At 53.7% G+C, this 137,710-nt stretch overlaps 9 protein-coding genes, 1 non-coding gene and 2 pseudogenes across 11 annotated transcripts in view; 6 read left to right on the top strand and 6 right to left on the bottom strand.

The window, feature by feature from the left end:
• The window catches only part of LOC118716937 (sulfotransferase 2A1-like), a 9,767-nt gene extending 2,337 nt beyond the window's left edge, over positions 1 to 7,430 (bottom strand). Inside the window, exons 1-5 of the mRNA XM_036434442.1 lie at positions 7,301 to 7,430; positions 4,269 to 4,477; positions 2,356 to 2,482; positions 1,222 to 1,316; positions 600 to 780 (exon numbers count right to left, since the gene is read on the bottom strand). Coding sequence (XP_036290335.1) covers positions 600 to 780; positions 1,222 to 1,316; positions 2,356 to 2,482; positions 4,269 to 4,477; positions 7,301 to 7,430 — 742 coding nt within the window. The remainder of the gene's footprint in view (positions 1 to 599; positions 781 to 1,221; positions 1,317 to 2,355; positions 2,483 to 4,268; positions 4,478 to 7,300) is intronic.
• A 9,083-nt stretch (positions 7,431 to 16,513) lies between these two features.
• LOC118716929 (sulfotransferase 2A1-like) lies at positions 16,514 to 23,884 on the bottom strand. The gene is made up of 6 exons (XM_036434436.2): positions 23,713 to 23,884; positions 20,449 to 20,657; positions 19,870 to 19,996; positions 18,729 to 18,823; positions 17,511 to 17,691; positions 16,514 to 16,694 (listed from the first exon to the last, which is right to left on the bottom strand). The coding sequence occupies exons 1-6, from the start codon at positions 23,882 to 23,884 to the stop codon at positions 16,582 to 16,584; spliced, it is 897 nt and encodes a 298-aa protein (XP_036290329.1). The 3' UTR covers positions 16,514 to 16,581.
• An 11,336-nt stretch (positions 23,885 to 35,220) lies between these two features.
• On the top strand, positions 35,221 to 55,011 carry ZNF667 (zinc finger protein 667). Of its 2 annotated transcripts, none has more exons than XM_045580377.1 (7): positions 35,221 to 35,468; positions 40,405 to 40,535; positions 42,035 to 42,304; positions 43,029 to 43,123; positions 44,003 to 44,126; positions 44,746 to 44,829; positions 53,087 to 55,011. In XM_045580377.1, the coding sequence occupies exons 2-7, from the start codon at positions 40,523 to 40,525 to the stop codon at positions 54,616 to 54,618; spliced, it is 2,118 nt and encodes a 705-aa protein (XP_045436333.1). In that variant the 5' UTR covers positions 35,221 to 35,468; positions 40,405 to 40,522; the 3' UTR covers positions 54,619 to 55,011. The 2 variants fall into 2 exon arrangements, with proteins under 2 accessions (XP_045436333.1, XP_045436334.1); XM_045580378.1 differs by lacking the exon at positions 35,221 to 35,468 and adding an exon at positions 36,355 to 36,452.
• A 5,945-nt stretch (positions 55,012 to 60,956) lies between these two features.
• ZNF583 (zinc finger protein 583) lies at positions 60,957 to 70,602 on the bottom strand. The gene is made up of 6 exons (XM_045580379.1): positions 70,525 to 70,602; positions 67,737 to 67,847; positions 66,641 to 66,797; positions 65,773 to 65,868; positions 61,623 to 63,142; positions 60,957 to 61,385 (listed from the first exon to the last, which is right to left on the bottom strand). The coding sequence occupies exons 2-5, from the start codon at positions 67,743 to 67,745 to the stop codon at positions 61,644 to 61,646; spliced, it is 1,761 nt and encodes a 586-aa protein (XP_045436335.1). The 5' UTR covers positions 67,746 to 67,847; positions 70,525 to 70,602; the 3' UTR covers positions 60,957 to 61,385; positions 61,623 to 61,643.
• A 1,017-nt stretch (positions 70,603 to 71,619) lies between these two features.
• On the top strand, positions 71,620 to 78,150 carry ZNF582 (zinc finger protein 582). The gene is made up of 5 exons (XM_045580380.1): positions 71,620 to 71,839; positions 73,551 to 73,625; positions 74,342 to 74,522; positions 75,014 to 75,106; positions 76,669 to 78,150. The coding sequence occupies exons 2-5, from the start codon at positions 73,623 to 73,625 to the stop codon at positions 77,976 to 77,978; spliced, it is 1,587 nt and encodes a 528-aa protein (XP_045436336.1). The 5' UTR covers positions 71,620 to 71,839; positions 73,551 to 73,622; the 3' UTR covers positions 77,979 to 78,150.
• LOC118716953 lies at positions 75,874 to 75,999 on the top strand. The gene has a single exon (XR_004987304.1). It is a non-coding gene; the product is annotated as a small Cajal body-specific RNA 24 (non-coding RNA).
• Positions 78,151 to 83,085: 4,935 nt separating the features above from the next.
• Positions 83,086 to 88,848, top strand: LOC118716944 (zinc finger protein 28 homolog). The gene is made up of 5 exons (XM_036434434.2): positions 83,086 to 83,361; positions 84,829 to 84,920; positions 85,410 to 85,746; positions 86,284 to 86,379; positions 86,983 to 88,848. The coding sequence occupies exons 1-5, from the start codon at positions 83,148 to 83,150 to the stop codon at positions 88,671 to 88,673; spliced, it is 2,430 nt and encodes an 809-aa protein (XP_036290327.2). The 5' UTR covers positions 83,086 to 83,147; the 3' UTR covers positions 88,674 to 88,848.
• A 5,839-nt stretch (positions 88,849 to 94,687) lies between these two features.
• On the bottom strand, positions 94,688 to 107,950 carry LOC118716935 (annotated as a pseudogene).
• Positions 106,416 to 108,344, top strand: SMIM17 (small integral membrane protein 17). The gene is made up of 4 exons (XM_036434443.2): positions 106,416 to 106,681; positions 106,817 to 106,906; positions 107,756 to 107,826; positions 108,183 to 108,344. Exons 1-4 carry the CDS (start codon positions 106,522 to 106,524, stop codon positions 108,291 to 108,293), a joined length of 432 nt encoding a protein of 143 aa, XP_036290336.1. The 5' UTR covers positions 106,416 to 106,521; the 3' UTR covers positions 108,294 to 108,344.
• Positions 108,345 to 114,979: 6,635 nt separating this feature from the next.
• On the bottom strand, positions 114,980 to 116,295 carry LOC118716932 (40S ribosomal protein S3a-like). The gene is made up of 3 exons (XM_036434438.1): positions 116,076 to 116,295; positions 115,377 to 115,815; positions 114,980 to 115,143 (listed from the first exon to the last, which is right to left on the bottom strand). Exons 1-3 carry the CDS (start codon positions 116,282 to 116,284, stop codon positions 115,024 to 115,026), a joined length of 768 nt encoding a protein of 255 aa, XP_036290331.1. The 5' UTR covers positions 116,285 to 116,295; the 3' UTR covers positions 114,980 to 115,023.
• Positions 116,296 to 126,522: 10,227 nt separating this feature from the next.
• Positions 126,523 to 127,467, top strand: LOC118716943 (olfactory receptor 5). Its single transcript, XM_036434449.1, has one exon. It carries the CDS (start codon positions 126,523 to 126,525, stop codon positions 127,465 to 127,467), a length of 945 nt encoding a protein of 314 aa, XP_036290342.1.
• A 4,051-nt stretch (positions 127,468 to 131,518) lies between these two features.
• Positions 131,519 to 132,031, bottom strand: LOC118716934 (annotated as a pseudogene).
• Between the last annotated feature and the right edge of the window lie 5,679 nt (positions 132,032 to 137,710).

Genomic DNA, 137,710 nt, shown 5'->3' with positions numbered 1-137,710 from the left:
TATTTTGTGGAAGAGCCACCCTCAAGGGGCCAAAGAGCCGCATGTGGCTCGCGAGCCGCGGTTTGCCGACCGCGGTCTTAGGGCATCAGCAGAAGCTGGGAACTGTTCGCTGTCCGTTTCACTCACGTCTTAAAGTCAGAGACTCTTGCCCTGGCTGGTGTGGCTCAGAGGACAGAGCGTCAGCCTGCAGACTGAAGGGTCCCAGGTTCGATTCCAGTCAAGGACACAGGCCCAGGTTGCAGGCTCAATCCCCAGTGTGGGGTGTACAGGAGGCAGCTGATCAATGATTCTCTCTCATCATGGATGTTTCTATCTCTCCCTCTCCCTTCCTCTCTGAAATCAATAATATATATAGCCAAAACCAGTGTGGCTCAGTGGATAGAGCGTCGGCCTGCAGACTCAAGGATCCCAGGTTCGATTCCGGTCAGGGGCATGTACCTTGGTTGCGGGCACATCCCCAGTGGGAGGTTTGCAGGAGGCAGCTGCTCGATGTTTCTCTCTCATCAATGTTTCTGACTCTCTATCCCTCTCCCTTCCTCTCTGTAAGAAATCGATAAAATACATTAAAAAGAAAATAAAGTCAGAGGCTCTCCTCTCACCTTTCCTCATGAAACACGCGGTGCTGTGGTCGATGTGGATGTCGGGGACCAGCGAGAAGTTGCTCATCTTATTGTCCTTCATGGCCTGGAAGGTCACGTGCTGGAGGACGGAGTCCAGCTCCTCTGGCTTCAGCTCGGTGCCCAGGAACCGGCTGACCTTCTCCACGCCGGCTCTGATGTCCTGGAGCGAGAGCCACGACGGAGAGGATGTGAGACAGAAGCACAGCGGGGAGCCGAAACCGGTGTGGCTCAGTGGGGGATAGAGCGTCGGCCTGCGGACTGAAGGGTCCCGGGTTCGATTCCGGTCAGGGGCATGTACATTGGTTGCGGGCACATCCCCAGTGGGAGGTGTGCAGGAGGCAGCTGGTCGGTGACTCTCTCTCATCGATGTTTCTAACTCTCTGTCCCTCTCCCTTCCTCTCTGTAAAAAATCAATAAAATATTTTATTTTATTTTATTTTTTTTAAAAAGAAAGAAAGAAAAGAGAAGGCACTGACCCTCATCGGTCACATCTCTGGGACCAGCTCTGATTGGACGTGTCGGATGGAAACACTGAAGAACGGAGGGAAGGCGGACAGCGGTGAACGGAGTTGGGGAGAGTGAGTTTTTTGGACAGAGTTACCTGATGCAGCTCCTCGTAGGATACAAACAGGAAGTTCTCTTTTCCCCTCATCTGCAGCCAGCCGCCCACGTGGTCGAACCAGGAGCCGAAGGGCACTGCAAGGGAAGCGAGGAGGGAGGGTGACTCCCTGATGATTCTGCGTTTCATTCCCGGAGCAATTCCACTCGTGTTACCCACCCCTCAGGGACCTTCTTTCTCTCTACCCTGTTTTTATTGAACAACATTGCCTGTCAGCGTTTCTTTGCTTTCCCTTTTTACTCTTTTTTATTATTATTATTTTTTTACTAGAGGCCTGGGGCATGAAATTTGTGCATGGGTGAATGGGTGTCCCTCAGCCTGTCCTGCACCCTCTAGCAATCCGGAACCTCTCGGGGGATGTCTGACTGTCGGTCTAGAGCCTAAACCAGCAGTCGGACATCCCTCTCGCAATCTGGGACTGCTGGCTCCTAACCACTCTCCTGCCTGCCTGCCTGCCTGATCACCCCTAACCACTCCGCCTGCCTGTCTCATTGCCCCTAACTGCCCTCCCCTGCTGGTCTGATTGCCCCCTAACTGCCCTCCCCTGCTAGTCTGATTGCCCCCTAACTGCCCTCCCCTGACAGTCTGATTGCCCCCTAACTGCCCTCCTCTGACAGTCTGATTGCCCCCTAACTGCCCTCCCCTGCTGGTCTGATCGCCCCCCTAACTGCCCTCCCCTGACAGTCTTATCGCCCCCCCTAACTGCCCTCCTCTGCAAGTCTGATCGCCCCCTAACTACCCAGTTTGGCTCAGGGGATAGAGCTTTGACCTGCGGACTGAAAGGTCCCAGGTTCGATTCTGGTCAAGGGCATGTACCTTGGTTGCAGGAACGTCCCCAGTAGGGGGGTGTGCAGGAGGCAGCTGATGGATGCTTCTCTCTCATCAACGTTTCTAGCTCTCTATCCCTCTCCATGCCTCTCTGTGAAAATCAATTAAATATATATTTTTTTTTAATTAAAATTTTTTAAAATAAATGTGGATGGCTCTTAGGAGAGCGCTGTGGAGCAGAGCATGTTGGCGGAGACCTGGGGTACAGGACTCATGACACGGATGCCCCATCGCCCGGTGGTCGTATGAACCATGAGACAGTAAGACCTCGTTCTGAGTTTGACTCACCGTTTCCTTGAAGGAACCACTCAAAATACTCGTCAAACGAGCTTGGGTTTTTGGTGATTTTCAGTGTCTTGTGGAAGTGGTACCCGGAAATGATCACATCCTTGGGGTTTCTCATGATGTAAATAACCTTAGATCAAAACAAAACAAAACAAGAATAAGTGTTCTGCCGAAACCGGTGCAGCTCAGTGGATAGAGCGTCAGCCTGCGGACTGAAGGGTCCCGGGTTCGATTCCAGCCAAGGGCACATGCCTGAGTTCCAGGCTCCATCCCCAGGGGGGAGGGGTGTGTGTGTGCAGGAGGCAGCCAATCAATAATTCTCTTTCATCAATGACGTTTCTATCTCTCTATCCTTCTTTCTTCCTCTCTAAAATTAGTCCTACCTAATAAGCCGAAGCCGGTTTGGCTCAGTGGATAGAGCATCGGCCTTCGGACTGAAAGATCCCAGGTTCGATTCCGGTCAAGGGCATGTACCTTGGCTGCGGGCACATCCCCAGTAGGGGGTGTGCAGGAGGCAGCTGATTGATGATTCTCTCTTATCGATGTTTCTAACTCTCTGTCCCTCTCTCTTCCTCTCTGTAAAAAATCAATAAAATCTTTTTTAAAATTGTTTTTTAAAAAAATCCTACCCAATAAAAGAGTAACATGCAAATAAACCATCACTCCACTATACCCACAAGCCACACCCACCACGCAATCAGAGGGAGTATGCAGATTAACCCCAACCAAGATGGCTGCAGCCACAGAGAGCAGTTGAGAGGCTTGGGTTTTCCCCGCAATAGAGGAAGCCAAGCTTTCCACACACCCTGACCGGCCTAGGCCTCCATGCAAGACTACAAAGTTTCAATTATAGAAGGTAAACAAATCCACACAGAAGTGGCTGCAGCCATGGAGCAAGCAGGAGGCTTGGCTCCGCTCCAGGCTACAGTTTCAATTGTAGAAGGTAAATAAATTCCAGATACCAGGGCCTCCACTTGGGTTGCCCGGGAGCATGGCTGGCCTGCAAATCACTACAAGCCCCTCGCCCAGGCCACCTCACACCCGAAGAAAACCCACACCCTGATCCAGGACACCCTTCAGGGCAAACCAGCTGGCCCCCACCCATGCACCAGGCCTCTATCCTATTGAATAAAAGAGCAATATGCAGATTGACCATCATTCCAACACACAAGATGGCTGCCCCCATGTAGTCAAAGATCCTGCCCCCATGTGGACACAAGATGGCCACCACAAGATGGCCAGCAGGGGAGGGCGGTTGGAAGGCCCCGTAACCACTCCCCTGCCAGCCTGATTGATGTCTAACTGCTCCCCTGCCAGCCTGTTTGCCCCCAACTTCCCTCCTCTGCCGGCCTGGTCACCCCTAACTGCCCTAACCCTCACCCTTTTGAGTTCCTGCAATTGTGCACCAGAGGTCTGGGGATTTATTGAATGTTCGGGACCTACCCATCCTATAGAATAAAAGCCTAATATACTGAGGGTCTGGTCGTCCAGTCGGCATTTCAACCAATCAAAGCGCAATATGCTAATATGCTAAGGCCGCTCAACCACTCGCCGTGACGTTCACTGACCACCAGGGGGGAGCAAACAGTCAACTGGTCAACCAGTCGCTACGTGCACCAGCCACCAGGGGGCAGATGCTCCAACCGGTAGGTTAGTTAGCCAGCTTGCTGCTGAGGTCCGGCTGATCGGGACCAGGCGAGAGGGGCCAGACACGCCCTGGAGCCCTCCCACGGCCCCGATCCGGCACCGGTGGGGTCCCTCAGCCTGGCCTGCGCCCTCTCGCCATCCGGGACCCCTCAGCGGATGTCAGGGAGCTGGTTCCGGCCCGGTCCCTGCAGGCCAGGCCGAGGGACCCCACGGCGCACGAATCTGTGCGCCGGGCCTTGGTATGAGGATGGCATTCGCCAGGGGCTCACCTTGGCCTTGGACGTGAAGAGCGACGTGGGGAAGAACTGCACGGGGAGGTGGGAGGTGTAGAAGCGCGGATCTCCCTGCTTCTCTATAAGCTCCAGCCCCTCGGGCGTCTCGATCCACGGCGAGCGCTCCCAGCTGACCACGGACTGCACCCAGCGGGGGTCGCCCCGCGTGTGGATCAGATTGGTGATCTCCTTGATCCAGTTGGTTCCTGGAGAAGGAAGAAGAGAGGGTTACCTCCCTCAAAGGACTCTCGACTCCACCGTGTGCCATCGGAAAGACAGTTATCTGAGCTCCTGCAAAGTATGCACCCGAGGTCTGGGCATCTACTGAATGCTCAGGACCCACCCATCCTATAGTATAAAAGCCTAATGTGCTAAGTGTCCGGTCGGCTGTTCAACCAAAGTGTAATATGCTAAGGCCACTCCACCGCTCGCTATGACGTGCACTGACCACCAGGGGGCAGACGCTCCGACCGGTAGGTTAGCTTGCTGCTGGGGTCCTGACGATCCGGACTGAGGGAGACAGGCCGGACACGCCCTGGAGCCCTCCCGTGGTCCCTCCCCAGCTGGCCAGCCTCCCACATCCCTCCCCGGCCCTGATCATGCACCAGTGCCCATGTCCATACATTCAACTGATGGTTTATTTCTCATCGTATTTTCCTTTTAGTCACATCCCATTGATCCTTATTCTTTTCTCTTTTTTAAAAATATGTTTTTACTGATTTCAGAGAGGAAGGGACAGTGAGAGAGACACACACCCATGATGAGAGAGTTATTGATCAGCTGCCTCTTGCACACTCCCTACTGGAGATCAAGCCCACAGCCTGGGCCTGTGCTGTGGTGAAGAATCGAACTGGGGCCGGGACTGGTTTGGCTCAATGGATAGAGCGTCGGCTTGGGGACTGAAGGGTCCCGGGTTCGATTCCGGTCAGGGGCATGTACCTTGGTTGCGGGCATATCCCCAGTGGGGGGTGTGCAAGAGGCAGCTGATCGATGACTCTCTCTCATCGATGTTTCTAATTCTCTATCTCTCTCCCTTCCTCTCTGTACAAAATCAATAAAATATATATTAAAAAAAAAAAAAAAAAAAAAAAAAGAATCGAACTGGGACCTCCTGGTTCATATAGGTTGATGCTCAACCACTGAGCCACACTGGCAGGGCTCCAATCTGCACTCTTTTTTTAACATATTTTATTGATTTTTTTTTTTTTTGAGAGGAAAGGAGAGGGATAGAGAGTTAGAAACACCGATGAGAGAGAAACATTGATCAGCTGCCTCCTGCACGCCCCCCACCGGGGATGTGCCCGCAGCCAAGGCACATGCCCTTGACCGGAATCGAACCCGGGACCTTTCAGTCCGCAGGCTGACGCTCCATCCACTGAGCCACACCGGTTTTGGCTGCACATTACTCTTTTATTGGATAGGATTCCTTAGTCAGCACTTCAGACCGTCTGTAACAGGACGCTGTGCCCTGGAGCGAGCCTTTGACCTGGCTCCCTTTACCGGGTCACACGTGAGCCGCGTCCTGAGAACACGGACCATTGGTCGGACAGCCCTGGACGTGGTCAGGGTGTGGCTTAGTGGCTGGACGTCAGCCTGTGAACCACAAGGTCACTGCTCTACGTCCCTCAGCCAAAACAGAGAGCCCGGCCAAAGTGTCCGTGGGGCCGTGGCTCAGAAAGGCCGCCCGATTCCAACAATGAATACATCCCCTCTGAACCCACCGCTTCAGTACCGCTTGGGCCGAAACCGGTGTGGCTCAGTGGATAGAGCGTCGGCCAGCGGACTGAAGGGTCCCGGGTTCGATTCCGGCCAAGGGCATGTGCCTTGGTTGCAGGCACATCCCAAGTAGGGGGTGTGCAAGAGGCAGTTGATCGATGATTCTCTCTCATCGATGTTTCTAACTCTCTATCCCTCTCTCTTCCTCTCTGTAAAAAAATCAATAACATATATATTAAAAAATATATAAATTAATTTAAATATATATATATATATATATATATATATATATATATATATATATATATATATATATATATCGCTTGTTTCCTCATCTCACTGGTCACCATCCTAGTCCTCCATGCAGTTCTCCATTGAGCCGCCTATGCACACACTCCTGTCAAACTTAATCTGATGTACCAGCCACTCCCTGCTGATCCTTTGCTCCTGCCATTTCACCATCGGCAACACCTACTGATCTTTGCTCGCGTCTCTCTGCTGTTGAAATGTGTTTTGTTTTGTTTTCATAGAATTCTATCACCTTTGGACAAGTTCCTAATTCCTTAGTATGTGAGTTCCAGGTTCCATGTTCATTTTCCATTTGAACACATTCATTCTCGCCTCCCGAGACTCCCAGTCCTTACTCTCTGGGATTTTTTAAAAAGATATATATTTTATTGATTTTTTACAGAAAGGAAGGGAGAGGGGTAGAGAGTTAGAAACATCCATCAGCTGCCTCCTGCACATCCCCTACTGGGGATGTGCCTGCAGCCAAGGCACATATCCTTTACCGGAATCGAACCCGGGACCCTTCAGTCCACAGGCCGACGCTCTATCCACTGAGCCAAACCAGTTTCGGCAATAAAATATATATATTTTTTAAATAGAATCCTCCCACCCCAGAGAGCAAATTATGGTCCTTAACGGGTAATCTAGCTCCCTACTTCCTCAACTTCTTTCTTTCTTTCTTCTTTCTTTCTTTCTTTCTTTCTTTCTTTCTTTCTTTCTTCTTCCTTCCTTCCTTCCTTTCCTTCTTCCTTCCTTCCTTCCTTCTTCTTCCTCCTTCCTTCCTTCCTTCCCTTCCTTCCTTCCTTCTTCTTCTTTCTAATATATTTTATTGATTTTTTACAGAGAAGAAGGGAGAGGGATAGAGAGTCAGAAACATCGATGAGAGAGAAACATCGACCAGCTGCCTCCTGCACGCCCCCCACTGGGGATGTGCCCGCAACCAAGGTCCATGCCCCCAACCGGGATGGAACCCGGGACCCTTCGGCCCGCAGGCTGCCGCGCTGTCCACTGAGCCACTCCCTTACCTGACTTTGGGTAGGACAGCGTGATGACATCCTGGTCCCTCACCACGAACCCGTCCCTCAGGGACCTCAGGTCCCGGATGGTGGTCCAGTGGAAGGGGATCCCCTCGATCCACAGGTAATCCGTGGCCATCCCACCGGCCTCCAGGCTGGGTCTGCGTGTGCCCGGCGTCTCTCAGCGACAGAGAAGCCACCTGCCTTCAGCCCCAGCCAGGGCGTCTACACAGCGACACGCCTGCTGGGTCACAGCAGACCCGCCGAAGGTCATGTCCGCCGGTAATCATTAACTCAGAAGGCCTCTGGGAGCCAGCGGCGAGTTCCACGGGGGCAGAGCCCACAGAGGTCGTCATTGAAAACGAATAGAGCTGAAACCGGGGTGGGCCTGCGGACCGAAGGGTCCTGGGTTGGATCCCGGTCAAGGGCATGCACCTTGGTTGCAGGCACATCCCCGGGGGGGGGGGGGGTGTGTGCAAGAGGCAGCTGATTGATGTTTCTCTCTCATCGATGTTTCTAACTCTCTCTCCCTCTCCCTTCCTCTCTGTAAAAAAAAAATCAATAAAATATATATATATATATTTTTTAAATTTTGAAAGAGCTGAAGCTGGTTTGGCTCAGTGGATAGAGCGTTGGCCTGTGGACTGAGGGGTCCCAGGTTCGATTCAGGTCAAGGGCATGTACCTTGGTTGCGGGCACATCTCCAGAGGGGGGCGTGCAGGAGGCAGCTGATGGATGTTTCTCTCTCATCGATGTTTCTGACTCTCTGTCCCTCTCTCTTCCTCTCTAAACAATCAATAAAATATATTTTAAAAATAAATAAGTAAATATTTTTTAAAATTTTTTAAAAAATAAAAACATGTCAGCCATGCTCACACTTGACTAATGTTCATGAACGATGAAAGTGGCAGGATATTTAAACATTTCTCTAACATGACATGAGCTGATAACTTACTTCCTTACCCAATTTTTCTACTTTTTAAGAGTTATTCATTCTTGGCAGCTGAGACTCAGGTGGGTTGGCCAAGACTGCCCGAGACCAAATGAATGTCAGCTGGGAGCCCAATAGTGTTAATGTCTGTGTATCAGAAGTGCTATGTCATGTATCTAGCCTCCTCGAGGAAGCCAAAAAAAAATGAATTTAAACATTTTACCATAATTTCTCTAATAAGATTAGAATTAAAAAATTATTCTGTGTTGTTTTTTCTTAAATTAAATGTTCCTTTTTGGAGTAATTAGTAAGTCTATTTCATATAAAATAATCTCCCTCTTTTTTTTTTCTTAAGTGGTTTTTGTTACACTCAAGGTATTAAGTACAAAATAACCTTGTAATTAAGATAGTGATTACAGTACATTCATAAATCCTCCCTCACATTTATTGCTGACTCACTCAATGCCAATTACTATACTCTCTGCTTTCCATACTTTATCTCGCTTTCTTTTCCTTTCAATATAATTTTTCAATTACAGCTGACATGCACTATTATATTAGTTTCATGTGTTCAGCATCACAATTTTTAAAATATATTTTATTGATTTTTTACAGAGAGGAAGGGAGAGGAATAGAGAGTTAGAAACATCGATGAGAGAAAATCATCGATCAGCTGCCTCCTGCACACCTCCTACTGGGGATGTGCCCGCAACCAAGGTACATGCCCGACGCTCTATCCACTGAGCCAAACCGGTTCCGGCCAGCATCACAATTAAACATTTATATAATTTATTGCCGGGACCGGTTTGGCTCAGAGGATAGAGCGTCGGTCTGCGGACTGAGAGGTCCCGGGTTCGATTCCAGGCAAGGGCATGTACCTTGGTTGCGGGCACATCCCCAGTGGGGGGTGTGCAAGAGGCAACTGATCGATGGTTCTCTCTCATCGATGTTTCTGGCTCTCTGTCCCTCTCTCTTCCTCTCTGTGAAAAATCAATAAAAAAAATATTTAAACATTTATATAACTTATAAAGTGATCACCTTGATAAATCTAGTCCCTCTCTGACCCCATACACAGTTATTACAATATTATTGACTACACTAGAGGACTGTGCAGGAACTCGGCCTAAGTCTGGCCATCAGGATCAGACTGAAACCGGCTCTCTGATATCCCCCAAGAGGTTCCGGATTTCGAGAGGGCACAGGCCAGGCCGAGGGACCCCACTGGTGCATGATTGGGGCCCTGGATGGGCTGCGGGAGGGCATCAGGGCCTGTCCAGCCCGTCTCTCTCAGTCCCGGTCGGCTGGACCCCAGCAGCAAGCTAACCTGCCGATTGGATTATCTGTCCCCTGGTGATCAACGCACATCATAGCAAGCGATTGAGGGCCCTAGCATATCATTAGCATGTTATACTTTGATTGGTTGAATGGATGACCAGACACTTAGTATATTAGGCTTTTTTTTATATAGGACTTTTTGATGATACTTGTATGTGTACTTGATATCCCACATCTATTCCGTGACTGACTGCCCATTTGTACTTTTTTTTTTTTTTTACATACAAATATATACACTGAGCAGCCAGATGGTTATAATAATCTGGCCACTCAGCGTGTGCGTGTGTGTGTATGTGTGTGTGTGTGTGTGTGTAATTTATATTAGACGCCCAGTGCATGAATTTGTGCATGGGTGGGGTCCTGCCAGCCTGGCCAGGGGCAGGAGACATGGGCGGTTGGCTGGCCTGCTGCTGGTCGAACTCCTGATGGAGGGGACAATTTGCATATTAGCCTTTTATTCTATAGGACAGACACTGAGTGGTCAGATTATTATGTGTTCAAAATCATAATTGGCCACTCAGTATGTGTGTGTGTGTGTGTGTGTGTGGACCCGGTGCATGAATTCATGCATGGATGGGGTCCTGCCTGCTGGTCAAACTCTGAAAGGAGAATTTGCATATTATCCTTCTGTTATGTAGGAGATATATACTGAGTGGCCAGATTACTATTTGTTCAGAGATCATAATCTGGCCAATCAGTGTAGAGACACATTCACAGAAATTGGATTTTTTTTTTTTTTAACTATTGTACATAACCACGCCGCAGCACTTTGCCGAAGACCTGGGTGGCTTCCTGGTCTGTCCCGACCCCAGACCCCACGGCTCTCCAGGCCTCGAGGACCAGCCTCCCTCACGGTCATCCCTCCGGCCCTCCCCGGAGCTGAGGGAGAATTCCACCAGGAAGCCACACCCCGCAGTGCTCCGAGGAGCCATTGCAGGATGTGGCCACCAGGTGGCACCGCGCTGCCGCTGCTGGGCCACCAGAGGTCCCACTGTGCGCTGGGAGCATGGCCCTCCCAGGTCCACATGGGCCGTGGTGCCTTCAGGAGACAGATGAGGTGGGGGAGGCTCAGAGAGCGACATCGCGACTCTGTCCCCATTATTATAAGACTAGAGGCCCAGTGCACGGAATTTGTACACGGGGTGGGGCTGGGATGCAGGGGGGAAGGGTGTGTCTCAGCCCAGCCTGCACCCTCTCCAATCAGGAACCCCTCGAGGGATGCCTGACGGCCTGTTTAGGCCCGATCCCACTGACAGTCGGACATCCCTCTCACGATCCAGGACGGCTGGCTCCCAACTGCCCTCCCCTGCCTGCCTTCCTGATTGCCCCTAACCGCTTCAGCCTGCCAGCCTGATCACCCCCTCACCACTCCCCTGCCAGCCTGATTGATGTCTAACTGCTCCTCTGCAGGCCTGGTCACCCCCAACTTCCCTTCTCTGCTGGCTTGGTCACCCCTAATTGCCCTCCCCTGCAGTCTTGATCACCCCCAACAGCCCTCCCTTGCAGGCCTGGTCCCTCCCAACTGCCCTCCCCTGCTGGCCATCTTGTGGAGGTCATATCGTGTCCACATGGGGGCAGCCATCTTGTGTGTTGGAGTGGTGGTCAATCTGCATACGACTCTTTTATTAGGTAGGATAGAGGCCTGGTGCATGGGTGGGGGCCGGCTGGTTTGCCCTGAAGGGTGTCCCAGTTCAGGGTGGGGGTTCCCTGGGGGCATGAGGCGGCCTGGGCAAGGGGCATGTGGTGGTTTGCAGGCCGTCCACGCCCCCTGGCGACCCAAGCAGAGGCCCTGGTATCTGGAATTTATTTATCTTCTGCAATTGAAATTTTGTAGCCTGAAGTGGAGCCAGCAGGGCGGGAGGGAGGGTTAGGGGTGACCAAACCAGCAGATGGGGGACAGTGAGGGGCAACTAGACTGGCAGCGGGGGAACAGTTGGGGGCTACCAGGCTGGTGGGGGCTGGGGGGGCAGTTAGGTGCAATCAGGCTGGCAGGCAGAGGCAGTTAAGGGTGATTAGGCTGGTGGGGGGGCAGTTAGGGGTGATTAGGCTGGCAGGGGGCAGTTAGGGGTGATTAAGCAGGCAGGGGGAGCAGTTAGGGGTGGTCAGGCTGGCAGGGGGGCAGTTAGGGGTGATTAGGCTGGCAGGGGGCAGTTAGGGGTGATTAAGCAGGCAGGGGGAGCAGTTAGGGGTGGTCAGGCTGGCAGGGGGGCAGTTAGGGGTGATTAGGCAGGCAGGGGGAGCAGTTAGGGATGGTCAGGCTGGTGGGGGGCCAGTTAGGGGTGATTAGGCTGGCAGGAGGGCAGTTAGGGGTGATTAAGCAGACAGGCAGAGGCAGTTAGGGGTGAACAGGCTGGCAGGGGGGCAGTTAGGGGTGATTAGGCTGGCAGGGGGGGCAGTTAGGGGTGATTAGGCTGGCAGGGGGCAGTTAGGGGTGATTAGGCTGGTGGGGGCAGTTAGGGGTGTGAACAGGCTGGCAGGGGGACAGTTAGGGGTGATTAGGCTGGTGGGGGGCCAGTTAGGAGTGATTAGGCTGGCAGGGGGGCAGTTAGGGGTGATTAGGCTGGCAGGGGGGCAGTTAGGGGTGATTAGGCTGGTGGGGGGCAGTTAGGAGTGATTAGGCTGGCAGGGGGGTAGTTAGGGGTGGTCAGGCTGGTGGGGGCAGTTAGGGGTGATTAGGCTGGCAGGGGGGGGCAGTTAGGGGTGATTAGGCTGGTAGGGGGCAGTTAGGGGTGATTAGGCTGGCAGGGGGGGCAGTTAGGGGTGATTAGGCTGGCAGGGGGGCAGTTAGGGGTGATTAGGCTGGCAGGGGGGGCAGTTAGGGGTGATTAGGCTGGCAGGGGGCAGTTAGGGGTGATTAGGCTGGCAGGGGGGGCAGTTAGGGGTGATTAGGCTGGCAGGGGGGCAGTTAGGGGTGGTCAGGCTGGCAGGGGGGCAGTTAGGGGTGATTAGGCTGGTGGGGGGCAGTTAGGGGTGATTAGGCTGGCAGGGGGGCAGTTAGGGGTGGTCAGGCTGGCAGGGGGGCAGTTAGGGGTGGTCAGGCTGGTGGGGGCAGTTAGGGGTGATTAGGCTGGCAGGGGGGCAGTTAGGGGTGATTAGGCAGGCAGGGGGGCAGTTAGGGGTGATTAGGCAGGCAGGCAGGCGGGCGAGCTGTTAGAGTGAGCAGTCCCTGATTGGAGAGGGTCCGGGCTGGGCTGTGGGTACCCATCTCATCCTCTGTGCATGAACCCCGTGCCCGGGCCTCCGGTATGATCTAGCATCAAGGCCTCCTCGTTGGATTCTGAACGAAAGAGCAACGTTTAGTCCTGCCCCCGGCCCCGAGAGGAGAGAGAGCTGAGGGGATTTTCCGGGCTCCGTGGTGTCGTCACCATCGGGTTCCTAATCTCTCTCGTCGCACAGCCTCTATAGTCCTCGTGAGGGCACAGAGCCCCGAGCACTGTCCCTGAGCGACAGGAAGGCTGAGCTCTCAGCTCAGAGGCTGCCGTCTGTCTTCAGCGCAGGGCAGCCCAATGGTGCGAAAGGTGGCTGTGTGTGCGTGTGCGCGCACGTGTGTGTGTGCACGTGTGTGTGTGCACGTGTGTGTGCGCATGTGTGTGCGCGCGTGTGGTGTGTGTGTGCGTGTGTGCGTGTGTGTGTGCCTGTGTGCGTGCATGTGTGTGCCTGTGTGCGTGTGTGTGCCTGTGTGCGTTTGTGCATGTGTGTGTGTGCGTGTGTGTGTGTGTGTGTGTGTGTGTGCGCACGCACACATGTCAAGGAAATGCTCTGGGCATGTTTGCTTTTGTGGGAGATGGTAGCCAAGATCCTGAGGCTGCAGCCTACCACACGCTCCCGTGGGAGGGGAATGGCCGGGGCTGCTGACCACAGATGCCGAGGAACAAGGACCAGGTGTTCCTGTGCCTCCCACTCTCATCCATTAAAAACAGAACAAGCCGAGGCCGGTGTGGCTCAGTGGACAGAGCGTCGGCCTGCGGACTGAGGGGTCCCGGGTTCGATTCCGGTCAAGGGCAGGTGCCTTGGTTGCGGGCACATCCCCAGTGGGGGAGGTGTAAGAAGCAGCTGATCAATGATTCTCTCTCATCGATGTGACTAACTCTCTATCCCTCTCCCTTCCTCTCTGTAAAAAAAAAATCAATAAAAAATATACTTTTTTAAATTAAAACAAAACAAAACAGAATAAGGTCACTCTAAGGAAAAAAGGGGGACATTCCTTTTGTTAACTGCTACTATTAGGAAAAATGGTAAGTTTCATTTACAACTAAAAACAAAAACAAAATCACTCCCATGTACCATTGCAACAACAACACAATAACACACCGTATGCTGTCTGCCAATATTTTATTTGAATCACACCCCAGCCAACCATTGTCTGGGAGCTGGGTAACTTAGTATGAAAGGTTACCATGATCCCCACCCGACATTACTATTTCCAGATGTAAATGTTTAACTGTGTTCTTTATTGAAGTTTGGAAAGAGAGGAAGGGATAGAGAGATAGCAGCATCAACCCTCCGCCATCTTGAATGGGACTCTCCAAGGATCTCTTTAAAAAAAAAAAAATTAAAAAATGGCCGAAACCGGTTTGGCTCAGTGGATAGAGTGTCGGTCTGCAGACTGAAGGGTCCCAGGTTTGATTCCAGTCAAGGGCATGTACCTGGGTTGCGGGCACATCCCCAGTGGGGGGTGTGCAAGAGGCAGCTGGTCGATGTTTCTCTCTCATTGACATTTCTAGCTCTCTATTCCTCTCTCCTCCTCTCTGTAAAAAATCAATAAAATATGCCGAGACCGGTTTGGCTCAATGGATAGAGCGTTGGCTTGGGGACTGAAAGGTCCCGGGTTCGATTCCGGTCAAGGGCATGTACCTTGGTTGCGGGCACATCCCCAGTAGGGGTGTGCAGGAGGCAGCTGGTCGATGACTCTCTCTCTCATCGATGTTTCTAGCTCTCTATCTCTCTCCCTTCCTCTCTGTACAAAATCAATAAAATATATTTTTAAAAAATCAATAAAATATATTTTTAAATGATGTTGAAAGATGTTCTTAGAGGGAAAAGATGTCCCACATTCATTTCATTTATAAGGCGTTTCTTCTGTATGAAGTCTGCAATGTTTATGAAGATGACTGCTCTGGGTAAAGGACTTTCCACATTCACTGCATTGAAAAGGCTTTTCTCCAATGTGTACTTTTTGATAATATTGGAAACTACTGATTCTTGTAAAAGATTTTCCACATTCAGTGTATTTATAAGGCTTTTCTCCAGTGTGAACTCTCTGATAGTGGGGAAATGTGGAATATTCACTGCATTGATAGGGCTTTTCTACTGTGATAGAAGTAGAAAAGTCTCTAAGAGAGGAAGGGAGAGGGAGAGGGACATCGATGATGAAGAGAGAACCACGGATCGGCTGCCTCCCCGACGCCCCACACTGGGGATGGAGCCCACACCCCGGGCCTGTGCGCTGAAGGAGAATGGAGCCCTGACCTCCTGGTTCACGGGCCGACGCTCGGCCCCTGAGCCCTCCAGCTGAGCTGGCTTGTAATTTTGATGTGGCCCTTGAAGGAGGCAAGCACAGCGCTCACCGACTCTGCCTTCTAGGACGAGACGCTCTGCGGCTCCGTCAGCTGTGGTTGGACAGACCCTTCTCAACGGATTCCCTTTGTTAACGGGGAGGAAAAAAAATCATTGAAACCTGTAAAGAGTTTTTGTGAGTTTATTGGAGCCAAACCGTCGACATATGCCGGGAAGCAGAACCTCCACGGATTGAGATGATGCTCCGGAGAATGCAGGGTTACATCTGTATTTATCCATTGCAGTCAAAGGAAAGGGACGTAGGTGGGTTACAGGAAATTCATGGGCGATGGATTAGGGAGGTGGGACAGAGCGAAGCGGGGAAACCTCTGGGATAGGGTGAAAGGTGCAATGATGGACGTGAGCTTCTTTCACAGAGATGGATACAGCATACTCTAATGCAATTAACAGCTGACAATGAACTTGATAACAATAACAATGAGGGAATGTCTCAGGGCCATTTGTTGTGCCCTGAGGGGTCCTGGGTAAAAAGGAAGTTACAAGTTACCCAGACATCTCACAGATAGGTTATCTCAGATGCTGGAAGGCAGAGGGGGCTCAGTAAAAGATCCAAGTTGATCTTTGTCAGGTGAAATATCGGTCTGGGACGTGACTACCCACTCGAACCTGTTTGTCGTTAGATATTTAATTTCCAAACCATCTTTTGTGTGTGGTCATCTCAGGTCTCTGAGTTTGCAAGACTGTCGCGCAGGCCTCCCTGAGCTTGTCAGGTCAGCAGGTGGCTCCTTTCACACCTTCTTTGCTTAGTTTCCAAGCTTCCAAGATCTTGGTGGCTGGGCAGTGAAGGGCGCTGAAGGGGGCGGAGTGTGGGCTGGGCAGGAGCAGTGTCTGGGCATTTGATCACTGGAGGAGGGTATGCTTTACACTTTATTATTATTTTAATATAGTTTTATTGATTTTGTACAGAGAGGAAGGGAGAGAGATAGCGAGCTAGAAACATCGATGAGAGAGAGTCTTCGATCACACCCCCTACTGGGGATGTGCCCGCAACCAAGGCACATGCCCTTGACCGGAATCGAACCTGGGACCTTTCAGTCCCCAAGCCAACGCTCCATCCATTGAGCCAAACCGGTCTCGGCATATTTTATTATTTTTTCTTTAACGTGGATAGAATTGCCATTCGTTTTTTTAAAAAAAAATACGGTTTGTTTATTCTCCTGCACGTTTGAAATACGACAGCCCCTTTGGAAGCCGGCCGGGCTTCAGAAAAGGAACCTGGTTTGTGTCCGTTCCGCGAGGAGTGGATCGCAGGCCCAGGTGGGTTAAGGGAAGGGGGTGAGCACCTGCCGATCATGGGGTTCTGGAAATCACACGTCTTGGGGTTCTATCTGGACCCACCTATGTCCCAGGTACCGCTCATCATCTGAGTCTGCTTTGTTGGGTTCCCAGGATCCTCAGGAAACTCGGGGAGATTCAGCCTCGGCCCCCGAGTCGGACGCGGGGGCCACTAATCCCAGGGGAAGAGGCCTGGGAGCAGCCCCGCCATCTTCTCTCGGTAAACCCGGTCGAAGGCTTCCGTCTGCGCCACCGTGAAGTGGTTCTTCCAGTCCCCGGTGATGCCTGTCAGACGCAAAGCACAGGAGCGAGGCCTCCCCAGGTCCCTGCCGTCCACACCCCCTTCCTCCTGTCTCATTCATCAGCCACGCTCCGCTTTCTGAGATTTCTTTTTCTTTTTCTTTTTTTAAATAATATATTCAGGAAAGTTATCCTTTATTTATTTTTTTATATATTTTACTGAGTTTTTACAGAGAGGACGAGAGAGGGATAGAAAGCTAGAAACATCAAGGAGAGAGAATCATCGATCAGCTGCCCCATGCACACCCCCTACTGGGGATGTGCCCGCAACCAAGGTACATGCCCTTGACCGGAATCGAACCCGGGACCTTTCGGTCCAGAGGCTGACGCTCTATCCACTGAGCCAGACCGGTTTCGGCCACTTTCTAAGATTTCTTTCCAACCTTAGAATGCACTCCAAATCATTCCTTAAACTCTCAGAGTCAGGCACCACTTAGGTGATTTCCATCGACTCAGAGAGTTCCACCATCCCGGATCTTAGGGCATCCACAGACGCTGGGGAGGTCCCTGTCCATCACACCCACGTGGTAAAGATCGGAGGCTCTTGCTTGCCCTAACCGGTGTGGCTCAGCGGATAGAGCTTCGGCTTGCGGACTGAAGGGCCCCAGGTTCGATTCCTGTCAGGGGCACGGACCTTGGTTGCGGGCACATCCCCAGTGGGGGGTGTGCAGGAGGCAGCTGGTCGATGTTTCTCTCTCGTCGGTGTTTCTAGCTCTCTCTCTCCCTCTCCCTTCCTCTCAGTAAAAAATCAATAAAATATATTAAGAAAAAGAAAAAAAAGATTAGAGACTCTCCCCTCACCTTTTCTCATCAGACACCCTTTGCTGTGGTCCATGAGGAAGTCGGGGAGCAGAGAGAAGTTGCTCATCTTATTGTCCTTCATGGCCTGGAAGGTCACGTGCTGGAGGACGGAGTCCAGCTCCTCTGGGCTCAGCTCGGTGCCCAGGAACCGGCTGATCTTCTCCACGCCGGCTCTGGTGTCCTGGAGCGAGAGCCACGACGACGGAGAGGACGTGAGACAGAAGCACAGCGGGGAGGAAGGAGGCAGGGAGGGAGAGTCGGGAGGGAGTGGAAGGTGAGAGAGAACGAGGAGAGTCAGGAAGAGCGTGCGTGGGTCTGAGGGGGTGCGTGAGCGCGCTGCTCAGCACACTAGAGGCCCGATGCACAGAGATTCCTGCCAGAAGGGCCTGCTTTCCCCTGGCTGCCAGCATCGCCTTGGCTCCGGCCAGAGCCGTCTTCCCGCCTTCCTTCCCACGCTGCCCAGAGGCCCGGAGCGGCCAGGGGCCATGTGGAGCGGTCACGTGCTAGCCACGGCAATGACCCAAGTGTCTCGCCCCGCCCCCAGCCACTCGGCACCCGAGTATGCAAATTAACCCGCCATCTTTGTTGGGTCCACTTGCATACCCACTCCTGATTGGCTGGTGGGCGTCGCAAAGGTACGGTCCATTAGCATGTTACTCTTTTATTAAGTCAATGCTCATTAGAGACAATTGACTGTGAGATTCATGGAAGCAACTTTTTAAAAATATATATATTTTATTAATTTTTTTACAGAGAGGAAGGGAGAGGGATAGAGAGTTAGAAACATCGATGAGAGAGAATCATCGATCAGTTGCCTCCTGCACACCCCCCGACTGGGGATGTGCCCGCAACCAAGGCACATGCCCTTGACGGGAATCGAACCTGGGACCCTTCAGTCCACAGGCCGATGCTCTATCCACTGAGACAAACCGGTTTCGGCATCATTGATGTTTCTATCTGTCTCTTTCCCTTCCTCTCTGAAATCAATTAAAATTTATATACTATATATATATTTTAAAAGAATGAACTGATTGCTGGGTCATATGGTAACTCTATTCTTAATCATAGCAACGCACATTTGAAACCTATGTAATCTTATTAAAGAATGTCACCCCCCAATACATTTAATTTTAAAAAGAAACACGTAGAGTTAAAGAACGGAGGGAAGGCAGACAGCGGTGAACGGAGTTGGGGAGAGTGATTTTTGGACAGAGTTACCTGATGCAGCTCCTCGTAGGATACAAACAGGAAGTTCTCTTTTCCCCTCATCTGCAGCCAGCCGCCCACGTGGTTGAACCAGGAGCCGAAGGGCACTGCAAGGGAAGCGAGGAGGGAGGGTGACTCGTGGATGCTTCCGCTGCCCAAGCCACTCTGCTCCCGTTAGCCACGCCCTCGGGAGAGGCTGAGCAAGTCGGTAACTGCATTTCCCCCCGAGGCCATAGCTATTTGGTGAGCAAGTGGCTCGAGCGAGCGCTGCAGATGCTTTCTCTCTCATTTGCATGAGAAATAGAATTCTGCACTGAGGATGCGCCCGCAACCAAGGGACATGCCCTTGACTGGGATCGAACCCGGGACCCTTCAGTCTGCAGGCCGATCCTCTATCCATTGAGCCAAACCGGTTTCGGCTAGACGGGCTTTTATATATATATATATATATATATATATATATATATATATATATATATATATATATATATATATATATATATATAGATTAGGGGTGTCGAACTCAATCAGAGAAGGGGCCAAAATCTAAAATCCAGCCTAAATCGCGGGCCGAATGGTTTACTGAACAGTCATAAACTGTCATTGTGATGGAAACGCAGCGGAGTGCAGTGATGACAGCGCGGTGCGGGCCACATTGCAAGGCCTGGCGGGACGGATTTGGCCCGCGGGCCTTGTGTTTGACACATGTGAATTATAGATACTATTTTTTAAAAATGTGGTGAGGTGCCGAAACCGGTGTGGCTCAGTGGATAGAGCCTCGGCCTGCGGACTGAAGGGTCCCAGGTTCGATCCCGGTCAAGGGCATGTCCCTTGGTTGCGGGCACATCCTCAGTAGGGGGCGTGCAGAAGGCGGCTGACCGATGTGCCTCTCTCATCGATGTTTTTAACTCTCTGTCCCTCTCCCTTCCTCTCTGTAAAAAAAAAAAAAAATCGATAAAATATATATTTTTTAAAAGTGTTGTGGGAGCAAAGCCTGTTGACACAGGGTCTGTGGAGACGGGACTTACTCAGATCCCACACCATCGAGGCTGGATTGCAGTGTCATCGTGTAAGCCGTGAGAAACTGAGACCCGGAGGTGAGGTCAGGAGTCCCGCCCTTCCAGCCCAAATCCTGACTGTGAGTCCCACTCACCGTCTCCTTGAAGGAACTTTTCAAAATATACTTCAAAGGACTCTGTGCATTTGGCCATCTTTATCGTTTTCCAGAAATGGTAACCGGAAACCAGGATATCTCTGGGATTTCTCACGATGTAGATACACTCGAACGAAAAAAGGAGAAGAAGAAGAAGAAAAAGGAGATAAGAAAAACAGGTATACTCATTCTCCCTGCCCTGAGATTTTTGCAAGTCAAAAAAAAATTCAGAAAAAAAGCAATAAAGTTTGTTGCTTGGTTTTTGTTTTTTTTAAAGTATATTTTTATTGATTTTATACAGAGAGATAGAGAGTTAGAAACATCGATAAGAGAGAATCATCGATCAGCTGCCTCCTGCACGCCCCCCACTGGGGATGTGCCTGCCACCAAGGTCCATGCCCTTGACCAGAATCGAACCCGGGACCTTCCAGTCCGCAGGCCGACGCTCTATCCACTGAGCCACACCGGTTTCGGCAGGATTTTTTTTTTTTTTTTTTAAACTAAAGGCTGAGTGTCCTCTGGAGCAGACACCGGGGCCCTGTGACCTGGGACACGCCTGTCCGTCTTCCTCGGGCTCACCTTGGCCTTGGACGTGAAGAGCGACGTGGGGAAGAACTGCAGGGGGAGGTGGGAGGTGTAGAAGCGCGGGTCGCCCTGCCTCTCGATGTCCGCCACGCCGGTGGCCTTCTCCAGCCACAGCGAGCGCTCCCAGCTGACCACGGACTGCACCCAGCGGGGGTCGCCCCGCGTGCGCACCAGGCTGACGATCTCCAGGATCCAGGTGGAGCCTGCGGGGCCCAGAACACGGGGTCTCCTATTCCAGTCCGACGTTTGACTCCGTCGAGACGTGCCGTTTATTTTCGATACATTTTTTTATTGATTTTTTTGAATGATGCATTTTTAAAAATATATTTTATTGATTTTTTACAGAGAGGAAGGGAGAGGGATAGTTAGAAACGTCGATGAGAGAGAATCATCGACCAGCTGCCTCCTGCACACCCCCCACTGGGGATGTGCCCGCAACTAAGGTACATGTCCTTGACCGGAATCGAACCTGGGACCCTTCAGTCCACAGACCGACGCTCTATCCACTGAGCCACACCGGTTTCGGCACCATCACTACATTTTATGTATATATGTGTGTGTGTATATGTGTGTATGTGTGTGTGTGTATGTGTGTGTACGTGTGTGTATGTGTCTATGTGTGTGTCTATGTGTGTGCGCATGTGTGTATGTGTATGTGTGTATGTGTGTATGTATGGGTCTCTGTGTGCATGTGTGTTCATGTATATATGTATGTGTGTGTGCGTGTGCATGTATGTGCATATGTGTGTGTGTGTGTATATATATATTTTTTATTATTTTTTTTTTTTAAGAGCCACCCAGTGTTGCTCAGTGGTTGAGCATTGGCCACCATTCGATCCAGTCAGGACTTGTGTCTGGGTTGTAGACTAGATTCCTAGTATGGGGCATGCAGAAGGCAGGTGACATGATTCTCATCATTGACGTTTCTCTTTCCGTCTTCCTCTCCCTTCCTCTCTGAAGTCAATACAAATATGTATTTTTAAAAATCAATGGGAGCCGAAGCCGGTTTGGCTCAGTGGATAGAGCGTCGGCCTGCGGACTGAAAGGTCCTGGGTTCGATTCCGGGCAAGGGCATGTACCTTGGTTGCGGGCACATCCCCGGTGGAGGGTGTGCAAGAGGCAGCTGGTCGACGATTCTCTCTCATCAATGTTTCTAACTCTCTATCCCTCTCTCTTCCTCTCTGTGAAAAACCAATAAAATATATTTTTAAAAAAATAATAAGATTCCACATTGATTTTCCCCCCCACCCCCCATTTAAACACATCCAGCCTCATCTCCTGATCCTGTGCTATTCCTATCCTCTGCCGGAAACCAACCAGTTTTCACTAGAAGAGAGATGTGGACAGGAAGTCAGAACGGCTGGCCCACAACCTTAGCTGCTCGAACCACTCACCCTTCAGTGGAGACACGGTTAGCTAAAGCAGCCTCCACCTTGTTTGTCCCATGTAAGTGTCTGTTACTTCCTGCCCAAGGGCTATGTGTAAATTCCTGTGATCCCTGCCTAAGATGTCCTCTCCAAAGCCTCACTAAAAGGGACGGCAGGGTCAGGGCAGGGAGTAGTTCTCCCACGAGAGTTGGACTACCGCCTGGCCCCCCCCTCACCCCCCATATCGCCCAATTGAATTTCTTCAAGTCTCTCTTTCCATGTGTGTGCGGCCCTTCTCCAGAACCCGAACCCTGAGTTGGAACCCTTTCCAGGCGGGACGCCAAAGAGATTCCTACAATCCTGTTGTTTTTCTCAGGTTCCTGACCGTCCCTCCGTGTATTTCACGTCTAGACCATTCCCCACGTCACCCGCCCTGCGCTGTCCCCTCTCCGACTCTGACAAAGGCCCTTTTCTTTGACCAAACGCCAGCCAGACTCCCGGGTCCTCTCGGCGACCAGATCTGGACGGTGTGTGGCCGTGCTTGCCGAGCCAAGGTCAGCACGTCGGTCACGAGAACCCGCTCGCCGGGATGGCTCAGCCAGGCCCCCATCCCCACCCTGGATGTCCCGCGCCTTGGCTTGTTACAGCGTGGATCTTGTTTGGGCTGTTTTTTTTGTTTGTTTGTTTGTTTGTTTTGTGTGTGTGTGTGTGTGTGTGTGTGTGTGTGTGTGTGTTTTTCAAGAAATGCCCAACCCTTGGTGTCTGATGAAATCCTCCTGGTAATTTTGCATCCACTGACCTCCTCACTCTGCTCATTACCTACCAATCCCCGGCCACCTGCTACTTTCAGAGTGGATTTTATTTTTTAAATATATTTTATTGATTTTTTTTACAGAGAGGAAAGGAGAGAGCTAGAGAGCTAGAGACGTCTATGAGAGAGAAACATCGAACAGCTGCCTCTTGCACACCCCCTACTGGGGATGTGCCCGCAACCAATGTACATGCCCTTGACTTGAATCGAACCCGAGACCTTTCAGTCCGCAGACCGACACTCTACCACTGAGCCAAACCGGTTTTGGCTCAGAGTTGATTTTAGTCTGTCTCTCTCTCTCTCTCTCTCTCTTCCTCCTCCTCCTCCTCCTCCTCCTCCTCCTCCTTCTTCCTCCCTCTCCCTCTCCCTCCCTCTCTCTCTCTCTCTCTCTCTCTCTCTCTCTCTCTCTCTCTCTCTCCCCCTCCTTCTTCCTCTCTCTCTTTCTCTCTCTCTCTGCACTAATCTGGAATCAAGTCTCCCTGCCCATTTTATCCAGTGTCAGAATATATGCAATGTGCCCCTCACTATATCACATTTGCTGTGGACGTCTCAGGATAGATGGCTCCTTGTGCCCAGAGTCTCAGGTATCCTGTCTCCTATATTTATTTTCTGTTTTGTGAATCCTCACCCAAACAGAGTTCTCCATTGATTTTTAGAGAGTGGAAAGGGCGGGAGGGATGGAGGGTGGAGACAGAGACAGAGACAGAGTTGAGAGAGACACACAGATTGGTTACTTCCCACCCGCCCTCTGACCGAGGCCGGGGACCACGCCTGCAGCCCACGTGCACGCCCTTGACCGGGAGTCGAACCAAGACGCGTCCATGCACAGACCCGCGTCCTAACCACTCAGACCACTCCCGCCAGGGCGCCTGTCGCCGTCAAACGCCCCAGGCGGTCCCCGGAGCCGTCTGCCGCGGCCCAGCGCCCTGCTGGTCACACCGGCAGGCCACCCTGCCTGAGTGAACCCCTCTTCCTGGCCGGTCACCACTCCGGTCACCAACGCAGAGTCCGGGCGAGGCCGAGGGCAGGTGCCTGCAGGACGCCCCTCCCCAGCCTCCCGCTGTCTCGCCCGCTCCTCACCTGACTTCGGGTACGACACGGTGACGACGTCCCGGTCCCTGACCACAAACCCGTCCCGCAGCGCTCCGAGGTCCCCCCTGGTGGTGGAGAGGAAAGGAACCCCTTCGACCCACGTGTAATCCCTGCTCAGGCCCGCCACCCAGGCCAGCCTGCCCGGCTCCGGCTCCGTCATGCTGTCCTGGCCACGGCCACGGGGCACAGCTGCTCGGCTTCCTGGTTCCCGCTCAGATTTTATCTGTGCTGAGAAAACGTGCATATGCTGATCAGAACGTCCTCCAGACAGAGCCACGGTGGCAGGGGTGGAGGCAGAGGCGGTGGCGAGGGGGCGATCAGGCCGGCCGGGGGGAGCAGTTAGGTGGCGATCAGGCTGGCAAAGGGGAGCAGTTAGGGGGCAATCAGGCTGGCAGGGGAGGGCAGTTAGGGGGCAATCAGGCTGGCAGGGGAGGGCAGTTAGGGGGGGCGATCAGGCTGGCAGGGGAGGGCAGTTAGGAGGTGATCAGGCTGGCAAAGGGGAGCAGTTAGGGGGCAATCAGGCTGGCAGGGGAGGGCAGTTAGGGGGTGACCAGGCCAGTAGGGGGGAGCAGATAGTGGGTGATCAGGCTGGCAAAGCAGTTATGGGGTGATCAGGCTGGTAGGGAGGAGGAGTTAGGGGGCAATCAGGCTGGCAGTGGGGAGCAGTTAGGGGGTGATCAGGCTGGTAGGGAGGAGCAGTTAGAGGTGATCAGGCTGGCAGCAGAGGGCAGTTAGGGGGTGATCAGGCTGGCAGGGGAGGCAGTTAGGGGGCAATCAGGCTGGCAAAGGGGAGCAGTTAGGGGGAGGCGATCAGGCTGGCAGGGGAGGGCAGTTAGGGGGGCGATCAGGCCAGTAGGGGGGAGCAGTTAGGGGCGATCAGGCTGGCAGAAGAGGTGGTTAGCGATCAGGCTGGCAGGGGAGGGCAGTTAGGGGCAATCAGGCTGGTAAAGGGGAGCAGTTAGGGGTGATCAGGCTGGCAGGGGGGAGCAGTTAGGGGCGATCAGGCTGGCAGAAGAGGTGGTTAGCGATCAGGCTGGCAGGGGAGGGCAGTTAGGGGCAATCAGGCTGGTAAAGGGGAGCAGTTAGGGGTGATCAGGCTGGCAGGGGGGAGCAGTTAGGGGCGATCAGGCTGGCAGTGGGGAGCAGTTAGGGGCGATCAGGCTGGCAAAGGGGAGCAGTTAGGGGGTGATCAGGCTGGTAGGGAGGAGCAGTTAGAGGTGATCAGGCTGGCAGCAGAGGGCAGTTAGGGGGTGATCAGGCTGGCAGGGGAGGCAGTTAGGGGGTGATCAGGCTGGCAGGGGAGGCAGTTAGGGGGCAATCAGGCTGGCAAAGGGGAGCAGTTAGGGGGGGGCGATCAGGCTGGCAGGGGAGGGCAGTTAGGGGGGTGATCAGGCCAGTAGGGGGGAGCAGTTAGGGGCAATCAGGCTGGCAGAAGAGGTGGTTAGCGATCAGGCTGGCAGGGGAGGGCAGTTAGGGGCAATCAGGCTGGTAAAGGGGAGCAGTTAGGGGTGATCAGGCTGGCAGGGGGGAGCAGTTAGGGGCGATCAGGCTGGCAGGGGGGAGCAGTTAGGGGAGATCAGGCTGGCAGAAGAGGTGGTTAGGAGCGATCAGGCTGGCAAGGGAGGGCAGTTAGGGGCACTCAGGCCATCAGGCAGAGGCGGTTAGTGGCTGTCGGTTTGAAGGTAGAGGTGGTTAGGGGGCTATTGGAGAGAAAGGCAGGCATGTGGTTAGGAGCCGGTGGTGTTGGATTGCTAGAGGGTGCAGGCCGGGCTGCACCCCACCCCACCCCATGCACACATTTCTTGCACCGGCCTCTGTGTAATATAAAAAGCAGGCCATCCAGGCTTCCAATGACAACGGGGGACACTGGGAGGGTCACCGTTCTCTGGAACAGCCATGAGCTAGCGAGCTCAGAGCACTGTATTGAGGACTGTGAGTTCACCTCCTAAGAGGGGAACCTGCAATGGCTAACAAGCAAAGAGGAGATACAACACCCAGGAGCCCTGGCCCGTGTGGCTCAGTGGGTAGAGCCTCGGCCTGCGGACTGAAGGGTCCCAGGTTCGATCCCGGTCAGGGGCACATGCCTGGGTTGTGGGCTAATTCCCCACAGTGGGGGGTGTGCAGGAGGCAGCCGATCCATATTCTCTCTCATCATTGATGTTTTTTGTGTGTTTTTTAAAATATATATATTTTATTGATTTTTTTTACAGATAGGAAAGGAAAGAGATAGAGAGTTAGAAACATCGATGAGAGAGAATCATCGATTAGCTGCCTCTTGCACAACCCCTACCGGGGATGTGCCTGCAACCAAGGTACATGCCCTTGACCGGAATCGAACCCGGGACCCTTCAGTCCGCAGGCCGACGCTCTATCCACTGAGCCAAACCGGTTTCGGCAGCCCTGACCAACTTTAAAGTCTTTTTTTTTTTTTTCTTGAGAGTTTTCAGCTGAAAATATTCAAGAACATCCGAATTGCAAGGAGCATACTCATTTTTACCACATTCACCGCACATTGGTTTTTCTTCATCCAATTCAAACTATTGTGGCCGAAACTGGTGTGGCTCAGCGGATAGAGCGTCGGCCTGCGGACTGAAGGGTCCCGGGTTCGATTCCAGTCAAGGGCATGGACCTTGGTTGCGGGCACATCCCCAGTGAGAGGCAGGCAGCTGGTCGATGACTCTCTCTCACCGATGTTTCTAGCTCTCTGTCCCTCTCCCGATCGGTGTGTGTGTGTGGATGGTTTGGACGGGAAGCAGTTAACTCTTAACGCCACGATCACACTTGGTGGACGGAATCTCCCCATGTCCGAGCGCCGATGAGGCTGGTAGGGTGTTTGTTTGTTTTTTGAATCATCCTTCTACTGCGACGTGGGCCAACATTGACTTGGCCGTTCCGTCTGCGGTGGCGACAGTCGACGCTGGGAATCGGGTGGCTCGGCCAACGCTCAGTGCGCCCTGGGGACTGCTGGCTGCCAGGGTGACCGAGTCCGTGCCCTGTGGATCAGGAGGACTTCAACGTTTGTTCACAGACGGATAGACGTTTCCAGAAAGCAAATCCCACGCCCTGTGTATCATTTATTTAAGAGTTAGAAGTGGGAATCACTTTCTCTCTGTGTAAATGTTTAACCTCAGAGTACACAGAGAGAGGACGGAAGAGAAACCCTTGCTTTTCTTTTTCGGTGTGTGTGTATTTGGGGACGGTGGGTTATGCACACGGCATAGTCTGAAGTCAGAGAGTCTCTTATAGGCAGCATATAGGTGGGTGGGGTTTTTTTTAATATGTTTTATTGAGTTTTTACAGAGAGGAAAGGAGAGGGATAGAGAGCTAGAAACATCGATGGGAGAGAAACATCAATCAGCTGCCTCCTGCACACTTCCTACTAGGGATGTGCCCGCAACCAAGGTACATGCCCTTGACCGGAATCGAACCTGGGACCCTTCAGTTTGCAGGCCGATGCTCTCTATCCACTGAGCCAAACCTGTTTCGGCTAATCTCTGTCTTTTAATTGGAGAATTTAGTCCTCTTAACATTTAAAGTGACCATTGAGCCCTGACCGGTGTGGCTCAGTGGATAGAGCGTGGGGCTGCGGACTGAAGGGTCCCAGGTTTGATTCCAGTCAAGGGCATGTACCTTGGTTGCGGGCACATCCCCGGGGGGAGAAGGGGTGCAGGAGGCGGCTGATCGATGTTTCTCTCTCATCGATGTTTCTAACTCTCTGTAAAAAAAAAAAAAATCAATAAAATATATTTTAGAAAAATAATAAAGTAACCATTGATAGGTCTGGACTTAGGGTTGCCATCCTTTATCTCGTTTTCTGGCTGTTTTGTCATTTCTTTGTCTTTTTTCTCCTGTTCTCTTCCCTTTGGGTTTGTTCATTTGCTGACATGTTGTGCTTCGACTCCTCTCTCTCTATCTCTTGTGTAGGCAGACTGCAGGTTTTGCTATACGTTAGCCAGGTGGTGCACAGGAAGCATCGTGTGTCTTAGTCCTTTTGAATACCAAATACCCTTCGTCCTCTCCCCCGCATTCTATGCTTTACGGGTACATTGTACATTCCTTTACCTCCTGCACCCATTGACTAATTGTCGTGGCTTTAATGCTTCATCGTTAAACCTTCGTACCAGGTTTAGAAGGGTTTATCCACCACCACGATCACGTGAGAGGATTCTGCATTTACCTTCGGATTTCTGAATCTATCTACCTATTGGCCTGTGCCAGTGAGATTTATAACATCATGTTTTCTTGTTACTAATTACTGTTCTTTCATTTGAAGAAGTCCCTTTAACATTTCTTATACGTCTGGTCTAATGGTGACTAAACTCATTTGGCTTTCCTTATATGGAAAAAAAAATGATCTTTTTAAAAAAATTCTGAATAATAACGTGATTGGGCCAAAACCGGTTTGGCTCAATGGATAGAGCATCGGCTTGGGGACTGAAAGGTCCCAGGTTCGATTCCGGTCAAGGGCATGTACCGTGGTTGCGGGCACATCCCCAGTAGGGGGTGTGCAGGAGGCAGCTGATCGATGACTCTCTCTCATCGATGTTCCTAACTCTCTATCCCTCTCTCTTCCTCTCTGTACAAAATCAATAATATACATATATATATATATATATATATATATATATATATATATATTAAATAACGTGATTGGGTAGAATATTATTTTTTAAATATATTTCATTGATTTTTTTTTTTTTTTTTTTTTTTTTTTACGGAGAGGAAGGGAGAGGGACAGTTAGAAACATCAATGGTGAGAGAGAATCATTGATCAGCTGCCTCTTACACACCCCACACTGAAAAACGGAGTCCAGGCATGTGCCCTTGACCAGAATCGAACCTAAGATCCTTCAGACCACAGGTGGGTGCTCCATCCACTGAGCCACACCAGCTAGGGCAGGCAGTGTGGTTTTCATGAGATGAGTAAAAGAGCCACCGGGATTTTTATTTTTATTTTTTATTTTTTTTAGAAGGCATGGGGGACCAGATGGGAAAACTTCCTTCCCTCTAATGGAGGAGCTCTCTCTGACTTGTGGGTCCCGTTGGCTTTGATTCACTGGAATACACATTTGCCCAGCAGGAATGCATCCAGCTCTCACAGATGAGCCCAGGGGCTGTGGACAGATCAAACGTAAAGCCTGGTAAACAGTAGAAGGGCCATCAGGCTGTGGGATTGCCATGTTGTGCTGATTAATATGCAAGGACTGTTGGTCTTTGCCTCTGAGTTCTCTCCCTTTTTGCTTTCTTAATAAATTTAAAAAGGTGTATGCCACCTGCAGGGCTTGGGTCTTTTTTTATTTATTTATTTTAATTTTTATTATTATAATTTTTAATATATTTTATTGATTTTGTACAGAGAGGAAGAGAGAGAGATAGAGAGTTAGAAACATCGATGAGAGAGAGTCATCGATCAGCCGCCTCTTGCACACCCCCTACTGGGGATATGCCCTCAACCACGGTACATGCCCTTGACCGGAATCGAACCCGGGTCCCCTCAGTCCCCAAGCCGACGCTCTATCCATTGATCCAAACCGGTCTCGGCTTGGGTCCTTTTTTTAAATATATTTTATTGATTTTTTTGTTTTTTTGAGAGAGAGATAGAAAGAGAGAGGAATAGAGAGTTAGAAACATCAATGAGAGAGACACATCGACCAGCTGCCTCCTGCACGCCCCCTACCGGCCACACCGGTTTCGGCCGGGCTTGAGTCCTTTTAAGACTATTTAAAAATTATATATTTTATTGATTTTTTTACAGAGAGGAAGGGAGAGGGATAGAGCGTTAGAAACATCCATGAGAGAGAAACACTGACCAGCTGCCTCCTGCATAGGCTACAAAGTTCCAATTATAGAAGATAAATAAATGCCCGATACCCGCTTCCAGCCGGCCCTGGTCCCCGAGCAAGGAGGCGCTGGAGGAAAAATAAAGGAGGGACTTGGTGATGCCTGAAGGATATGAAGGATATTATTGTAGTTGGGAGGGGTAATAAAAAATGTCCCCAAACAAAAAATAATAATAATAAATTTAAATAAATAAATAAATAAATAAATAAATAAAAGAGGGGCCAAAACCGGTTTAGCTCAGTGGATAGAGTGTCAGCCTGGGGACTGAAAGGTCCCAGGTTCGATTCCCATCAAGGGCATGTACCTGGGTTGCGGGCACATCCCCAGAAGGGGGTGTGCAGGAGGCAGCTGATCAATGTATCTCTCTCATTGATGTTTCTAACTCTCTATCCCTTTCCCCTCCTCTCTGTAAAAAATCAATAAAAAATATATTTAAAAAAATAAAAATTAAACAAAATAAATAAATAAAAGATGGGCTGGCCACCCTCCCCACGGAGTAAGAGTTCCCATCGGGGAGCTTGGCCAGGCTGACCACGGCCCTCAGCCCCTCAGCCAGGCTGGCCACACGGCGCCTGTCTGTTGGCCGTCTGCATGTCCTCCCTGGAGAAGTGGCTCTTCAGGCCCATTGTCCATTTTCTAATTGGATTTCTCCACTTCCTCTGGCTGAGCTGTATGAGCATTTGCGTATTTTGTAAATTAAGCCCTTATCAGATCTAGCGTTGGCAAATATGCTCTCCCATCCAGTGGGTGAGCTTTCCCTGTGTTGATGGCGTCCTTTGCTGTGGGAAAGAAAACAAACAGACAGCCGAAACAGGTTTGGCTCAGTGGATAGAGCGTCAGTCTGCGGACTGAAGGGTCCCGGGTTCGATTCCGGTCAAGGGCATGTATGTTGGTTGCGGGCACATCCCCGGTAGGGGGTGTGCAAGAGGCAGCTGGTCGATGTTTCTCTCTCATCGATGTTTCTAGCTCTCTATCCCTCTCCCTTCTTCTCTGTAAAAAATAAAAAATCAATAAAATACATTTTTAAAAAAGAAAGAAAAGAAAACAAACAAACAAAAAAAAACACCTTTTAGTTGGATGTAGTCCAATTTGTTCAATGTTCTTGTTGTTTCCTTTGTCCAAGGCGGCGTGTCAGGAGGAAATATTGCTCCGAGAAACGTCGGGGATGTTGCCACTTGGGTTTTCCTTCTGGGAGTTTTTTCGTTTCTCGTCTCCGGTTTAAGGCCTGTTCATCCATGCTGAGTTGATTCTTGCGTGTGGTACAAGAAGGTGGTCGGTTTAATTTTTCTACACATTTCTTGTTTTGTTTTCTTAAATATATTTTATTGATTTTTCACAGAGATGAAGGGAGAGGGATAGAGAGCTAGAAACATCGATGAGAGAGAAACATCGACCAGCTGCCTCCTGCACACCTCCTACTGGGGATGTGCCCACAACCAAGGTACATGCCCTTGACTGGAATCGAACCCAGGACCTTCCAGTCCGCAGGCCGACGCTCTATCCACTGAGCCAAACCGGTTCTGGCAATTTTCCTGCATAGTTCCTATCCAATTTTACCAACACCTTATATTGAATAGACGGTCTTTACCCAATTGCATGTTTTTGCCTTCTTTGTCAGATTTTTTAAAAAAATATATATATATATTATTGATTTTTCACAGAGAGGAAGGGAGAGGGGGAGAGAGCTAGAAACATCGATGACAGAGAAACATCGACCAGCTGCCTCCTGCACTTCCCCACCTCCCACCTCCCCCCCCACTGGGGATGCGCCCGCAACCAAGGTACACGCCCTTGACCGAATCGAACCTGGGACCCTTCAGTCCGCAGGCCGACGCTCTATCCACTGAGCCAAAAGTGGTTTTGGCCTCTTTGCCAGATATTAATTGACCGTAGAGATGTGGGTTTATTTTGTAGGCTCTCAGTTCCGTTCCATGGACCTCTGTGTCTACTTTAAGGCTAGCTCCATGTTGTTTTTGTTACCGTAAGCCTAGTTTGATGACATCAGGTGGTGTGATCCATCCAACTTTTGTTCCTTTCCTAGGTTGCTGTTGCTGCTTGGGGGTCTTTGGTGGTTCCGGATAAAGTTCGGAGTCCGTGTTCCAGTTCTGTGACACACGCCCGTGGCGCTGTGCTAGGAATTGTGTTGCATCTAAAGATTGCTCTGGCGGTCCGGACATTATTCATGGCCACGGTATAGGCTTTCGTTTATTTGTTATCTTCTTCAGTTTGTTTTCTTCAGTATTTTACACATGGATGAGTAAAGGTCTTTTGTTTGCTTGGTTAAATGTATTTCTAGTTATTTTTAAAAATATATTTGTTGATTTTTTTTTTTTTACAGAGAGGAAAGGAGAGGGATAGAGAGTTAGAAACATCGACCAGCTGCCTCCTGCACACCTCCTACTGGGGATGTGCCCGCAACCACATGCCCTTGACCGGAATCGAACCTGGGACCCTTCAGTCCACAGGCTGATGCTCTCTCTATACACCGGGCCAAGCCGGCTTGGGCAGATTCAGTAGTTTTCACGCGACATCTGCTGCCACCTTTCCTGTGTGTGGTTGTTTTTTGTTTGTTTGTGTTTTTTGTGGGTTGTTTTGTTTTGTTTTTAACAAAGCTCTATTTCTTTATTTTGTTTATATATATATATATATATATATATATATACATATGTATATGTGTGTGTGTGTATATATATATATATATATATATATATATATATATATATATTTGTTGATTTCAGAGAGGAAGGGAGAGGGAGAGAGACAGAATGTTGTGTGTACCCCATCTCACAAAGGGCGCCTCAGGAAGTCCGGTTACGGGGTCATTTGTTAACAGCTGGCGGCTTACGAGGCACCCCAGACCTCGCAGCCCAGACAGCTCGCCAGCCTGGCTCATGGGCAGAAGGTCACTGAGGCATCATTCTGTCTCTGGGTCTGGGGTGCAAGCCTGCTTCCCGATGTGACAGACGTGGGACTGAGCGGGTTAGTGACCTGAAGTGTCTACGTGTCACTGAGTCCACAGAAGCATGTCATCTGGGGTGGACCACCTGGGCCATTTAGGATAATGGTGCTGTCCGGATTCCGGGACCCCTGAGTCCACAGGAATGCACTATCTGTGCTCTTCTGATTCTGGGACCACTGAGTCAACTGACATCAGTTATCTGCAGCCACTGAGACAATTCAGGGTCACTGAGCTGTCCTGGGTCCCAGAGAATGTGCTTCAGGGACCAGTGAGGTCACCATCCATGGGACATTCAGACCACCATCCATGGAGGGTTGGGATAGTTATTTAATTATCAGAAAATCAAATAACTTTTAATTTTTTAAAATATATTTTATTGATTTTTTTAATTTATTTTATTTTATTTTATTTTATTTTTATGGAGAGGAAGAGAGAGGGATAGAGAGTTAGAAACATCGATGAGAGAGAAACATCCATCAGCTGCCTCCTGTACACCCCCCACTGGGGATGTGCCCGCAACCAAGGTCCATGCCCTTGACCGGAATTGAACCCAGGACCTTTCAGTCCGCAGGCCGACGCTCTATCCACTGAGCCACATTGGTTAGGGCAGTTTGTTTTTTAAATATATTTTATTGACGCTTCACAGAGAGGAAGAGAGCAGGACAGCGAGTTTGAAACATCGATGAGAGAGAAACATCCATCGGCTGCCTCCTGCACACCCTCCCTGAAAGATGAGACAGCGGCCGAAAATCAGGCCTACAGGCTTTATTGGAGGAGAAGGCCCCCTGCCCGGCTGTGTTCCCCCCACCCCCCCCCCCACCCCCCACCCCCCACCCCGCCTCCGCCACCAGGGGGAATAACAGCACCTCCAGAGGGGAACACGCCTTTGAGGGGCGGATCGGGAAGGGACGGGGCTTAGGGCACTCGGCACACGCTGATTGGTGGTTTCCTGTAAGGCACCTGATTAGGGACCTAGGGACTCAGGAATGGGGTGGCTTAGGGTCCTTGGCAGGTGCTGATGGGTGGTTCAGCCCTCAGGAATGTCCGGCTGCAGGTGGAGTTTATGTTATTCTTCGTCCACCAGTTGGGGGAAGGGAGGATCTATCACTCTCCTCCCTTCCTCTGTGAAACCAATAATATATAATATTATATTTTAAATCCTGTCCAGCCGAAACCGATTTGGCTCAGTAGATAGAGCGTTGGTCTGCGGACTGAAAGATCCCGGGTTCAATTCCGGTCAAGGAAATGTACTTTGGTAGCGGGCACATCCCCAGTAGGAGGTGTGCAGGAGGCAGCTGGTCCATGATTCTCTCTCATTGATGTTTCTAGCTCTCTATCCCTCTCCCTTTCTCTCTGTGGAAAAATCAATAAAATATATATTTTTTTAAGAAAGTAAAATTCTGTCCGTCCTGGCCTGGCCAGTGTGCCCAGTTGTCTGGGTGATGTCCCCTGCACCACGTAGGGGGTGTGCAGAAAGCAGCCAGTGCGTGACTCTCTCCTTCTCCCTCTGTCAAAGGAAGTATGTCTTTATTGACTTTTAGAGAGAGAGGAAGAGGGACAGAGATAAGAGACATGGCTGAGAGAAGAACATCATCCATCGGCTGCCTCCTGCCCGCCTCCTACTGGGAATCGAGCCCGCAGGCCAGGGATACCGAATTTTTGGACTGGAACCTGAATTCTTTCGTCTTTATTTTTTTTAAATATTGATTTATTTTTATTTATTATTATTTTTTTTTTACAGAGAGGAAGAGAGAGGGATAGAGTTAGAAACATCGATGAGAGAGAATCATCGATCAGCTGCCTCCGGCACACCCCCCACTGGGGATGTGCCCGCAACCAAGGTCCATGCCCCTGACCGAAATCGAATCCGGGACCTTTCAGCCCGCAGACCGATGCTCTAGCCACTGAGCCAAACCGGTTTCGGCTCTTTCTTCTTTAGAATCGAAGAATGAACCCCGGGACAGAAAGTGGTCTAGCAAAGGTGCAGATTGATTGAAGAACGAGTACAGGCTCCCACGTGGGGAGGGCGAAAGGGCCCCACCAAGTCCCTTTTCCCTGTGTCTTATGAAAGCTGCAGATCCTGGTGCCTTGATAACCCCTCTGATTGGTCACTATTCCCCTAGATGGTTACTACAGTAACTCCTGGGTTCAAAGGTTGAACCTCACGTGAGTCAGTGAGGTTCTCTCCCTCCCCTCCCCCCTTTTCCTATTGTTTTCCAATTCCCTCTGGGCTGCCTTCCCCTCCTTTTGCATGGAGGGCTTCCTTCTCTTTATTTTGTAAATATAGGCCTTTCTTAGCTATTTCCCTAGTCTTATGTAAATGCATCTGTTGCATCCCGGTCTTATGGAAATGCGACTGCACCTGGCTTCCTTGTGTTACGGAAATGTACCTCCTTCCTTTGTTTTCCCATGGACCCCAATTCTAAAAAAAAAACACAAAAAACCTAAGCCTGCCCAGATCCCCCTAAAGTTCCTGCTTCGCCAGGAATCGAACCAGTGACCTCCTGGTTCCTGGGTATCGCTGAGCGACAGCAACAGGATAAATTAAAGATTCTCTGCAGCTTCCAGCGTTCTAGCCTCGGGGCAAAAGCGGCCAGTGGGCGACGCGTCGCCACGGCAACGGGCCGCAGGGCATCCTGGGAAATGGAGTTCTGGAGCCACGCCAAGGACTCTGGGCTCCGGGATCCATGAAGGCGCCAGTGCGATTCCACGGCGGACCCGAGGGCCGTCCCTCCGCCCCTCTCCGGGCCCAGAGGGTCTCCGGGAAGAAGAGATCGCAGCCCGCGTCGCCCCGCTCTCCCCACCTCCCGCCGGGGCGGAGCCGCCCGGAGCCGCGCGGCGCCCCGGAGGCTTCTGGGAGTGAGTGCGCAGTGCGCAGGCGCGCGTCAGCGTTCGCGGCTGAACGCGCCTCCCGGTCCTGCTGGTTCCGGAGCGGGACACCCAGGTGCGGAGGCCGAGGAGGGCGCCGAGGCGGGGGCCGGATCAGGGTGGACGGACCCAGGGCGGGGGCCGCAGCGCCGGGGAACGGGCACGCGATCCTACCAGGGGCGCGCGGCCCGGGCGGCGCGCGAGGCCGGCCTAGCGTGCCACGTGGGCTGGCGAGGAGGCGGCGACGCTCCCCCCACCCCCCGACGGCGCTGATTGCGTGCGTGTTGGCGTTCGCGGTTACGTCAGAGAGGGGCGGGGCCTCCTGCTGTTCGTGGGAGTGATGGATGCCGAAGCGCTGGAGCCGCGTGGCTTTGTTTAGGGGCGGGGCGAGGAGGCGCTGGAGCCGGTTCCGAGCGCCAGGGGGCGGGGCCTCACGCTCCTTAGGCGGCACCGAGCGTAAGGGGGCGGGGCCTCGTGCTCCTGAGACCGCACGGGGCGGTCCCAACCGTGAGGGGGCGGGGCCTCTCGCTCCTGATGTGGCCAGGGGGCGGTCCCAACCGTGAGGGGGCGGGGCCTCTCGCTCCTGATGTGGCCAGGGGGCGGTCCTGATGGAGAGGAGCGGGGCCTCGTGCTCCTGAGGCAGCACGGGGGCAGTCCGGAGCGTTAGGGGGCGGGGCCTCGTGCTCCTGAGGCAGCACGGGGGCGGTCCGGAGCGTTAGGGGGCGGGGCCTCGAGTTCTTGAGGCGGCCGGGGGCGGTCCCAACCCTGAGGGGGCCGGGCCTCGCGCTCCTGAGGCGGCGCGGGAGGCGGTCCCAATCCTGAGGGGCCGGGCCTCGCGCTCCTGAGGCGGTGCGGGAGGCGGTCCCAACCCTGAGGGGGCGGGGCCTAGCACGCCTGAGGCCATACGGGGCCGGCCCCGAGCGTGAGGGGGCTGTCCGGGGCGTGGGGGCGGGGCCTAGGTCCGGGAGGAGAGTGCGCAGGCGCAGGCAGCGCGGGGGCGTCGGCGCCGGAGGCCGGTGGGCGCCGCTGGGCCGCGGCCCCGGAGGACGGCGGCGGTGAGGTGAGTGTGGGGGTCCGCGCTCCCGCTGCTCCGTGGGGTCCTCAGGCCGCGTGGGGAGCCCTGCGCCCCAGGCTGCGTGTGAGCCGTGTGATGGCGCCGGTGTGCGGGCGGAGAGCGGGGCGGGGGGACGCAGCCGGCGGTGGGGGCCCCGGGGATGCGGTGCCGGAGCAGGTGAGCGCGGGCGGCGGCAGGTGCGGGCCTGTGGCCGCCGCCGCCCGGGGCCCCCGCTCCCCGGCTGTGCGACCGGGTGTCGGCGCCTCTGCGGGTGCGAGGGGTGCGCCCCGGGGTCCCCGCGGGGCGGCTTCCGGGAGGCACCGATTCTTATTTCTTATTTTTTTAATTTCTGACCCGGACCCCGGATCCTTTGTCCCCGGAACGGAAGGATGAAGCCAGGGACAGACGGGGGTGTGGCGGGGGGGGGGTTATGGAAGAACAAGGACAGGCTCCCCCATGGGGGGGGTCCCCCTGAATCCCTCTCCGCGGCGGCTGGAGCCCGGAGCCTGGGCGGCGCCGCTGATTGGGCGCCAGCTGGTCGCCATGGTGACGGCGGGGCTCCAGTGGAACCTCGCGGGAGCGCGAACGAGGGTCTCCCCCTTCCCACCACCGCCTCCCCTCATTGTTTCCGTTCCCTTCGGGCCGCCGCCTCTTTGTTTTGTAAATGCGACCTTTCCTGGTCCCTTACTGATGGGGATGTGCCTTCTCCCCATCCGTAGCCCCGCGCTTTCCCAGGGACCCCAATTCTTAAAAAAAAATAAAAATCCCTAAGCCTGTCCGTGTCCCCCCAAATCCCTGCTCCACTGGGGAAGGCGGTGCGGGGGGCCGTGCGGGGCCTGCCTGCGGGGGCCGGGAAGATAAGCGGGGTGACCCCCCCCCCCCCCCAGCATAGCGCTTGCTGAGCCTGTGGGGGTGCGGGGTGCCGGGTATGTCGGTTGTGGATCCCCCTGCAGAGGCGGGGGCAGGGGATGCCAGGGGATGCTGGGGAGGGGGTGTCTCGGAGCCTGGCTCTGGGCGCCCCCCGGAGCCGCGCTGCCTGCCGCTGGCTGTCTGCCTTTGAAAGGAGGGTGGCCCCCGCCGGTGTGGCTCAGTGGATAGAGTCCTCGGCCTGAGGACTGAAGGGGCCTGGGTTCGATTCTTGGTCGGGGCAGGCATATGTTAGGGGCTTGATCCCCAGTAGGGGGCGTGCAGGAGGCAGCTGAGTGGTGATTCTCATCATGGATGTTTCTCTCTCTCTCTCTCTCTCTCTCTCTCTCTCTCTCTCTCTCTCTCTGCCCTTCGCCCTCCCTTCTCCAAAATCAATAAAAATATTTATTAAGCCAAAATCGGTGTGGCTCAGTGGTAGAGCGTCGGTCTGCGGAGTGAAAGGTCCCAGGTTCGATTCCGGTCAAGGGCGTGTACCTTGGCTGCGGGCACATCCCTGGTAGGGGGGTGTGCAGGAGGCAGCTGATGGATGTTTCTCTCTCATGGATGTTTCTAACTCTCTATCCCTCTCCCTTCCTGTCTGTAAAAAATCAATAAAATGTATATTTTTTAAATGTATTTCTTTAAAAGCAGAGGAAAAGGAGGGCAGGGCGCTCGGCGCGGCCTGACGCCGGCTGGTTGTGTGGCTTCGGAAAAGGTCGCTGACGCCCACCGCCCTCGGTTCGCACGCACAATCGGAAGGTGGTGTGAGTCCGGGCTCCTGTGAGCGCTCAGTGGACGGCAGCCCTTAAATGACAGCGGCCTTGTTACTGACGTCTTTTTTAAAGAACATGTTGATGGTTTCAGAGAGGAAAGGGGGGGTGGGGAGAAACATCAGTGATGAGAGAGAATCATGGATCGGCTGCCTCCTGCAGGTCCCCCACAGGGGCTGGAGCCCACAACCCAGGCCTGTGGTGCCCTTGGCTGGAATCGAACCCAGGACCCCTCAGTTCACAGGCCCAGGCTCTATCCACTGAGCCACACCAGCCAGGGCTGTTACTGACAACGTAACGGGAAGGACGCCCAGAGAGACTTGGAATTTCCTCGCCTGGGTCTGGGGAGGGGCAGGCAGGGCAGAAGCAGGTGCCTCCTGGGTGCAGGTGTCATCGGGAGCTCACGGAGGGAGACCTGAGCAGGGCCTGGGGGGGGGGGGGGTCCCCGGGCATGAGCTGAGGCAGCTGTGCCTAGGCCGGTGGTTCTCAGCCTTCCTGATGCCACCGCCCTTTAATGCAGCTCCTCCTGTGGTGGTGACCCCAACGACAAAACTGTTTTCGCTGCTATTTCGTAACTCTCATGTTGCTCCTGTTACAAATCCTAATGTAAATATCTGTGTTTTCTGATGGTTGTAGGCTCAGATCGAGAACAGCCGCTGTGAGCTCAGTCCCCGGTGGGGGGGCGTGCAGGAGGCAGCCGATCTATGCTTCTCTCTCATTGTTCATGTTTCTCTCTCTCGCTCCCTCTCTGAAATCAATAAAAATATACTTGCATAAATGAATCTGTGCCAGGTGGCAGTGAGTGTTTGGAAAAGTGAAGTAGGGCCCGTCCACCTATGAACCAGGAGGTCAGGTTCGATTCCCGGCCGGGGCACAGGCCCGGTGTGGAGGACGTATGGGGAGCAGCCGATCAATGATTTCCTCTCATCGCTGATCCTTCTAACTCCCTCTCCCTTCTTCTCTGAAATCAATAGAAAATACTTAATATATTTTATTGATTTTTTTACAGAGAGGAAGAGAGAGGGATAGAGAGTTAGAAACACCGATGAGAGAGAAACATCCATCAGCTGCCTCCTGCACGCCCCCCACTGGGGATGTGCCCGCAACCAAGGTCCATGCCCTTGACCGGAATCGAACCCGGGGCCCTTCAGTCTGCACGGCCGATGCTCTATCCACTGAGCCACAGGGTCAGGGCAGTAGAAAACGTTTTTTAAAGTGAAAGTAAAGCGGGCGGCGGGGCGGCAGTAGGTGCTGTGTTCAGAGGCAGCACCAGCCTCCGTGGTCCCCCAGCTATGGAAGCAGGAGTGGCTGCAGCCGTGCCTGCCAGTCCGCGGGCTGCTGCGTGCTTCCTCCTTCAGCCGAAGCTCTCGCTTCCACACGGAGGTCCGACCTCCGCACCCCCCCCCCCCCCCCCCGGGCGGCCCAGGGACCGAGCGGGGCCCCGGGGGAGCCTTAGGGACTAAAAAGAGGCCCAGGCTCAGTCCTCGGAGACCCGCTCTGCAGCCAATGTTCTCTCTCACCCATGTCTGCTGTCCCACGGGCCCTGCTGGGCGCCCGGCAGTGCAGGATCGAACCCGGGGGAGTGGCCAGTGCTTCAGGGTCAGGATCAGCCCAGGCGGCCTGACCCTGCCCGGCCCCGGAGGGGACAGGCCCCCCCACGTGCGGGCGCTCCCCCCCCCCCCCCCGTTCTGTAATGGCAGCCTCGGCCTCTAGAGCAGTGTTTCCCAACCTTCTCTCATGATGGGAATCACCTGGTGGAGTTGTTAAAACACAGGTTCCCGGATCCCAACTAAGAAGTGCTAAACTAGAATTTTTGGGAACATATAGGTAAAATTGCATACCTAACTTAGTGCTCTGTATATAAAATCTGTCTTAGAGCACTAGTTAAGTATACAATTTTACCTATATGTTCCCAAAAATTCTAGTTTAGCACTTCTTAGTTGGGATCCGGGAATCTGTGTTTTAACAACTCCACCAGGTGATTCTCTCATGAGAGAAGGTTGGGAAACACTGCCCTAGAGCAGCGTCTTGGCTGTCCCCGGCCGCGGGGCCGCAGTCAGGGCAGGGCTGGCCTCCGTGCCCTCCGGCTCCGGCTGCCTGTGCGGAGGGGCCGGGAGGGCTGGCTGGGAGCCGGGGCCGCCCAGGCCAGTGCCCAGCAGCCGCGGAGGGAGCGTCCTGCACCCATCAGGCAGACGGGCAGACTGAGGCCGGGCCCCGCCCCACAGGCCGCTGGCAGGGGGGCTTCCGCCAGAACCCCCCACTCACTGCTGCTCTCCCCCCAGCGCCCAGGCCTGGAGGACACCGTCTGCTGGAGCAGGACGCGCTTCTCCGCTCGGCGGCCGATGAGAAGCCGGAGGCCGGGCAGGACGCCGCCCCGGAGCCGCCCGCTCCGCCCGGGCCATGTTCCTCTCCGGTGAGCACCACGTCCGCGTGGTCAGAGGCATCACACGAGCAGAAACCACCAGAGCGCTTTCCTGTGGGAGGCCGCTGGTCGGGGTGCCACGCCACGGCGCCCGGCAGCCCGCCGCCCCTGCTGCTGGGGGTGCGCCGCCGTGTGCGGCTCCGGCACCGGCCCCCGGCCCCCGGCTCCCGGCCCCCGGCTCCCGGCACCGGCTCCAGGGCTCCCTGCGGTCCAGGGCCGGGGGAAGACCGCCGGGCGTGACCTCACCCTCTCAGCGCTGCCTCCCTCCGGTGAGACAGGGCCCCCGGGACCCGCCCAGTGCCGAGGGCTAGGCGGGGCCTGTGTACGGCGATTGGCCTCCATGTGCTATGAGTCTGGGCCCTACACCTTCCCCTCTTCCTCCCCTCCCCTCCCCTCCTCTCCCCCCTGTGTGCCAGTCTCACTGCCGAGAGGCTCGCCATAAACCTTTTTTTTTTTTTTTTTTTTGTCTTGCTTTCAGAGAGGAAGGGAAAGGGAGAGAGAGAGAGAAACATCCACGATGAGGGAGAATCATACATGGGCTGCCTCTTGCATGCCCCCCTCTGGGGATCCATCCCACAACCTGGGCCTGTGCCGTTGACCGGAATCAAACCCGGGACCCTTCAGTCCGCAGGCCAACGCTCTATCCACGGAGCCAACCCAGCTGGGGCCTCCCCATAACCATCCCACTCGCTGCTGCACCCGCCTCTGCCCGCCCGCCCGCCAGCCCCGCTTCCTTACGCAGCCCTCCCTGCTGTCCGACACGCGTGTGTAACGCGGGGAAACACATAGGCTCTCTGCCCCTGGGTCCTGGCACAGGCTCCCCACGGGTGTCCATTCCTGGGTGGTCCAAGCGTCTTCTGTTCTTTTTTTCAAAAATATATTTATTGATTTTTTATAGAGAGGAAGGGAGAGAGAGAGTTAGAAACATCGCTGAGAGAGAAACATGGATCAGCTGCCTCCTGCACACCCCCCAACGGGGATGTGCCCTCAGCTCCCCGGGGACAGGCTCCTGCCCGAGCCCCCAGCCCTCGCCCTGCTCCCTGCTCACCGTGTCTCCCGTCGCAGCCTCGGTGGTGACCGGCCCGGGGCCCCAGCCCCCCAGCTCACCCCGCTCACCGGGGCCCCGGCCCCCCAGCTCACCCCGCTCACCGTGTCTCCCGTCGCAGCCTCGGTGGTGACCGGCCCGGGGCCCCAGCCCCCCAGCTCACCCCGCTCACCGGGGCCCCAGCCCCCCAGCTCACCCCGCTCACCGGGGCCCCGGCCCCCCAGCTCACCCCGCTCACCGGGGCCCCAGCTCACCCCGCCCCCCGTGTCTCCCGTCGCAGCCTCGGTGGCCGGCCCGGGGCCCCAGCTCACCCCCGCCCCCCCCCCCCCCCCCGTGTCTCCCGTCGCAGCCTCGGTGGTCCTGGCCCGGGGCCCCAGCCCCCCAGCTCACCCCGCTCACCGGGGCCCCAGCTCACCCCCCCCCCCCCCCGTGTCTCCCGTCGCAGCCTCGGTGGCCGGCCCGGCGGAAGGCACGCTCCCCCGAGCCCTGCGGCCCATCGCGCCCAACGATGGGTCCCGGGCAGCCGGCCGCGGGCGCCTGGACGTGGCCGCGGCGGACAGGGCGCTGGGGTCCCCGGGCCTCCTGCTGCTGGCCACCGGCCTGTGGGTGCAGGTGCCCGTCCCCGTCGTCTGTGAGACCCGGCCTACGCTGCAGGACACCCCTCCGCCCGGCCTCGCCCGAGCTCCCGGCACGCCCGCGCCCGCTCAGGACACAGGTGAGAGCCGGGAGCACGGGCGGTTTCCCCAGGCACGGCCGCACACGCTCAGGACACGGGTGAGAGCCGGGAGCACGGGCGGCTTCCCCAGGCACGCCTGCACACGCTCAGGACACGGGTGAGAGCCGGGAGCTCGGGCGGTTTCCCCAGGCACGGCCGTCCGCTGGCTGGCTGGCTGCTGGCCGTCTGTCCGCACCAGCTCCGGCGCTGCCCTCGGGGGCGAGGCTCTCCCACACGACCACAACGGGGAGGCCCCTGAGCGCATGCAGCTCTCCCTACTGCTGGGTGCCACGGACACACACACACACACACGCGCACACACACACACACACACACACACACACACACACGGCCTGGCCCGAGGCCTGTGCTGGGTGCCCGGGGAGACACACACACACACGGCCCGGCCCGAGGCCTGTGCTGGGTGCCCGGGGAGACACACACACACACACACACACACACACACACACACACGGCCCGAGGCCTGTGCTGGGTGCCACGGGGACACACACACACACACACACACACACACACACACACACACGGTCCAGCCGGCCCGAGGCCTGTGCTGGGTGCCCGGGGAGACACACACACACACCCCGTGTGCCCTCCCGTCCTCTCTGGCCCTGCGAGCTGACCTTGGTGCTCTGCATGGAGCACGTGTGTGCCCAGGGCTCTGGGCTCCCGCCCGAGGCGGCCGGCCCCTGACCTCTCTCCCCCGCAGCCCCGCCGGCCCCGCGCGCCGCCCCGCCCCCCGTGAGGGCCCTCGTGGTGGAGGGGAGGAGGACGCCCGTCCTGCGGCTGAAGCCCAAGCCCCGGGTAAGCAGCCGCTCCCTCCCTCCCTCCCTCCCTCGGAGGTCCGTCCGGAGGCCTGGGCCTGTGCTCCCCTCCAGGCCCGGCCTGCCTCACGGAGCCCCGCCCAGCCCGGCGCCTGGGTCCCCGCATCGCCCTGGGGGAGCGGAGGGGGGGGGGGGGCCCGCTTTTGTTTCAGAGCGCACTCGACCGCCCCCTTCTTCCTTCCCTCGGCATCTCGGGGTTCCTGCCAGTGCCAGGGCGCGCGCGCGCGCACACACACACACACACACACACACACACACCCCGGGGGAGACGGCAACCACTGGTTCTCAGAACCTGCGGGGACGGCTCTGTGCTGTGCTCCAGAGCTAACCTCCTCGCCTTGCTTTGTCTCTGCTTGTACGTCCCGTCTGACAAGGAGAACCCCTCTCTGACTTAGAGGCCCATTCCCGCGTACAGGGACTGAGCGCCACGTAAGCCGTGTGCTCATGTAGGAGCCGAGGATGCCTGGACTGAGTGCCTTCTGTGCCAGTCTTTTCTTTTCTTCCCTTCCCTTCCCTTCCCTTCCCTTCCCTACCCTACCCTACCCTACGTTTACATTGGCTTCAGAGAGGAGGGGAGAGGGAGAGGGAGAGAGAATCCCAGATCGGCTGCCTCCCGCACGCCCCTCGGTGGGTGGAGCCTGCATCCTGGCAGGTGCCTGACTGGGATCACGCCGTGACCTCCTGGCTCCTGCGGGCCCGGCCGGCGCACAGCCTGACAGGTGCCGGCCGCGCTGTGTCTGTTCTCCGCCCTCCGGGCTCCGGCGTCCTGAGGAGGGTCCTGGCCCCTGTCTGCTGTTGGGGACAGGCCCGCCGGGCGTGTGGGCGCAGGAGCCCATGGCCGACGTGGTTTCCGTCGCAGGCGGTGACGTTTGGGGATGTGGCCATCTACTTCTCCCCGGAGGAGTGGGCGCAGCTGAGCCCCCCGCAGAGGGCGCTGTACCGGGACGTCATGCTGGAGACCTACCACACGCTGGCCTCGCTGGGTGAGCCCGCCTTCCTCTGTGCGGCCCGTTAACGTTGCGCGGGCCACGCGTGTGGGTCCGTGATGGGCGCGTGTGCTGTGTCCACCCTGCCGCTCTCAGAGTGTGCCGCTGGGAGCGCTGTGTCTGAGTTTGGGGGCTGCGTATTTTCATTTCTCTCGGGCGTGTAGCTGGGGCGGGATTGCCGGTCAGACAGTCGCCGTGTGTGCAGCCTTTTGAGGACCTCGCTCGTGTTGAGAAAGAGGGATTGATGTCAGGAAGTCAGGTGACAGGCACAGTGACAGATGCCGGGAGAGGCTGGGCTCGGGACTGAGGGCCGCACTGCCCGGCTCTGTGCTCCTGAGGGGCCAGGAGGGCCAGCTTGGAGCGGGTGGAAAAAGGAACTGAAACTGCAGAGCCCCTGCTGGGGACACTCGGAGCAGCTGGCGGAGGGGGTGTGGGGTGCAGAGCGGACGAGGCTGGGGCGGAGCCCAGGAGGCAGCTGCCGCGGGGCCTGGGACTGCGTCCTCTCTCCAGCGGCCCCGCCTCCCGCGCTCCCTCTGTGCCCGAACCCCCTCCCCATCCGGGCAGCGTGGCCCGGCCCGTGGCCCACGTGCTCACTCCCGTGTTCTCCCGTGTGCAGGCCTGACCGGCCGGAAGCCAGACGTGATCGCCCTGTTGGAGAAGGGGAGAGCGCCCTGGACGGTGGGAAGGCACCGCGGCCTGGGTGAGTGACCGGGGCTCTGGGGCGGGGTGAGTGACCGCGGCTCTGGGGCGGGGTGAGTGACCGCGGCTCTGGGGCGGGGTGAGTGACCGCGGCTCTGGGGCGGGGTGAGTGACAGCGGCTCTGGGGCGGGGTGAGTGACAGCCGCTCTGGGATGGGTGCGAGCACACCCCCTGGTGGGAGGGCTCAGGCAGGCTGACACTCAGGGCCCCGCCCATGCCCCCCGGCCCAGGCCTAGGTGAGTGACAGCGGCTCTGGGGCGGGGTGAGTGACAGCCGCTCTGGGACGGGTGCGAGCACACCCCTGGTGGGAGGGCTCGGGTGGGCCGACACCGTGCAGGGTGGGCCCTCACTGTGCAGGGCTCCGGCCTCTCCGGTGTGACGTCCCCGGGAGGGAGCAGGGCTCCTCTGCACAGGTCCTTCCTGGGTGCGGGCATGCCCCTTGCGGGCGCTCCCGGCAGTGCTGAGGCTGGGGCTGAGAACCCGGACCCGCGGGGAGAACCCCAGCTTCCGTCTCAGAAGCCGCACCCGTCACTCTCCCCGCTTCAGCATTCGCCCTGCCCCCAGAGAAAGCGTGTTCCCACCGCTTTAACGACAGCTCTGCAGCATAATGTTCCCGCTGCCTGTCCTCCCGTCCTCCCACACCGCTCACTGACTGCTGTGAGGGAGCTCGCTCCCTTCCGAGTGGATTCCTCTCTGGTCGGCCGAGCTGTGTGGGGGTCGTTACACGGGTCTGAGGCTTTTTGGTTGTGGTAAAAAGTGTCCTCCGATGTGACCAAGAGCTGACCCGCTCACGGTCCTCCCGCGTGACTGCGATCACAGGGGGCTTCCAGGACGCCAGGCGAGCTCGGGGCCGCGGGGCCGCGTGCCCGCCGTGGAGGGCGTCCGCGCAGCCGGACACGTGCGAGGAGCGGCGCGCCTCGATCGCCACCGGGGGAATGGCCTGCTGGCGGCAGAGCGCACCCGAGCAGCCGCGCGCCTCCGACGCCGGACGGAGGCGCTGCTGGCGGCAGAGCCTGTCCGCGGAGCAGCTGCTGGCCCGGCGAAGGTCCGCCGCCGAGAGGAGCCGGCGCTACCGGCAGAAGATGTCCCAGGAGCAGCGGGCCGCCGACACGGAGAGAAGGCGGCGCTGGCGACAGAGCCTCACGGGGGAGAAGCTCCTGGCGCAGCGCCGGGCCGAGGCCGAGAGGAGGCGGCGCTACCGCCAGAAGATGTCCCAGGAGCAGCGGGCCGCGGAGGTGGAGAAACGGCGGCTCCGGAGGCACCGGGCCTCGCGGGGCGGGGAGCTGCTGGCGCAGTGCGGCTCCGTAAAGATGAAGCTGCACGTGCAGCTGTTTCTCGAAAAGATGAGCAGACTGAGAAATAAATGAAGAAGTTCCGTGTCCACTCATGGGATTTTCACACGTATCTGAGCGATGATTCCATTGACTCGGCAGAGGATGCTGGAAGGAAAATTTTCCCATTGAATTCCTTAATAGCATCGCTCCTTCAGGAATGCCGTGTCATAAATTAAAATGGAAAAGGGGGTACAGTCATCATGCTACTGACAAATCTTAATAATAAATAGTTTTTTTTTCAATGGTCCTCGAGGCATTGATCACAAGATTGTGACCTGACATAACTGAATCAGAAGTATGAACAGGATCTGCAGAGGGAGAGATTGCTCTGATGCCAAGACTGGATTTGTGCCCATCAGACACTGGCCTCCCGTTTAAATTGGTTCGAAGACAGTTTCCCATGATGCCAGCGTGTGGGATGACTATTTATAAATCACAAGGACAAACTAGACAAAGTGGGAATATTCCTACCTGAACATGTTTTCAGACATGCTCAGTTACATGTTGCTTTCTCTTTTAAGTTCAAGCAGGATGTGATGATAAAGGTGTAAATATTTCATCACAAGGGAATTTAGTCAGACATTCTGAAAGTGTTTTCACTCTTAACGTGGTGATATACAGGGAGATACTAGAATAAAGTTTAATTTATCAGTTATTTGTGTCAGGGTTATTTTAATACATTTTTTGTTGTTTTTAGATCATGTTTTTGTTATTTTTATATTATGCTTTATGTTTAATAAATTTATATATTATTTTCATATACATTTTACTACTTTTCTTTCATCTCTGACACTTCCATTATAGAGAAAGGGCAAATAGCAATATTAAAATGTTTCCTGTAATGTGTTTCTCTTTTAATGTGCACAAATCTCGTGCACCGGGCCCCTAGTGACATTAAATGTATGTCGGTAACCATTTTTAAACGTGCGCTTGATTGTATCCACGTTGTCATGCGGCAGGTCTCTAGAACGTTGTGTCTTGCAACACAGAAGCTGCCCACTGATGGCCGGTCCTCCCCAGCCCAGGCAGCCCCTCCCTGCTCCGTCTCTGCGATTAGGACGACTGCGGCTGTTTCACAGGAATGGAATCACACAGTATTTGACCTTTCTGACTGGCTTTTTTTACTTAGCTGAATGAGCCTGAGGTTCGTCCCCGTTGTAGCATGTGACAGTTTCCTTCTTTTTAAGGGCTATAACCTTCCATTGTGTGTAAACAAATCCGGCCTTCCGTGTCGTTCCACACCTGTGAACATAACCAACTGTGGGTTGAGGACGTTTGGGGGAATGAGGCGATAAGGACACGTGTGTAATTACGAATGTTCTTTTACCGCATCCAGCGCGGCCAGAGAGCGGTGCACTTGCTGAGCAGTGGCAGCTGGGGATTGAGGAAGTGAAGGAGAAAGACACAGAGACAGAAAGGGGAAATCTGGGGCCGGATGGAACAGCTGTCCTTCTGATGGAGAGACAGTGACCCAGACTCGATATAGTGCATGTATTTCATACAGTGAGATGCCAGGAAGCTGATAGTAAAGTTTAAGATAAAGGAAATTATGCGCATTCTCGTGGCAGCTTTCTGGTGTAGTCACTTGTGGCCGGGCCTGGATAGTTATGTCCGTTTCTGGTTGGCGGGTTCTTATCCAGCATCTAGAAGGCTTCAGGAGTCTGGAGAAAGGCTATGGCAAATTATTAAAAGAGTCCAGAGTCAAAGCATAATTTTGGAAGGCATTTTGGGGAGCCAGAGGAGACTTAGCTAAAGAAACCAAGTCCTCTTGAATCTCCAGACACCTTGCTCTTTATTAACACAAACTAGAGGCCCAGTGCACAAAATTCGTACACAGGGGTAGAGGGTCCCTCAGCCCGGCCTGCACTCACAATCTTGGACCACAGACTACTGATCACTCACCTGCCTGTCTAGTCACCCCTAACTGTCCCCCTCCTCCCCCCCCGTCAAACTGATAGCCCCTCAGTACCTATGCATATAGGACTGGTCGCCCCTAACTGCCCCACACACCCACCAGCCTACTCACCTCTTACTGCTCCTCCTGCCAGCCTAATTGCCCCCAACTGCCCACCCTGCCATCCTGGTCACCCCCAACTACTGCCTCCCCCCCTCACTGGCCTTGTCATCTCACAACTCTACCCTCCCCCCACCGGCCTGGTTGCCCCACACAGCCTGCTGTTCAGTCGTTTGGCCGTCCCTCACTAATCCCCCTGCTGGCTTGCCTGCACCTCCAGCTGGCCCTGGGGGGCTGAGGGGATTGGGTGTCGCCATCTTGTGGCTGTGGGTGCTGCCAACTTTGAGGATAGGGCAGTCAGATGGCATATTCCCTCCTTATTGGCTGTGGGTACCACCATCTTTGAGGGTGGGGAAGTCAGTTAGCATATTCCCTCCTTATTAGGTAGGATTGTCCTAAGGCCATGGTCAGCAAACTACGGCTCTCTCAGGCCACATGTGGCTCTCTGGCCCCTTGAGTGTGGCTCTTCCACAAAATACCACGGCCTGTTTTGAGGAAGTGGCGTTAGAAGTTTAAGTTTAAAGAAATTTCAGTCATTGTAGAGTTGATATTTGGCTCTGTTGACTAATGAGTTTGCCGACCACTGGCCTCAGGCAAGGTAGGTAGACAGACACATCAAAGGCCAAGGTTTAGTGTACAGAGGCATTGTTGGATTGGGGGAACTGCCTACAGCTCTTCAGTGACTGGCCAGTAGGAGGCAATAACATGTAGGCTGAAATGCCCTCAGCTGTCTGGCAGCAAACAATCATCTATGCCTCCTTTTCAGGTTTGGGGAAATGCCCTTAGCCATTTCCAGCAGGCAATAATAACATGTGATCTCCCAGCCCTTGCTGAAGGCTCAAGGTCCACCAACCGTTTGGTGAGCTTCTTGCATTTGTATCCTGCTGGAATCACCTTCTGGCATATCACTCTTTTTGATTGAATACATTTTAAAGTTGGACACATTCATGTCCTTTTATTTTTTTATTTTTAAAAAATATATATTTTATTGATTTTTTACAGAGAGGAAGGGAGAGAGAGAGCTAGAAACGTCGATGAGAGAGAAACATCGACCAGCTGCCTCCCGCACACCCCCCACTGGAGATGTGCCTGCAACCAAGGCACTTGCCCTTGACCGGAATCGAACCTGGGACCTTTCAGTCCGCAGACCGATGCTCTACCATTGAGCCAAACCGGTTTTGGCTCATGTCCTTTTAAATTGCTGCTAGGCCTTAAAGGAATCTGTCTGCAGTGCGTTTCTTTTTGGGCCAACAGTTCTCTCAGTCCCTATTTCAATGGCCAACAGGTTTTTTTGTGTGGACGTGCCAGCAATGATTTTCTAGTTCTGGATGGTGGACAGTGGCAATGCATGTCCAGCCTTCTTTGCCTTGGTCCTGGGCAACCTGCAGCGACGCACAGCTGCTCACTGCTTGTATGGCGAGGCATCTTCACCATCTCCATCTCTGGATTGTTTCTCCGCTTGTCTTCAGCATGTAGTTTGGGGTCCATTGCTATTCTGTGGCTGGAGCCATCTGGTCAGTTCCTCTCTCAAATCCATTGTTTTAAGAACCACATGGGCTTGGAGGAGTTTCCTGGAAATACACAAGCATATTCTCAACCAAAGGTTAGATTAAGGAATCTACTATAAACTACACTTGGGATCCTTTTCATTTTTTTGCCCAAACGATATTCCTTGGGCTGATTTTGATAACAAGGGTGTTTCCATGGGTGTCTTGCCATCAGCATTACAAGTGAAAAAAATGTTTAAAGTAAAAAAATTTTCTTGATGTAATGTACTTACAGGGAATTATTCCACTATTCCCTTCTCCCCCTTTTTTAATTTTTATTTAACTATTAGGAGGTTTTTGGAAACAATTTTTTGTAAAGAAGTGTGACTGCTCTGGATTTTTTACATCTTAAGCATCTATGACTATGAGATGAACATCAGTAAAAATGTAATTAATGCTTTAAGAATAGGTTCCTGCCTAGTACAGTTAGGTCCCGTGAATATTTACTTATTTCAATTTGCCAATTTTAATTAATTTGAAATAAGGTTTAAATGACATTAAATAAATTTTTTGCTATTAGTCTTTGAGTAATTTTACATACTTTTCTTTTTTGAGACCTAATTTAATGATTTTTAATTACAGTTACACATTTAAAGGAAACCTCTCTTTATTTCCTTCCAGATTAATTTTTAGGTCAGCGTTTAAAGAGTTTCTTTCAGTCCTAATCAGTTTGGCTCAGTGGATAAAGTGTCAACCTGAAGACTGAAAGGTCCCAGGTTTGATTCCGGTCAAGGGCATGCATGTATCTTGGTTGCTGGCATGTCCCCAGTAGGATGTGTGCAGGAGGCAACTGATCGATGTCTCTCTCTCATCAATGTTTCTAACTCTCTCCCTCTTTGTAAAAAAAATCAATAAAATATATATTTAAAAAAATAAAGAGCTTCTTTTAAAAATCTTTTTCTTATTTACATCGAGCAACAAGGTAACAATTGTCATTTTTTTTTTTAAATGTGGACTGATACTGCCAGACCATTAAGTCACCAAAGGACTCCCCTTATAGTTATGTTGACTATTATTTATGATCAGATTTAATGATTGAGTAACAGTTTTTAGTTTCCCCCGTAAATATTAGCAGAAGAGATTTCAAAGTTTTGAAATTTCTCCTTTTTAATTTTAGAATTTTATTTTTAAAGAGTATCCCCTTTGGCTTATTTGCATATACAAAGGGGTTATGGGAAGTTGCAGTAAATTTCACTGATCTTCAGTCCAATTGCTTATAAAAATATTCTCATAATTTAATTTATATGAAACCTTGATTTTGTTTTAAAAAGCTAATTTATTATATTAAGTAGAGTAGGTATTTTTATTTAAAAAGCAAATTTAGAAATTTATATGTTTTGACCCAAGAGGCACAAATGCTCCCCCTCCCCCAGCCTATTTAAAATGCAGGCTGCTTGGGGGTTTTGTCTTTAAAATTCTGCTATTGAATTTTGAGCAATATTTAAGCTACTTTATTTTGCCATCCTGAGAGGACAAAACCTTCATGATTTTAAAAATATATGTCCAGTTTGCAGGCTGGCAGGGGTGAGCATAAGGAAAGTTGTTTTTGTGGTATTTCCAGTCCATCCAGAATCAGAAAGCACCAGAGTTCTTTTTGAGAAAAGCTGCTATCATAGGACACAAAAGCCAGACAAGGTCCTACACACGTCGAATGATCGGGGGGGGGGGGGGGGGGGGTGGACCAGAGGTAGGCGGTGTTTTCAGCCTTGAGAGTGGAGTTGCATAGATCATCTTGGAGGCGACCTGTTGGGCGTTGGCCCTGGGCACTGCGGAAACAAATAGGAGTAACACCAGCTTGCTGCACATTAGCCGTGACAGGTCCTGTTATTTCTTCCGCTAAGTTCCCTGGTTTAGCTTTGTTTACTGGGGTAGCCATTAATAGGAGTGGCCCTGCCTTAACCGGCTTGACTCAGTGCATACAGCGTCAGCCTGCAGACTGAAGGGTCCTAGGTTCAATTCCGGTCAAGGGCATGTACCTTGGTTGTGGGCGCATCTCCAGTGGGGGGTGTGCAAGAGGCAACTGATTGATGTTTCTAACTCTCCGTCTGTCTTCCTTCCTCTCTATAAAAAACCAATAAAATACATTTTAAAAATTAATAGGAGTGCTCCTGGGGGAAGACATCACCAGCAACCTGTAGCCACATTAGGGTTGGTGATATCGAGAAGATGGTGGGCTGAACCCAGGAGCCGATAGAATCGAGGAGCCAAGTCATACTGCCTCTGCAGCCGAGTTCTTAGTCAGATGCTTCCTGTCTTTGCTTGTTGTTTCCAGTCTGACGTCTTCCCTGGCTCGGACTCGGTCAGCAAAACTTTGGTCCCGCCGAAACCAGTTTGGCTCAGTGGCAGAGCTTCGGTCTGTGGACTGAAAGGTCCCGGGTTCGATTCCGGTCAAGGGCATGTACCTTGGTTGCGGGCACATCCCCAGTAGGGGATGTGCAAGAGGCAGCTGGTCGATGATTCTCTCTCATCGATGTTTCTAACTCTCTGTCCCTCTCTCTTCCTCTCTGTGAAAAATCAATAAAATATATGTAAAAAAAAAAAAAAAAAAAAATAGAGTATATTGTGACTGTTCCTGCAAGGCAGATGTAGCCAAGGACGGCATGACAAGGAGTGGTCCAGCAATTTTCATAACGAGGCCTCGGTTTCCTCGCTGAGGTGCAGCCGGAGAGGATTTTTCAAGATCCGGGGTCACCTCGGACCGATCGCACACGTCTACTGGCAACAAAACTGGCAACATTTGTCTGTCTGAGAAAGTCTTTGTTTCTCCCTCATTCCTGAAGGATGTTTCCACAAAGAACGGAACTGGACGTGAAGGGTTTCTCCCTTCAAGAGAGAGTTCAAAGTGACTCCTGCAAAAATGAGTATTTACTTAAAATGTTTCCCATCCTGCCTCCCAATCTCATCAGCCCAATGAAATTCAGATGTCACAGTTTTATTTTTTCTAAACATTAATTCTGGGAACATGTCAAAAGGTGTTCAAGCGGTTTTAAATTTCCCTTCTAATGTTTTTCACGTCTTTAGCATTTCAAAGAGCTCCTTTCATCATTTTAAATGACTATTAATTTTCTAATTTTGGTATTCTTAAGGGACATGTACATTTCAGAAAATGGGAAAAGTCAAAAAATGAAGGGAAATATTACTGCAAACCATTCTCCCAGAAAGAACCCTTTCGATTTAGATGCACAGCTTTCAGATATTTTCAACTTTAAAAAAAATGGGATTATCATTGTGGTCAAATCTGATGAATGTTTCACTTACATTCTAGGAAGTTTTCTGACAATTCAACGTAGCTCCTTACGTGACAGTTTTTATTTTATTTTTTTAAATAAGAAAACAAATGTTTAATTTGTTGATGTCTTTCAGACTCAGGGTCTAAATGTGAGACCAAGAAGTTACCTCCAGATCATTGCAACAAACGTGGGCAGAGCATCTCTCAGAAGCCAGTGTCTGCATCCCGCGTAGGCCCCACCGGGAGGAGAAATTCAGCCCTACAGAAACCCAAGAAGGCACATCCAGGGAGGAAGCCTTTCAAATGTAACGACTGTGGGAAAACCTTCCGCCAAAGCCGCTCTCTCACACTTCACCGGAGCTCCCACACCCAAGAGAAACCGTACGAGTGCAGCCGATGCGGAAAAGCCTTCAGACGGGCCCCGTCCCTGCTCCTCCATCAGAGAGTTCGCCACGCCACGAAGGGCCACCAGTGCGGTCAGTGCGGGCAGAGCTTCCCGCAGCGGGCGACCCTCCTCCTCCACCAGAAGAGTCACGGTGGGAAGGGAACCTCTGGCCCTGGGGAGGCCTCGAGCCCGCGTCCGGCCCTGAGGACACGTCAGAAAACCCTCCTCAAGGAAAACGCCCGCCCGGGCAGAGAACGCGGGAAACCCTTCCTCCGAAGGCCGTCCCTCCCACGTCACGGCAAAACCCACGACGGAGAGAAAACCCACGAGGGCAGTCAGTGTGGGGGAGGCCCCCGTGAGAAACCCGTCCTCGTTCTACGTACGAGAATTCATACTGGAGAGAAAGCTAAGGAGGGGGAGGCGGCCTCGAGTCAGCCGAGCGGCCCCCGTCTAGAGAATCCTTACAAATGCAGGAAATGCGGGAGGCCCTTTAACAGGATCTCCTCCATCGTGCTTCACCAGAGAGTCCACGCTTCCGAGAAGCCCTACCGGTGCGACAAGTGCCAGGGGGTCTTCCCGCGGCTCCCGACCCTCATCCTGCACCTGAAGACCCACCGCAGGAAGGAGCTGTCCAGGCGCCGCACGTGCCTCCTCCGGCACCGGAAGGCCCTCGCGAGGAAGGAGAAGCTCTTTGGGTGCGAGGAGTGCGGGAAGACCTTCTCCGAGGCCTCCAGCCTCAAGGTCCACCAGAACGTCCACTCCCAGAAGAAGCCTTTCAAGTGCGGCAGGTGCGGCAAGGCGTTCGGCCGCCAGTCCTTCCTCGTCGAGCACCAGAGGATCCACACGGGGGAGAAGCCGTACCACTGCGAGGAGTGCGGCAAGGCCTTCAGCCACCGCATCTCCCTCACCCGGCACAGGAGGATCCACACCGAGGACAGGCCCTACGAGTGCGACCAGTGCGGCAAGGCCTTCAGCCAGAGCGCGCACCTCGCCCAGCACGAGAGGATCCACACGGGGGAGAAGCCGTACCGGTGCCAGGCCTGCGGCAAGGCCTTCAGCCAGCGCACGTCCCTCGTCCTGCACGAGCGGAGCCACACCGGGGAGAAGCCTTACGAGTGCGGCGCCTGCGGGAAGGCCTTCAGCAGCGGCTCGGACCTCATCCGGCACCAGCGGAGCCACTCCTCGGAGAAGCCCTACGAGTGCAGCGCGTGCGGGAAGGCCTACAGCCGGAGCTCCTCCCTGGTCCGACACCAGAACACGCACTCGGAAGGGAAAGCCTGAGGGCGCCCCCGAAGCACAGGCCGAGTCTCAACGGAGCAGATACAGAGGCAGCGGGGAGGCGGGGGGGGGATGCATTCGTCTCTAACATACGTTACGTGAACATGGGGCCGTCGGATGATGCTCCCCCCTTTGAAAGCCAAAGTCAAAAGTCCTTGATGGCTTTGACCGGAGTGACTGAAATCAGCTGAGGCAGTGACCTCGTGGTAGGTCTCAGTGAAGCTCAGCTGGTTGGATTGGTCATTTTTCATAAAGACAATTCTTCGTTTGATGAGAATCACTGATATTTTATTTCCAGTGTAGTTTTCCTTTTTATGTTTTGGGGGTTTTTGTGTGTGTGTGTGTGTGTGTGGTTTTTTTTAAATATATTTTTATTCACTTCAGAGAGGAAGGGAGAGGGAGAGAGAGATAGAAACATCCATGAGGAGAGAGAATCATGGATCGGCTGCCTCCTGCACGCCTCACACCGAGGATGGAGCCCGTAACCCAGGCCTGTGCCCCCGACCAGGAATTGCACCATGACCTGCTGGTTCATAGGCGGACCCTCGGCCAATGAGCCACACCAGCCGGACTCGGGCGTAGTTTTAAAGTTGTTTTAAAGTGGAGTTGTGGCGACTTTATTGGTCGCACACAACAAAGAGTGGAAATGTCCATTTCTCTTGGGTGGGGCTTGGAGCCTGATTTGACGTCACGTGAAGATCTGAGTTTGTCCCGTAGAAGGAGAACTGTCACGTATAAGGAAGGAACTTCCCTGAAAGCCAGGGTACCACTTCCAGCCGACAGACTCTTGTGGAGGATGATAAAGAAGAGCGAATCCTGGAGCGGATGCGGACGGCACAATCAGCCAGCCTCACGGCCTACGAAGTAAGGAGAAACGTGACGTTCTGAAGAAGGAGGAACTTCCGAGCAGAGAGAGATCATTGGTTTTATTTGAAAACAACTTGTCTATATTTACGTGAGTGAACGTCAGTGTTTTCACGGGAGAACAATAAGTAATCGGTGGACAATGGGTTCTCATGGGCCCAACGCCTCTCCTCCCAAGTTCATACGTTGGAAGTCCAGCCAACCCCCCAACGCGATGGCCTTCGGGAACGGGGCCTCTGAGAAGCAATGAGGGTTCGACGAGGACGGAGGGCGGGGCCGTGTGACAGGGTTAGCATCTCAGAACGAAAGAGCGCCGGAGAGAGCCGCCTGCTCTCTGCCAGGACCGGACGGACATGGGGAGAAGACGGGTGTCTGCAGCCTGAAGCCTCTCACCGCGCCGGCGGCCTGAGCCGGGACTCGGGCCCGGAGCTCGGAGGAACGCGTTTCTCTCGCTGAAGCCACCCAGCGGGTGGTGTTTCGCTTTGGCACCGCGGACAGACGGACGGGAAACCCCCGGATCTCCGTACCAGGACCTTCTCCTGTGAACTGTTCACCGTCATGGCTGTGTCTCCTCCTGGCTTGTGCAGCAAACCTAAGACAAAATCAGTACTTCTCCTTTTCTGTAAATTGGTTGTATACAGTTGGATGGTTCTCTGTACATTTCCTCTCTGCAGAAGCTGTTTAAAAAAAAAAAATTTTTTTTTTATTGATTTCAAAGAGGGGAAGGGAGAGGGAGAGATAGGAACGTCTACGAGAGAGAAACATCTGTCAGCTGCCTCCTGCACCCCCCTGCCCCTACCTCCTGGGTATCAAGCCTCAAAGGCTGGCCGTGTGCCCCGACCTGGAATGGAAACAGCGAACCCCTGCAGCCTGGGACGACGCTCGCCCCACTGAGCCACGCCAGCCAGGCTGCAGAAGCCAGTTTTGAAAACACCCATATGTAACTAAACACCCATTCCGACACTATGGAATGTGTGATTCGGACTTGAATGACAGCCAGCAGAAAACTGTATCTGTGAAGGGTGGCTTTCTTTTTCATTTAAATTTGTCACATCGCTTCTGTAGAATAAGCATAAGCAGGTGGCTCAGTCTGTTGGAGCGTCATTCCATATACCAGAAAGGTTGCGTGTTCCACTCCCAATCAGGGCACACGCACAGCTGAGTTTCAGGTTCAATCCCCAGTCAAGGCATTTCGTGGAGGCAGATGACCGATGTTTCTCCCATTGATGTTTTCCTCTGTCCCTTCCTTTCTCTCAAAAAAAAAAAAAAAAAAAAAAATCTCGCAAGATCTATTTTTATTTTTACTATTTCCATTTTATGCTAAATCTGGTGTTTATTATTCATTTTCTAAATTGTGGGGTGTTAATTGAAGTCGCTGTTGTGAGCGTTTTGTACCTTAGCAGTTAGCGCAGTGTTTCCTTTTAAGCAATGTTAAACCTTTGATATTCTGTGTTCTTTCATTCAAATATTTTCTATTTTCTCTTTTTTGGTTTCCCTCTTGACCGATGGGTCATTAAAAACCGGGCTATTTGGGTCCGCATATTTGGGGATTTTCCAACTATCTTTGTTGTTGTGAATGTAACCCGTTCTCGTCACTAAAACGTTTTGTACGACTTGAACCCTTTTTAACGTGAGACAAGTGTTAAGGCCTGCCATGTGGTCCGTCTCGGACCATGTGCTTTGTGCATCTGAAAGGAATGTGCATTCTGCCCTTGGGTGGAGGAGTTTCCAGTGTCCATTAGGTCGAGTTCTCAGCTGTGCTGTCCAGGTGTGCAGTATCCTGACTTTCTGTCTGCGTGTCCTATTGAGAGATGCATGTCACAGTCTCGCCACTGTGGATTTGTCTCTTTCTCCTCCTAACGCTGTGGCCCTTTTCTCAGCGTCAGGTGATGTCCATGCATGCGCGTCCCGTTCAGGATGCAGCTAAAAGTTAAGTTTTTTACTCGAGTGAAGATGCTGCAGGTGTCTGCATTGTTTTCCCCGAAAGAGCCCTCAGGCACTTTATCCTGCGAACCCTACCCACCCCAGCCTTCTGGTCACCCAGTCCCATGACCTCCCCTCGGACCACACACACACACACACACACACACACACACACACACACACGGCTTTGGAAACACCGCCTGTGGTTCCTCGGGGAAATCATGGTCCGGTGTTCCCCTCACTCATTCCCCAGGGGCCTGTTTCGCTGCCCAGGGACCAGCCTCTTCAAGCACCAAGGTGTTGTGTATTCTGTTAGTGTTTCAGGTGGGAAGGCGAACTCCTCCCTCGAATTCCATCTTCACCAGAAGTGCAGATCTCTCAAAGCATTCAGCGACGAGGGCAGGGAGCCCTGTGGGTCCAGGGTTTATTTTCGTAAGGAAGTGTTGCCACGAACATGCGCCTGCACGTGCTTTTGGGAGGTTTCGCCAGTATTTTTGAAGGGTGGATTGGTATTGTAGATCAGGAGATAAGACGCTTGAACAGACATGGCCAACCTGCCTTCGCTAGTCAAACAGGCATCTAGGACGAAGGGTTTTTAGGGGAATTTTAAGCACCTTCATCCCGTGACATCCTGCCCACCGGGCTGGGTTATATTAGTCCGGTTTTTTCAGTTTCTTCTGCCTAAGCGCTCTCTGCTGTGCCTCTCTTAACCAGAGGGCAGAGCGCACCACAGAGGCTGGCATGTTCGTTCGGCATGGCCTCACTGCCGTTTCTACAGTCTGTGTGACGTGAGATGGCATCACTTTCCTCTTTCAGTGATGCTGGCATGTTTTTATGTAATTTGGGGATCCCCCCCCCCCAATTTTAGTAAAGGAAATCGGGTAAGACTGACTCTCCCTGTGTTCCAGAGCCTCTGCAAGGCTAGGATTTTAACGTTTGAATGAGTCGAGTTCTGCCTGGTCTAGCTATTCCTCCTGACCCTCCTTCCCTGAGCTTGCTTGGTGCCTTCGCCGTTGTTGGGAGATGCGCTGTGTGTGGTGTGTGAACTGCAGAAGAAAATCTCGGTTTGGCCCATGAGAATTCTGGTGTCGACAAGCTGCCGTCCACAGAAGGCCACATAATTCGTTTTTCCTCGCCCGGCACATGGAAGCATCTCCTTTCCTTTGCTTTTGCGGTGTCAATAGCCCGCTGGCTTACCTTGTAGTTCTTGTGATCCTGCTGTGATTCGCTGCGTGCCACACGTTCAGTCGCCTGTTGCCTCGTCCTGCTCTGCCCATTGAGGGGGGAAGTGCCGTTTTCTAAGTGGTTGTGGGAGCACTTGTGTGTTACCGTGAATTTCATGGGATAATGATTCCCTTTAATTCTGATGTTTAAACCTTTTGTTTGTACTGTCTCTGACTCTGTACTCAATAAAGTTCTGACACAATCAAACCTAGAACGTGTGTGTGTGTGTGTGTGTGTGTGTGTGTGTGTGTGTGTGAGGCCTCTGCATCTCATGCCACTTAGGAAGATGGTTCTCGCTCTATAAAGTATGTTATGGTGTCCGTTAGTCACAGTTTCACATTTGGATAAAAAAGTGGGTGGAGCCAAAACCGGTTTGGCTCAGTGGATAGAGCATCAGCCTGCGGACTGAGAGGTCCCAGGTACGATTCCAGTCGGGGGTGTGCAGGAGGCAGCTGGTCGATGTTCCTCTCTCATCAATGTTTCTAGCTCTCTATCCCTCTCCCTTCCTCTCTCTGAAAAAATCAATAAAATATATTTTTTTAAAAAGAGTGGAGCCGAAACCGGTGTGGTTCAGTGGATAGAGCGTCGACCTGCGGACTGAAAGGTCCCAGGTTCGATTCCGGTCAAGGGCATCTACCTTGGTTGCTGGCACATCCCTGGTAGGGGGTGTGCAAGAGGCAGCTGATCAATGATTCTCTCATTGATGTTTCTGACTCTATCCCTCTCTCTTCCTCTCTGTGAAAAATCAATAATATATATATATATATATATATATATATATATATATATATATATATTTTTTTTTTTTTTTTAAGTGAATGGATACAAGGAGTGGATCGTTTTATGCAGAGCGAGTCAACTTGGCCAATCCTGTTAAGCCACTGGCATGAAACATCACCTTTATTACGTTTATCTGATGGAATGCGTGTGTGTGTGCTCACAGAGACAGTCTTCTGAGCCATAAGACATTCTCACTAGGGTTTCATTAGGTACAAGGAACCTGTGGGTGAAATTTGGGGCCTGCTAACATCAGTGTCACACTGAGTCTTCCCTGCAGAAGGATAAACATCTGCTCAAGTCTTTCACCCTCCCTCTATGAACTTGCGCCATTTTCTCTGTGCCCGTATCCACGTGGGGTGGCCAACGCATTGCCTGTCTTCTCAAAGAGAACACGGTATGAAGGGTAAGGCAAGTCAGACGTAAGGGAACAGGGCGTGGTGTGAACGGTGGTGAACTGGAAGATGCATGCCCACCTGCAGGTGTTCAGACTCCTTTTTCATTTCACGCATGCCATTTCTTGCCGAGGGGTCCTCAAACTTTTTAAAGTGGGGGCTAGATCACGGTCCCTCAGAGAGCTGGAGGGCCGGACTATATGAACTACTAATTCCTACTGTAACCCCTCGGCTGCGCTCACTGCCCAAAAAACCTGGCGGGCCGGATCAGACTCCTGCGGGCCGCATGTGGCCCGCGGGCCGTAGTTTGAAGCCCCCTGAACGCATGCCATTTCTGGCCGAGGAGCTCAGCTGGTTGGAGTCTAGTCCCGATGCGCCAAGGGTATGGGTTCTCCCCCGGTCAGCGCACATACAAGAATTAATGGCCGAAGCCGGTGTGGCTCAGTGGATAGAGCGTCGGCCTGAGGACTGAAGGGTCCTGGGTTCGATTCCAGTCAAGGGCATGTACGTTGGTTGCGGGCACGTCCCTAGTGGGGGGTGTGCAGGGGGCGGCTGGTCGATGTTTCTCTCTCATCGATGTTTCTAACTCTCTATCCCTCTCCCTTCCTCTCTGTAAAAAATCAATAAAATACATTAAAAAAAAAAATAGATACCCAGGTCACCCACCTTCAGAACAACTGCTATTCCTGATAAAAAAATCTCTATAACCTCTCTGAGACGGGAGCTGCTGCTGCTGTGGCTATTTCTCAGCTAATTGTTTAGGTCGTCATGTTTTCTTTGAATACCACAGTATCTTTTCATTTTACGGTTTATTTAGAGACTACTAGGCACTCTGCTGGGCCACTGACATGCATGATCTCATTGAACGTTCTCATTAACATTTTTGTGGTGAATCCTCACCCAAGGATATTTCTTCCATTGATTCTGAGAGAGAGTGGAAGGGAGGGGGAGATGGAGGATAATACGGATGTGAGAGACACATTGATTGGTTGCCTCCCGCCCATGCTCCAACCGGAGCTGGGGCTCAAGCCTGCGACTGAGGCACGTGCCCTTGGCCAGAACTGAACCCACGGCTCTTCAGTCCAAGTGCCAATGCTGTCACCACCGAGCAGGCCGGCCTTAACTTTCGAGGCAGTGCCATTATTACTTCTGTGACATAAAACGGAAGCTTACAAATGACAAAATGTTTCTCCGAATTTAGAAGGCTAAAAAATGGAAGAGCAAGGATTAGAACCAAGATCTATTTGACGCAGGCATGAGTGCCTCATTCTGGATGAGTCTTCGGAGAGCAAGGTGGATGTTGGCACAAGGAGGCTCCGTAAGGCAGGCTGGAACAAGGTGTCGGAGGGAGCCCGCTTAGGCTCTCTTGAGGAATGAGGGCGTCCACCTACAAACCAGAGGATGCCTCCGAGGGCTTTCAATGAGAGGAGCGATCTGATCAAACTATGTTTAATGGGTTGGTCTGCAGTGTGACAGAGGACAACGTGAGTGGTAAACGCAGTAAACCAGTGAGAAAGCTGTTTCCATAGTCCATGTCAAGTAGACTACTGTGCACTGGATGAAGAGGATGGAGTGGAAAGGATTAAAAGGAGATTCACCTTAGCCGGTGTGGCTCAGTAGATAGAGCGTCGGCCTGCAGACTGAAGGGTCCCAGGTTCGATTCCCGTCAAGGGCACGTACCTTGGTTGTGGGCACATCCCCAGTAGGGGGTGTGCAGGAGGCAGCCGATCGATGTGTCTCTCTCAGTGATGTTTCTAACTCTCTATCCCTCCCCCTCTCTGTAAAAACAAATCAATAAAATATATATATATATTTTTTTAAAAAGGAGTGAGACTCAAGGCGTATTTAGGAGATAAAACCTATAGCTTTTGGCAAATGACCGGACATGGAGGGCGAGGAGGAGGAAGAGGAGGAGGAGGAGGAGAGACTCAGGAAAGACTCCACCGCGTGGATTCTCCTGTGATGGGCCAAGTGGGCGCGCTGCCGGAAGGCCTTCCTGCAGTCCTGACACTCGTAGGGCCGCTCCCCGGTGTGGATCCTCTGGTGCAGGGTCAGCGAGCCGCTGTAGCTGAAGGCCTTCCCGCACACGTCGCACCCGAACGGCTTCTCGCCCGTGTGGATGCGCTGGTGCTGGGCGAGGCCCGCGTTCTGGCTGAAGGTCTTCCGGCACTCGGTGCACACGTACGGCTTCTCGCCCGTGTGGCTCCGCTGGTGCTGGGCCAGCGACGAGCTGTTGCCGAAGGCCTTCCCGCACTGGACGCACTCGTAGGGCTTCTCCCCCGTGTGCACCCGCTGGTGCTGGTCCAGGTACGCGACCTGGCTGAAGGCCTTGCGGCACACGCGGCACTCGTACGGCTTCTCCCCGGTGTGGACGCGCCGGTGCTGGGCGAGGTGGGCGTACTGGCTGAAGGCCTTGCGGCACTCCTTGCACTCGTACGGCCTCTCGCCGGTGTGGATCCTCCGGTGCACGATGAGGTAGCCGCGGTGGCTGAAGGCCTTCCCGCACACGCTGCACGCGTACGGCTTCTCCCCCGTGTGGATCCGCTGGTGCTGGGCGAGGAAGGAGCCGTTGCTGAAGGCCTTCCCGCACTCGACGCACTCGAACGGCCTCTCCCCGGTGTGAATCCTCTGGTGCTGCGTCAGGTGTGCGATCTGGCTGAAGGCCCTCTTGCACTCGCTGCACTGGTACGGCTTCTCTCCCGTGTGGACCCTCTGGTGCTGGGCGAGGTGCGCGTTCTGGCTGAAGGCCTTCCTGCACTCCTTGCACTCGTAGGGCCTCTCCCCGGTGTGGATCCTCTTGTGCTGGGCCAGGTTGGCGCTCTGGCTGAAGGTCTTCCCGCACTCCAGGCAGGCGTAGGGCTTCTCCCCGGTGTGGATCCTCTGGTGCAGGGTCAGGGACGAGCTCTGATGGAAGACCTTCTCGCACTCGTTACACTTCAAAAGCTTCTTTTCCACGAGGACTTTCTTGGGCTTCAGGTCAACCGGTTTTCCCCGGAGTCTCTTCTTTTGTGGCTCACGCTTGTGTGTTCTCTCTTTGGCGGGGAAACTCTGTTTTATGGCAAATATTGCGTCCTGGTGGAAAGCTTGCCAAGATTTAGCACAGTCCCTGCTTTGACCTTCAGAAAGGATTTCCTGATGAGTGATGATCGGTTGACTAAGACGGGCCTCCTTGCTTTGCAACTTGTTGTTAAAGCAGTCCCCCCCACTCTTAAGGTCTTCTATCAAACTGGGGTGATCCAGGCTGTAACTAAGATGGCTTCTTCCTGTTGTCGCTACTTTGGATGATTCTTCATGAATGACTTGCGTTGATGAAAATTCACTGTTTTTAAAGGCATGCTCCCCTTCTAAAAAATAATAAGAAAAAAAAGTCTTTTGTGCTTATGCAGAAGAAAATAATTTTTAAAACAAAAATCAGTGAATATAATACATAAGAACTTTAGAGAGTTGACTAAGGACATAAATTCATATATAATCAGTAAGGTAACTATCAGGAAAATTAAATACTGAAGAGGTTATTTTAAAATCACAATATATATATATAAAACAGTCTCCAAATACCCTTCTTCTTTTGCCTCAGTTTATCCTGCATTCAAGATATGTTCATTATTTTTACTTTTTATTTTTTTAAATAGATATTTTATTAGTTCTTTTACAGAGAGGAAGAAAGAGGGATAGCGAGTTAGAAACATTGATGACAGAGAGACATCAATCAGCTGCCTCCTGCACATTCCCCACCTGGGATGTGCCCACAACCAAGGTCCATGCCCTTGACCGGAATTGAACCTGGGACCCTTCAGTCTGCAGGCCGACACTCTATCCACTGAGCCACACCGGTTAGGGCTATGTTCATTATTTTTAGGAAAACTAATTTCATAATGTCGGAGTGGCTAAAATATCTCCGTAAGATCCCCAGACCCAAAGACACACCAGGCACTATTAGCTGCCTTAGGCTGGACATGGGCTCTGTGGTGTAACGTTCGCAGTCTGGAAAATGTCTTCCGGAATATCATTTTCTACGAGATGCATTCCAAACAAACGTAACCTTCCAGTTCATCCCTGAGGCTGAGATGCCTTTGGATGGAAGTAATTTTGTCTGAAATTTCTTGGTTTTAACCTGCCACAGGCCTTCATCTGCCTCTCCCTTTCCATTCCCCAATCAAATCACCTTCTCTTCTGATCCATGTTTCTCGATTGTTTCTCACCACTTTTATAATCAGCCCAACATTCCAATCATGGTTCACCAATGTACTAGTAGCACAGGAACATAAATAGAAAACCTTTTTTTAAAAAAAAATACATTTTTATTGATTTCAGAGAGGAAGAGACAGACAGAAACATCAATGATGAGAGAGCCTCACTGGTTGCCTGCCTCCTGCACGCCCCCTACTGGGAATCAAGCCCCAGCCCAGGCATGTGCCCTTGACCGGAAGTGAACCTGTGATCCTTCAGTCCACAGGCCAATGCTCTATCCACTGAGCCAAACCAGCTAGGGCCATACATATAAAACCTTTAATAACATTACGGCAAATCAGATCCAAAATAATAGGAAAGCACAATCATGACCAAGTATAGTCTATCCCAGGAATGCAAGGTTGGTTTAATGTATAAAAAATCAGCAGATTAAAGATGAAAAATCAGATGTCTAAAGAGTATTTTACTATATTTACAAAATTTCTCAGCAAACCAGGAATAGAAATCAACTTCCTAAAATTGAGAAAAGGCATCTAAGCAAATGAACATGAACTTAATGGTGAAAGATTTCCCCTTAAGACTGAGAACAATGCAAGTATATGTGCTCTCACCAATTCTTTTCAACCCTGTACAGGAGACCGGAGCCATTATAATAACAAGAAAAATAAGGCATAAGGAACAGAAGGGAAGAAATAAAACTACTGGCACATGGCATAATTGTCTAGGCAGAAAATGCTCAACTACTGGATGAATCTAGCAAGGTTGTAAGATAGTTAATATAAAAATCACTTTACATTCTTGAATATTAGCAGCAAGTAATTGGAAGATGGGAGTTTTTAAGAATTCTATTTATAATAGCATACAAAAATAAGACTCACAAATTTATTTATTTTTTGTAGATTTTTAAACCACTATACTGAATGACTATAAAATATTGCTAAGAGAGCCAACACCAGTTTGGCTCAGTGGAGAGATTGTAGGTTTGATTCCGGTCAAGGGCATGCACCTTGGTTGTGGGCACATCCTCAGTAGCGGGTGTGCAAGAGGCAGCTGATTGATGATTCTCTCTCATCAATGTTTCTAAATCTCTATCCCTCTCTTCCTCTCTATAAAAAATCAATAAAAAAAAATATATATATTTTTTAAATAGAACACTTCACAACAGATATATGAATGGCCAATAAGTTCATGAGAAGACGCTCAGCACTGTTAGTAAAATAATGAAAAACGAAATGAATCAATCCTTCAACCAAAAAGAAAAAAAAATGAGAGACGCTGAAACCAGTTTGGCTCAGTGGACAGACGTCAGCCTGCAGACTGAGGAGTCCCGGGTTCGATTCCGGTCAAGGGCATGTACCTGGGTTGCGGGCGCATCCCCAGTGGGAGGTGTGCAGGAGGCAGCTGGTCGATGTCTCTCTCTCATCGATGATTCTAACTCTCTATCCCTCTCCTTTCCTCTCTGTAAAAAATCAATAACATATATTTTTAAAAAAGAAAAAAAAGGAAATGAGTGACGGAAGGAAGGCATAGGGGCTTCGCTGTGCCTGGGTGTTTTCCCGTGTTGGAGAGACTCGTGCAGCACGACAAGGCGAGGCCCAGGGGACCCGCGAGGGCACGTACACCGAGAGCAGACGCTGGGGACCTTGTGCGAAAAGCCGGCGCGACGTGTGCCCCAGGCCGGGGGCTCTGAGGAAGCCCCCGACGAGACCAGTGGCTGCGGGACCCTCGGACGGCAGAGCTCAGGCTGCGGCATGGCCTCCGCCTCCCCCGCTCCCTCACTCACCGGAGCCCGTGCCTCCTGGCCCGGCCCTCCCCGCCGTCCAGGGCTCCCGTCCTCGCTCCAGGAGTGAGATCACCGCCGGCTCGGAGATGGAAACTCCTGTGGGAGGAGCAGAGGGGGCGTGAGCCGGGCCCTGAGGTCAGATCAGGCACCTCGGTCCTCAAGAGAGGGGCCGAAGCCGGTGTGGCTCAGTGGATAGAGCGTCGGTCTGCGGACTAAAAGGTCCCGGGTTCGATTCCGGTCAAGGGCATGTACATTGGTGGCCGGCACATCCCCAGTAGGGGGTGTGCAAGAGGCAGCTGGTTGATGATTCTCTCTCATCGACGTTTCTAACTCTCTATCCCTCTCTCCTCCTCTCTGTAAAAAAAATCAATAAAAGCCGAAACCGGTGTGGCTCAGTGGTAGAGCGTCGGTCTGTGGACTGAAGGGTCCCAGGTTCGATTCCGGTCAAGGGCATGTACATTGGTTGCAGGCACATCCCCGGTGAGGGGTGTGCAAGAGGCAGCTGGTCGGTGTTTCTCTCTCGTCGGCTTTTCTAACTCTCTATCCCTCTCCCTTCCTCTCTGTAAAAAAATCAATAAAATATATTTAAAAAGGAGAGAGAGAGAGAGAGAGGGAGAGGGAGAGAGAGAGGGGGACGCAGGGGCATCAGAGACAGAGGTAAGGAAGAGGAAGGGATCGAAGGAAGAGGAAGGGATCGAAGGAAGAGGAAGTCGTAGGGAGGGTCTGAGGAAGCTGCCAGCCCCACAGAACTCGGCCTGTTTCGGGGAGCACGGGGACGAGAAACCCGGTAGGTGGACCAGGGGCTTCCCAAACCGCACGTGAGGGAGCGGGCCCGGCGGGCAGGGTCTGGACCGCGGGGCGACCTCACCCAGCGACACCAGGTTCCTGTAGTTCTCCAGCATCACCGTCCTGTACAGACTCCTCTGAGCCAGGGTCAGCCGTGCCCACTCCTCCGGAGAGAAATCCACGGCCACGTCCCCAAAGGTCACCGAGTCCTGGAACGGCATCAGCACACCTCTGCCCAGCTGGCGTGCAGGGGGAAGGGCTCAGTCGCTTCCACTGCTGGTCCTCGGACCCCGCTGGTGCCCGAATCCGTGCCCCGGGCCTCTGGTGTGCATCGAAGATCCTTGGTCCTTCGTCCCCCACCCGCTTTCCCTCTGAGACTCATCAGTCTGTTCCATGTTGCCATGCCTGTGCGCTGAGTGTCTGCCCCCTGGTGGTCAGTGCATGTATTTTTTTTTTAATTGATTTCAGGGGGGAAGGGCGAGGGGGAGAGAGGGAGAAACATCAGTGATGAGGATCATGCATCGGCTGCCTCGAGCCCACAGCCCGGGCATGTGCCCTTGACCTGAATGGAACCTGGGACCCTTCGGTCCGCAGGCTGATGCTCTATCCACTGAGCCACACCAGCCAGGGCAGGGAGAATTTTTTTTTTTTTTTTTTTCCCTAAATGAAAATCATCTTCCTCCCCCGATTTCACATCATTGCATTATATGGTAAACTATAGTCACAGACACATGGCCTCTGGAGAGCTCCCGAGCCGTCGGCGGCACCAAGCTATTTCTTGAATAAAGATGAAGATGCTGCCCTGGCCGGTGTGGCCCAGTGGGTAGAGCATCAGCCTGTGGACTGAAGGGTCCCAGGTTCGATTCCGGCCAAGGGCACCTGCCTGGGTTTCGGGCTCCATCCCCAGGAGAGGGTGTGCAGGAGGCAGCCGATCGATGATCCTCTCTCATCACGGATGTTCCTCTCTCTCCCTTCATTTCCCCTCTGAAATAAAGGTATGCATGTTTTATTTAAATGCCGAGACGAGGAGGAAGCTCGCTGGGCTGTGGGGGACGCCCTGACGCCGGACTGGAGAAGATGAGGGTGGTGGGGCCTCTGGAGGCTGTGAGTTCCAGAACAGACCCAGAGTGCTCCCCTGCAGCCTGGGGAGGGAGGGAGGGAGGACGGACGCTCCTTACCTGGGACATGGCTCTCGGCCCACGGACGGACGGACGGTCGGACGGCGGGCAGCGCTCCGGCCTCCCTCAGGCTCCGCTCCCGCGGGGGGACAGGGTCCGGGGAACGGAGAGCTGGGGAGGGCGGAGGGCACCCTGCATCACCAGCCTGGACAGCCGCCCCCTCACCCCGCCACGGCGCCCATTAGGGGTACCCGGAGTCAGTCACCTGACGGGCACAACTCTTCCCCCCGCGCTTTATTTTATTTTTTTTTTTATAAATGTATTTTATTGCCGAAACCGGTGTGGCTCAGTGGATAGAGTGTCGGCCTGCGGACTGAAGGGTCCCAGGTTCGATTCCGGTCAAGGGCATGTCCCTTGGTTGCGGGCACATCCCCAGTGAGGGTGTGCAGGAGGCAGCTGATGGATGCTTCTCTCTCATCGATGTTTCTAACTCTCTATCCTTCTTCCTTCCTCTCTGTAAAAAAAATCAATAAAATATATATTTTATTGATTTTTATATCAATAAAAATATATCAATAAAATATGTTAAAAAATAAATAATTTTTTATTGATTTTTTATAGAGAGGGAGAGAGAGCTAAAAACGTCGATGAGAGAGAAACATCGACCAGCTGCCTCCTGCACACCCCCCACCGGGGATGTGCCCGCAACCAAGGTACATGCCCTTGACCGGAATCGAACCTGGGAGCTCTCAGTCGCAGACCGACGCTCTATCCACTGAGCCACACCGGCCAGCTCCGCGTCTGTGGTGCTAAGCGGGGCCAGTGCCTGCCCCTCGGAACGGCTCTCGCACGGGAGGGCTGGCTCCTCGGGGGAATTACTCAAGGCTCCATGGCAACGAGCGATTGAGTCCACTGGAATCCAGGCCCGACTTTTTTTTTTTTTTAATATTTAATATATTTTTATTGCTTCAGAGCGGAAGGGAGAGGGAAAGAGAGAGAGAGAAACCTCCATGATGAAGGAGAATCCCTGACCGGCTGCGCCCTGCACGCCCCACACTGGGGATGGAGCCTGCACCCCGGGCCTGTGCCCTGACCGGGAACGGAACCGTGACCTCCTGGTTCACAGGTCGACGCTCAACCACTGAGCCACCGGGCCGGGCTCCAGGTCTGACTTGTGACCTTCCCGCCAGGCGGTGACCCTGAAGGCAAACACGGCCCCACCCTTCCTACAAGGATGAGGGGAGCTGTGTAGTGGGCATCAGGGGGGCATGTGGCCTGGAGGACGGAGGGCCAGGCTCAGGGCCAGCTGCCCCCCGAAACCCCTCTCTCCACTTTCCCGAGCAGTTTCCCCGTGAGGGACCACACGGGGGTCACTGAACCCCTTCATCAGGGGTCATTCCCGGTCCTAACGGTGTGGCTCAGTGGTCAGGCCGTGGGCCTGCGGACTGAAGGGTCCCAGTGTGATTCTGGCCCTGGGCACAGGCCTGAGTGTGGGCTGGATCCCCAGGAGGGCCGTGCAGGAGGCAGCTGACCAGTGATTCTCATCATGGATGTTTCTCTCTCCTCTCCCTTCGTCTCTTTAATCCACATGTGTCAAACACAAGGCCCGCGGGCCAAATCCGTCCCGCCAGGCCTTGCAATGTGGCCCGCACCGCGCTGTCATCACTGCACTCCGCTGCGTTTCCATCACAATGACAGTTTGTGACTGTTCAGTAAACCATTCGGCCCGCGATTTAGGCTGGATTTTAGATTTTGGCCCCTTCTCTGATTGAGTTCGACACCCCTACTTTAATCGATAAAAATGTTTTTAATGTAACCGATGAAGGCATCAGTAAGGGGTACAGGTCTCTCCCTCCCTCTCTCCCCCCCCCCCCCTCTCTCTCCAGAATCACATTTTTAGAGGAGTTTTTCCCAGGAACCCAGCTCCCTCAGCGGGAAGCACCCAGGTTTGGGGTCACAAGGCCTCCGACACCGACACACAGCTGGGGCCCCGCGGAGCCCTGCTCCCCGGGACCCTCTGCCCGCCCTCTGCCCCAGCACCCGCTCAGGCTGCCCTTCACCCCTCAGCGCACAGTGGGTCTCCCCGCGGGGGAGGACCTGCACCGGGGGGAGGGCTGGGCCCTGTGTCCTCCCCTCAGGCCCATCGCCCCCTCCCCCCCGCACCCCAGACCCCGGGCACAGGGGCCCCGGCCCACTGTCTGCCCCTGTCACACCGGCCACCCTCGGCGCCACACACACACACACACACACACACACATACACACACATATACACACACACAGCCACACACACACACACACACACACACATATATGCACGCAGCCACACACACATACACACATATATGCACGCAGACATACACACACATATACACACATATACGCACGCAGACACGCACACAGCCACACACATACACGCATAATCACACATATACGAACACAGCCACAGCCACACACATACACGCATATACATGCATATACAGAGACACACATGCGCATATACACACATATACACACACAGACACACACAGACACACACAGGGTCCAACTGTTCACACAAGGACACACACACACATACATACACAGAGAGAGAGACACACAGACACACAGACACAGCCACACGGTCACACAGAGACATACATATACACACATATACACACACCCACAGGGTTCACAGGGACACACACATATACACACACACACACACACATACATACATACACACACATGCACACACACACAGTCTGACACTGACACACTCGTTCTCATCACAGCCTCTCGGTGACCCCGGCCCCCACTTTGCTCCCGGCCCGCGGACCGCTCCCCGCCTCCCCCCGCCCAGCGGGTACCTCCCTCCGCGCGGCGGGCCGGGTCCGGGGGCCCCGCATCTCCGCTCCGGGGCGGGGCCGGCGGGGCCGGGGCGGGACCGCGGACTCACAAAGGGGCCAAGGCGCTCGGGGGAGCCGCCGGCCGCAGTGGCCGCTGGGAAGTGTAGTCCAGGGAGAAACGGACGCGGCGCAGTGCATCCTGGGACCGCAGGCTGGGGGCGCGCCGGTGGCTCCACCTCCTCTTCTAGCCCCGCCCCTCTGGCTCCCGTCGCCCCGCCTCCCGCCCCGCCCCTGCCCAGGCGGCTGGCCGGACTGCGCAGGCGCCGCTTGCCCGGTGGGCCCCACTTCGCAGGAATGGCCCAGGGGGTCCTCCAGGTGCTGCCCGGGGGTCAGCCTCGCGGGCTGTTCCCTGGGGCTCGCGGCCTCCGTAGCATCCCGTCCTTCGCTCTGAAGGCTCCCCCACCGCCCAGCGCGGAGGCAGCGCCCCCCGGCCGGCCGCGGGCACAGGCTGGCCCCGCGCTCTGCGCCGCACCCCGGGCACTGCCGCCGGTGTCCACGGCCGGAGGGCGGAACGGCCTTCCCGGGGGACGCCCCTGCCGTTCTCCATTCCCTCCTCCCAGGGCCCGGCGCTGCCCAGCGCCTGCGAGACCCGTTTCTTACACATCCTTCAATTTTTAAAAACAAAACAAACACGTTTTTATTGATCTCAGAGAGGAAGGGAGAGGCAGGATACAGACACATTCATGATGAGAGGAGCCTGGAGCGGCTGCCTCGCGCACGCCCCCGCACACACTCGCACCCACAACCGGAGAGGCGAGCGCACACACTGCACACGCCCTGCACACCGGACCGCACTCTAGACTAGGGGTGTCGAACTCAATCAGAGAAGGGGCCAAAATCTAAAATCCAGCCTAAATCGCGGGCCGAATGGTTTACTGAACAGTCATAAACTGTCATTGTGATGGAAACGCAGCGGAGTGCAGTGATGACAGCGCGGTGCGGGCCACATTGCAAGGCCTGGCGGGACGGATTTGGCCAGCGGGCCTTGTGTTTGACACATGTGCTCTAGACACACACACGCCCAGGTACCGCCCTCTGCGAAACATCGCGAGACCCGGCCTCACGGCGCGCTGCCTTCCTTACAGTCTAGAAACTACGTTTCCCAGAAGACACTGCGGCGCCGGCCCAATCGCTACGCCGCATCGGCGCGGCGTTGTGCGTCTGCGCCATCTTCCGGCTCCAGGCGACGAGTTCGCCGGTAGCGCCGGGAACGCTCACCTGGGACAGCCTCGGGGGGGCGCAGTGTCGGCGGCACTCGGACCCGAGAAGGCGGCAGGTGAGGGGGTCCGGGGTTTTCCGGGCGCTCCGGGGTCGGTGCGAGAGCGGGCGCCGCGGCCCGGCGGGTCTTGGGCCTGGAGGGGGAGTAACCGGCGAGTCTCGCCTTAGCATCCGTTTGCGGCTTCCCGGGTTCTGAACTACATTTCCCATCAGCCCCCGCGACGCACGCCCGGCTGGCGTCGTCTTTGTGCGTCACAGCTCATAACTTGGGATGGAGGGGTTCTGACCCCCTGGAATTGCTTGCAGGTGTTTTGCATTGATACTTACGCATGGTCATATATATATATATGTATATGTATAATGTATATATAATGTATATGTATATATTATGTATATGTATATTATGTATATGTATATATAATATGTATATGTAATATGTAATATGTATGTGTATATATATTTTTATTTATTTATTTATTTTTTTTACAGAGAGGAAGGGAGAGGGATAGAGAGAAACGTCAATGAGAGAGAAACAGATCAGCTGCCTCCTGCACACCTGCTACTGGAGATGTGCCTGCAACCAAGGTACATGCCCTTGACAGGAATCGAACCCAGGACCCTTCAGTCCGCAGGCTGATGCTCTATCCATTGAGCCACACCGGTTAGGGCACACATGCCTTTTTTTGTTGTTGTAAATCGAGGGCGAAATCTGGCACAAAAGAGTTGCAAGATCCCAAAAGATTAAGAAGCAGAGACTTACCCCTTGGGAACATTTTAGATGATTTTGTTTAAAATCCGTGAGCAGCAGTGGGGAAAGGGTTGAGGAAATTTGGGCCACTCACATAATAAGATATGGCAGATAATGCTAAAACAGTGGCTTGGAGGAAGGAAGAATTCCTGTTACACGACGCCAAGGAACATTCATAATTATTTATGTATTACTTACAACGAAATATTTGTGAAGAAGAAGAAGAAAAAAATAAGCAAAATGTTAGTCACATATCCGGCACATTCCCAAACTACTTTATAAACAGCTCAAGAAGCGGTTAAGTGACAGCATTCTTAACACTTGGGTGTTTCCTATTCCAATTTCTTTTTAGGATTTGCCCCCTCCCCGCCCCCCCAACCCCCCCTGTGTTGTAGGGGGGTGGTTGCGACTTCTTTTGCTGATATGAATGTCATTCATTGTTGAGCCTGAGGGAGGGGCAGTGAAGGATTGAAGAAAAGACAGACAAAGAGAATACGCCTGAGGCTGGGTGGATCTCCCGGGCCTGGATGAGGACACAGAAGACCCAGCCTGCAAGCCGGTGCCTTATTTATAGTCTGATTAAAGCAAGAGTAGCCCTCACTGGTTGTACTCAGTGGCTCAGTGGATAGGGCATTGGCCTGCAGACTGAAGGGTCCTGGGTCCGATTCTGCTCAAGGACACATGCCCAGGCTGTGTGCTCGATCCCCAGGGGGGTGTGGGGGCGGGGGCGAGCGTGCTGGAAGCCGCCCTCTGGCCTTAGGCTGGGCCTCCTTGTCTATGGCCTCAGTCACTGGACAGTGATTTGCACCAGCGACGCTCTCGGGGTGTTTCGGGGAAATGGGAGAGTGAGACCACTGGGCCCCTGAGTCCTTTTAGCCACTGGAGGTGGGTGAGGGCCCTGTGTGTCCGTCCCCCTCTCGTTGGTCGGGAGGTGGGGCTGAACGGGGTGGGACTTGTAACCGTGGCTCCCTGGGAGCCACCAGGCGAGCCGGGTCCCTCCTGTTCGCTGTTTCCTCCCCAGCTCTGCCACCCCAGGACGCGGCCTTCGCTGGGAGGAGGACCCTCAGCCCATGAGGCTCTGAGCGTCGTGTCCATGGTGAGTTTCTAGATCCTGCAGAGACTCGCCCTCCTCACCCCAGAGCCCCCTTCCCGCCTGCTCTCCCTCCCAGAGAGCCAGGCGTTCAGGGCTTCCCGCTTTCAGGAGTGAGAGGAGCGGGCAGCCACAGCCCTCTGCCGCCTCCCGCTGCCCGCGGAAGTTCTTGGTTGGGGCTTAGTTTTCGTTCGCCCTGATGGAGTTCCAGGTCGCTCCCGGAGAGTTTAGGGTGTGCCGAGGTCAGAGTGAGTCACCGTCGGGAACTCTCCGCGAAGCCGGGCTTTCATGTTCACCCCCGACCCGTGTACCAGAGCTGTGGCGTGCAGTAAAAAGGAGCTTCCCGAGAACGTGTAAGCCCTGGCTGGTGTTGCTCAGTGGACAGAGCGCCAGCCTGGGGTCTGCAGGGTCCCCGGTTTGATTCGGGTCAAGGGCACATGCCAACAGGGAGCGTGCAGGAGGCGGCTGATCAGTGATTCTCTCTCATCACTGATGTTTCTTGTCTCTCCCCCTCCCTTCCTCTCTGAAATCAACACAGATGTATTTTTAACAAGACGCACGAAACAGAAAATGGTTTTTTAAAAAAGAACACTGAACTCACACCCGTGTTCTCCTGTCATCGGCTCGCTTCAGAGGCCTCCAGCCCCAGCCCTTTTCTGCAGAGACTCCCCCCACCCCCTTCCCCGTGGGGCCGGCGTGTGACCCCCCTGCCCTCATTGCAGGGGCCGGACCTGTTCCGGGACGTGGACCAGTTCCGGGACGTGGGCCTGTTCCGGGACGTGGGCCTGTTCCGGGACGTGGCCGTGGTCTTCTCGCGGGAGGAGTGGGCGTGGCTGGCGCCTGCGCAGAGAGCCCTGTACCGGGACGTGACGCTGGAGACGTACGGCCACATGCGTGCGCTGGGTGAGGCCCGCTTCCTGTCCGTCTCCTCAGGGCGGAAGTGCTCTTGCCCCTTCGGTGCGCGGGGTGAAAGGGCAGCTCCGCGGGGGGAGCCGCCTCGACCCCAGACCCCCGTGCCAGTCAGGCCGTCCCTTCCCGCTGCGGCCTCTCATCCTGGTCCCCGGCCGCACCTCACCGGGGCCGGGACGGGGCTCCGGCCGCACCTCACCGGGGCCGGGACGGGGGCTCCGGCCGCACCTCACCGGGGCCGGGACGGGGGCTCCGGCCGCACCTCACCGGGGCCGGGACGGGGCTCCGGCCGCACCTCACCGGGGCCGGGGCTCCGGCCGCACCTCACCGGGGCCGGGACGGGGGCTCCGGCCGCACCTCACCGGGGCCGGGACGGGGCTCCGGCCGCACCTCACCGGGGCCGGGACGGGGCTCCGGCCGCACCTCACCGGGGCCGGGACGGGGCTCCGGCCGCACCTCACGGGCCTCGTGTTCTCTCTCACCAGGTCTCGCGGTCTCCAAGCCCGACGTGATCTCCCTCCTGGAGGCGGGCGAGGAGCCCTGGCGGGCGGCGGGGCCGGCGGGGGGCCGGAGCCCCGGTGAGTGGGGCGCGTGGGGGCGGGAAGCCAGCGGTGGCCGTCCAGCAGGTGGGAGGGGCCGCCCTTAGGGGGAAGCGGTTCCGCTGAGCCCCGAGCTCAGAGGCCAGCGAGGCGTCTCCTCCTGCGGCTCTTCCGGGAGCCTCTCCTGCCTCTGGCCCCTCTGCCCCCCAGCCCCCCGGGGCCCTCTCACCGGCCCTGGGGGTCTGTCTGCTCAGACTGGCCTCTTGCTTCCCGTCCACCTCCCTTCCCCGGACCTTCTCCGCTGCCAGGCCAGTACCACCGTGCTGGGCCCTCCGTATGGCGCTGCTGGTGCCACATGCCCACTGACGTGTTTTTCTTAATTAAATGTATTTTACTGATTCTTACGGAGAGGGAGAGAGAGGGAGAGAGAGCCAGAAACATCGATGAGAGAGAAACATCGATCAGCTGCCTCCTGCACGCCCCCCCGCTGGAGGGACAGGAACCGTGATCCAGAGCAGATGCCGCCTGTTTATACCCCAAACACCGGGAAGTTTCTCCAAAGGACAAGGAAAGGGGGATATGTGCGTTCTGGAGCTTCTTTGTAAAGCGTCCCTTCTGGGTAGGCCCCCGTCAGATCCATTCCTGGTGCCTGGCTGGACTTACAAAGTAAATCTCACACACACACACACACCCGTGCGGGGGCTGAAGGTCAGGCTGACAGCACTCCCGCCTCTGGCAAAGCCGGTTTCCAGACGTGGCTCTGCCGACGCCGCTGGATTCAGCTGACAGTAACTAAAGAAATGCCATGGACATTTACTTTTATTCACTTTCTTCTTACGGTGAGGAAAACTGTAAGTGTCCTAGAGAAATACAGTAGCTTTCTGTTCACCCTTTGCAAGTAAAAAGGGTGGATCGTTCCACTACTGACATGTGAAAAAAAAATTTTTTTTTAAAAATGCCACGTGCCTTCCCAGGCCTCTCTGCAGTTTCCTCCGGCGCCCAGTCACTAAGTTGGCTGTGGTCCCACCGGCCTATTTTTGCTTTTATCGCCTGAGCTTCTGGTGCCGTCTCCGAGGAATTACCACCAAGTGCAATGTCCTAAAACGTTCCCCTTGTTTGCTTCTGGGAGTTTATAGTTTTGGGTCCTGTGTGGGTCTTCCGTTTGTGTGAGTTCGTGTTGGCATTTGGTGTGAGGTAAGGGTCTTACTTCTTTCTGTATGTTGATACCCAAGTTCCTCAGCACCGTTTATGGAAAAGACTGTCTTGTCTTTTCCTTTTTTAAAATATATTGTATTGATTTTTTACAGAGAGGAAGGGAGAGGGATAGAGAGCTAGAAACATAGAGGAGAGACATCGATCAGCTGCCTCCTGCACACACACACACCCGCAACCAAGGCGCATGCCCTTGACGGGATTCAAACCTGGGACCCTTCAGTCCGCAGGCCGACGCTCCATCCACTGAGCCAAACCGGTTTCAGCATCTTCAGTTTTTACTATGCAAGTTCCTTTTTCTGCAAAAGAAAAGAAAAAGGAAAAACACACACACACACACACACACACACACACACGAAACGCATGCTTGCTCTCTGGTTCTCTTTCAGCCCGGGAGGCCGGGTCTGGAGGGAGGGCGTCCCCTCCGGAGCGGCCCGCCTGCGAGGGGCAGTCCGCCCGGGCGGAGGGAACGGACAGCCTCGCGAGCTGCGGTCCCCAGCGCTCGCACCTCCAGGATGACGGGGAGCGCAGAGGCCCCTGCGACGGACAGCGGGAAAGCCCGGACGAACATCGGGGTCCGGGCGTCCTCCGCCCCGCAGACGCGCCCCCTCCAGGCCCGCAGGCACCCCTCCCTCTCTGTGAGAGAGTCCCTCCCGGGCGGGGGCCCTGTGAGCGCGATGGATGCAGAGGAGCCTTCTGGCCAGAGGGCGGCGTCCTCCACCCCCGGGGCGCCCGCGCCAGCGAGAAGCCCTACAAGTGCCGGGAGTGCGGCAAGGCCTTCAGGTACGGCTCCCGCCTGGTCCAGCACGAGAGCATCCACTCCGGCCGGAAGCCCTACGCCTGCCCGGAGTGCGGCAAGGCCTTCAGCTCGGGCTCCAACTTCGTGCAGCACCAGCGGGTCCACACCGGCGAGCGGCCCTACGCCTGCCAGCTGTGCGCCAAGGCCTTCGGCCGCAGCTCGCAGCTCCTGGAGCACCAGCGCACCCACACCGGCGAGAAGCCCTACCAGTGCGCGCAGTGCGGGAAGGCCTTCAACCGCCTCTCGCACCTCCGGGTCCACGGCAGGACCCACAGCGGGGAGAAGCCCTACGCCTGCGAGGCCTGCGGGGGCGCCTTCAGCCACCGGTCCCAGCTGGTCCAGCACCGGGCCCTGCACACCGGCCAGAAGCTCTACGAGTGCCGGGACTGCGGGAAGGCCTTCAACCAGGGCTCCACCCTCAGCCGGCACCGGAGGATCCACACCGGCGAGAAGCCCTACGCCTGCCAGGCCTGCGGGCGGGCGTTCCGCGTGAGCTCGCAGCTGAAGCAGCACCAGCGGACCCACACCGGGGAGAAGCCCTACGCCTGCGAGGCCTGCGGGCGGGCCTTCACCCGGGTCGCCCACCTCACCGTGCACCTCCGCGTCCACGCGGGCGAGCAGCCCCGCGCGGGCGAGGCCTTGAGCCGCGGCCCCCAGCCGGCTCAGCACCCGGTCACGCACACCGAGGAGGAGCCCTGGGGCTGCACGGAAGGCGGGAGGACTTGGAGCCATGGCCCGGCCACGCTTCCGCGTCCGAGGAGGCAGCACAGAGAAGCACAGGCGAATGCGATCGATGCAGGGAAGCCGTCCGTCAGCACATACCCCTTGTTGATCATCAGAGAACTCGTGTTAGCGAGCAGCCCCAGGAAGGGAAGCAGTCGGGAGAGCCCATTGGCTTAGGCCAGTCATGCCATCAGCGAATGGGACCAATGAGGAGACCCCGTTGGCTTAGGCAACTGGTCGGCAAACTCATCTGTCTGCAGAGCCAAATATCAACTCTACAACGATAGAAATTTCTTTGGAGAGCCACATTTTTTAAACTTAAACTTCTTCTAACGCCACTTCTTCCAAGTAGACTTGCCCAGGCCGTGGTGTTTTGTGGAAGAGCCACACTCAAGGGGCAAAGGGCCGCATGTGGCTCGCGAGCTGCAGTTTGCCGACCACGGGTATAAGTTGGTCATGATTACCAATGAGGCAAGGATATTTTGGAAAACAATTTGTCCCTAAAACATTCTTGATTCACCTTTTCTCACTACCCGTGTAATTTAACATTAGCCAAAGGTTTAAGTTTTGAGGGGAATTGAGAAGGAAAAAAAAAGGAAACAGCCAAATTACTCTTGGGTTAACAAGGAAATAAATCTTGCAGTTATAATAAATGACAGTGAGAGGTCGGCCAGGTCGCTCCACTGGATGAAGCATTGTCCTGATGAGACAAGATTTCCTGACCCAAGAGTTAACTAATTTTAGGCCAGGGTGTCTTATTTCCCACCTCATTTGATTGTTTGGGGTTTTTTTGTTTTGTTTTTTTACAGAGAGGAAGGGAGAGGGATAGTTAGAAACATCGAGGGGAGAGAAACATCCATCAGCTGCCTCTTACACACCCACTACTGGGGATGTGCCCCCAACCAAGTTACGTGCCCTTGACCGGAATCGAACCAGGACCTTTCAGTCCGCAGACCGACGCTCTATCCACTGAGCCAAACCTGTTTTGGCAACACCTACATTTTAATGTTGGCATTTTTTTCATTATGGCTAAGTATAAGGTGATTTCTGTATATTTCATAACACACACACACACACACATTTATTGTTAATCCTTACCCAGGGATATTTTCCCATTGATTTTCTTTCTAGAGAGAGTGGAAAGCAGAGGGAAAGACACAAAAATTGATGTGAGAGAGATTCCTGATTGGTCGCCTCCCTCCCGCTTGCACCCCGACCAAGGTATGTGCCCTTGAGCAATGGAACCCAAGACCCTTCAGTCCACAGGCTGATGCTCTGCACTCCGTCCACTGAGCCAAACCGGCTAGGGCAGTGGTATGGAAACTCATGAGCCAACAGAGCCAAATATCAACAGTACGACGATTGAAATTTCTTTGGAGAGCCACATTCTTTAAACTTAAACTCCTTCTGACGCCACTTCTTCAACATAGACTCTCCCAGGCTGTGGTGTTTTGTGGAAGAGCCACACTCAAGGGGCTAAAGAGCCGCATGTGGCTCGCAAGCCGAAGTTTGCTGATCACGGGGCTAGGGCTGTGTGCGTGTGTGTGTGTCTGTGACACAGGATTCTATTTAAGCCTGTAAATTATAGTAATAAACTTTCCATGGTCTATTATTTTATATATTGTTTCAGAATTTCCTAAAATTTAACCTTTTTTTTAATCAAGATCATAAATTTCCAGAAATTTTTACTTTTTAAAATTTATGTTTGAATGTTACTCAGGCTCTATTTATGAACCACACTGTTTATCGTTGTGTAACATCCTGTTCTGCCAGGTATACTCGTAGTGGTCAGCAAACCAAACCTGGCCTGCCACCTGTCTTATAAATAAAGTTTTATTGGAACACAGCCATGCTCCATAAATACTGTCTACAGCCGAGACCGGTTTGGCTTAGTGGATAGAGCGTCGGCCTGCGAACTGAAAGGTCCCGGGTTCGATTCCGGTCAAGGGCATGTACCTTGGTTGCGGGCACATCCCGGTGGGGGTGGTACAAGAGGCAGCTGATGGATGATTCTCTCTCATTGATGTTTCTAACTCTATCCCTCTCTCTTCCTCTGTAAAATATCAATAAAATATATTAGAGAAAAAAAATACTGTGTACAGCAGGCAGAGCTGAGTGGTTGGAGAAAGACTGGCCCCAAAGCCTGCGTTTGCTGTCTGCCCTGAAAATGGGTTTGCTGCCTGGCTGGGGTAGCTCCGTTGATTGGAGCTGTTGTCCCATAAGCCAAGGTTGGCGGTCCAATCCCCGGTCAGGGCACTTACAAGCTTCAGCCAACGAATGCATAAATGAGTGGGGCAAAAAGCTGATGTTACCCCCTGTCTCTAAAATCGACACTAATAAAAGAGAAACATGCAAGTTGACTGTCCCTCCGCTATGCCTGCCAGCCAATCAGGAGTGAGTATGCAAATCAGCCCAACAAATATGGGTTAATTTGCACACACAGGCACTGAGCGGCTGGGGATGGGGCAGGACGCTTGTATCATTGCCATGGTGACAACAGGCGTTCTGCAGCACCTCAGCCGCCTGGGGCCTCTGGGCAGCATGGGAAGGCCGAAAGGGAAGGCCTCTAGTTAAATAATAATTACTGTTACTCATCCCTTAAAGACCACACGCACACATGCACAATGTGGAATCCAGATGTTTCCCTGTCTAAGGAAAGTGTGAACTAACATGTCACCTTGGGACTGGTTCCTTATTCCTCTTACCACCAACTCATTACCTCTGTACCTCTTGTAGGGAACCCATTCCTTCCATCGCTGAGGCTCTCCCACCATGTTACATACCAAATACACGTTCATCTCTGATCCCGAGTTTCACCCACAGGGACTCGGTTGCCTGTTTCAAACTACACCCCAACTCCAAGCAATTCCTTGGTAAGGGCGTCACAAAAGGCGCCTCACTTCCTCCCACAAGGATATGATTTTATTGATTTTCAGGGAGGGAGGGAAGGAGTGAGGGAGGGAGAAACATCGATTGGTTGCCCAACTGGGCCTTGACCCCAAAACTCACGTGTGTGCCTCAACCAGCAATCGACTCCAAAATCTTTTGGTGTACAGGACGATGTTACAGTGGAGCCACCTGGCTAGGTCTCATTGCTTCACTTTTTAAAAAAAATATATATGTTTTTATTGATTTTTTACAGAGAGGAAGAGAGAAGGATAGAGAGTTAGAAACATCAATGAGAGAGAGAATCACCGATCAGCTGCCTCTTGCACACCCCCTACCGGGGATGTGCCCGCAACCAAGGTACATGCCCTTGACTGGAACTGAACCTGGGACCCTTCAGTCCGCAGGCTGACGCTCTATCCGCTGAGCCAAACAGGTTAGGGCTGGGCCCCTTGATTTCTAATCTTTCTTTCTTTTTTTTTCTTTTTTTTATGCCCAGACCAATGTTTTATTGAGCTTATGCAGCTAACAGATTGTAAACACTGCCAACTGACAAAGTTTGCTGAATATCACAGCTTGTGTCCACTAAACACACCCCTCTCTCTGAGATTTAAAGGAACTAACAGATACCAAAGTAAACAAATACTGAGAGAGAGAGAATGAAGAGACACATCTTGAGTCTTCCAGAAAGGCAAAATGAAAAAAACACACACACCACATGGCTTGGTCCCAGGCGCTCACCATGCCTAGAGTGCCGCTGCTATCACCATGTCTCCTCTCCCTGCCAGCGGCTGGGGAGAGGTGGGGAGGTCTTGGGCATGCTGTAAATACAGCATTTGCTGGTGCTGACTCTCTCCTGGGGCTGTGGTGGCAGGCTGCTGTCAGGAGCCCATTTTTCTGGGAGTAGCAGAGGAAGCCCATGTTGCCAGACAGCCTGAGACGGCAGCTCATACACCTCAGCTGGAGTACCTCGCCTTCTTTCTCCAGCGCAGTCCGCATTGAGGCAATAAAACCTGAGCTGTTTTCTTCGAAGGTTCCCTCTCCCTTCCCAACTTGTGGGAGCAGAGGGAGGGGACAGGAGAGAATGATTTCTAATCTTTCTGTCTAAGTTGACTTGTTCTTGAGCGGGGATGTCAGGGGAAAAGAGAATAACTGTGTGTGTGTGTGTGTGTGTGTGTGTGTGTGTGTGTGTAAAACATTGAGCTGTTGTAGTTAGTGCTTCCAGCCACACGAAGGCGCTGCTGCGCCAGGAAACCGCCTCTGAGCACTGGCATGGATTGTTTTAGCTAATGTGTTATTTTCTCTTTTTTCCTTTCTCCCTCTCTCCCTCTTTCCCTCCCACCCTTCCTTCCTTCTTTCCTTCCTTCCTTCCTTCCTTCCTTCCTTCCTTCCTTCCTTCCTTCCTTCCTTCCTTCCTTTCTTCTTTCCTTTTTCCCCTTCCTTCCTCTCCTTCCTCCCTTCCTCCCTCCCTCCCTCCCTTCTTCCTTTTTCTCTGTGATTCTGGGATTTCCTAGTATTTTTCATTACATCCCCAGAGGGGACAGGGATCACTCCTACATGTGGACATGTCAGAATGGGACAAGCTCCTCTGGTCTTTGGTGGGCATTTATTCACAGGACGGGCATAAAACATGTCCATGTAAAAAAAATGCATCCACCACTGACGGGTGTGGCTCAGTGGCTAGAGCGTCGGCCTGAGGACTGAAGGGTCGCAGGTTCGATTCCGGTCAAGGGCATGTACCTCGGTTGTGGGCACATCCAGTAGGGGGTGTGCAGGAGGCAGCTGGTCAATGTTTCTCTCTCATTGATGTTTCTAACTCTTTATCCCTCTACCTTCCTCTCTGTAAAAAAATCAACAAAAACTATATTTTTAAAAATGCTCAATCTGGTGAAGCATAGCAACAAGCCACTCTCCCATGAAGGGCTTAAACCAACCAAATAAAGTAGCCTAAGTTCTTTTTTTAATTTTATTTTTATTGATTTCTTAAAATAAAGTCCTGCACACCTCCTCCTGGGTATATACCCTCAACCAAGGTACATGCCCTTGGCTGGAATCGAACCTGGGACCCTTGAGTCAACCTTCCAATTGTAATTAACCACCCTGCCACAATTCCACATCTACATGTTTATCTTCTCGAAAAGCACCGATGCAAAAATATGCACACACTAGAGGGCCAGTGCACGAAGTTCACTGAAGGAGATAACGTAGACCTGGGCTGGACCTCCCATTCACAGTCTGTCGTCTTATGCCTGTGGCCTTTGCAACCTTGGCGGGACTACATTTCCCAGAGGGCGTCGCGGCGACGGACACGCCCACTTCCGGCGACGGCGCGCTGTGGGCCCAGGCGTGCCCGTGCTTGCTGGTGGGCTGGGCGCCCCGGTCCGGCGGGGGCGGGGCCGGGGGCGGCGGTCGGGGCGGCGGAACCGGTGGTGCCCCGAGTGGCCGGGAGTCCGCGGGGCCATGCGGGGCGCAGCGAGGGCGGCGGGGGCCCGCGGGCCGCGGGGTCCGGCTCGGGGCGGCGTCCCCCGCACAAAGCCCGGGCCGGGCCGGGGCCCCACGGCGGCGGCGCCCCCGGCCCCTCCGGTCCGCCGGGGCCCGGGAAGGCCGCGCTCCGGGGCCGGCCCCGCCTCCCCGGGCCGGCGGCGAGCGGCGCCCCCGGGGCCTGAGGACGGAGGTGAGGGGCGCCTTCCCCCCTCGGGGGCGGGGACCAGCGGTCTGGGCGTTGGACGGGGGTCAGAGCATTGGCAGCCGGGCTGGCCCTGGGGTCCCCTCGCCGGGCACCCCGCTCCCGTGCTCCCGGGGAGTTCACCCCGCCCCTCCCGTGGTCGCCCCCGGAGTAACGGCCCATACCAGCGGCCCCTGCACAGCCGGCCTCATGCTGTGGGTTCTCCACCTGCCCAAGCCCTTCCTTTCTTTCTTTTTTTAATATTTGATTGATTTTTACAGAGAGGAAGGGAGAAGGATAGAGAGTCAGAAACATCTATGAGAGAGAAACACCCATCAGCTGCCTCCTGCACACCCTCCACTGGGGAGGTGCCCGCAACCAAGGTGCATGCCCTTGACCGGAATCGAACCTGGGACCCTTCAGTCTGCAGACCGACGCTCTATCCACTGAGCCACACCGGTTAGGGCTCTTTTTTTTAAAATTATTATTATTATTAAATATTACACTGAGTGGCCAGATAATGATCTCCGAACCCATAATAATCTGGACACTCAGTGTACATCCTATAGAATAAAAGACTAATATGCAAATGGTCCCCTCCACCAGGAGTTCGACCAGCAGGCAGGCCGGCCACCCGCCCATGTCCCCTCCCCCTGGCCAGGCTGGCCGGACCCCACCCATGCACGAATTCATGCACTGGGCCTCTAAAATATGTATGTATGTGTGTATAAATACACACACACACACACACACACACACACACACACACACTGAGTGGCGCCAGATTATTATGCGTTCAGAGATCATCATAACATGGCCACTCAGTGTAGAGTCCCAGTGCACCAACTTTGTGCTCGGGTTGGGTCCCTAAGCCTGGCTGGCGGTCAGGGTTAATCTGTGAGGTGACCAGTGGGACAGTCGCCCCCCCCCCCAATCCCCCACTTCACTGACACCCGCCTTGGCCAGCCTGGCACTGCCAGCTTGCTGGCTGGCCCTGCTCCCTGAAGCCCCTTGCTAGTCACCTCCCTCTGCAGGGACCCTGGCTGGCCTGGGGCCTGAAGCTGGGGGCAGCTCCTGCATTGAGGTCTGCCCCGTGGTGGTCAGTGTGTGTCATAGCGACCGGTAGTTCCCCCGTTCACTCTATTTGCATATTAGGCTTTTATTATATAGGACATTTCTGTTGATGTCAGAGAGGAAAGGAGAGGGGGAGAGAGAGAATATCCATGATGAGAGAGAATCATGGATCGGCTGCCTCTTGCATTCTCCCCACTGGAGTCTGGGCCCACCACCTGGATATGTGCCCTGACCGGGAACTGAACCCTGACCTCCTGGTTCATAGGTCAGCGCTCAGCCCCTGAGCCAGCGAAGCCCTTTCTGAGCGAGGCCGGGGGAGACTCCCCTGGGGCTCAGCGTGTGCGGGCTGGTGACTCGGGACCTGGTAGACCTGACCCCTCCTGTCTCCCCTCCCGCCCCCAGCTCCGCCTGGCAGGGGCCCCGCCCCGCTCCGGCCACAGAGGCCCACGCCGGAGGCTGCAGGGACAGGAAATGACCCCCGCGTCACGCCCCAGGTGGGTCAGGCTCCCGTCTCCTCGCTGACGGGCACCCTTGCTTTTCTGGACCGCGTACTGTTTATTTTTTCAGTTGGTGAGGTCCCTTTTTCACTTTATTTTTCTTTAAAAAAATATATATTTTATTGATTTTTTTACAGAGAGGAAGACAGAGGGATAGAGAGTTAGAAACATCGATGAGAGAGAATCATCCATCAGCTGCCTCTTGCACACCCCACACTGGGGATGTGCCCGCAACCAAGGTCCATGCCCTTGACGGGAATCGAACCCGGGACCTTTCAGTCCGCAGACCGACGCTCTATCCACTGAGCCGAACCGGTTTCGGCTCCGGTGAACTTTTCCTCCCTCTCCGAGGGCCCTGCCTCCACGTGCAGTCACACTGGGAAGCCTGAGGGTTAGCGCTTTCCCCTTCGCGTCTGGGGGACACCGTGCAGCCCATCGCAGCTCCCGTCACGAGGGGCCGAGCAGAAACCTGGTCTGTCCTTCCAGGGCGCCGTGACCTTTGCGGACACGGCCGTGACCTTCGGGGACGCGGCCGTGACCTTCGGGGACGCGGCCGTGACCTTCGGAGACGCGGCCGTGACCTTCGGAGACGCGGCCGTGACCTTCGGGGACGCGGCCGTGACCTTCGGGGACGCGGCCGTGACCTTCGGGGACTCGGCCGTGACCTTCAGGGACGCGGCCGTGACCTTCGGGGACGCGGCCGTGACCTTCGGGGACGTGGCCGTGGCGTTCTCCCGGGAGGAGTGGGCCCGGCTGAGCTGCGCCCAGAAGGCCCTGTACCGGGACGTGATGCTGGAGAACTACCGGAACCTGGTGGCGCTGGGTACGGCCCCTCGCCCCCGCCTGCCCCCCACCCCACCCCATAGCACCCCCTCCCGCCCTCTCCCCGCACACACCCGCCTCACACACCCCCTCCCGCCCTCTCCCCCCTCACACCCGCCTCACACACCCCCTCCCGCCCTCTCCCCCCACACACCCGCCTCACACACCCCCTCCCGCCCTCTCCCCCCTCACACCCGCCTCACACACCCCCTCCCGCCCTCTCCCCGCACACACCCGCCTCACACACCCCCTCCCGCCCTCTCCCCGCACACACCCGCCTCACACACCCCCTCCCGCCCTCTCCCCCCACACACCCGCCTCACACCCCCCCTCCCGCCCTCTCCCCCCACACACCCGCCTCACACCCCCCCTCCCGCCCTCTCCCCGCACACACCCACCTCACACACCCCCTCCCGCCCTCTCCCCCCACACACCCACCTCCTCCCCCTTCTGCCCTCTCCCCGCACACACCCGCCTCACACCCCCCCTCCCGCCCTCTCCCCCCACACACCCACCTCCTCCTCCTTCTGCCCCTCAGGGCTCTGCCACTCCAAGCCCCACGTCATCTCCTCCTTGGAGCGGAGGGAGGCGCCCGGCGTGGCCGAGGACAGGCTGGCAGGAGGCCTCTGCGCAGGTGAGTGGGAGGCAGCGTACACAAACGTAAAAATGATTCAGTGGGCTGAGCTTTGGCCATCAGCTGGTACTGTCGCTTTTGTTGAAGTTACTCAAAGAAAACATGGTTTACAGAAGCATCGTGTTCTGGTCGTAGGGCAATCACCGGCCTTTCAGATACTCCTAATGCGTGCTCAGAGTGCAGTCTCTTTCTGGGCGCTTGGCGTGTTTCCTGGAGCAGCTTCTGTGATGTGGTGATTACTGTGGCATCCAGGCCAGACGGACAGGGAGTGAACGAACTGAAGTCAGTGAATGTCGTAGGGCGTATTTTTAGGTGGTGTGACTGCAGAACGTTTTTTCCACTCCCACTCTTTTGATATGTAACCAATCCACATATATCTTTTCTTGTACTCCTGTCTCCTAAGGTTCCTGTATGGAGTCAGTCTGGGGTCTCTCATAGACATCGTAGGCTGCATGTTTAAATGCTATAACTTTTATAAATGCATAGTCTAGGTGGTTTAATTCACCATTTAGTGAATCCATTTACAGTTTTTAATATATTTTTTTCTAGTCCGTGATAAAGGAAGTATTTGTGTGTTGTTGTTTTTTTTTTTATATGTTTCAGGCCAACAATCGGTACATGAGACCCAGGAATTATTGCCAAAGCAGGATTTATTTGCTGGTGTGGTAACAGACAGACCTATACGCACTAATCTGGAGTGTTCCACTTTCAGAGAAAATTGGGATTCTGAGGGTGTGTTTGAAAGGAAGCTGATAGGCCAGGAGACACAATTCAGGCAAGAGACAATCACTAATGGCAAAGCCCTCTCTAAAGAAAGAGAGCATATGTACAGCACATCTGGAAGATGGTTCCCTTTGGACGTTTCAGAGGAGCGAGCTCGTAATCATGATTCCATTAAGAAGAGTTTCCCCAAAAACACAGTGGTGATGAAACAAGCAGGAATCTACACGGGAAAAAAACTTTTCAAATGTAATGAATGTGAGAAGACGTTCACCCAGAGCTCGTCTCTCACCGTTCATCAGAGAATTCACACCGGAGAGAAACCCTATAAATGTCACGAGTGTGGCAAGGCCTTCAGCGACGGCTCATCCTTTGCCCGACACCAGAGATGCCACACCGGCAAGAAGCCCTACGAATGCATCGACTGCGGGAAGGCCTTCATACAGAACACATCCCTCGTGCGTCACTGGAGGTACTATCACACCGGGGAGAAGCCCTTCGCGTGCCTCAGCTGTGGGAAAGCCTTCAGTGACCACATCGGACTTAATCAGCACAGGAGGATCCATACTGGAGAGAAGCCCTACAAGTGCGACGTGTGTGCCAAATCCTTCAGGTACGGCTCCTCCCTCACCGTCCACCAGAGGATCCACACTGGAGAGAAACCGTACGAGTGCGACGTTTGCAGGAAAGCCTTCGGCCATCACGCGTCCCTCACCCAGCACCAAAGAGTGCACTCTGGAGAGAAACCCTTCAAGTGCAAAGAGTGCGGGAAAGCTTTCAGGCAAAACATACACCTCGCGAGCCACCTGAGAATTCACACCGGAGAGAAGCCCTTTGAGTGCGGGGAGTGCGGCAAGTCCTTCAGCATCAGTTCGCAGCTCGCCACCCACCAGAGGATCCACACCGGAGAGAAGCCCTACGGCTGCAAGGTTTGCAGCAAGGCCTTCACCCAGAAGGCCCACCTCGCACAGCATCAGAAAACTCACACGGGGGAGAAGCCGTACGAGTGTAAGGCATGCGGGAAGGCCTTCAGCCAGACCACGCACCTCGCCCAGCACCAGAGAGTCCACACGGGAGAGAAGCCGTACAAGTGCGCCGAGTGCGGGAAGGCCTTCGGTGACAACTCGTCCTGCACTCAGCACCAGAGGCTGCACACCGGCCAGCGGCCCTATGAATGCGTGGAGTGCGGGAAGGCTTTCAAGACCAAGTCCTCCCTGATCTGTCACCGCAGAAGCCACACCGGAGAGAAACCTTACGCGTGCCCTGCGTGCGGCAAGGCCTTCAGCCACCGGCAGTCCCTCAGCGTGCACCAGCGGATCCATTCTGGGAAGAAGCCGTACGAGTGCAAGGAGTGTCGGAAAGCCTTCATCCAGATCGGGCACCTCAATCAGCACAAGCGAGTCCACACCGGAGAGAGGCCCTGCGACTGCAAGAGGAGCAGGAAGGCCTTCAGGCAGAGCGCTCACTGCGCTCACCAGCGAATTCGTGCCGGGGAGCCGTCCGCGCGCCCCTCTTTGCCCTCCACGTCGAGTCCCGTGGATCTGTTCCCCAGATATCTCTGGAACCCGTCCTGACTCCCTCCTCGGAGTCTCCGTATCCCCGTTTCAGCTAGATGACTACGGCAGTGTACAGGCTGGTCTCACTGCTCTTTTGTTTTTGTCCTCCACAAGCTTCCTTTTCCCTCGGCAGTCAGGTCGGTTTGGGTATGAATGTAATTCACTCACTTCTGACACAAAAACTTGCCATGAGCTGAAACCGGTGTGGCTCAGTGGGTAGAGCATCAGCCTGCAGACTGAAAGGTCCCAGGTTCAATTCCGGTCAGGGGCATGTACCTTGGTTGCGGGCACATCCCCAGTAGGGGTGTGCAAGAGGCAGCTGATTGATGATTCTCTCTCATCGATGTTTCTAACTCTCTATCCTTCTCTCTTCCTCTCTGTAAAAAATCAATAAAATATATTTAAAACAAAAAACTTGCCATGAGACCATCCAAACTGGTTACTGCCTGAGATGCTCTTAGAACAGTGCCTCGTCCACATTAAGTGTGAGTGGCTGTAGCTCCTTGAAGAACATTTTGGGACATGGAAGCATGGCCGTAGTTCGCCCTGAATAACAACGGTGCATAATACAAGACCAGGCGGGACAAGAGTTTAGATTGGGAACAGGAGTTTGGGGAAGTCAATGAGGCTTTGCCTGTGTTGCTTTCAAACTTGACCCCATTTTGCTGAGTTCCTGTTGTGGTTTCCACCTTATCTGCATGAATGGAAGGTGCACCTGGTGAGAGGATTCAGCTTTACAACTAACAACAGTCTTAGGAAGTGTGTAGGGAAGATGGATGAATAGGCCACCTGGAACAATCAGAAAAATGCAAGGTTTATATGAGTACAGTTAAGACTACAGACATGTTATTCGAGAATTAGAAAACTTGGCAAGATTTGATCTATTTAAAGTCACCTGGACTCATGAATGAGTTCTCTTAAACTTTCAAGGAACCATTAACCTGAGGTATACCTTAGAGTAGGAGTCAGCAGCCCCAGCCGACTTGGTTCATTGGATAAAGTGTCAGCCTGAGGACTGAAGGGGCCCAGGTTTGATTCTGGTCAAGGGCATGAATTCGTGCATGGTTAGTGTCCAGCCAGCCTGGCCAGGGGTAAGGGACATGGGCAGTTTGCCGGCCTACCTGACGGTCAAACTCCTGGAGGAGGGGGAAATTTGCATATTAGCCTTTTATTATCACTGCGTTGCCAGATTACTGTGTGTTCAGAGAGCATAATATGGCCACCCAGTGTATGTCTGCATGTTGGTGTGTATGTTTTTCAGCACATACGTTGAAATCTGTTTTCATACACACAATGAGGAAGTCACCAACTAAGGACTTGTTTCTCAGAACATGCCCATGTTAGGAGACATTTGACGATACGCCAGACTCTTTTTTTTTTTTTTTTTTTATTTGGCAAGAAGACGGCCCTAAACAAGACCTGGAAGCAGTGTGCCTTCACAGGGCCCTCATTCCGGCGGGGGGTGGGGTGGGAGGTGGGCGGGGAGCGTGACAACATGGGCACGGGGTAGATTTCAGCCAGGGAGGACTGAGCGGCAGGCTACCCACACACACTCCCCAAGTCACACATTACCATGCAGAGCAGCAGGCAAAAGCTGAGCCTGAGAGATGAGACAGAGGCCAGAGAGCAGGACACAGGCTTTACTGGAGGAGAAGGACCTGCCGGGCCGCCTCCTGAAGGGAGAGAGCACACCTGGGGTGTGTGTGTGTGTGTGTGAACAGGCCTTTTGAGAGGAGGAAAGGGAAGGGCAGGGCTTAGGGCACTCAGCACACTCTGTTTGGAGGTTTCATGTAAGGCACATGATTAGGGTCCTAGGGACTTAGGTATTGGGGAGGGGGGAGGCTTAGGGCACTCAGCATGCGCTGATTGGTGGTTTCACATAAGGAACATGATTAGGGACCTAGGGACTTAGGAATCGGGGCTTAGGGTACTTGGCAGGTGCTGATGGTGGTTCAGTGTCCAGTCCATGTCAGGTGCCTGGCTAGGTGCTCGGGAATATCCGGCTGCAGGGGGAGTTTATGTCATTCTCCCTCCATCCGTCAGGGGAAGGGAGGACCTATCAGACCCTCCTGTCCTGCAGGCACCATCCATCCCCTGGACCGGCCTTTCTGAGCCCCGCCCACGGCCTGACTCAGGCTTCACAGGCCCAAGTGCCCGGTACCCAACTCGCCCGGAGGCCCTGGAGCTGGTGGCTCTCAGCCTGCGGAGCCTGCCCTTGGCTCCCAGGAACCCCCCCACCCCCCACTTGGGGAGGCACCATGGAGGCGGCCCCGCTCCTGGGACCCAGTGTCGGGTCAGGGCTGAGCGGGCTCCAAAAGGTTCTATTCCGGACCAGGAGGCGCCTGTAGGAGTTGGTGATCACCAGGACCCAAGGCGAACCTTGTAGGACAGCTCCAGTGGCCTGCTTCGCTGCTGCCCAGCGGGGACTACATTTCCCAGGGGGCGTTGCTGCGCCAGGACACGCCCACTTCCGGCCAGGGCTCTGAGAACCGGCGTGAGCGAGCGCGTCCCTTGGGTTCCATGGAGACAGCGGGGAGGGGCGGTGGGCGGGGCTGACGTCGTGCGTGCGCGTGCGCGGCTGCGAAGTGTGGGCGGTGGCAGGTGGGAAGGCGGGGCGCGTCTCAGCGGCCGGGGCGGGGCGGACAGGCGGATGGACAGGCGGACGGACAGGTGGGGCGAGGCGGGGCGGACAGGCGAACGGACAGGCGGGGCGGGGCGGACAGGCGGGGCGGGGCGGGGCGGGGCGGGGCGGGACGGACAGGCGGGGCGGGGCGGACAGGCGGGACGGGACGGACAGGCGAACGGACAGGCGGGACGGGACGGGGCGGGGCGGGGCGGGACGGACAGGCGAACGGACAGGCGGGGCGGGACGGACAGGCGGGACGGGGCGGGGCGGGGCGGACAGGCGGGGCGGACAGGCGGGGCGGGACGGACAGGCGGGACGGGACGGACAGGCGGGGCGGGACGGACAGGCGGGGCGGGACGGGGCGGGGCGGGGCGGGACGGACAGGCGGGGCGGGGCGGGGCGGGGCGGGGCGGACAGGCGGGACGGGGCGGGGCGGGGCGGACAGGCGGGACGGGGCGGGGCGGGGCGGACAGGCGGGACGGGACGGGCCGGGGCGGGACAGACAGGCGGGGCGGGACGGACAGGCGGGGCGGGGCGGTCAGGCGGGGCGGGGCGGGGCGGTCAGGCGGGGCGGGGCGGGGCGGACAGGCGGGGCGGGGCGGGGCGGACAGGCGGGGCGGGACGGACAGGCGGGGCGGGCGGAGGGCTTGGCCCGGGGCTGCGGCTGCAGCCCCGCGGGGAGTCCGCCCCCTCGGACCCCGCCCCCCGAGGCCACCACTGCGAACAGGGGAGCTGAGGGCGGAGGTGAGCGCGGCAGGTGTCGGGGGCGCGGCCGTGGGGAGGGGGGTCCGGGGTCCGAGCAGCAGGATTTTGGGGGGCGGGGGGCCCCCTAACCGCACCCCGTCCCCCGTCTCCGCGGGCTGCGCTGAGGACCCGGGAGAGAGCACCCTCGGGGGCGCTGTGGCTCAGGGTAAGGAGACCGGGCGTCCCGCTTTTGGCGGGACAGTCCCGCTTTTCCCACGTGTCCCGCGTCCCTCCCGCGGCGCTTTAGAAAAGTCCCTTTTCTGGAAAGAATGCAGGACGCGCCGGGGAGGGAATACGCGGTGTTCGGCGGCCCCTGGCTGTGTAGCCAGGATATGAGCTTTATATTGTTTTTGTTCATTTTGTCATGGGGTTAAACTTTAATCATAACAAATCATGGTGGAGAACTGATTATCGAGAACCGCTTATCAAAGTTCGCATGGCTGATCAGTTGCTGGAATCCACTCAAATGAGAACTATGCCAAAGAATAAAATAACGCTATACATACTTTTTAAAATTTATTCTATTTGTAAATTGTACTTACCTATGTTGAAATTAAAAAATAAATATAGATACTGAATGTTTATTACAAAAATAAATAGTTATGTTTGGCCATGAATCCTGAAAAAAAAAATTACTATTTTTGCGTTCTATGAAAATTTTTGTGGCTCCATATAGACCCAATTTTTAATCAAGAACCAGCCCCCACCCCCCACCCCACCCCCGTCAATGGTGTCCGCTTTACCAATGTTAAAATCTGGTCGCCTTACTCTTGAGGGGCTTGGGGAGCCTTAGGTGTCAGGCTCCTGCCCCGCGACGCTGTGGGGTGGGGTCGTGGGGTGCGGGAAGGGGGGGATGTCACAGCGTCAGCTGGCAGGTGCGGAGCCCGGGTCACCCTGCCTGGGAGCCCGCTTCCTGCCAGGGGCCCTTTGGGTGTGTATGGCGTCATGCCTGCCGTAGAGGGCTTTGGCTTAAAAATGAGCCCCTGGCCGGTGTGGCTCAGTGGGTAGAGCGTTCCCTGCACCCTGAAGGGTCCCGGGTTCGATTCCTGGTCCGGGCACATGCCCAGGTTGTGGCCTTCATCCCCAGTAGGGGGTATGCAGGAGGCAGTTGATCTGTGGTTCTCCTCATTAATGTTTCTCTCTCTCTCTTCCCCTCCCACTTTCCTCCTCTCTGAAATCAATTAAATAAGATTAAAAAATCAGCCTATTTGGCCGAAACCGGTTTGGCTCAGTGATAGAGCTTCGGTCTGTGGACTGAAGGGTCCCGGGTTCGATTCCAGTCAAAGGCATGTACCTTGGTTGTGGGCACATCCCCGGTAGGGGGTGTGCAAGAGGCAGCTGGTCGATGTTTCTCTCTCATCGACGTCTCTAGCTCTCTATCTCTCTCCCTTCCTCTCTGTAAAAAATCAATAAAATATATTTTTTAAAAATCAGCCTATTTGGTCAGACATGGGATTAACTCGCCCCCAATACCTTGGCAGGGCCTTCCGCGCCCAAGGGCTGGACATTCCGGATGGATCGCTGTCCTGAATGGTGGGAAATGTCCCCACCCCACCCCTCCCCACCCCTAGCACAGCGATGGGGGGAAGGAGTGCTGCCCCCTGTTGTCCCCCGGGCCTGATAAAATCCCGAATGTCGCCCTGACCAGTGTGGCTCAGTGGATAGAGCCTCGGCCTGCGGGCTGGAGGGTCCCAGGTTCAGTTCCGGTCAGGGGCATGTACCTTGGTTGCAGGCACATCCCTGGTGTGGGGTGTGCAGGAGGCAGCTGGTCGATGTTTCTCTCTCGTCGATGTTTCTGACTCTCTGTCCCTCTCCCTTCCTCTCTGTAAAAAAAGTCAATAAAATGCATTATTTTAAAATCCCCAAATGCCAACTGACACTGAAAAGTCGGATTTACAAACGGAGAAGTGCTGCTCACAGCCCCGTGCTCCCTGCTTCTGGCTGTGTGCGCGGTGGCCGCTGATGGCGCTGTGTACGGGTGCGGGAGACGGTTCTGAGGCTCCGGGGGTGTTCCCCCCAAACCTCGGAGCAGGGTGGAGCGGGAACAGCCTGTCTCGCCGCACAGGTGAGGGCGCTGAGCCTGAGAGGAGGAGGGGCCGCTTCCAGAGGAGCGGGATCCGGCCGGCACGGACTCCGGGGCCCCGGCACTGGCTCTCACGCAGCCCCCTCCACCGGGGCTGGAGGCGGGTGCTCTGAAACACTTTTTTAAAAATATTTTTTAAAATATATTTTATTGATATTTTACAGAGAGGAAGGGAGAGAGATAGAGAGCTAGAAACGTCGATGGGAGAGAAACATCGACCAGCTGCCTCTTGCACACCCGCCACCGGGGATGTGCCCGCAACCAAGGTACATGCCCTTGACCGGAATCGAACCCGGGACCTTTCAGTCTGCAGGCCGACGCTCTATCCACTGAGCCAAACCGGTTTCGGCTGAAACACTTTTTTTAAAAACACAGTTCATTCTTGTATATTATTTCTTTTTTAAAAAACATATACTTTATTGATTTTTTTACAGAGAGGAAGAGGGAGGGATAGAGAGTTAGAAACATCGATGAGAGTCGTCGATCAGCCGCCTCCTGCACACCCTACTGGGGATGTGCCTGCAACCAAGGTACATGCCCTTGACCTGAATCGAACCTGAGACCCTTCAGTCTGCAGGCCGACGCTCTATCCGCTGAGCCAAACCGGCTTCGGCGTTCTTGTGTATTATTTATTATTTCTTTATAGGCCCGGCGCACGGATTCATGCACGGCTGGGTCCCTTGGTCTGGCCAGCAATTCGGCGGGTTGTGGCCTTCCAGCTGAGAGACAGAAACAACCATGATGAGAGAGAGCCATGGATCGGCTGCCTTCTGCACGCCCCTTCCTGGGGATCCAGCCTGCAACCCGGGCCTGTGCCCTTCACCAGAATCAAACCTGGGACCCTTCAGGCCACAGGCCAACGCTCTATCCACTGAGCCAAAGTCTCATAGAATCTACACTAATCCTCGTTGGGAGGCCTGGTGTCTGCCTGAGCAGAGAGCGTGGGCGACAGGATGGTGAGTCAGCACAGGTGTCACACCGGCTGGAAGCCCTGTGAGTGTAACGTGTGCGGGATAGGCCTTCGTTCGGCCACCGCACAAGTCCCTCTCTCTGCACCAGAGGGTTCAGACGGGACAGAGGCCGTGTGAGTGTCAGGACTGCGGCAAAGCCTTCAGCCTGGTGGCGCACCTGACGCTGCATCGGCGAACCCACATGGGAGAAAGGCCCTACAGGTGGGAGGACTGCGGGAGGGCCTTCGGGCAGAGTGTGCATCTCACGCACCACCAGCGAGTTCATGCTGGAGAGCCCTCCTCCTCCTCCTCTTCCCCCTCTTCTTTTTCCTCCTCCTCCTCTCCCCCCTCTCCCTCCTCCTCCTCCTCCTCCTCTTCCACTCGTCCCTCCTCCTCGCCCACATGCCACCGAGTCCTCTAGTTCAGTCTCCCAGGGCCTCTAGACTTCACCCCCTCCCTCGCCCTCCCCCCATCCATGTCCCGTCAGCCTAGTCCGAGGCTTTTGCAATAGCATTACAGCCATTTCCCCTCTTGCTCCCCTCAAGCACGTCATTTTAACACTTAGCCAGCTTAACCTCTTAAACGTTAACATGTACTCCGATTGCTGTTCCAGTCAGAGCCCATGTTTTGAAGACTGTTAGGTAATCCACTGAAAGGGCCCAGCACATGATCCCCGGCACAGAATTAGTGCCTTTCGAGTAAAGGCTGCCTTACAGGTACGTTCGGCTGCGAGGAGAGAGGCCCCGCAGGTCCAGGCGAAGAAACGCACGGTTTTCAGGGCGGACAGAGGGCCTTCTCCTCTGCCTGTGGGCACGGAAGGCAAACACCGCGGACCTGGGAGCGTCTGATACACAAGGGGACGTGGTGGCTCACTGCTCCCTCTGTGTGAGCACACGTGAAAGCATGGATGACGAGGGGCGCTCCTCAGCTGCTCTGAGAAGTGAGAATGGGCCGAAACCGGTTTGTCTCAGTGGTAGAGCGTCGGCCTGCGGACTGGAGGGTCCCAGGTTCGATTCCTGTCAAGGGCATGTACCTTGGTTGCGGGTACATGCCCCATGGTCGATGTTTCTCTCTCATTGATGAGATATTTCTCTCTCATTGATGTTTCTAACTCTTTATCTCTCTTCCTTCCTCTCTGTAAAAAAAAAAATCAACAAAATATATTAAAAAAAGAAAAAAAGAGAGAAAAAAGTGAGAATGGGCCAATTAGGATGGCCCCAGTATGTGCCCTTGGCCGGAATCGAGCCCCAGACCCTTCAGTCCGCAGGCCCACGCTCTGTCCACTGAGCCCTACTGGCTGGGGTGTGAGAAGTGCTCTTACCCAGAGGCCATGCCCCTCTGCTTCGGCCTAGGAACTGGGAGCACGGAATTCCTTGTTCTACAGGAGGTGGGCGCGGGCCTCTCCAGCCTGTGTGGAGGGTTCAGACCCTCCTTATATACGTGTGGTCAAAGCATGCTTCATTGCTGTGGGAGAAATGGACAGAGCCAACAGCCAGGTCAGAGAAGATGAAATAAAACAGCTAACACAACATACACAATATCACCAGTAGGAAGAAAAATGCAAAACAAAGTGATGATATATCCACTTTCCCCCAATAGATGCATTTTAAATACATTTTTATTGATTTTGTACAGAGAGGAAGGGAGAGAGAGAGTTAGAAACATCGATGAGAGAGAATCATCGATCAGCTGCCTCTTGCACACCCCTTACTGGGGATGTGCCCGCAACCAAGGTACATGCCCTTGACCGGAATCGAACCTGGGACCTCCCAGTCCCCAAACCGATGCTCCATCCATTGAGCCAAACCGGTTTCGGCCAATCGATGAATTTTAAATCACAGAAGTGATAATACCCAAGTTTGGTGAAAGTGTAAAAAGACCATTCCATGGTCAGTTATACAAGTTGTCATCTCTATATATTATTTGAATCAAAATTCCTCAGAAACCAAAGTGTGCAAAGGTAGGTGAATATATGATGGCAAAAAAATATATAAATGTTTAAGTGGTAAATTATTAGGGTAATGAGTAAGTGGGTAAGTTAATGATTATGTATTCATCCAATAGAATTATGCAGTTGTTTATAAAAGAGATATAAGTGTATATAGGCACAGAGAAATAACTGCCATGCTAAATGAAAAAAAAATTTTCAGATCTGTATTCTAGCAAAACTCATAATTGTGATATTAAAAATAAAACTTAAAAAATAAAAATAAAAATAAAACTTAAATTATATGCTTTTCTTTCTCTGTTTCTTCTTGCCTCTTCTTACAAATACACCATCTCTCCTTTTCTTTTGAGTAACTGGCCAGCCCTGCCATCTGGTTCTGATGGACCTAGCCCAGTGGTCGGAAAACTCATTAGCCAACAGAGCCAAATAGCAACAGTACGACGATTGGAATTCCTTTTGAGAGCCATTAAATTTTTTTTTTAAAACTTAAATTTCTTCTAATGCCACTTCTTCAGCATAGACTTGCCCAGGCCGTGGTATGTTGTGGAAGAGCCACACTCCAGGGGCCAGAGAGCCGCATGCCATTGAGGGAGTCCTAAAACAGCCTCCTGATGAGCAACACACGTATCACCCACCATCAGAGTCTCCTCCTCAACCCTCCCAGAGTGCGGTTCCTCCCCTGGGCGGCCCTCAATCCTGCCACCTTGCTGCCCGACCCTGATCTAGATGCTCCCTTACATGACTGTGCAGGGATCCTAGAGCTAGTTCATGGGCTCCGGAAGGACCTGACGGACCAGCCCCTTCCAGATGCAGACGTCGCCTGGTTCACGGGACGGAAGCAGGTCTGCAGGTGCAGCTGTAGTCACTGAAGCAGACGCTGTATGGGCAGGGGCGCTGCCCTCCGGGACCTCAGCCCAGAAAGCGGAGCTTGTGGCCCCCACCAGGGCCCTGACACTGGGAGCTGAGGGCGGCTGTACATCCACACAGACAGCCGTTATGCGTTTGCCACTGCCCGTGTTCGTGAGGCAATCTATCAAGAGAGAGGGTTACTAACAGCAGAGGGGTGGACTATAAAGAATAAACAGGAGCCGAAACCGGTTTGGCTCAGTGGTAGAGCGTCGGTCTGCGGACTGAAGGGTCCCAGGTTCAATTCCGGTCAGGGGCATGTACATTGGTTGCGGGCAGCTGGTCCATGTTTCTCTTTCATTGACATTTCTAGCTCTCTCTCTCTCTCCCTTCCTCTCTAAAAAATCAATAAAATATATTTAAAAAAAAAAAAAAGAATAAACAGGAGCCGAAACTGGTTTGGCTCAGTGGATAGAGCGTCGGCCTACGGACTGAAAGGTCCCGGGTTTGATTCCGGTCAAGGGCATGTACCTTGGTTGCGGGCACATCTCCAGTGGGGGGTGTGCAGGAGGCAGCTGGTCGGTGATTCTCTCTCACCGATGTTTCTTACTCTCTATCCCTCTCTCTTCCTCTCTGTGAAAAATCAATACAACATATTAAAAGAAGAAAAAAAAGATGTATCACTCTGGGGGGAGAAAAAAAAAGAATAAACAGGAGATGCTAGACTTGCTCTCGGCCTTATGGCTCCCCGCCAAATTGGCCACCGCACACTGCCAAGGGCACCAGAAGGCTGAGGACCGAGTGGCAAGAGAAAACCACAGGGCCGACCAGGTGGCCAATCCTCACCATGGCCTTGCAGCTCCCAGACCCAGGGCACCCAGTCCTGCCAGTTCAGCCAGGGTAGTCCCTGGAGGAGTTACGGCACTTTGGGAAGCTTCTCCAAGCAGAGGAGGAGAAGGGGTGGTGGCATACGCCACAAGGGGGAGCTCCTGCTGCCAGACCAGCTTGGAGTCTCCATAATAAAACACATGCGCCGGCCGAAGCCGGTTTGGCTCAGTGGCTAGAGTGTCGGTCTGCGGACTGAAAGGTCCCAGGTTCGATTCCGGTCAAGGGCATGTACCTTGGTTGTGGGCACATCCCCAGTAGGGGGTGTGCAGGAGGCAGCTGATCGATGATTCTCTCTCATCGATGTTTCTAACTCTCTATCCCTCCCTCCTCCTCTCTGTAAAAAATCAATACAATATATTGAAAAAAAAAACCACATTACAGGTCTTCAATATATTTAAACAAACAAACAAACAAACAAAAACACAAGCACCGATCACTCACCTGGGGCCTAAGGACGTCAGAGCATTCCATTTCCATGTTTGCCCCAGGCCCTCGGGGGCTACACCCAGAACTCATGGGGAGGGGCCGAGGGCTACTTCTGTGCTTCCTGGTCGTGTGTCTCCCGGGCTCATCTGGTGGACTCCCCCAAAAACGGGGGGCCTGATAACCGTGACACTACCAGAGGCGCTATCTTTTTTTTTTATTTTTTTAACAGAGGTCAGCTTTTATTGTTTGTGTTACAAAAGAGCCAGTTCAGTCAAAAAGACCAAAGCCCGTGTCATCATCAGACTCCTCAGATTCTTCTTTCTTTGCTTCCACTTTCTCCTCAGCTGGGGCTGCAGCGGTGGAGGCAGGACCTCCTGCTGGTGCAGCACCAGCTGCCGGGCAGGTCCACCAGCCCCTACATTGCAGACGAGACTCCCAGTGTTGACATTGGCCAGAGCCTTTGCAAACAGGCCTGGCCAGAAAGGCTCACCATGTACACCAGCTGCTTTGCTGAGGGCATTGATCCTATCCTCCGTCACCTCACTTCATCGTCGTGCAGGATGAGGGCCGAGCAGATGCAGGCGAGCTCCGACACGGAGGCCATGGCGAGGGTGGGAGCTGGGCGAGCGCTGCGGGGAGCGGTGCTGGTCGCCGGATGAAGCGAGGGCCTCCCCCCAACGCGGCCTTAGCTTCCTCGGAAGAACCGAGCACCTTAGCGGCAGCTGGGGGAAGGGGGGAGAGGCGCTATCTTGTCCCAGGCGTGGTATTGGCTACTGTGTCCGGAAGGACCTCTGTAACCCTGAACGAATATCTTTCACGGAACAGGGAGAGAGAGAGACAGGACGGGACACTGGCAAAATCTGGGGGATCAGAATATATTAATATATATATCACGGGGGCCTGAGACATCGGGACGCTGTTCACCATCCGGGTACAGGTAAGCCCAGCAGCCTTCAAAGGGGGTAGGGCCAAACCAAGCGCTGCCCACCCCCCAGTCTGCCCCAACACGAGCGTCCTCGCCCAGGGACACTCGGCCCCCGGCTGCACAGCCCTCTGCATTCCCAGTCCCTATCAGGACCCCAACTCGCCGCCTTCCACCTGACGGAGACCCCTGGCGGAGCATGGTTGCCGGGGCATACCATGTTCTAAATGCTTCAAGCCCCGACCTGACTACGTCATGCTGGCTCTGTCTAGATACCCAGCCACCAGGCTACGAAGGCACCAAGTACGCCACGGCCATTCATTCCAGCTCCTGTAGATGGCAGCAGTCTGCTGCAAAACTAACCCTCCAGGCAAGAACCGGGCAGGGCCACGTGCCCTTACTGCTCCCAATAATGAGGCCCTTATTGTTCCCAATAGGACAGTCTATCTGCTTCCCCCTGAGAATGCACGGTGGGCCTGTTCCAGTGGCCTCGCTGCCTGCCATCCACTCAGGAGTCCCCCACTCCCCGAAGGAGGGCTTTTGCATTCTCGTCCAGTTGATCCCCAGGCTCCTGTGTCATATGGGGGGGGGGGGGGACGAGATACTTAACAGGTTTGGCTCTGCCAATCCCCGAAGCAAGAGAGAGCCTATTACCGCCCTGGCTATGGCTACGCTCTTGGGGCCCGGATTGGCGGGAGCGGGAACTGGGACACCCTAACTCGTCATCCAGGACAAGAATTATGGAACCCTAAGGGCAGCCGTAGACTTAGCTATATAGAAAGAATGGAGAAGTCAATCTCCCATCCACAGGAGTCGCTCACTTCCTTATCGGAGGTAGTACTACAAAATAGGAGAGGATTAGCCTTACTGTCTGTGCAGCAAGGGGGCCTTTGTGCGGCATTGGGAGAGGAATGTTGCTTCCATATCGACCACTCTGGGACCGTAAAAGAGACTATGGCCCTCTTAAGAGAAGGATTACAGAAATGCAGGTTAGAAAGAAAGAGATCGCGGCCCTGGTATGAATCTCTGTTCAATTGGTTCCCCCCCTCATCTCCGCCCTAATCGGTCCCCTTATAATCCTACTCCTGCTGCTGACCTGCGGCCCCTACATCATCAATAGATCAGTTCAGTTCATCAAGGAACAAATAGAGGTCAGTACAGATGATGGTACTACACACTTGGTATAGACCTCTACCAGCAGAAAAAGAAATAGGGATGCCAACCGACCCATGATTGAGCCTGTAAGTCTCATGACAAGGGGGGAATGATAGAGCTACAAGAAATTGATTCCATGATGTCCTTTTCGTTACTTTTATGATGCTTTCTTCTATAAGGTTTCTCTTGTACTGTACCTGCTGTTCTGCAACTCCTCCTGCTGTCCTTCCCTATAAACCATGGGAATGTAACACTGATACAAACCTGCCAATAGGAGTGCAGGGAAGTGGACTCAGTCCAAATTAGGGAAACTGCACAGTGCCCCTGCGTGACCAGACCCCTGACCCTGCCAGTGACCAATCAACAGGACCACTGCCCACTGCTTTAAAAAGCCCCTTCCTCCCAGGGCGCTCTCTCTCTCTCTCTCTCTCTCTCTCTCTCTCTCTCTCGCCATTGCACTGGTGATTGCTGGAGACGGGAGCCCATGGAATAAAAAGGCTATTTTGTTTTTTGCATCGGACTTGGCTCCCTGGTGGTCCTTGGGTGTCTTGAAATCTGGGCACCGCACAGCCAGGTTGTAGCCAGGCCCTGCGTCCTAAGAGCCAAGGCCGCCTCTGAAAAGTGTTGGTACCGTTTTTGCCCTCATCTGCTTCATCTCAGGCTCCCCACACCCCAGAGAGCTTTGTTTCTAGGCAACGGCAGGGCTTTCCCCAGGCGGCTGGGTTCTTTGAAGACGTCAGAGGTAGAGAGAGCGGTGCATTCTGCCCAGAGAGTCAGCATTTCAGACTGGACCCCCACCCATGAGGTTCAGCACCATGGCCAGGTGTATGGGGAAAGGGTTTAGTACCGCGGACAGCTCAGTCCCACTCCACGGAAAGGGACTCCGTGGGGAAGGACGTCCCGGTCTGTCTGTCTTAGTTCTACAGGCAGGTCAGGGGGCTGTGGGGAAAGGGGGGCACCACAGACAAGGTCACAAGATCAATCCGAAAGAGGGTTCAGTGCCATGGCCAGGTCTAGAGGGCAAGGGGTTCGGTGCCACAGGCAGGGCTGGGGATGAGTGTGGGTGTGTTTCAGCACCACGGACAAAGAGCCTCAGGCGTCTGCTTTAGCCTTGTGGACAGGGAAATGTGGTTCAGCACCACGGACAGCTCGGCCAACACCCCCCCCACACACAGAGGCAGGTCTATGGCGGTTTCAGCACCACGGACAGGTCTGTTGGATAAAAAGCTCAGCGCAGGGCGGGTCTATGGGGGGACTGTTTCAGCACCTCAGACAGTGTGTGTGTGTGTGTGTGTGTGTGTGTGTGTGTGTGTGTGTGTGGTTCAGCACTACGGACAGGTCTGCAGGGGGCGGTATCAGCACCACGGACAGAGTGTGCTGTGTTTGCATGTGTGTGTGTGCGTGTGTGCGCGTGTTCGTGGTTCAGCCCCACGGACAGGTCTAACGGAGCCAGGGCTCAATGCAGGCCAGACCCCTGGGAGACTGGTTTCAGCACCACGGACAGTTTTCTGTCCGGGTTTGTTTCAGCACCTCGGACAGTGTCCGCAGGGGACCAGCTTCAGCCCCTCAAACAGGGCTGCGGGCGCGGTAGCAGCACCACGGACAGCTTCTGCAGGAGGTGACTTTTCAGCACCATGGACAGTGCGCGAGCGCGCTCAGTGGAGGTTTCAGCACCTCGGACAGGGCTTAAGCACAGGCCGCTCCGTCTGTATGACGTTCAGCACCGCGGACAGCCCCAGTGCCTCCTTCCCCCCAGGCCTTCGCTAGCTGCCTGCGCTTCTCTGAGCAGATCCCTGACCAAGGCCGCTCCCCACCCTCACCCCAGAGTCTCCGAATGCTGGCGCCTCAGCCACCCAGGCTCCCCTGGTGTGAACCTCAAAACGCAGGACTGAAAACGCAAGACGGTGCCCCCGAGGGAACCCGGGCTTTCTCCATGCACACACACACACACACACACACACACACAGCTCCACCCTGCTCAGTGCCCTCCTGGGCACTCGGAGGCACAGGCTTCAAGTCTCCTTGAGTTCTCCTTCCCTCTCCCCTCTCCCGCCCTGTCCATCCGGGACTCCGCGCAGCTCCATCTCCAAAGTGTATTCAGAATCACTCCCCTTGTGTGTGCCACCCCCGCCTTCCGGCCACGTCATTCTCATTCTCACCTGGTTTATTGCCACCGCCTGGTACAGGGTCCTTCCGCTGTACCCGTGGCCCCTCGCGAGCCCCAGCTTCAGTGATGCCTTGAGAATGTCACCCAGGTTGTGTGACCCCCCTCTTCTCTGTATCTCCCCCCTTCCCCATCCATGGCTTCCCAGCGCCCCTGCGACCACGTTGTAAGATGTCCCTGTGGCTTTCAAGAACCCGGATCCCTCTCGGGTCTTATCCCCCATCACCCCTTTTCTTGCCCGAACACTGGATACACGGGCCAGGAGGAGGAAATGGATATATTTTTTAAAAACAACAACAACAGTATTTGGCATTATTTACTTCTGTTTACCTTCATAGCAATTCTGCATGAGGGAGTAAGCATGTTATTTCTGAACAGAATGGGAAGCTGAGGCACCGAGATGCTAAGTGGCAGCGACACAGTAGCCGGCCTCAGACCCAGGGCCCCCAGGCTGCCCTGCTCCAGCCAGAGCCTCCCTTCCTCCGCCCCGACCGCCTGCGGGTGCCTTAGCGGGTTGTGGCCATAACCTCCAGGAGGGCCCATGGGCGGGGGATGGACAGCGCATCCCACTGAGGCCAACTTCACAGCCATCTGCCCCCAATTCCCACCCCACCCCCATGCCACCCCCCTGCGCTTCGGGCACCGCGTCACCGCCGCTCCGCTCCCTCCCCGCACCCTCCCCCCGCCAGGCGCGGGCTCCGGCCGGGAAGGAGGAGGGGACTGTCCGCCCCCCCCTCCCGCCCCCCCGCCCCCACCCCCACCCGCAGCCTCCGCGCCTGCGCAGCCCTGATTCCTGCCCGTGATTCCTGCCCGCGATTCCTGCCGCGCCATCTCTGCAGCAGCAGCAGCAGCGCCCGGACCGTCTGATCGCGGAGAGTGAGTCCCTCCCGGGCCCCGGGGTGCGGGGTGGGGGGAATGGGGCTGGGGGCGCGGGAGGACGGGAACCCGTGTGTCGGGGCGAGGGCGGCGGAGGGCTGCCGGGTGGCGGAGGGCTGGGTCCGGGCTAGTTCGGGGCTAGTTCGGGGCTAGTTCGGGGCTGGGTCGGGGCTCTGTCGGGGCTGCCCGGTGGCCGGGGGCTGAGTCGGGGCTAGTTCGGGGCTAGTTCCGGGCTCGGTCCGGGCTGGGTCCGGGCGGGGTCGGGCTGGATCCGGGCTGGTTCGGGGCTGGGTTGGGCTGGGTCTGCCCCCCGGGGGGCCGGCGGGTTGATGCCCCCGCATTCATTCCGGACCCCGGAGGGCGGGCGCCCCGCGCTGATGTCCCGGCGCCTGTGCGCGGCGGGTGGCGGGGCTCTGGGTCCCCGTGCGCCTCCCCGCGCGGGTGCCGGGGGTCCGGGGCGTCCGGAGTGTCCCGTACGTGTGTCCCCTCTCCCCTCCGCAGAGGCTGGGGCTCTCCTCCCCGCCCAGCTCCCTGAGCCCCGTGGCCGTAACCGAGGACCCGTCCCCCCGCGCGCACGGGGGCTCCGGGGGGTCAGGGGGGCTCCGCCAAAGACCCGTCTGCGCCGCGCGCGGGACCAGCGCTGCAGTGCGGACGCGCCGGGCTGCGGAGACTGTGGTTGTGGTCCAGGATGTTCCCATCCTCCTTCCCCTTCCCTCCCCCTCCTCTCCTCTTCCTCCCTCCTTCCCTACCCCCTCCTCCCATCTCCCCGCCCTCCTCCCTCCGCCCCCCTCCCTCCATCCAGCAGATCCAGCTCCTCCTGACCCGGCCCCGCGGCCCCTCCTTCATCCTTCTTTCCTCCTCCTTCCTCCCTCCTCCCTCCGTCCCGCCTCTGCCCTGCGCTTCCCGGGCTTAAACACCGGACCCTGTGCGCCTCCCGCTGAAAACAAAGCAAAAACAGAAGCGAACCCGCACCCCAAGCAGCGCGCTCCCCGCTCTGTCCACCCAGGCCGGTGCGTTCCGTGTTGGCGTAATCGCTGGCACCGTCACCGGCTGTCCCGTCCGCCCCCCCTCCCTCTCCCTCCCTCCCTCTGGTCTCCACCACACTGGAGTCTGGGTTTCTTATTTATTTATTTATTTATTTATTTACGTTTTAATCCTCACCCAAGGATTTGCGTTTATTGATTTGAGAGAGAGAGGGAGGGAGGTGAAGAGAGAGTGACATGGATGTGAGAGAGAGACATGGATGAGAGAGAGAGACATGGATGAGAGAGACACGGATGTGAGAGACACGGATGTGAAAGAGACATGGATGTGAGAGACATGGATGTGAGAGACACGGATGTGAGAGGGAGACATCCCCCAGTTGCCCTCTCCCATTTGCCTGGACAAGGGATTGAACCCCCCCAACCTGGGTATGTGAACCGACCGGGAATTGAACCCTGGACCTCTTTGGTGTAGAAGACGATGCTTCAGCCAGCCGAGCACCGGGCCAGAGCCCGCCTGGGCTTCTTGGAAGCTGCGACCATGCTGGTGGCCCCTCCCACACCCCCTGCCCCTCCCTCAACCCACAGTGCCCTGCGCACACAGCCTGTGCTCACGGCTCCCAGGCTGCCTTCCTTTTACCTTTTAATGTGAAATAAATAAATGTTTCATTTAAATACGTGTTTTTATTGTTGACAGCATTACAACTGCCCCCCATTCTCCCCTCAATCCCCCTCCACCCAACCCTCAGGCGTTCACCCCCCTGTTGTCTGTGTCCACGGGTAGTGCGCATCCTAATAAAAGGGTGATATGCAAATTAACCATTACTCCCTCACAAAGCGTGGTGGTGCCCGTAGCCACAAGATGGTGGCGCCCAGTGCTCTCAGCCCCGCTGGAGTCCCCCAGTCCCAGGGGGGCGGCCGCTGAGAGCGGCCAGGCGGAATGCTTGCTTTGTCCCAGAGGCAAGCGTTCGGGGCCAGTGTGTGTGTGTGAGTGTGTGTGTGTGTGAGTGTGTGTGCTGCTTTATTTGTCTCCGCAGCACATACCATCGTTCCACACGCTGTCTGTCTCTCTCCCCGCACTAGACCAGGAGGGGAGGGCAGGGCAGGGAGCTCCCTTCTCCTCAGCGGGCCTCTGGGCCCCTGGGCGCTGGGTGACAGAGTGTCTGTTGGTCCTCAGGTTCCGAAGCCTGCGCCCAAGGACCCAGCTCGACCTTGGCACCGAGGAGAAGGCCGCTGGGAAGGGCCCCCTGGAGACATGCAGAGTCTGACACAGCAGCTGCACGCGGGGCTGATGCAGCCCGAGATGACCCAGCTGCTGCTGCCACCCTACGAGACCACGGCGCCCTACGACAGCAGGGTGTCCTACGACCCCAGTGTGTCCTACGACACTACGGTGCCCTACACCACCACGGTTCCCTATGACACTACGGTGCCCTACACCACCACGGTTCCCTATGACACTACGGTGCCCTACAACACCACGGTGCCCTATGATGCCAGTGTGGCCTACAACACCACGGTGCCCTACACCACGTATGATAGCAGGGCCACCTACGATACCAGGGCCTGGGACCGGCAGGGCGCCTACCTGCAGGACTGGGTGGCTGTGAGCATGCCCGCTGGCACCAATGACCAGAAAGGTGAGGGCGTGGGTCCCTCGGGAGGTGGCAGGGGATTCGGGGCAGAGCCTGGAGAGGACGAGACAATCGTGGCTTCACTGACCCACTCAACACGTTTTTCAAGTTTTATTTATTTCCTAGAGGTGGGGGGGAGGTAGTGTCCCTCAGCCTGGACTGCACCCTCTCCAATCTGGGACCCCTTGGGGGATGTCCAGCTGCCGATTTAGGCCTGATCCCTGTGGGATCAAGCCTAAACTGGCAGTGGGACACCCCTCTCACAATCCAGGATGGCTGGCTGCTAACTGCTCAACTGCCTGCCTGCCTACCTACCTGATCGCCCCCAACTGCCCTTCCTTGCTGGCCTGATTGCCCCTAATCACCTTGGCTTCGTCCGGTCTGATTAGCACATTCCACTTCTATTATTATAGATTTTTATTAGTCCTCACCAAGGATATTTTTCCCCATTGATTTTTATTTATTTCTTTTCTTTTTTTTCCATTTAATTTTGTTTAGATTTTTTATATATTTTTATTGATTTCCAAGAGGAAGGGAGAGATAGAAAGATCCATGATGAGAGGGGATCATGGACTGACCGCCTCCTGCATACCTCCCACTGGGGACGGAGGCCACATCCCTGGCCTGTGCCCTTGACCAGAACCGACCCCGGGGCCCTTCAGTCCGCAGGCTGATGCTCTAGCCACTGAGCCAAACCAGCTAGGGCTCCATTGATTTTTAGAGAGAGGGGAAGTGAGGGAGGGAGAGAGGGAGGAGAGAGAGAGAAACATCGATGTGAGAGAGAGCAAGCAGAGCTCCTCCCCCCAGCTGTCCTGGTCTCTTGCCTACGGCTCCTTTCTCTCCCCCCAGTCCCAGACCCGACTCCTCAAGAGACCAAGCAGCCCCAGGAGTGGAAAGCCGTGGAAAACGAGCCGGAGGAACCCCAGGTAAACGTCCCACCTGTGACCTCAGTGGGCCGTCTCACTCCCTTCCTGCCATTTCCCTGCCCCACAAGCCTCTGCTGTGGGATGGGAGCCCCCTGAGGTCGCCCACGGGAAACAGAACACGTCTATGGCGGTCAGACACGGTATGGACGGCGTCCGTGGGACGTGTGTAACTCCACCCACCAACACCCTCCATTCTTCACTCATAGGTTCATTATAACTAACCACTCACTCCTCTGCCCCCTCACTCAGCCACCCTAGCTTTCATTGCCTACTCTTCCGTCCGCGTGCGGGTCAGCCCCGTGGCCCCATTTCCCCACCCTTTCCACGTTCATCCTTCTCTCCCCCTTCTGTTCCAGGGCACCCTGGAGTGGCCGCGACCCCCTCAGCAGACCACCCTGCTCCTGATCGTGTGTGGGCTCTTCCTGTTCCTGGTCTTAACCGGGATGCCCGCCGCCTTCTACATCTGAGCCGAGAGAGAGAGAGATGGAGGGAAGGAGGGAGGGAGGGAGAGAGAGAGAAAAACATGGATGTGCTGTCCCACTTTACTCATGCATTCGTCGGCGGACCCCGGCGTGTGTGCCCTGACTGGGAATCGAACCCCCAACCCTGGTGTGTATCCTGACAAAGCTCTGGCCGACAGAGCTACCCAGCCAGGGAGGGCTCCGGGTCCCCGTTTTTTGAGCATTTCATTCATTTACGAGTTTCTTTCAACGGAATCACTTGCTGTAATAGTAGACGTAGCTTCTGACCCTAGCCGTGGCCGATTCGTGATGCCCCGTCATTTCGTGTTCCGTTGGGTAGGTTGTTGTGCTTCAAAACTCAGTGACGGGGGTTTCTTTATCTGGTCCACCCCATGCTGTGTCCGTGACTTCCCACCTGGTGGACGGAGGATGGGGCCCGGGACACAGCTGTGTTCCCCACACCCTTCCCAAAAAAAGCTTCCACCCCGGCCAGAAGGAGCCCGATGCTGGTGCGCGACCCACGGGGCCTGTCAGAGTAATCGGTGGCGTCTGCCTGTGGAACGGAAGGCCCTGTTGGTCAGCTCAGCCTCACCAGTCCCGTTGTTCGGAGCCGTGTCACGGTGGCCTGACCCCCGGCCGCCGGAGACCGGGAGGTCACGCCGAAACCTGTCCCGTGTGCCAGTGCCGTCCTGCTAGCCGCTGTCTGTGTACTCGTCAGCCGTGTACTGCGATGCCCGCGTGCAGCCTCGTGACGTCTTTGCCGAATCCATTCCGAGCTCGTGGTCGCACACGCGCCCTGCGTTTAGGTGGAGCTCAATAAACGGTAGTAAAAACCCCAACTCGGAGTCTCTGTCCAATAGAAAGCGATTGTCTCTCACCCATTCGGTCCCTGGCCATGAATTCGGTCTTGTTTCATGGCAGTCCTGATTTTAAAAATATATATTTTATTGGTTTTTTTTTTTTTTTACAGAAAGGAAGGGGGAGGGATAGAGAGCTAGAAACATCGATCAGCCGCCTCCTGCACCCCCACCCCCCACCCCCACTGGGGATGCGCCCGCAACCACGGTCCATGCCCCTGACCGGAATCGAACCTGGACCTTTCAGTCCGCAGGCCGACGCTCTATCCACTGAGCCACACCAGTTAGGGCCAAACCAGATATTCACTTGTGGTTTTTTTTTTAAAGGGAGGGGGAGGGAGAAAGAGGGAGACCTCAGTCAGCTGCCTCCTGCTTGCACCCTTCCCCTGCCCTCACCGGGGATCAAGCCTGAAACTCCCAAGTGAATGGGACGATGCCCAACCAACATGGCCATGCGGGGCGGGACTGCCACCCTGGCTTTTAAATTCCCGTGTGTGTGTGTGTGTGTGTGTGTGTGTGTGTGTGTGGATACGCACCCAGAGAGCCTTTGTGACATTTAAAAAAAATGTATTAGTTGGTTTTTATTTTAGCGGAGGTGAGGAGGGGGAGGGAGAAGCGGAGGTGAGGAGGGGGAGGGAGAATCCTGTATTAGTTGATTTCTAGAGAGAAATGAAAGGAGAGAGAGAGAGAAACGTGGATGAGAGAGGAACATCAAGGATCAGCGGCCTCCTGCCCGCCCCCTCCTGAGGATGGAGCCTGCAGCAGGGGCCTGTGCCCTGAAGGTGAATTGAACTGGGACCTCTTGGTTCCTGGGTGGACGTTCAACCGCTGAGCTACACCAGCCAGACTCATTAAAAAAAAAATAGATTGATAGATTTCAGAAAGAGGGAGAGAGAAACATCAATGAGGAGAGTCAGAGACTCTTTGATCAGCTGCCTCTGTCACGACCCCTTTTTCGGATCAAGCCCACAACCCAAGCACGTGTCCTGGACTGGAATCAAACTCCGGACCCTTCAGTCCGCAGGCCACGCTCTATCCACTGAGCCACACCGGTTTCAGCAAAAATATATTTAAAAAAATAAAATCAGGGGGGAAGGGTGGGCAGGGATGCCTCTGGCTGCAAGGGGGTCCTGGCTGGTCATCCTTGGGCCGGGCCGCTGGGGTGCAGTGGCTGGGTCGCTGGGGGTTGGGCTGTGCACGCCGCCACCAGAAAGCGGGGCTCCCCTGAGCCGGGGGGTCCCCCAAAGCCGCCACCTGCTCCTCTTGGCTTCCCTGGAGCCCCCACGTTTCAAAGGCTCCGCAACCAGGATGTGTGCGGACTCCTCAGCCAGGGGGGGCGCCTCCCCACAGCGGGGGGCCGGGCGGGCTCCCCTCACTCACCACCTCCTGCCCTCCCCTCTGCACCTGCACTGCACGAGACAGGCTCTCCCTGATTAGCAGGGACTGGCCCCGCCCACATCCTGGCTGATCATTAGCCCCGCCCACATCCTGGCTAACCCAGGGCCCCCCCTACATCCTGGCTGACCCGGGTCCCGCCCACATCCTGTCTTACCCAGGGCCCTGCCCACATCCTGTCGACCCAGGGCCCCGCCCACATCCTGACTGATCATTAGCCCCGCCCACATCCTGGCTGATCCACGGCCACGCCCACATCCTAGCTGACCCAGGGCCCTGCCCACATCCTGGCTGATCATTAGCCCCGCCCACATGCTGGCTGACCCATGGCCCCGCCCACATCCTGGCTTACCCAAGGCCCCACCCACATCCTGGCTGACCCAGGGCCCGGCTGGGGGTGGGGGTGGGTTACTCCTGTTCTCTTGGGTGATGGGACTGGACCCCAAGTCTGTAACCTAGGATTCAGTTTCCCTCATCCATCCATTCACCTGAGCACCTACTGTGTGCTGGGCAAAGTCCGGGCCAGAGGGCCGAGCCAGGCTGTGGTCCACCATGACCGTGAGGGGATGCTGGGGCAGGGCATGAGGAATGGTCACCTGGCATTCCACATCCCCACCTGTTCATGTATACCTTCTGAGCACCCACTATGGGCTGCTGACTGAGTGATGGTGCATCCCACCACCAATCCTGGGTTGTTCAGGGTTTGGGACACCACAACTAGTTCTCCCCTCTGCCCCAGACATCACCCGTCGCAGACCTCAGCACACAGTGGGTCCTCAGGAGGTATGTGCTGAGCCCGGCGCTGGGCCATGGCTGGGGCACAGGGAGGAAACCAGCTGGGTGGAACCCCCAACTCTCAATGACGCCAGGACGGATGTGGGGACGTATAACCATTCACCTGGTCACCAGGCACTGCTTGAGGACCTACTGCGTGCTGAGGCCCAGGCTTGGCAATGTTGGAGTCGGCGGGAAGAACCAGGATGTGTGTGGGCTTTGACTCTGAGGGCATCCGGGGCGGATGCCAAGGATGATCACCTGCTATTGACTCACTCACTTGGACCACTAATTGATACCTCCTGAGGGCCTACTGTGTGCTGAGGTCTGCGACGGGCGCTAACTGGGGCAGAGGGAAGAGCCAGCTGTGTTGTCCCCAACCCTGAACAACCCAGGGCTGGTGGTGGGTGGGATGTACCATTACTCATTCAGCAGCCCGCCACTTCTTGAGGACCTACTGTGTGCTGAGACCGGTCCAGGAGATGCTAGAAGTAAAAAACAAACAAACAAACAAAAAAAACCCACACACACACAAAACACTCTCCACCCAGGCTCTCACCAATGGGACTAAGCCTTTTATTAATTCACTGAACAGATGCCTGCTCAATCATGACATCAGCAATTACGAGGCCAGCCCCAAACCCACAGATAGCTCTTCAAGCCTGTGTTCGTTGGTGGCTCACATTCATGAGTCTGAGAGGAGAGAGAGAGAGAGAGAGAGAGGAGAAGGAGACCTGGCGGGCATCTGCAGTGACTGAAGGGGGGAGGGGCAGGCTGGTTCCATCCCTGGTTCCATGCCTGTCCCTGTGTGTGTCCCTCCCAGGCCCTGGGCTGGGAGAGGAGGAGCGGAGAAGTCCTGAGCCTGCTGTTCCCAGAGTGGAGTGCTGGCAGCCACGGCCACAGGCAGTGAAGAGGGAGGAGGGGAGGCCAGGGGGAGGAGGGGCAGGATGCTGAGGCGGAGGGACAGCCAGGCAGCGAGAGGAGAGAGATCAGAGGCCTTGGATGCGATGATGAGAACTGCAGGGATCTGGATGGTACCAGGAGGGAAGGAAGGAAAGACCGAGGAGAGAGAAGAGGGTTAGGCAGAGGGGGAAGGAGATGGATACAGGAGGGAGGGAGGGAGGGAGACAGGCATGGAGGGAGAGACAGGCAGGCAGGGAGGGAGGGAGGGAAGGAGGGAGGGAGGGAGGGAGGGAAGGAGAGAGAGAGGAGGAGGAGGAGGGACAATGAAAGGACAGCTGGAGGACCCAGAGCCTGAGACATGGGGTAAACACAGCATGAAACCCAGGGATAGCCCTGGCCAGCTGCTCAGAAGTCAGAGCATCGACCTGAACACCTGAGGGTCATGGGTTGGATTCCCAGTTAAGGGTACACACCTGGGTTGCAGGTTCAATTTCCCAGCCCAGGTGGGGGTGTTTGGGAGGCAACCAATCTCTCATCTCTTTCTCTCCTTCCCTCCCTCCCTCTCTTCCTCCCTCCCTCCCTCCCTCCCCTCTTCCTCCTCTCTCTCCTCTCTCTCTCCCTCCTCTCTCTCTCCTCTCCTCTTCTCTCTTTCCTCTGTCACTCTCCTCTCTCTTCTCTCTCCTCTGTCTCTCTATCTCCTCTCTTCTCTTTCTCTCTTCCTCTCTCTTCCTCTCTCCTCTGTCTCTCTCCTCTCTCTTCTCTCTCTCTCTCTCTCTCTCTCTCTCTCTCTCTCTCTCTCTTTCTCTCTCTTTCTCTCCCCCCCCCATGTCTCTCTCCCTTCCTCTTTCTAAAAACCAGTGGGAAAAACATCCTCTCACCTCGCGGGTGAGGATAAAAACCAAACCAAACCAACAACAACGAAAAGCAGGGGTAAAGAGAAATGGAAGGAAATGGGGTACCGAGGCAGAGAGGGAGGGGGGCCAGGGGAAGAGGGTTCTGGGTGGGGTGTGAGAACGGAGGGCATGTTGGCGGCTGCAGAGGCGGGGGGAGAGGGAGGCGGGTCCGAGGGGAGGGAGGGAGGGAGGGGGGAGGTCCCGGCTCTCACAGGGGAGGGACCCAGAGCCCTTGGGGGGACCCGCTCCTCCCTGTGAACTGGACCAGAACTCCGGACCCTGAACGTGGGGGCTCCAGGCCCCGGAAGCTCCCCAGCGGCCTCGGTTAGCGGGCTCGGCCCGGGCAGGGAAGGGAGCAGAGTCACGGGAGGGGCCTGGAGTGGAGACAGGAGACGGAGAGGAAGGGCGGCCACCAAAACGGTGCAGGTTCACCCGCGGCGTGGCTCAGTGGTTGAGCATCGACCTGGGAACCAGGAGGTCACGGTTCCATTTCAGGTCAGGACACAGGCCCGGGTTGTGGGCTCGGTCCCCAGTGTGGGGCGTGCAGGAGGCAGCCGATCTATCCTTCACTCTCATCATCAGTGTTTCTCTCTCTCCCTCTCCCTTCCTGTCTCTGAAATCAATAGAAACAGGTCTACACTAATAAAAGAGAAGCATGCAAATTGACCATCACTCCGCTATGCCCACCAGCCAATCAGGAGGGGATATGCAAATTAGAAGGGGAAAATGGTGGCCGCCCAGCTGGTCCATGTGCAGAGTGGCCGGGAGGGGCAGGATGCCTGCTATGAGAGGGAGACGGCACTCTGGCGCGGGGAAGACGAAGAAGGCAGACTCCAGCTGGAGCGAAGGCCTGGGTCCCAGGTGCCAGAGGAAAACCGGTGCTGGAAGCCAAGGGGAGGAAGGCCTATTGCACGAATCTCTCCATGCAATGGGCCTCTAGTATATATATAAAGGTTGCAGGTTCAATCCCGATTGAGGTGTGTTTGAGAGTTGACCGGTGATGTCTCTGTCTCTCTCTCTCTCTGTCTCTCTCTCTCTCTGTCTCTCTCTCTCTCTCTCTCTCTCCCATCTAAGTGTATTAATCAACATCACCCCAGGACGTTTTTAAAAAGGCAGCAGAATGGGACTCAGCAGTGGCGTGTACTCCCCTGATCCCAGCCCCTGTCTGGTTGTGCAGGTGGGGGATACTGGGGGGGGAGGGGGCGCCCCGTGACCCGCCACGTACACAAATACACGCACCTCTCTGCCACATGGGGAGAGAGGGAGGGACAGACTAGCCAGAGAGACGAAGACAGAAATGAGGGAGAGGGGAGGGATAAGGGAGAGGAAATGAAACAGAGGACAGGCAGAGAGAGATGGGGAGAGAGCAGAATGTGTTTTATCAAATGATCGACAAAGCAATTCTCATACAAATACCACACACACACACATGGAAAACTAGCCCTGTCCGGTGGCTCAGTGGGTTAGAGCATCGTCCCTACACTCCAGGGTAGAGGGTTCAATCCACGGTCAGGGCACATACAAGAATCAACCAATGAATGCATCAATAAGTGGAACAACTGCCCTAATCAGTTTAGCTCAGTGGATAGAGCATTGGCCAGAGGATTGAAAGGTCCCGGGTTCAATTCTGGTGAAGGGCATGTACCTTGGTTGCAGGCACATCCCCAGTAAGGGGTGTGCAGGAGGCAGCTGATCCATGATTCCCTCACATCATTGATGTTTCTATCTCTCTCCCTTCCTCTCTGAAATCAATAAAAAATATCAAACAAAAAGAAAAGAAACAAAAAACTACACACACACACACACACACACACATATCCTCAAATCCTTCATGGACACTGACACTGGAGTTTTATGTAATGCTCACAGGTCACAAATAGGTTTTCTTATTTGTCACCATTAAATGTCTGAATTTTAATCAGATTCTTGGTCTGGAGGCTCATATCCATCAGCTCGTTCAACTTTAGCACCTGTCTCATCTTCACCAGGAAGCTCCATGAGCTTTCCCAATTCAAACTTGGGCTTCTTCAGCATGTTGACTTTTCTTTTTTAAAAAAATATGTTTTATTGATTTCTTACAGAGAGGAAGGGAGAGAGATAGAGAGCTAGAAATATGAGAGAGAAACATCGACCAGCTGCCTCTTGCACACTCCCTACCGGGGATATGCCCGCAACCTAGGTACATGCCCTTGACCGGAATCGAACCTGGGACCTTTCAGTCTGCAGACCGACGCTCTACCACTGAGCCAAACCGGTCTCAGCAGCATGTTGACTTTTCTAACAAAGACCTCATGGAGCAGATAGATAGATGGGCAAGCCTTTTCTATGTCTTTTCCAATCCTGTCTGCGATCAATTTACTGACTGCTTCTTTCAAGTCGTTTGTCTGCACCTCTCGGGTCATGATTTCCATCATTTCCTTCCGGACTTGTCGATCCTGCTGATGCTGAGTGTAGGAGGTCTTCTGAATCTGATGGTTGCGTTTTTTAGTCAAATCGACACAGAAGAGACGCAGCAAATAACCATCGGTAGTCTTGACATTGACGTGAGCTTCAATCATGGTCTGCCACTTCTTGACCATAGAGCACATTTTGTCCTGGGTAAGATCCATGCCATGCAAATTAGCCAGGCAGTTTTTGCCCTGAACATCCTCAGTGATTAGCTTGAGTTTTCTAAATGCAAGTTCATCATTCTGCAGACCAGCCAAGCTCACTTAAAAAAACACGACCCTTGCCAAAACCGGGTTGGCTCAGTGGATAGAGGGTCGGCCTGCGGACTGAAAGGTCCAGGGTTCGATTCCGGTCAAGGGCATGTACCTTGGTTGCGGGCACATCCCCAGTGGGGGTTGTGCAAGAGGCAGCTGGTCGATGATTCTCTCTCATCGATGTTTCTAGCTCTCTATCCATCTCTCTTTCTATCTGTAAAAAATCAATAAAATATATTAAAAAAACAAAACAACAACAACAACAACAACAAAAAAACACGACCCTTGAGAACATCAGATGTGAATTTGGTTCCTTGAATTCTCGTGACTATTGTTTCCCCAACACTTCTTGTATTGAACACAGCTGGTGCTTTCACATCATACCAATCTTTCTTAGAAAATGGATCGACCACTTTCTTCCTGGCTCCCTTTTTGCTGCCTTTCCTAAGGCGCCGATTCTCGCCCACCGCCATGGTGCTGCTCAGAGCACCAAAAGGCACAAAATATTCTTATTATTCCCCCCTCCCCCCAACCACGTCATAATATCGTGAAGACCGTTTTTAGCAGCGGCCATAGTTTACCGAATCCCGATTTAGGGCAAAAGACAGGCCCCATAGAATCAGTGTCAGGAAGAAATGAATGAGGAATGCCAGACATGAACTCTTAAGGTTTCTGAACTCCAATACAATTTATTTTTAAAAAAATGTTTTTATTGATTTTTAGAGAGAGAGATAGAAACGTCAGTGAGAGAACATCATCAATTGGCTGCCTCCTGCATGTCCCCTACTGGGGATCGAGCCAGCAACTGGGGCAACTGGTGACCTCGTGGTTCCTGGATCCACACTTGTAGGGAGCGGTTATAGGGTGAAGCCTCCGACTGACCTGCTGGCAAAGTCGCAAACAAGTCCCAGCTTGGATGGCACAATCCTCTAAGCATAATTAAGCTTGATCTTCTGACTGCTCCCTAGATCCTTCCTGGGTAGCTAGTGGGCTATGGGAGGGGCAGCAAGTGCTGCCAAACCCAGTGAAACCCACAAGAACATTGTAAATTGTCTTGTTTGTCCCTGATTATAAAGCTTCAGCTTTGCCGTCTGGATCTGTTCTGTGGCCTCAGCCAGGCACAGAAGATCCACTAGATCCAGCTGATTCTTTTTGTCTGTCTTTTTTTCATCCTTCACCGCCCTTCCTCAGGCTTGCCAAAGCCTTGGCTGTGCTGGTGCAGCACACACACTCAACCAAGGAGCCACACTAGCTGGGCAGGACCATTTTTTATGGTCACCCAGACATGATAGTTAACACTTATATAGTTTATTATGTGCTAAGCATTAAAAAATATATTTTATTGATTCTTTTTAAAAAATATATTTTATTGATTTTGTACAGAGAGGAAGGGAGAGAGATAGAGAGTTAGAAACATTGCTGAGAGAGAGTCATCGATCAGCTGCCTCTTGCACACCCCCTACTGGAGATGTGCCCGCAACCAAGGTACATGCCCTTGACCAGAATCGAATCCGGGACCTTTCAGTCCCCAAGCCAACGCTCTATCCATTGAGCCAAACCGGTTTCGGCTTTATTGATTCTTTACAGAGATGAAGGGAGAAGGATAGAGAGTTAGACACATCAATGAGAGAGAAACATCAATCAGCTGCCTCCTGCACCTTCCCCACTGGGGATGTGCCCGCAACCAAGGTACATGCCCTTGACCGGAATTGAACCTGCGACCTTTCAGTCTGCAGGCCGATGCTCTATTCACTGAGGCAAACTGGTTAGGGCTGTGCAGAGCATTTTTTAAAAAAATAAGTTTTTACTGAACGTTTTATAGAGAGGAAGGAAGAGAAAGAGAGAGGGAGAGAGTGTGAGAGAGAAATATAGAGCCCACAACCCAGACATGTGCTCCAATCTGGGATCACACTAAACTAGCTGAGCCACACCTGGCCAGGGCTGTGCCAAGCATTTTTAAAAATCCTCACTCCAGGATATTTTTTTCCAATTAATTTTTAGAGAGAGTGGAAGAGAGGGGGGAGAGAGGGAGAGAACATCAATCAGTTGCCTCCCAAAAGCACCCTTCTATTCTTCCTTCCTCTCTCTAAAATCAATAAAAACATACTTTTTTTTTTTTTTAAAGAATGTCTCTTGCCTCATGCTTTGGGGTTTTCTAAAATCTCTCAAACAAGCATCAGCTGGCACCAGCATGCCCCGTGCCTCTCAATAAGCGGCTCATGACCTGAAGCTAGTGGAAAACCACCCTGGTTCACAGTTTGGCCTCTCCTGAGCACTTCCAACTCAACGTAAGTAGCATCCATCTGCAGATGGCTTTGCAGCTTATGCTGAGCGCCCTGGACAGGGCACAGGCAGAGGCTGACTTTGCAGCTCCTAGAAGGCCCCAGATCCAGTGCACCTGATGGTCAACTTCAACCACGCCCAATTACAACCTTATCACCTGCACATGGACACACTCAAGGGGCAGACTCAGCTGAAACCGGTGTGGCTCAGTGGATAGAGTATCAGCCTGTGGAATGAAAGGTCCCAGGTTCAATTCCAGTCAAGGGCATGTACCTTGGTTGTGGGCCCATCCCCAGTAGGGGGTGTGCAGGAGGCAGCTGATTGATGTTTCTAACTCTCTCCCTTCTTCTCTGTAAAAAAAAAAAAAAAAAAAAAAAAAAAAAAGAAAGAAAGAAAAAAGTCGGGGGGAGACTCAGTGAGCACCGAAACCTCACTGAAGCAAGTCCTGCTCCATAGGATGTCTCCTGCACAGTAGTTCTTTATCTATAGTCACAGCCGATCCTTAAAACTGATTGGCCAAGGGCGACAAACCCTCCCCAGTGACGCCAATAGCAATCAAGGCTTAACTACAACAGGACAGTGCACACAGCCCACACAGAAGTACACCCGGAGCGCTCAGCTCAGGTGACTGGGGAGGCCGAGCCACTGAAATATACAGGGCACCTTCTCCAAAAGGCCTCCAAGTCCAGGAGACATAGCAGCTCTACCGAATACATAGAGACAAACACAGGGAAGCAGCCAAATGCAGAGACAAAGAAACACCTCACAAACGAAAGAACAGGCCCGGCCAGTGTTGCTCAGTGGTTGAGCGTAGACCTGGGAACTGGGAGGTCACAGTATGATTCCTGGTCAGGACACATGCCTGGGTTGTGGGCTTGATCCCCAGTGGGGAGCATGCAAGAGGCAGCCAATTAATGATTCTCTCCATTGATGTTTCTATTTCTCTCTCCCCATCTCTCCCTCTATGAAATCAATAAAAATATATTTTTTAAAAAACACCAATAAAATAACAGAAGAAATCTCCAGAAAAAGAACTAAATGGAATGGAAGCAAGAAAAAGACCAGATACAGAGTTCAGAACAATGGTTATAAGGATGCTCAAAGGAATTTATGAGAACTTTAAGGAATGAAGTGAGAATTTTAGGGAACTTAGTGAGAATAATAGCAACATAAAAAAAGGACCAGCCAAAACCGGTTTGGCTCAGTGGATAGAGCGTCGGCCTGCGGACTGAAGGGTCCCAGGTTCGATTCTGGTCAAGGGCATGTACCTTGGTTGCAGGCACATCCCCACTAGGGAGTGTACAGGAGGCAGCTGATCGATGTTTCTCTCTCATCAATGTCTCTAACTCTCTATCCCTGTCCCTTTCTCTCTGTAAAAAAAAAAAAAAATAAAAAATAAATAAAATATATTTTAAAAATGGCTAAGAATGCCTGGCCCATGTGGCTTACTGGTTAAGTGTCTTCCCAGGAACCAAGAGGTCATGTCAGGGCACATGCCTGGGTTTTGGCCCTGATCCCTAGTAGGGGATGTGCAGGAGGCAACCAATTGATGTTTCTCTCTCTCTCTCACCCTCACACTCTAAAAATCAAAGGGAAAAATATCCTAGGGTGAAGATTAACATAAACAACAACAACAACAAAAAATCCACCAAAGAGGGTATAAACAAATGGAAAAATGAATCGATGTTTCTCTTTTTCTGTCTCCCAAATAAATAAGTAATAAATAAAAATTTTGTGCAGACGACCGAGCATGTGCCTGTTTGCTTATGGAATGTTTATTGCCCTGTATCAAATGAAGCTCATCTTAGAAGGATTCCTGAAACCTCAGGGTGGTGGCTACATTCTCCTGAAACTTTCCTGTAAGTCCTTGGACCAGACTCGTCTCCTTCCCCAATCTCTGGTCGTCCTCTGTCTTCTTATCCACCTTTGCCACAGACAGTTGAAGTTGACATGGAGTTAGATTAACTTCCCAGCATGCAGAGCGCATTCTAGCACACAGTAGGGTACCCATGCATGCTCATTGATGTGGCCTAAAGATGGATTCCAAATTAGCTGTGCCTTTGCCCAGTAGGGATTCAGAAGGAAAAAAAAAACCCTCGTCTGTTCTTAAATCCCACAGAGACCAGGGGAGGGAGGTCTTGGAGATCTGGAGCTTTGGTTTAAACCAATTTCTCTGGCTGTGAGGACGGAAGGACGCGATGTGGAAGCGCCCGGACAACACCCCAGTTCAGAGTGAGCTGTGGGTGACAGTGTGAGGCAGGGGGGAAGACTGGAGGGGGGTGGGGGGGACGACGACCGGGGACCTCATTTCAGGACCAAGGACAGCGCCCTCCAGGTGGGCATGTGTTCACACTCTCCTTGTCTACTGACTCCTGGACCCTCTGGCTCCATTCCTGAAAACCCCATCCTTGAGTGGATTCTCCAGCCACCCCGTCACGGACCAGAGACCCTGAGAAAGAAAGGGGCCCAGCTGTATCCGTGCTGACAGACCCGTTTCATGCAAGCATTCAGGTAAGGAGCCTGGGCAGCTCATTTGGGGGCCAAGGGAAAAGGACTTTTCATCCAGATGGAAAGGAAGGAAATGGCTTATGTAACACGCATCCTCTAAGACTTAGAGTCTAAGTGCTCTCCTTGCATTATCTCCTTCAATCCCCTAAACAATCCTAAGGTACGGTTATATCTACAGCTCCTATTAGACTGATGGAGAGGCTAAAGATCAGAAAGAGGAAGGACAAAATGCTTGATTTTTAAAATTTGACGTTTTTATTTTTATTTTATATATATATTTTTAATCGACTTCAGAGAGGAAGGAAGAGGGAGAGAGAGAGAGAGAGACAGAAACATCCATGATGAGAGAGAATCATGGATCGGCTACCTCCTACAAGTCCCCAACTGGGGATCGAGCCCACAACCCAGGCATGTGCCCCTGACCGGAATCCAACCTGGGACCTTTCAGTCCGCAGGCCGACGGTCTATCCACTGAGCCACACAGGCTAGGGCAATGTTTTTATTTTATTGTTGACAGTATTTCAGTTGTCCCTCATCTTCCCCCACCCCCCGCTTAGCCCACCTTCACCCAGCCCCCACATCCTCTTCCTCTGGCCATTGGCACACTGTTGTCTGTATCAATGGGTTCTGCACGTATGCTCTTCGACTGCTCCATCCCGTTCCCCTTTCCACATCCCCTCTGACAGCTGCCAGTTTGTTCTAGTTCATCCGTCAGTGTATTTTGTTCACGAGATTCCACGTATTCGTGAGATAGATCATCTGCTGTTTGTCTTCCCCTGTCTGGCTTATTTCGCTGAGCGTGATAATCTCCGTGTTAACCCATGCTCTCGTAAAGGCTAAGAGCTGTGCTTGAATTCATAGGGATAGGCAGGAGAGGATTTGGATGTGGCGTCCTGGTTCGCCTCATTCTGAGGGCTAATTTTTTTTTATTCTTCTTTATTGATTGATTGATGAAAGAGAGATAGAGAGATAGATAGACACACACAGAGATATTTGTTGTTTCTCTTATTTATGCAAGCAAGTATATTTTATTGATTTTAGAGAGGAAGAGGGAGAGGAAGAGAGAGAGAAAGAAACATCTATGAAGAGAGAGAATCATCAGCTGCCTCCTGCACAATCAGGATTGAGCCCGCAACCCAGGCATGTGCCCTTTGCCGGAACTGAACCCGGGATCCTTCACTCCCAGGCCGACGGTCTACCCACTGAGCCAAACTAGCTAGGGCTAAAATGTCAGATTCTAGGCGAGTTTTCCCCAGTCCTTCCCTCTGAAGTAAATGCCCCTTCATCAGGCCTCTACCCTGCCTTGCTGGTTGCATGCTGGCCTTCTCTGTTAGAAAGGATTCGATTCATATGCCAGCTCTGAACTCACTTGCAGTCAGAGCTTGAAGTCAGGCAAAAGCATAGCTACACCAGACAGATTCAGACCTGTGGGATGTGTCTCCCCAGACAGGCAGGGGAGTCTAGAAAAATGACCCCTGGTTTCACAATCAGATAGGCCCAGTGTGGCGGCTGGATTTGCCCCTATCGGTGTGACCTTAGCCAAGTTTCTTCACCTCCCAGAGCTGAAGAACCAGGCATGTGTTCCTGACTGGAATCGAACCTGGGACCCTTCAGTCTGCAGGCTGACGCTCTATCCACTGAGCCAAATTGGTCAGGGAATCTCTCGAAGCTTTCATTCCTCTTCTGAATGAAATGTAGAAAATAAGAGTTCACTCACAGGATGGCGACAACCTGGATCAATGAAATAATGTACAGACCAGAGCCCTGGATGGTGTCTCTAAGTGGTTAGAGCATGGGCCCTGCACATGGAAGGATCTCAGGTTCAATTCTCCTTCAAGGACATACACCTGGGTTATAGGTTTGATCTCAGGTCCTGGTCAGGGCACCTGCAGGAGGCAACCAATAGATGTGTCTATCTCACGTCTCTATCTCTCTCTCTCCTCTATCCCTTTTCTCCCTGCCACCTTCCCTCCCTTCATTCTACTCGCTCTAGGAAAAAAAAAATCAAAGGAAAAATGTTCTGGGGGAAAATTAACACCAACAAAAACAAAAGAAATAATGTCCGCATCATAAAGATGATACCTAGGTGTGGATGGCATACTCCTTAATAACAATAGCTAATTTTTATTGCTCATCACGGAACAGAAACTTGGCTCAGGGCGACACTATAAGGAATCAAATCATCTCCAGTTTCCACACAGGGAAACGGAAGTGCTAGGAGGACATGTACCTTGTCCACAACCTCACAGCTGCTCAGGGACAGAGCCTGTGTTTAGAGTGGGGATCCCTGACTCATATTCAGTAATGGAGCCGGGTGGGCCCAGAGAGCAGCATGCTGAGTGAACTAAGCCAGTCAGAGAAAGACAAGCACCAGGTGATTTCACTCCCCTGTGGAATCCAATGAACAAAATGAGCTCATACACAAAATAGAGGCAGGCTCATAGCTAGAGAGCAGGCTAACAGTGGTTGGAGGAAGGGATGGGAGTGTGAAGAGATTGAGCAAAAAAGAGAGAGAGAGAGAGAGAGAGAGAGAGAGAGAGAGAGAGAGAGAGAGAGAGAGCCCATGGACATAGACAACAGTGTGGTGATAGCTGGGGAAATGGGAGGTGGAGGAAGGTATTGGTGGAGTAAATGGTGACAGATGGAGAGTTGACTTCTGTGCAGAACACACAATACAGTGTACGGGTGATGTGTTGTAGAACTGTGCACCCAAAACCTGTATAATTTTGTTAACCTGTGTCACCCCAATAAACTCAATTAAAGCTATACCCCGAGCGCCCAGATTATTATGATCTCTGAATGCATAATAATCTGGCCACTATATATATATATATATATATATATATATATATATATATATATATATATATATATATATATATATAGAGAGAGAGAGAGAGAGAGAGAGGCCTGGTGCATGGATTTATGCATGGGTGGGGTCCAGCCAGCCTGGCCAGGGGCGGTTGGCTGGCCTGCCTGCTGATCAAACTCCTGGTCGAGGGACCATTTGCATATTAGCTTTTTTATTCTATAGGATGTACACTGAGTGGTCAGATGATTGTGCATTCAGAGATCATCATAATCTGGCCACTTAGTGTATATGCATGAAAAACAGTGGTGGATTATTACAGAATTTTCCAGGAAGATAGTTACATCTATCTTTTTTTTTTTTCTCAGAAAAGGCTATTGAGGGTCAGGCAGGTGAAGTCCCATGTCCACGTTTAGCTACTAAGAAAGCATCAGGTAAGCAAAATACGTCAGCCAAAGACCACAGGAGTTCACTTATAGGTGGAATCTGTTGAACAAAATAAACTGAGGAACAAAATAAGTCCAGAAGTATGGATGGATGCATGGGACAAAATGACAGATATCAGAGGGAGGTGGGTGGCCAGGAAGAGATTGGCTAAAGAATATGTATGCATGTATGCATAGCCCATGGACACGGACAATAGCATGGGGAAGGCCGGGGTGAGGCAGGGGTTGGGTGGTGGGGACAAAAAGGGAGGAAAATGGGATACATCTATAATTCTGTCCTCAATAAGAAAGCATCATAGCCCTAACTGGTTTGGCTCAGTGGATAGAGCATCGGCCTGCAGACTCAAAGGTTCTGGGTTCGATTCCGATCAAGGGCATGTACCTTGGTTGCAGGCAGATACCCAGTAGGGAGTGTGCAGGAGGCAGCTGATCAATGTTTCTCTCTCATCGATGTTTCTAACTCTCTATATCTCTCCCTTCCTCTCTGTAAAATATCAACAAAATATATTTTAAAAAGAAAGCATCATATACCAGTAGAAACACAACCCCCCATATCTTGTCCATCCTAATGCCCCTTTTGTGCCTAGCTCAGTGCTCAGTACATTGTTCATACTCTATGGGATGAAATAAAAACCCCAAACAGTGGCCATGCTCCCTGACCCTCAGCTGAGAAATTCCAATGTCGCCTTTGGAATGAAACGGGCTGCCTCTGACTCGAGAGAAGCCATAACTAACCACCTCTCTGGCCCTGAAGCTGACTGGCTGTGAGAGACCTCACAGAGCGGTGGAATGTGGCCCAGGGCCAGAGAGAGGACTTAGGAACAGAGGCTGGACCAGAGAGGACGTGGGTCGCGGACGAGCCAGGTCCGATGAGGGGTGGGAAGCGCCCGGAGAGGGGGACAGGGAAGGCGGTGTCCCTGGGAGCTCAGGGGAGCTCAGACAGTAGGCGCTTAGGCTGCCGGGCTGCAGGCGCGTTCAGCACCGCGGACAGCGGCCTCTGGGTGGGACTTGCCCGCGGGGCTGCGGTGAGGGGCCGTTTCAGCACCGCGGACAGCGCCCCTAGGTGGGCTGTTTCAGCACCGTGGACAGCACCAAAAAGCCCATGGGACTGCATGGGACAGAGTTGAACCTGCTTAGGGACATTAGCCATTGAGGGAGAGACAAATATCACAGGATCCCACTCATATGTGGGCGTTCATGAACACAATAAACCTAGGAATAAAATAGGTCCGGCCACATAGATGCATAGAACAGACGGACAGATCTCAGAGGGGATAAGGGTGGCAGGGATGGGAAAAGATTAACCAAAGAACTTGTTTGCATACTAGAGGCCCGGTGCACGAAATTCATGCACAGAGGGGGGGTGTGTGTGAGATGGGGTCCCTCAGCCCAGCCTTCACCCTCTCCAATCTGGGACATCCCTCTCACAACCCAGGAACGCTGGCTCCTAACCACTTGCCTGCCTGTCTGCCTGCCCGATTGCCCCCAACTGCTCTCCCCTGCCAGCCTGACCGCCCCTAATTGCCTCTATCCTGCCCCCCATTACTGTGGCTTTGTCCGGAAGGATGTCTGGTCTAATTAGCATATTACCTTTTTATTATTATAGATATACATAGCCCATGGACACAGACAATAGTATGGGGAAGGCCTGTGTTGTTGGGGGCTTAGGTGGAGGGGGTCAAATGAGGGGGGAAAGGTGGACACTCTGAACAGTACTTTAAAAAAATTCTATTAGCTTTGTGGCTTCACTTACTCTTATCTCACACAGACCAAAAGCATGATTCATAAGCAACACATTCTTCATGCAAGAAAAACCCCAGGGCTCTCACTTCGTGCTTGTAGCCTCTGGAAATCTCGGTGGTTTTGCTGTTTGTTTTGCTTTTAATAAAGAAAATGGTGCCTGTGTTGCAGGACATTGAAAATGTACAAAATGTGTTATTAAAAGGACCCGCCCGGGACATAGATATATGCAATAAATGTTATCTCCATCTTTATAGTGAAAGTTGGGGAGTGTGTGGTGGGACGAAATCAGGAATGAAATTTCCTTTTTTTATTTTATAGAAAATCAACACAGCTCACGTTCTTTGCTAATAGATGTGGCAAATTTCAGTAAATGACATCACGTTAGTGGGGAAATCCTGGAATAGGGAAATAAGGATTTAAATATATATATATATATATATATATATATATATATATATATATATATATATATATAATTTATTTTTTACAGAGAGGAAGTGAGAGGGATAGAGAATTAGAAACATTGATGAGAGAGAAATATTGATCAGCTGCCTCCTGCACCCCCCCCCCCCTGGGGATGTGCCTGCAACCAAGATACATGCCCTTGACCGGAATTGAACCCGGGACCCTTCAATTTGCAGACCGACGCTCTATCCACCGAGCCAAATCGGGTTTGGCTCAATTGATTTTTTGAGAGAGTGGAAGGGAGTGAGGAGAGAGAGAGAGAGAAAGAGAGAGAGAGAGAAAAAAAGAGACAAATTGATTGGTTGCCTCGTGCACACACCCAGATATGGTCAAGGATGAAACCTGCAGCCCAGGTGCAGGCCCTTCATGTCTTGCACCAGGAATTGAACCCTTGAACCTTTGGATGGAGGGCTGAAACACACCAGCTAGGCCTTATGGGTGTGTGTTTATTTCTCAGATGGAGAGGCCCCCAGAGCTGGGCAACCTGACCCAAGTCCAGGAGTTTGTCCTGCTGGGTCTGTCCACGAGGCCGGATGCACAGGACGCCCTCTTTGCCATCTTCCTGACCCTGTACCTGGCCACCCTCCTGGAGAACGCCCTCATCGTCTGCCTCATCCGCGCCCACGGGGAGCTGCACAAGCCCATGTACTTCTTCCTGGGCCAGCTGAGCGGCCTGGAGATGTGCTACGTGACCGTGGTCACACCCACCCTGCTGGCGGGGCTGCGGGGCGGGCCCTGCCGCGTGCCCTTCGCCGCCTGCATGGCCCAGCTCTTCCTCTTCATCGCCCTCATCTGCACCGAGTGCGCCCTGCTGGCCTCCATGGCCTACGACCGCTACGCGGCCATCTGCCACCCGCTCCGCTACCCGCTGCTCCTGAGGCCCCGGGTCTGCCTGGGCCTGGCCGCCGCCTCCTGGCTGGGCGGGCTGCTGGTGTCCGCCGCCAAGACCTCCTGCATCGCCAGCCTGACCTACTGCGGTCCCAACGCCCTCAACCACTTCTTCTGCGACGTGTCCCCGCTGCTCGGCCTGTCCTGCGCCCACGTGGCGCTGACGGAGCTGGTGGACTTCGTCTCCGCCGTGGTCATCCTCTGGGGCTCCCTGCTGGTGGCCGGCGCCTCCTACGTGGCCATCGGGAGGGCGGTGCTCCGGATGCCCACCGCCGCGGCCCGCCGAAAGGCCTTCTCCACCTGCGCCTCCCACCTGGCGGTGGCGGGGATCTTCTACGCGGCCACCCTGTTCATCTACGCCCGCCCCCGCCGCGTCGACGCCACGGACCTCAACAAGGTGCTGTCCGTGGTCTACACGGTGGTCACGCCCATGTGCAACCCCGTCATCTACTGCCTGCGGAACAGGGAGGTGCGGGCGGCTCTCCGCAGGACCCTGCGCTGGCCCCGAGGCTGACCGCCGGCCTGGGCACGGGGAGATCTCACGCTGTCAACACATTATATATATATATATGTATGTATTTTTAAAAAATGTATTTCATTGATTTTTTACAGAGAGGAAGATAGAGGGATAGAGAGTTAGAAACATCGATGAGAGAGAATCACTGATTAGCTGCCCCTTGCACACCCCCTACCGGGGATGTGCCCACAACCAAGGTACATGCCCTTGACCAGAATCGAACCTGGGACCTTTCAGTCTGCAGGCCGAAGTTCTATCCACTGAGCCAAACCGGTTTCGGCAACACATTATATTTTTATTGAGATATAACCTTACAGACCATATATTTTACTCCCTAAAATGGTACAATTCTGGCTCTGTCCATTGTGTCAGAAGGGTTACAGCTTAGTTTCCTGGTCAAGGGCATGAATCTCTAGCCAGGTTGGGTAGAGTGCAGGAAGCAACCAATCTCTCTCTCTCCCTCTCCCCCCCCCCCTCTCTCTCCTCCTTCCCTCCCTGCTTTCCACTCTCTCTAAAAACCAATGAAAAAATATTCTTGGGTGAGTATTAACAAACAACAATGACAAAAAAGAACCAGTGACTGAATGCATAAATAATTGGAACAACAAATGGATATTTCTCTTTCTCTGTTTCTCTCAAATCAATCAATAAAATTTTTTTAAAAAATTAATCTTGCATTATGACCAAGCATGTGTTTGTTGTACGCATGGAGTGTTTATTAACTGTGTCAAACGAGGACCATCTTAGAAGGTTCCCAAAACTTCAGTTTGGTGACCACATTCTTCTGAGAGTTTGTGATAAATTTTTGGACCAGACTCATCTCCTTCCCCAATCTCTGCTCCTCCTGTCTCCTTATCCACTGTTGCCACAGACTGTTGAAGTAGACATGGAGTCAGATTTATTTCTGTGTTCCCAGCACGCAGAGCACATTCTAGCACACAGTAGGGTGCCCATGCATGCTCATTGATACGGCGTAAAGATGGATTCCAAATTAGGTGTGCCTTTGCCCAGTAGGGATTCAGAAGGAAAAAAAAGTCCTCATCTGTTCTTAAATCCCACAGAGACTAGAGGAGGGAGGTCTTGGAGATCTGGAGCTTTGGTTTAAGCCAATTTCTCTGGCTGTGAGGACGGGAGGACGCGACGTGGAAGCGCCCAGACAACACCCCGGTTCAGAGTGAGCTGTGGGTGACAGTGTGAGGCAGGGGGGACTGGAGAGGGGGAGGGAGAGGACTCCGTTTCAGCACCAAGGACAGTGCCGTCCAGGTGGGCATGTGTGCACACTCTCCTTGTCTTCTGACTGCTGGACCCTCTGGCTCCATTCCTGAAAACCCCGTCCTTGAGTGGATGCTCCGGCCACCCAGCCCCACTGACCAGGTGGGAGGCACTGTGGAGAGAGCTTGAGGCGAGCCGGCGGCCCTTGGGATCTGCAGGGCGGTGGCCAGAACCGTGGCTGTAGGGCGTGGATGTGGGACAGAAGGGGGCAACCATGATGAGCACTGTGGCCGCCCACACGTGGGCCTCGAAGACCCTGGAGTGGCACACCCCAGGCCCGCAGAGGCGAGATGTCACCGAAGTGGCGGATGTGGCAGGCCAGACGGTAAAGACCACCTGGCCAGCAGATGGCAGCCAGCAGGAGGCGCACTCAGTACGACCCACAGTGAAGGCCCCAGCCTTTGGCCACGTGGCAGCCCCAGGCCACGCTCTTGAGGAGAAAGCACGAGGTGGGGACGCAGGACCCCTTCAGTGCGCAGCCCCCAGGGACACGCTGTGCCTGGGCCGAGGCAGCGTGAGCAGCAGGCGCCCAGCGAGAGCTAGATCCCCAGCAGAGCCCGCGGGCGCACAGGGGCGCATGCAAGACTCACGCAAGACACACAGGCCCGCAGGGGCGCACGCAGGACGCACAGGGGCGCACTCAAGACTCACGCAAGACGCACAGGGTGCACGCAGGACGCACAGGGGCACACGCAGGACGCACAGGGGCACACGCAAGACACACAGGGGCGCACGCAGGAGCATAGGGGTGCACGCAAGGAGCACAGGAGCGCACTTAAGACTCATGCAGGACGCACAGGAGCGCACGCAGGACACACAGGGGCACACGCAGGAGCATAAGGGCGCACGCAGGACGCACAGGGGCGTACTTCAGACTCACTCAAGACGCACAGGGCGCACGCAAGACGCACAGGGCCCACGCAGGACGCACAGGGCCTCACTTAAGACTCACGCAGGACGCACAGGGTGGATGGTTGGAAAACGGGAGGGGTTGGGGCTGGGTGATAAAAATGAATTTAAAAATAAAAATAAGAAAATGATAAGAGACACACACATAAGAGGCAGATCTACCCGATGCAATACCTGAGTCTTATTAGGACAATCATTCAAGCAAGCAAACGGGACAGCTGGGAAATTTGAACACTGTGTATTGGTTGACACCCACATACGTGGGGGGCGAGGGGTGGGGGGCAGTGGTTGACTGGACCCACCAATTCAAACGTTAATCTCTCTGGGAAACACCCTTCAGCAATAACATTGAACTAGATATCTGGGCGTTCCACAGCCCAGGAAAGTTGGCAAACAAAATGAACTAAAGGCCATACCTGATTTGGATTTGCTAAGCTTTTTGTTGTTTTGTTAATCCCTTACTCAGGATATTTTCCCATTGGTTTTTAATTTTTAAAAATATGTTTTATTGATTTTTTACAGAGATGAAGGGAGAGCGATAGAGAGCTAGAAACATCGATGAGAGAGAAACATCCATCAGCTGCCTCCTGCACGCCCCCCACTGGGGATGTATCTGCAACCAAGGTACATGCCCTTGACCGGAATCGAACCCAGGACCTTTCAGTCTGCAGGCCGACGCTCTATCCACTGAGCCACACCAGTTAGGGCTCCATTGTTTTTTTTGTTTTTTAATATTTTTGTTTTAGAGGGTAGCAAGTAGCTGTGTGATCTTGCGTCATTAAATAATTTTCTAAAGATACTGTCATTGATTTCAGAGAGGAATGGGGAGGTGGCGAGAGAGAAACATCCATGATGAAAGAGAATCATGGATCGGCTGCCTCCTGCACGCCCCTCAATGGGGATCGAGCCCGCAACCTGGGCATATGCTCTGACGCGGAATTAACCGTGACCTTCTGGTTCATAGGTGGATGCTCAACCACTGAGCCACTCCGGGCCTCATTGATTTTTAGAGAGAGTGGAAAGGAAAAAGAGGAGGAGAGGGAGAGAGAGAAATACCTGTATGAGAGAGACATATTGATCCTCCTATAAGTGCCCCACCTGGGGCTGTGATCCAACCTGCAACCCAGGTGCATGCCCTTGACTGGGAATCTAACCCACCACCCTTTGGTGGTTGGGCCAAAGTCCTAACCACTGGGCAGCACCACCAGGGTGCATTTGCTACATTTTCACCTAATCACTTTTTCTGTTCCTGAAGTCTATCCAGGATGCCGTGTTACATTTAGTCTCATGCCTCCTCAGGCCTCTCTGAGCTATGACTGTCTCTCAGACTTCCTTCGATTTGGGTTACCTTGACTTTTTTATTTGTAACTAGAGGCCTGGTGCACGAAATTCATGCATGGAGGGGGGTGTTGTCCCTCAGTCCAGCCTTTACCCTCTCCAATCAGAAACCCCTTAAGGGATGTCTGATTGCCTGTTTAGGCCTGATCCCTGTGGACATCCCTCTCAAAATCCAGGACTACCGGCTCCCAGCTGCTCACCTGCCTGCCTGCCCGCCTGATCACTCCTAACTGCTTCTGCCTGCGAGCCTGTTCACCCCCTAACAACTCTCCTGCCAGCCTGATTGATGCCTAACTGCCCTCCCCTGCTGGCTTGGTCACCCCAACTGCCCTCCCCTGCAGCCCTGGTCCCTCCCAACTGCCCTCCCCTCCAAGCCATTTTGTGGTGGCCATCTTGTGTCCATGGGGGGCAGCCATCTTTGACCACATGGGGCGGCCATCTTGTGTGTTGGAGTGATGGTCCATTTGCAGATTACTCTTTCATTAGATAGGATCCTCACCGAGAATATGTTTTGTTTTTTGTTTTTTTGTTTTTTTTTTTAACAGAGGTCAGCTTTTATTGTTTGTGTTACAAAAGAGCCAGTTCAGTCAAAAAGACCAAAGCCCATGTCATCATCAGACTCCTCAGATTCTTCTTTCTTTGCTTCCACTTTCTCCTCAGCTGGGGCAGCAGCGGTGGAGGTGGCAGGACCTCCTGCTGGTGCAGCACTAGCTGCAGGGGCAGGTCCACCAGCCCCTACATTGCAGATGAGACTCCCAGTGTTGACATTGGCCAGAGCCTTTGCAAACAGGCCTGGCCAGAAAGGCTCACCATGTACATCAGCTGCTTTACTGAGGGCATTGATCCTATCCTCCGTCACCTCACTTCATCGTCGCGTAGGATGAGGGCCGAGTAGATGCAGGCGAGCTCCGACACGGAGGCCATGGCGAGGGTGGGTGCTGGGCGAGCACTGCCGGGAGCGGTGCTAGTCGCCGGATGAAGTGAGGGCCTCCCCCCAACGCGGCCTTAGCTTCCTCGGAAGAACCGAGCACCTTAGCAGCAGCTGAGGAAAGGGGCGAGAATATGTTTTTATTGGGGGGGGGGAGAGAGAGAGAGAGAGAGAGAGAGAGAGAGAGAGAGAGAGAGAGAGAGATTGACCAGTTGCATCTGGAACTTGCTCTGACAGGATCTTGAACCCAAAACCTAGGTATGTGCCCTGACCGGGAAACTTCCCTTTTTCCTGGAGCCCCTGGGGCACCACCAGATGTGGTGGGCGCCAGGACAGATGCCTCGAATCCCTTCATGATCGTGTTCATCGTCCCTGCACCCACATAAGGATGTGCCCATCGCTTCACTTTTTACCCAATCCCAGGGGTTTCCTCCGCTTTGCTTTCTCCCGCCTCCCTACTCCATCACCAATGGATTTCATGTCACCCACCTATGTCCCTTCTTTGACAGCAATGTATACATATAGAAACATGGCCCGCCATTCTCCGGAGCATCATCTCAATCCATTGAGGTTCTGCTTCCCGGCATTTGCTGACAGTTTGGCTCCAATAAACTCACAGAAATTCTCTACAGGTTTCAGTGTTGATTTTTTTTTTTTTCAGTAACACTGGCTTCTGCCGAAACGTCTCTTCCTCCCTCGCCACCCTGGCCTGTGCCCTCTCGGGGAGCAGACACCTGCCCATCCTCAGTTCCTTCCTAATGACCTCAGCGAGCCAACAAGTTCCCTCAGGCTCCCAGGAGGTCTGGCCTCCGATCCTAACGAGCCCGGCGCCCCGGTGCCCCTGGCTGGCGCCCGGGGGTGCGTGGGGGCCAATTACTCCGGCCCCACTGGCCGCCCGGCCGCGCCCTCGGCCCCTCTGGCCCCGTGGGGACCCTCCTGGGCACGGAGCGTGTGGGCAGAGGTCTGGCCCCAGGGAGCCGCCGGGAGCTCCGGCTTTAATGAGGAATTGGCACTGGCTGCGCGTCTGGGTCCTTAACCGGGGAGCCGGTCTCTCCGGAGACAGGAAACTTTGTAGGCAGCCCAGAGGCAGAGGATGTGACCCCTCTGAGGCCGTGACTTCCTGAGCCCAGGCGGCCAGACACTGAGTGGCTTTCACAGGCATTGCTAGGCCAGCGAGGCCCCCGATGTATCCTCCAGCCGGGACCCACTTCCACCCCAGGCATCCTTCTCCACTCAAGTTTCTTTTCTTTTCTTTCTTTTCTTTTTTTTTTTAAAAAAAATGTATTTTATTGATTTTTTACAGAGAGGAAGGGAGAGGGAGAGAGAGTGAGAAACATCGATGAGAGAGAAACATCAATCAGCTGCCTCTTGCACACCCCCCTCTGGGAATGTGCCCGCAACCAAAGCACATGCCCTTGACTGGAATCGAACCTGGGACCTTTCGGTCCACAGGCTGATGCTCTATCCACTGAGCCACATGAGTCAGGGCTGTCAAAGAGAATCCTTTTTTTTTGTTGTTGTTAGAACAACTCAGCAAAATAAAATTCCCATTTATTGTGGACAACATTGTTTCACACATACATCAAACAGGCAATAAATAATAATAATAAATAAATAGACAGCAATTTCATAGAAAAGGGGGGAAAAAAACTTTTATCTTTGGCCTTTTTAACCATTTCATACAAACCAACTACTTACAGTACAGCTAAGTCCATACACAAAGTTACTGGAATGCTTGGAATAAGATTGTGTTTTTTGTTGTTGTTGTTTTTGCTTTTTCCACAAGGTGTTTTTTTTTTTTTTCTCCTTTGAGATTATAATGAACATGGTCACACCACAAGTAAAGTCAGACGTAGGACAGAGAATGCTCCAAAGGCTGGTTTGGTCATCCCAAGATCATTAAAAATGGCTGACCCCTAACAATATGTACAGAAATATAAAATGTAAATAGAAAATACAAACACATTTTCCTTTTTAAAGTACTTTTAAGAAGAAAAGCAGAGCCTTGAAAGTCTTGGTTCTTTTCTCTCCCCTGCTGCAAATTCACGTGGTGGTTTTGGTTGGGTGGTGAAGAGAGCGGGTCACCTGCAGGTGGCGCTGCCCGAGGTGGGTGGGCGGGCAGGCGGGCGGGAGTCTCCACTCGAAGGTGACCGACCACGTTTAGATTCTGAGACGGGGAAGTGGAGGGTGAATAGGCCAAGGAAGCTTTTAACTTTTCCTTTTCTTGCTCTCTAGTCATCCTCATCAGTCTTCTGCTTCTTGGTGTCAACATCGTCATCCTCATCACCTTCAGCTGCCTCATCACCGTCATCCTCATCTCCTCATCACCTCCGTTTGCCCGTAGCTGCCTCATCTCCATCCTCTTCCTCACCATCACCTTCCTCACCATCACTTCCTCTTCCTCTTCGTGAGTTGGAATGAGAGATCCCCTTTGTAGTCATTTGTGCAACACTTGAATGGCATTTGGGGCCCCCACAAGCTTCGTTCAGACACCCCTTCTCTAATCAGATTAATGGATGCTGTGAAATCTAAACCACCGCTGATTTCTAGATACATTTATTTTACATTCCGCCAAGAAAGGAAGAAAGAAAGAAAAATAAAGAAGAAAGAAAGAAAGAAAGAAAGAAAGACAAAAGAAAGAAAGAAAAGAAAAGAAACATTGCCAATCAAACGATGACAGCTCATCAATAAACACATTCTGATTTCCCATGTTAAGTAGGGTGCTCAGCCTTCAGATCATGGCTCAACGATCCCTTCCTGATGACCCCTGCTGGCCAGCCTACATCCCTTTTCCTTCTGGACTCTCTGGGCACCCTCCTTTCTCCAAAACACATATTGTGGTTTTTAAGAATTGTGTGATTTGTTTGGAATCCGTGCTCCACACTAGAATAGAAGCCGAATGAAGGTAGAGATGGCATCTGCTTTGTGGACCCCAAGAAGGAACACACATGCCCAAAGGACTCCTTGTTCTTCACTGGGCTCAGATTCACACCCAGAATCAAGCAGCCATCGCTGAGAGGGACCACCCATGCTTACTGTGGTTCAGGGAAAAGCCACAGACCGAGGTGCCGGCCTCCTGCATCGAGTTCCTGCCGGCTGAGACAACCCTTATGAAAAAGTTCCTAAATAATATTTAAATGGGCTGAGACATGCTCCATCCAATCAGAACTGCACAGCTACATCACCATTGGAAGCTCTACTGACCAATCAGAGGGACTCCATAACCACTAAAGAGAACAGTGCTATTTGGACCAATCGGGACTGTTTCAGATTCCTCGTTTGCATAAAAGTGGGCCGATCAGGAATCTGGGCAGAGACTTTTTATAAAAGGCGGCTTCCCCTTTGTCTCCTTGGAGCACACTATTACCCTGCCCGCCCCAAGCGTCGTTTCCTGGGTTTGCAAATCGTTTACCTGAAGTTTCTCCTTTTCTGCCCCTCAGACTGGGGACTCCTATTTGCATTGGATCGGTGGCAGCACATTTTTGTTGACAACTTGTTGACTATTTTCCAATGATGTGCTGGTAATTGCCAATTTCCATGGTGTAAATAATATCACCATAGCTGATGTCAAGCTATGGATTTCCGTCTTAAGGCCTTCTTAATTTTTGGCACCTTAAGGAGTTGTTCTTCTGCCGAAACCGGTTTGGCTCAGCGGTAGAGCGTCGGTCTGCGGACTGAAAGGTCCCGGGTTCGATTCCGGTCAAGGGCATGTATGTTGGTCGCGGGCACATCCCCGGTGGAGGATGTGCAGGAGGCGGCTGGTCAATGTTTCTCTCTCATCGACGTTTCTGGCTCTCTATCTCTCTCCCTTCCTCTCTGTAAAAAATCAAAAAAAGAAAAAAGAAAAAAAAAGAAAAAAAGGAGTTGTTCTTCCTGTTTTCTCCACTGTCTGATCATGCACTCAGCGGGAGGAGGTCCAAATGGTCTCTCTGCAGCTCCCTGTCCACGCTCTCTTGCACAGCTGATGACAATTCAGTTTGAATTTTGAGTAAAACCATCGCTTACGGGCATTTAACTCTATTTTCTGACATCTTCATGGGCTCCCTGATGCATCTGCGCACTCTCCACCTCCACCTCCAATGAGGGCATCAGCTGACGTGGGCAACAACAAGGCTCGTGATTGGAGGAAGCCTGTCTGAGGCGGGATGGGCATCTACCCTCTGGCGCGGCTCCCTCCTCGGCTGACTTCCTTGTATAAAACGCCCCTCCGTTTCCAGTCTAACCATTTTATTTTATTTTTATATTTAAAAAGTTTTAAAATATATGTTGTATTGATTTTTTTTACAAAGAGGAAGGGACAGGGATATAGAGTTAGGGACACCGATGAGAGAGAAACATCGATCAGCTGCCTCCTGCACACACACCCCCCCCCCCCCCACACTGGGGATGTGCCCGCAACCAAGGCACATGCCCTTGACCGGAATCAAACCCAGGACCCTTCAAGTCAGTAGGCCGACGCTCTACCCACTGAGCCAAACTGGTCAAGGCTCAGTCTAACGATTTTAGAAGAAAAGAGAAAAGGCATCTCATACACGGAAAAGCACGGTACTTGCTCCCATAAAAATATCGAGAGACTTCCAATAAAAAATGAGGCACTCCAGACCCTCTTGATAAATCAAAAGACCTGGTCACAGGAAACCTTTGGCTTAGGGCTCTTCTCCCCCTCGTCCCACACCTCCATCCTACTCGCCTGGCTCCCCAAGGAGCCTGCGTTGGCATCCTTTTTCTTTATTCCAAACTGATCTCTTTTTTTCTTTCTTAAAATGTATTTTATTGATATTTTTTAGAGAGGAAGGGAGAGAGATAGAGAACTAGAGACGTCGATGAGGGAGAAACATCGACCAGCTGCCTCTTGCACAGCCCCAACTGGGGATGTGCCCGCAACCAAGGTACATGCCCTTGGCCGGAATCGAACCCGGGACCTTTCAGTCCACAGACCGACGCTCTACCCACTGAGCCAAACCGGTTTCGGCTCTTTTTTTCTTTGTTGAATCCTTACCCAAGGACATGCTATTATCAATTTTAAGAGAGGAAAGGAGAGGGAGAGAGAAACATTGATCCGTTGCCTCCCACACATGCCCCTACCCAGGATCAAACCCGCAATCTTTCAGTGCCTGTAAGGATGCTCTAATGGTTAGAGCCGACAGGGGTTGGTAAACTCATTAGTCAGCAGAGCCAAATACCAACAGCACAACGATTGAAATTTCTTTTGAGAGCCGAATTTTTTTAACTTAAACTTCTTCTAACGCCACTTCTTCAACATAGACTCGCCCAGGCCGTGGTATTTTGTGGAAGAGCCACACTCAAAGATGCCAAAGAGCTGCATGTGGCTTGAGAGTTGCAGTTTGCTGGCCACGGCTATAACCAACTGAGCCACACTAGCCAGGGCTCAAACCTGTCTTTTTTTTTTTATATATATATAGTTTTATTTATTTTAATATACTTTGTTTTTTACAGAGAGGAAGGGAGAGGGACAGAGAGTTAGAAACATCGATGAGAGAGAAACATTCATCAGCTGCCTCCTGCACCCCCCCCACTGGGGATGTGCCTGCAGCCAAGGTGCATGCCCTTGACCGGAATCAAACCCAGGACCCTTCAGTCTGCAGGCCGACGCACCATCAACTGAGCCACACCGGTTAGGTCAACTCTTGGGAAGTTTATGAGCCTTCTTTGCTTTCTAAAACTTTGATGTGCTTGATATTATGTGTTTGGTGAGAAGAAGAAAGCTACTGAAACGATGTTAAAATCAGGGCTCGTCTGTAGCTCTCTCCAGGCCTGGCTTCCGTCCTAGAG

Source organism: Pipistrellus kuhlii, unplaced genomic scaffold (assembly GCF_014108245.1).
Source record: "Pipistrellus kuhlii isolate mPipKuh1 unplaced genomic scaffold, mPipKuh1.p scaffold_m20_p_123, whole genome shotgun sequence".
NCBI lineage: Eukaryota > Metazoa > Chordata > Mammalia > Chiroptera > Vespertilionidae > Pipistrellus > Pipistrellus kuhlii.
This window is presented reverse-complemented; position numbering and strand designations above follow the sequence as displayed.

What these genes read in the sequence shown, in the direction of transcription:
- LOC118716929 (XM_036434436.2), bottom strand. Translation starts at nt 23,884, where the DNA reads ATGACGGAGCCGGAGCCGGGCAGGCTGGCCTGGGTGGCGGGCCTGAGC. An exon ending in CGTGTCGTACCCGAAGTCAG is followed by an intron (nt 20,658 to 23,712) that starts GTGAGGAGCGGG and finishes TGGGCCCCGCAG; the next exon opens with GCTCCACCTGGATCCTGGAG. An exon ending in AGGGTGTCTGATGAGAAAAG is followed by an intron (nt 16,695 to 17,510) that starts GTGAGGGGAGAG and finishes TGCGTCTGACAG; the next exon opens with GCATCACCGGGGACTGGAAG.
- ZNF667 (XM_045580377.1), top strand. An exon ending in CCACACGCTGGCCTCGCTGG is followed by an intron (nt 44,127 to 44,745) that starts GTGAGCCCGCCT and finishes TCCCGTGTGCAG; the next exon opens with GCCTGACCGGCCGGAAGCCA. An exon ending in GGGAAGGCACCGCGGCCTGG is followed by an intron (nt 44,830 to 53,086) that starts GTGAGTGACCGG and finishes GATGTCTTTCAG; the next exon opens with ACTCAGGGTCTAAATGTGAG.
- ZNF583 (XM_045580379.1), bottom strand. An exon ending in CAGGAACCTGGTGTCGCTGG is followed by an intron (nt 65,869 to 66,640) that starts GTGAGGTCGCCC and finishes CTCCTCCCACAG; the next exon opens with GAGTTTCCATCTCCGAGCCG. An exon ending in GCCAGGAGGCACGGGCTCCG is followed by an intron (nt 63,143 to 65,772) that starts GTGAGTGAGGGA and finishes ATTATTTTTTAG; the next exon opens with AAGGGGAGCATGCCTTTAAA.
- ZNF582 (XM_045580380.1), top strand. An exon ending in CGGCCACATGCGTGCGCTGG is followed by an intron (nt 74,523 to 75,013) that starts GTGAGGCCCGCT and finishes CTCTCTCACCAG; the next exon opens with GTCTCGCGGTCTCCAAGCCC. An exon ending in GGCGGGGGGCCGGAGCCCCG is followed by an intron (nt 75,107 to 76,668) that starts GTGAGTGGGGCG and finishes GTTCTCTTTCAG; the next exon opens with CCCGGGAGGCCGGGTCTGGA.
- LOC118716944 (XM_036434434.2), top strand. Translation starts at nt 83,148, where the DNA reads ATGCGGGGCGCAGCGAGGGCGGCGGGGGCCCGCGGGCCGCGGGGTCCG. An exon ending in CCCGGGGCCTGAGGACGGAG is followed by an intron (nt 83,362 to 84,828) that starts GTGAGGGGCGCC and finishes TCCCGCCCCCAG; the next exon opens with CTCCGCCTGGCAGGGGCCCC. An exon ending in GGCAGGAGGCCTCTGCGCAG is followed by an intron (nt 86,380 to 86,982) that starts GTGAGTGGGAGG and finishes TATATGTTTCAG; the next exon opens with GCCAACAATCGGTACATGAG.
- SMIM17 (XM_036434443.2), top strand. Translation starts at nt 106,522, where the DNA reads ATGCAGAGTCTGACACAGCAGCTGCACGCGGGGCTGATGCAGCCCGAG. An exon ending in TGGCACCAATGACCAGAAAG is followed by an intron (nt 106,907 to 107,755) that starts GTGAGGGCGTGG and finishes CCCCAGTCCCAG; the next exon opens with ACCCGACTCCTCAAGAGACC. An exon ending in ACGAGCCGGAGGAACCCCAG is followed by an intron (nt 107,827 to 108,182) that starts GTAAACGTCCCA and finishes CTTCTGTTCCAG; the next exon opens with GGCACCCTGGAGTGGCCGCG.
- LOC118716932 (XM_036434438.1), bottom strand. Translation starts at nt 116,284, where the DNA reads ATGGCGGTGGGCGAGAATCGGCGCCTTAGGAAAGGCAGCAAAAAGGGA. An exon ending in GGTCGTGTTTTTTTGTTGTT is followed by an intron (nt 115,816 to 116,075) that starts GTTGTTGTTGTT and finishes TTTTTAAGTGAG; the next exon opens with CTTGGCTGGTCTGCAGAATG. An exon ending in TCTTTGTTAGAAAAGTCAAC is followed by an intron (nt 115,144 to 115,376) that starts ATGCTGCTGAGA and finishes AGAAAAGTCAAC; the next exon opens with ATGCTGAAGAAGCCCAAGTT.
- LOC118716943 (XM_036434449.1), top strand. Translation starts at nt 126,523, where the DNA reads ATGGAGAGGCCCCCAGAGCTGGGCAACCTGACCCAAGTCCAGGAGTTT.